The 144,179-nt window shown below is 45.1% G+C and overlaps 1 protein-coding gene across 2 annotated transcripts; it reads right to left on the reverse strand.

Annotated features, from left to right (window-relative positions):
- Positions 1-34,315: 34,315 nt before the first annotated feature.
- On the reverse strand, positions 34,316-97,599 carry LOC142488006 (uncharacterized). Of its 2 annotated transcripts, none has more exons than XM_075588314.1 (6): positions 97,316-97,599; positions 93,995-94,600; positions 93,649-93,762; positions 92,400-92,513; positions 90,458-90,571; positions 34,316-36,608 (listed from the first exon to the last, which is right to left on the reverse strand). In XM_075588314.1, exons 2-6 carry the CDS (start codon positions 94,011-94,013, stop codon positions 35,167-35,169), a joined length of 1,803 nt encoding a protein of 600 aa, XP_075444429.1. In that variant the 5' UTR covers positions 94,014-94,600; positions 97,316-97,599; the 3' UTR covers positions 34,316-35,166. The 2 variants fall into 2 exon arrangements, with proteins under 2 accessions (XP_075444429.1, XP_075444428.1); XM_075588313.1 differs by lacking the exon at positions 34,316-36,608 and adding an exon at positions 67,340-69,526.
- Between the last annotated feature and the right edge of the window lie 46,580 nt (positions 97,600-144,179).

Here is a 144,179-nt window from a genome sequence, read left to right on the forward strand (position 1 = left end):
GGGAGATATACTAGGAACCCATATACACATTGTATATACCTGATACATGAGAACCTTTCTGCCATGGTCACCACCGACCGTATTTTTAACACACTTCTCCCCCTTATCCCACACCCCCTGATGTTCCTACCCCTTTGTACATAATAAAACTTTTTTGTTTTGCGTTGCGTAGCACAGGGCTATTGGCCCGGGACAGATTGTGTAGTCCCCCATATTTATCTCTCGTGAGTGCAGCCCTGGGTTTCTTGCTCCACTGGGGGCTCATACCCCTTTTGGATTTATGTGTTCATATTAGTCTTACCCTATGCACCATGAGCTAATTAGACCTCAAACCGAATAGTTTGGAGAGCGATAAGCATTTGTGTGTTTGTTACCCCCACACATCTCTCCCTGACCCCGACACATCTCTCCCTGACCCCCACACATCTCTCCCTGACCCCCCTCACATCTTTCCCTGACCCCCCTCACATCTCACAGGGGTGAGAGATAGGGGGGAGGGAGCAGAGAGACCAGGGGGAACCACTGCAAATAAGTGCAGCCTGCAACCAGTGCAAACAGGAAACAGGCAGGAGACACACAGCACACAGACAGGCAGGAGAGACACAGGACACACAGGCAGGAGACACGCAGGACACATCCTCACCTCTCTCTGCTGCACGCTTTTTCTCTGCTCTTTGGCCCCACCCCCAGGCTCCTGCCACCTTCTCCTGATTGGCTGCTGCTGTGTAATGCAGCCAATCAGGATGGAGCAAGCTGCCCAGCCCCTTAGCAGAAGCTCTGCTCTCTCCCTTCTCGCACCGGTTCTGCGAACTGAGGAAAATTTAGGTACAGGTTCGCACGAACCAGTGCGAACCGGCTGAATCCCACTGCTGCCTCCCTTCCACCATGACTCAATTCTTCCTCTTCCCCCCCGCATCTCTCACCCATGCCTCTTGACCCCTCTCTTTCCCCATGCCTATTAACCGACGCCTCCCCATGCCCTATTTGTGTACAGGAGAAGGGGGTGGGGGTGCAATTGTTAATGGTGAAGAAAAGGCATTGGTGTGGGTGTAGTTTTAGTGTAACATTTTTATTAAATAATGTTTCATTCTTAAAATTAAAATATTCTAAAATGTGTTTGCTTTTTCACATTTTATTAAAAATGAAATGCGTTTGTTTAAGAAATGTTTTGCAATAAATGACCTTAAATATTTTGACGACTTGGTTTTTTGTTTTCTATTGGATGTTAATATCTTGGTGAATATTGTTATCACGATAAATTACTTAATATTGTTGTATTGTATGTTTTTATTTATATAGCGAAGAAAAAATTAATGATCCAGGGCAACTTCGGATTTTCTTGAAGAAATGTAATCAGCACAAAATACACAAAGTTTCATCCTTCCTAGAAGACTTTGTCAAGTGACAAGTCAAGCCAGTCACTTGACAAAGTCCTCTAGGAAGGATGACATTTTGTGCTGATTAAATTTCTTCAAGAAAATCCAAAGTTGCCCTGGATCATTCATTTTTTCCTTCTATACTGGATTCTTTAGGCAGATATCCCTGAACCAGGAGCAACGGTCGTTGCAAGTATTTTGATTTTGTTATATGTGGTGTGCAGCGTCTCTTGTTATATTTTATTTATATAGCGCCATTAATGTACATAGCGCTTCACAGCAGTAATACATGTAACAATCATATAAATAACTCAAAGGGAAGAAGTGCTTTAGACATAAAAGTAACATTTAGGAAAAGGAGTCCCTGCTCTGAAGAGCTTACAATCTTATTGGTTGCTTGATAGTTGTATAACCGCTCATCCTTTTAATGGAAAACTTTCCTTCAAGTGAGGTAATAAGGTGCATGAGGATAAACAATTGGAGCACAGAAAATATCCGAGAGGATACAAAAGATTCCTCCTATTTGCACTCTACAGTATATTCTATTTTTTTTATATAATTTTTTCATATTTAGGACAAGATTGTCCTAGGTCTATCATTTTGTCCAACAAATCAAATAGATATATTTGAAACGGTCAAAGACCTTAATCTTTTCTCTAGGAAACTCATATTGCACAAATTCTTTAGTAGACATGCATATACTGCTGCGGCAGCTTTAATTTTAAAACGTCTCCGTGGCTTAGCGGTTGCATTTTCTGAATTCCACGCGTTTCACCGCATTCATGCCGCAGTCGCGCCGCCCAGCACCCGGCTGATTCACGGTTGATCTGTTTAATTATAATGGTTTGAATTTAATTGGGGGCAATTCTTCGCGTATCCGCCAGGTGGCAGATATTCATGAATTGTAATGAATTCTAATGTGTACACTATATGTGCTACAGAAATGTGTAGAGTTGCAGGTGTTTAAAAAAAAAACACAGTGGTCCATTGTGAATTGACCTTGGTACTGAAGAAGTTACAATACTGTACCAATTTAGGCGTTTCATAATAAAAACTAAATGCACAGTGTCTTTTTTACATAATGTACTGGATTTCTCCTGTCCTGCAATGAGTACTCCGCCGCAGTCCGTTTGCATAAAGCCCGACATAACGTACGCTTATTTAATATGGTCCGCAATTAATGCAGCAGATGATAAAATGGCCACACTTATCAATATTTTATCGAAAATTATGTTTTACAAATTTTCACCAGATGCTCGTGTGTGGAAGCGTGCAATAAGGAAAACGTTATGTATCGATCCGTGTTTTGGGTATTGGTGTGTTGTGCCAGATTTTTCCAGTATCTTTGATCATGGAGTCTTCAAAAGGTGAAAGGTCATGGTAAAACCAACTAAGATTCGTCAGTCCCAGGCCAGCAATGGCACAGCGCCAGCACCGGCTTACAATAACGGTCCGACCGTCAGTGAAAACCTGGTGACTGGCAACCCTTGCTATCTGTCCCCGCCTGGATACCTGCAGCCTAAGCAAGATTTCACGTACAGATACCAGCAAGCTTGCATCTACCAAAAAGATTTCCAGCTTCATCAGCTGTCAACTACAGGTGTAGCAGGCCTGCTGTCAACTACGTGTGTCACCTGTCAACTACGTGTATAATCAAGAATACGGGACTGGTGGCAGTGGCTCGGCGCCAACCAATTGGCAAAGTCTATGGTGAGGGTACAGTACAGCTGCCGTATTTTGTTCTTTTTTTTAAATATACTGTCGCGGCCGAGTTTATTCTTACCTTTGCCCGGTCTCGGCCGCGACAGAAACCGGGCGCGCGCCGAGGTGTCCCGGGCACGCGCCGGAGCCTCGGAGGATCGGTCCTCCGATCAGGGCTTCCCCCTCCCCTCTCCGGGTCCCCCGGAATCCCCCACATCGCGGGACACCAGGGCTCCCTCGGGAAGCCCTGGGCACGCTCCCGATGAAGCGTGACCGCGCATCAATGACATGCGGCACGCCGAGGGAAAGAAACGAGCAAGCCGGAAAACCTCCCGGCTTGCGGCACTAGCCAAGTGAGGATAAAGTGTGCCGCCTCTGTAAATACATTATGCACACAGTCAAGCGATTAGTTACTGCAGATCGGTCCGTTCTCCTGTAATCAATCGCTTTGCTTATGGTTATTTACAGTACTTCTCTTATTTTAGTCACAATTCGAGAAAATGTAGTCCAGCAATATCATTGGCTGAGCAGCTTCTACAGTAGATACTGAACATTTGGCGGACAGCTAGGCGCATAGGAACCTTGTTGAAACGCATATGCGTGATCACATTTAGGCGCATGCGTGTATGTGAACAAGAGACACCCCCGAGAAAATTATTGTGGGAACTTCTTTAGGGGACTGACTAATTTTAACCAACCATTACAGTATGTGAAATGTTATACAGTACTTACTGCACAGTATGTTTTAGAAAACACTGACATTTTTATAAAAGGTTGCACAATGAAACAATTTAAAAAATATTCAACTTTTTTTATTTTTTTGGAGTTAAAACATTATGGTATAAATTTTGAACAATAGAAGCAGCAGCAATAACGGAAAAATATAATATACAGTACGGTACCAGTAATAATTTTATTTTTCCTCAGAAGAAACTTTGTCAAGCAGAGAACGGCAAATGGAGGAATTTTGATGGATAATATCACTTTTTGTAACGTTGCTTGCGCATTGATGAATCTGATTTAAAAATCCAAGTACTGGAGGCAACAATTTAGTGACAGTGCCATTTTTATTGATTAGGATAGAATAACTGTGAGCTTTATAGAAAACCTTAAACAGTATGCTGCTGTTTTCATACAGTATACAATACTTTTTTACATACTGTATAATAAACCCCCAAAATAAAAAATATTATCTTTTATGCTATACAGAATGTATTCTACAGTATACAATGTATATTCTATACCTGTATGTATTGTTTTAATACTGTTTTGATTTAATGCGCATGCCTACAGTACAATATGAAATGCATATGTCTGTCATCACATTTATGCGCATGCGTATATGTGAACAAGAGGACACCACACGTCCCCCCCGAGCCATCCATGAAAATTCTTGTGTTTACTAACTAATCCTGCACACACACGACAGCAGTTCCTCCACCCCCCACCCCCGAGCCATTCATACAAATTCTTGTAGCCTTCTTGAGGGACTGGGTGATTTTAACCAACCATGTTTTAGAAACAATGTATTTTGATATAAAAGGGGACACAATGAAACAATTTAAAATATCAACTTTTTTTTATTTATTTGAAGTAAGTAAAAACATTTATTTAAAACTTTTGAACATTGTTATAAAACAGACGAACAATCACGCAGCGAATTCGATCCCCACCAGTCTGTCCTTCCAGGGACGAACCCTTGTGTGCCTCAAAATGCCATTTATGGGGTCTCTCACAATTCTCATTAAATGATTGTTAATTGTAAAATAGCGCCGTAATTCCTCCATAATAGTTCTTAAATTTTCAGGAAGAGTCTTTTTGACGCGACTCCCTTCGTAATTCACGTTGTGGGTCTGCCCGCAGTACACCTCGTAACTGACGTGGTGTTTGAAGATGTACATCGCATATCTCTGGGCTATAGCAGCACTTGTAACCCTATATTTCTCCCTGATTTGCTGGGGCAGGTCGTGCAAGCTGATGTCGGGCATTCAATGCAAGCGTGTGTGGGTGTCATTCTGGGAGCGGGTGTGCTTCTGGGAGCGGTGTGCTTGTGGCAGCGGGCGAGGGTAGGTGGTCTGGGAGGATGATTTCCTCTTGTTCTTCCTGTCTTTGTCGCCTTATCTGTGTTATCTCCTGGCGTGGTCTTGACGGGGTTGTCATGTCATCCTTGTCAATGGCATACATGTACACATATTCTTCAGATGGAGGGGGTGCGCTTGGTGATGGAATGGTGAAGGTCACATCCATGCCACCCTCCTGCGTCAGACATACAGGGGCAGGAACTCCAAGCAAACTATGTATCCCCGCTATGTCAGTCTCTATCTTCTCCATACGCCTATCCATATTTAGCATGGTCTCTAAAAGAAAAGGGTAAAAGGGGACGATAGACAGCACTCTGATGGTGTTAAATATATGCAATTGCAGGGTGCACGGAACAAAAGGGGACCCTTATTCCCCTGTATAGTACTAACAAATCTACGTAAGTACCAGCACTCACTGTCTAATAGCTAAATGATGAAAACAGTTGTAATGCAGAATAAACATTTAATAATAAAATGAACCAGAAATAAATCAAATGTGTTTGCAGAAACCAGTATCACAAATGGGCATGTCACAAAGTGAGGGGTGGGGGGGGGGGAAGAAGGAAAAGGGGAAAAAACATGAAACACAAGGAATATACACAAAAAAAACGGAGAACGGAAAGTATGCTAGGGGGGCGACGTTTCGAGGGACTACCTCTTCATCTGGCCCATTCCCCCTGGTCCAAAAGGACCGAGAGGTACTTCCCTAAGCCTCCCTTCCCCTATACCTGGTCAAATCAGACACCCCTGAAAATAGCTAGTAAACATATAGTGTAAGCTAAATACAGCTAAACAGCTAATAGCAGGGCAGCAAGAATCCACTAATGGTACAGTTAAAGCTGAACACAGCTTGCAAGAAAGCAGCTTGCAAATGAGCACCAAGAGTCCACACAGTCAGTGAAAGGTTAATGAGAAAAATAAATGAAGTGGTCAAACCCTCAGTGGCTCTGCTCCTTCAGCTGCTCGTGTGGAGTGCACTCCACACGAGCAGCTGAAGGAGCAGAGCCACTGAGGGTTTGACCACTTCATTTATTTTTCTCATTAACCTTTCACTGACTGTGTGGACTCTTGGTGCTCATTTGCAAGCTGCTTTCTTGCAAGCTGTGTTCAGCTTTAACTGTACCATTAGTGGATTCTTGCTGCCCTGCTATTAGCTGTTTAGCTGTATTTAGCTTACACTATATGTTTACTAGCTATTTTCAGGGGTGTCTGATTTGACCAGGTATAGGGGAAGGGAGGCTTAGGGAAGTACCTCTCGGTCCTTTTGGACCAGGGGGAATGGGCCAGATGAAGAGGTAGTCCCTCGAAACGTCGCCCCCCTAGCATACTTTCCGTTCTCCGTTTTTTTTGTGTATATTCCTTGTGTTTCATGTTTTTTCCCCTTTTCCTTCTTCCCCCCCCCCCCCCCCCCACCCCTCACTTTGTGACATGCCCATTTGTGATACTGGTTTCTGCAAACACATTTGATTTATTTCTGGTTCATTTTATTATTAAATGTTTATTCTGCATTACAACTGTTTTCATCATTTAGCTATTAGACAGCGAGTGCTGGTACTTACGTAGATTTGTTGGTCTCTAAAAGAAGATCTATCTTTACCACCATAGAGTTCTCAGGGATATCAACACTTAACCCATTCAGCATGCGGGCGAACGAGCTGAATCTTGTGAAAGGAGTGCTGTGGACATCTGAGTGGATGGGTGCTGGAGCGGATGAGATAGGGGTTCCCGGAAGAGCAGCGTCATCGATGGGTGCACGAGCAGATGGCCAGGGGGTTCCCGGGAGAGCAGCGTCGTCGATGGGTGCAGGAGCAGGTGGCCTGGAGGTTCCCGGGAGAGAAGCGTCGTGGATGAGTGCAGGAGAACGTGACCTGGGGCTTCCCAGGAGAGAAGCGTCGTGGACGGATGCAGGTGACCTGGGGGTTCCCGGGAGAGCAGTGTCATCGATGGGTGGCTGCTATTTGTTTTGCGTTCTTTCTACATCAGCAAATTTCTTTTTGATATAATAAGGCCCAGGCTTAGCCTTTGGAGTCGTCAGAAGGTTTTCTTTATTAGCCTTGGCCTTTCGCTTTGGTCTTGTCTCGGAAAAGGCTTCCGCCTTTCGTTTTTTCGGCACGGCAGAAGAGAGTGGGTTCCTGCGTCCGTAGAATCGGGGTTGATCCATGGATGCAGATGGAATAAAGCACAATGCAGTATCTGGACAAGAGCAAGTTCAGATACAGATCAGAGTGTGGTGGGCTATGCAATTTGAGTCACCTTTTATACACTGTGTCCCTATTGTGATTGAGGTGCAGGTGTTAAGTGGGCGTACTGTAATGTGTACAAAAACTTTTTTTCACGTGCTTGGCCACGAGGTGCAGGTGTTAAAAGTGGGCGTACTGTCATGAGACTTATTAAAGTATAAATACACCATCCATTTTGTTGATTCACTGCACATTGAATACACATTGAATATACATTCTTGTGCTTGTATTTCTTTCAAAACGCAGCGATGCCTGTTAAAAAGATTTCTAAGGATTTCAGCATGAGAATACAGGATATGTACAAGAGAGGACACCGAATTTCAGGTTAAGTACTTCTGGCCTCATTGTACCAGCAGCCATCGTGAGCCATCGTGAGCCATCATGCCCACAGTAAGGCCAAAAATGTCAAGCGGATACCAACGGTTACTACCGCGTAAGTAAAGTATTTTCAATATTTTTTCTTTACCGTACAGTACTGGAATAGCACTTTTACTGGTTAAATGGCTTATTGTTTTTCACAGAACCTTTTTCCAAGCAATTATTTGAGATAAAAAAAATTGGACTGTATGTTGCACCTCTTTCCACAAGTATCATAATTACATTCTTGCAAAAACAAAAAAATAGGGGCGCCCTTGCATCTATAAAAAGTGAATAACACACAATATAATGCAATAACAATAAATTATACAATATAGGTGACTACAACCGTATAGGTGAGAAAGAATTGATGAATAAAGTCCCCAAAGTTCCAAGGATAAGATGATTAGATCCAGCCTTCGATCAGCACATGGAACGAAATAAACACAGCAACATAGTGTGATATTGTTAGGTAACAATGCACCTAAAATAATAACAATACTTAAACAAAAGAAAAAAAAATCAGAGTGATAGAGCAAGTGAATAAAATAGCGATATTAATACACATATAAAAACAAAAAACCATGAACTTTCCCTAATCCTGCGTCAGGCAACTACAGGAATCCTACTTACAAGATGCAAGTAGGTCAAGCGCATGTAAATTAAATCGTCAATGAGGAATGGCTGCCCCTCCGCCTCAGATGTCCTGCACGGACGTACCTCCGTCTCCTACTCAGACCTGCTGGTGGCTCGGTGTGATCTCCGTCTGCTGGGGAGTTGCTTAATGCCACCAGACCTCTCCTGCTCATGACCCAGGTGCCACTACCGGTAACCAGCTCAACCTCTCTCGCGACATCCTGTTGTAACTGGGAGCCGATGCCTGTGTCGGCACATAGGATCCACGATGCCTGCAGATTGTGTACCCCTGAGGAAGCGGATCAATCCACGAAATGCGTAGGGTGACATAACACACCCTGCGTCTTGGCGTTAAAGCGCGCATCCCTACAATCCTATGTGCCAATACATGCATCGGCTAGAGATGATTGGGAGGGTATCTGGGAATCGGCAGCTAAAACATCAATTTGTACAATGATAAAGGAGAATATATACAAAATTTTATTCCAATGGTACTTAACTCCAAGTAGGCTGAGCCAGATTTTCCTTGGATCTCCAGATCTGTGCTGGAGGGGCTGCGGACAGAGGGGAGATATAGCTCATATCTGGTGGTTCTGCCCGAGGATCCAGAGGTTCTGGTCTATAATTCAGACTATGATCCAGAATCTCTTGGGGGTTGGAGTGGAGATGGATCCGCTGACCTTTTTGTTAGCTAGACCTATTAATGATCTTCAGCCACAAACGAGGAAATTGATTACATATGTTCTCACAGCATCCCGCTGCCCTATAGCAGCGGCCTGGAAGAAAACTAATGCCCCTTCTAGACAAACCGTTCTAAGAAGGATCAATGAAGTTAGACTGATGGAACTCCTCTTAGCGCAACTTAACCAAAAAGTAGACCAATTTAATAAGGTTTGGGAAGTGTGGCCCCAAGATTAGGAAATCTAGGAACTGTGCTCTCTCAGGAAAACAAAGAGCGTCTCTCTGGGGCAGCTGAGGTGGTGGTGGTGGAGAAGATGGGGGTTCTTGACTACCTTCCCCCTCTAAGATACTATGGCTCTTTTTGTTCTTTCCCCTTTCACCCTCCTATCCCCTTCCTCTTACCCCACCCACCTCCATTTCCCCTCTTCCATCCTTCCTTTTCTACCTTTTTCTTCTCCTATCCTTTAACTATTTCTATAGGGATACTCAAGGAAGCGGCTGTTTCCTTAAGCAGAAACTGAGAGGGAGCTATGGAGAGAAGGAGTGCCAGGTGCTAAAGAAGAATAGAGGATAATGTCACTTTATTGGTACCTGTTCCTTCTCCCTGCCTGTACTCTACAAATGTTATAATGTAACCTTTCTCAAATGCAATGGTGACTGTATGATGTTTATCTCTATAAAAAATAATAAAAAATTTGAGAAAAAAAAAGCTACAGTAGTGATTGATTCTCAGAATATCAAGAATTGTTATGCAGGCACATGTCGAGAAACAACATGGGTTTTTTTCAGACTTGAAATTCTAATTGAATGGGAAGTCATACACACATGCGCAGAAATGTGATGACAGGCTTGGGAAGATTAAAGCCAGAAAGCCAACCATTCCAAGGAATGGTGTGGGAGAGGTGTAGATAAGAAGTTGAAATACTTTAGCCTTGTGTGTGTGCGGGGGCGAGGGGGAAAGCACTGTACAGCTGGATTATCAGTTCAAAGAAATATTTTCAACAGGTCATCATAATGTTTAATGCGCAGAAATGTGATACTGTAACACGCCTGTGCGTTTCAACAATGTTCCAATGAGACATACATGCATGCTTATAAAATAAAAACAGTATGAAAAGAAGAGCAAGCCTAGCAAAAGTATTGATTAATAAATAATACATATAGAAATGTGATGACACGGATACAGTATCCGCATGAGCGAGATAATCCGGGATAAAAATATTTTATATTCGGAAGACGCTACGTTATATTTTTGTAATACTGTACTTCTTTTCCCTTTAGTATCCTGTATACAGTACAGTACTGTATGTGTCCTCATATTTTTTATGTGTATGGCTAAGGAGCCTCATACTACTGTATACAGTATGAACAGTATACAGAAATGTACGTGACTGTAGGTTGAATTGCTATTAGACTTTGAAGACAACAGCTCGCTATCACCCACTTGAGTTTCTAGGCGGTATTGCAGACAATGCTAAAAGACCGATCGCAAACATATCGAACACCGATCGGAAAAAAAAGTACATTTCTAAATGGTTGGAAAACAGAGCGCGTCTGGCCACGGTTATCAGAGCGGCTCGGCTTCGGCCGCCTTAGAATAAAGGCTGGCGCAGCTGTGCGACACAAAAAACACACCATTTGAGATATTTGACTTCAAAGATGAAAGTACCTTAAGGATTCTCAATAGTCTCTTAGAGGAAAATGAAAGAACTCCTGGGGAGGGTCCTTTCACGGATCTAAAAAATAAATCCTCATTTATGCCCCCATTTCAAACATGTAACAATGTGGAAGTCTTTACAAAAATGGTTACAAAGGATCTAATGAATCTCCCTATTTACAAAAGCAGACAAAATCTAACATACTACAAGAGATTGGCACTAAAAGACCTAGAGAATGATAAACAAATAATAATTAAACCCTCTGATAAAGGGGGAAATGTGGTAGTTCTAAACCAATCTGATTATACGACGGAGTGCATACGTATACTATCAGACAAAAAATGCTATATAATTCTAAAAATGGATCCTACAAAAGCTTACCTCAAGGAACTGACTGATATTCTAAAAAAGGGGTTGGAACAGAAACTAATCTCAAAAAATGAATTTGAATTTATGCTAATTAAATCACCACAATTGGCCACTTTTTATCAATTACTAAAAATTCATAAGAATAAAAATCCCCCACCCGGTAGACCAATTATATCGGGCATCAACAACATCACATGCAACACCAGTGTATATTTAGACCGCTTTCTAAGACCATTTGTAAGCACCCTACCCTCATATATACGAGACACTAAAGATGTCCTGCTCCACCTTGAAAGCATAACTTTAGACCCTAATTCCTATTTGGTAGGATTAGACGTCGAAGGACTTTTACCCCACAATTACGGTTTTCAAGCAGTCAAATATTTTCTCAAAGCAAGAGATGAAAATTCAAAACCACACAACGAACTTGTCCTTCAACTATTGGATTATATACTGAGCCACAACTTTTTCTTGTTCAACAAGACTATGTACTTGCAAACACAAGGTACGGCCATGGGGACCACTTGCGCTCCCGCCTATGTCAATCTATATCTGGGCTGGTGGGAGGAAGCAGTGGTCTTCATGGAGGATCTTGAAAGAAATACTAGACATGTCATCAAGTGGCTCAGATATATTGATGACGTGCTTTTGGTGTGAGATGGCACCGAAAAACTCCTCCAAGAATTTATCCAGACTCTCAATACCAATGAACACAACCTAAAACTTACTTATCAGTTTAGTAAGGACAAATTTGAGTTTCTGGACATTACTATCTTCAAATCTGAAAAAGGAGAGATATACACAAGTATATAGAAAATCAACTGCAACCAAAACTTTACTACTAGCGGACAGCCACCACCCAAAGCACGTCATCGAAAATATCCCTATAGGACAGTTCCAACGACTGCGCCGAAATTGTACAACAATAGCAGAATACAAGAATCAAGCTATTGATATGAAAAACAGATTCTACGAGAGGGGGTACACTAAAAATAAAGTACAAAAAGCATACCATAGAGCACTACAAGTGGATTGATCTACACTTTTAACATCTCAAAAGAAAAAAGAAAGCGATCACAATATAAGATTTATTAGCATCTTTACAAACCAATCAAAGCAGGTAAAAAAAAATCCTACAAAAACACTGGGATATCCTCTTGAAGGATCCTGACCAAAAATTGGTACTAACGGATCAACCACAAACTGGCTATAGGACAGCTATAAATGTAAGCGATAAGCTGGTACACAGCCACTTCCAAACACAACCTCATAAAACATGGTTAGGGGACAAACCTGTAGGATCCTATCCATGCGCCCATTGCAAAGCGTGTAAATCAATGGCCGAAACCAAAACCTTTACTAACTCTATGGGAACAGTGAAATACCTTTGAGCTTCTACTTTCTCCATTTGTGAGATACATGCATGATTTTTACTGGCACATTGTAAGTGCGCATTTTATTGACCCGTTTTTTAAATTATAAAGTTGTACCTTTTTGATCGCACTATGTAGTTCTCTCTCTATTATATATACATCATCCTGCTGACGGTATCGTTAACAAGGGGGGTCCAGATCACAGATGGGTGGCAACCCAATTTGCCAATTGCCTGTTTAACTCATAAATCTTGTGAGTAATACATTTATACGAGCCAAGACAATATCATTCCACTTTATAGAAACGTCTGCACTTAAATTTGTATTTCTTTCCCCTTATGCTCCCCCTGGATGTTTGAGAAAAAAACAGTGAAATACAACATTAAGAGCTTCATAAACTGCCAAACTATGGGAGTTATTTATCAGATCATATGCGACTGTGGCAAAATGTATGTAGGGAAGACGCAGAAACATTTAAAACAAGAATCTTGGAGCACATGGGAGATATACAAAAAAAACACAGATTAGGTAGCGCTAACTTGAAAGTTAAAACAATTTATATTGTAAAACCTTAGATAGGGATAATAATCCCATACAAGGGGCTGCCCGAAATACAATTTCTGACCCCCTGGTCAGGATGATAACAGAGAAAAAAGGATATGTATAACAAGAGGCGCCTGTTAATAAAAAAAGGATATATATCCAATCAGTTGGATAGCCAGGGATAGGCTCCAGACGTGGTGATGTGCTTAAAATAAAAGAGAAACACAATACATAGCGTGATACTGTATGACAGAAAAAGGGGGGCTACATAAAAACACACAACATATATAACTAATAAGTATCAGCTGAGATACAAGGTGAATACTAATATAAAAACATTTAATAAACATATAATGGTAACAGGACATATAGAAAATAAAAAACGTGGTAAAAGGACAATGGAATGCCGATTGGACACACTGCTGCAATGGGTGAACTACCCACTCACCGGACGGCAGATGTAAACAGGCGGTGGATAAATCTGAGAGTATCCCCTCTCTGCTGCTCAGACAGCTGCTGCAACCGATCCGGTCTGTAGATAGAGCGTTGCACACGCCCGCCGGCGTGTGTAGGTAAAACCTCTCTCAGCTGGCGGTGCAGGACGTGCAGATAGATTCAAAACGGCCACAGCAGATTCGCTTGGTGTGAATGAATAAACGTCTGTCTGAAACAGCTGATTAGTCACCGGATCCGCTCGGGAAAGTGGGAAGCCACCTGATGCGACAGTGGGAGTCCAAAGTTGCCACCCTACGCGTTTCGAAAGCGTGCTGCTTTCTTCCTCAAGGGTTCTATCATTGTGTCCATGAGTGTCCGTTATATACGAGTCCATAATTAATCCTAATTCACCTGGCAAGTTTTGCACATGCGCAATGGGCTCTCAGTATAGTCAGTGTTTGTGCTCTGACAAGAGGCACATGCGCTGTGTATAATTGGTCATTCAAAGGGTATGTTACTACATAGTAACACTCAGCTGATACAAATAACAACTCTACAACATACTCACATAGAAGAAAACGAAAAATAAATAAACAAAGTGGATATAAAGGTGATCGTTATATCACAATATGGGCCAATTGAGATAAGCCTTTAAATATGTGTGTTACATAAACTAATCGATTATTATATAGTGTTAATGTGTATTAAAGATTATGTGTGTGCAAAGTAATATATACAAAGAGATAGAAATTTATGTGTTAAAACAACTAGTCAATTATATATTGTGCTCATGTGTGGTACTTATAACCCTATAAAACAGTGGATAACTAATATAAAATTTATATAGGAAATGACCTACAGTGAATAATTAAACCTGTTAGGGATTACCCATAACTCAATGATAAATGTGTATGAAAATAAGACATACATGACATAATATAATCGAAAGACCGATACATAATATAATGAAATATACATATTTTTTTTTAAAAAAACAGACAATGTCTTAAAAATAAAAAATTGCACCAAACTTTGATGCAATTTTACATAATTAGCCCTATAAGTCATAAACATTGGTTATTACAAACCTAATCACGCAAAGTTTTAAAGAGCAAAATGGATATAGTACAACAAAGATTAGTTCACCAGAAAAGCTTTTAAATCGAAGTCAACGTTGAGGCCTAGTGGGGATAGAGTACGAAGTTCATAGATCCAAAAGGATTCTCTCCTCCCCAGTAGGCTCACAACGTTTCCTCCTCTCCAGTTAGGTGTAATATTTTCTATCGCCAAACACTTTAGTCCTGTTGGATTTTGGCCATGCACTTGAAGAAAATTATTTGATACGTTATGCGTAGTTAGCCCTCTTTTTATATTGTACACATGTTCATATAAGCGTCGCTTGACCGATCTAGTGGTCATGCCCACATACTGCAGACCGCAGGGACATTCAAGTAGATAAATTACGTATGTACTTTTACATGTGATATGATTTTTAATGTTATAATTTTTTAAGGTGTTGTTTGATGTAAAATTTGATTTTTTTACACTATATTTGCACGCAGTAAACCTATTACATGGAAAATATCCTTTATGTGTGATGGTATTACGTGGAGTACTTTGCAATGAGGGACAGCTCGGAGCCAGCTTCTGTCCTATATTGGGTGCTCGAGTAAATACAATCTGGGGATGTTCTGGCAATATACCCTCTAGTTCTTTATCTTTTTTAAGAATAGGCCAATATTTCCTAAAAATTCTTCGTATATTGGGTGCCATTTGGTTGTATTGCGTTACAAAAGCTAAATTCACAGATTTTGTTGTATTCTTAATTTTATATTTCAGGAGACTTGACCTCTCCATTGCTGCAACCTCACTTATTATATTATCCAAATTTTGAGATGAATATTTTCTTTCTATAAATTTTTGTTTTAAATCTTCAGCTTGTGTATGGAACATTTCAACACTTGAACAGTTCCGTTTTAATCGAATGAATTGTCCTTTGGGTATATTTTTAACCCATGTAGGGTTATGGTGACTGTGTGCATGTAGGTAATTATTAGCTTGTACAGGTTTAAAGTATGTGCTGGTTTCTATACAGTTATTTTTGGCTGAAATTATTAAATCCAAATATTCTATTGATATAGAACTAGAATTAAATGTGAATGAAAGGTTAAGGGTGTTATTATTCATGTATATTTTAAAATCTTCTAATTGTGACAATGTGCCCGACCAAATAAAAATAATATCATCCATGTAGCACCGCCATGGGTACCAAATTTGCTCCTAGCTATGCTAATTTATTTATGGGCAGCTGGGAACAACATCATATCTGGTCCAGCTGTCCCTATGGAGCAAATTTGGTCCTATGGCGGCGCTACATCGATGATATTATTTTTATTTGGTCGGGCACATTGTCACAATTAGAAGATTTTAAAATATACATGAATAACAACACCCTTAACCTTTCATTCACATTTAATTCTAGTTCTATATCAATAGAATATTTGGATTTAATCATTTCAGCCAAAAATAACTGTATAGAAACCAGCACATACTTTAAACCTGTACAAGCTAATTACCTACATGCACACAGTCACCATAACCCTACATGGGTTAAAAATATATCCAAAGGACAATTCATTCGATTAAAACGGAACTGTTCAAGTGTTGAAATGTTCCATACACAAGCTGAAGATTTAAAACAAAAATTTATAGAAAGAAAATATTCATCTCAAAATTTGGATAATATAATAAGTGAGGTTGCAGCAATGGAGAGGTCACGTCTCCTGAAATATAAAATTAAGAATACAACAAAATCTGTGAATTTAGCTTTTGTAACGCAATACAACCAAATGGCACCCAATATACGAAGAATTTTTAGGAAATATTGGCCTATTCTTAAAAAAGATAAAGAACTAGAGGGTATATTGCCAGAACATCCCCAGATTGTATTTACTCGAGCACCCAATATAGGACAGAAGCTGGCTCCGAGCTGTCCCTCATTGCAAAGTACTCCACGTAATACCATCACACATAAAGGATATTTTCCATGTAATAGGTTTACTGCGTGCAAATATAGTGTAAAAAAATCAAATTTTACATCAAACAACACCTTAAAAAATTATAACATTAAAAATCATATCACATGTAAAAGTACATACGTAATTTATCTACTTGAATGTCCCTGCGGTCTGCAGTATGTGGGCATGACCACTAGATCGGTCAAGCGACGCTTATATGAACATGTGTACAATATAAAAAGAGGGCTAACTACGCATAACGTATCAAATCATTTTCTTCAAGTCCATGGCCAAAATCCAACAGGACTAAAGTGTTTGGCGATAGAAAATATTACACCTGGAGAGGAGGAAACGTTGTGAGCCTACTGGGGAGGAGAGAATCCTTTTGGATCTATGAACTTCGTACTCTATCCCCACTAGGCCTCAACGTTGACTTCGATTTAAAAGCTTTTCTGGTGAACTAATCTTTGTTGTACTATATCCATTTTGCTCTTTAAAACTTTGCGTGATTAGGTTTGTAATAACCAATGTTTATGACTTATAGGGCTAATTATGTAAAATTGCATCAAAGTTTGGTGCAATTTTTTATTTTTAAGACATTGTCTGTTTTTAAAAAAAAAAATGTATATTTCATTATATTATGTATCGGTCTTTCGATTATATTATGTCATGTATGTCTTATTTTCATACACATTTATCATTGAGTTATGGGTAATCCCTAACAGGTTTAATTATTCACTATAGGTCATTTCCTATATAAATTTTATATTAGTTATCCACTGTTTTATAGGGTTATAAGTACCACACATGAGCACAATATATAATTGACTAGTTGTTTTAACACATACATTTCTATCTCTTTGTATATATTACTTTGCACACACATAATCTTTAATACACATTAACACTATATAATAATCGATTAGTTTATGTAACACACATATTTAAAGGCTTATCTCAATTGGCCCATATTGTGATATAACGATCACCTTTATATCCACTTTGTTTATTTATTTTTCGTTTTCTTCTATGTGAGTATGTTGTAGAGTTGTTATTTGTATCAGCTGAGTGTTACTATGTAGTAACATACCCTTTGAATGACCAATTATACACAGCGCATGTGCCTCTTGTCTGAGCACAAACACTGACTATACTGAGAGCCCATTGCGCATGTGCAAAACTTGCCAGGTGAATTAGGATTAATTATGGACTCGTATATAACGGACACTCATGGACACAATGATAGAACCCCTGAGGAAGAAAGCAGCACGCTTTCGAAACGCGTAGGGTGGCAACTTTGGACTCCCACTGTCGCATCAGGTGGCTTCCCACTTTCCCGAGCGGATCCGGTGACGAATCAGCTGTTTCAGACAGACGTTTATTCATTCACACCAAGCGAATCTGCTGTGGCCGTTTTGAATCTATCTGCACGTCCTGCACCGCCAGCTGAGAGAAGTTTTAGCTACACACGCCGGCGGGCGTGTGCAACGCTCTATCTACAGACCGGATCGGTTGCAGCAGCTGTCTGAGCAGCAGAGAGGGGATACTCTCAGATTTATCCACCGCCTGTTTACATCTGCCGTCCGGTGAGTGGGTAGTTCACCCATTGCAGCAGTGTGTCCAATCGGCATTCCATTGTCCTTTTACCACGTTTTTTATTTTCTATATGTCCTGTTACCATTATATGTTTATTAAATGTTTTTATATTAGTATTCACCTTGTATCTCAGCTGATACTTATTAGTTATATATGTTGTGTGTTTTTATGTAGCCCCCCTTTTTCTGTCATACAGTATCACGCTATGTATTGTGTTTCTCTTTTATTTTAAGCACATCACCACGTCTGGAGCCTATCCCTGGCTATCCAACTGATTGGATATATATCCTTTTTTTATTAACAGGCGCCTCTTGTTATACATATCCTTTTTTCACATGGGAGATATACGACATACTCGAGACAAACCAGTGGCCAAACATGTCAATGAAGTACATGATTTAAACATAGATATACTCCACTTTGTTGGAATTGAACATGTGGCCCCTGGTCCTCGGGGGGGGGGGGCGATTGGGACAAACGTCTCCTGCAAAAAGAATGTCGTTGGGCTGAACGAGGGATTCATTTATTCAGCATATTTATAACAAGTCTCCCATATATAAGCAATAACTGTAACGCTTGCGCGAGCCCACAAACAAGACCTGACCCCGGCACTGAGGTGGGAAGGACTATGCCACACACCCACAGTAGCGGGGGCGGGCCCAGAAGGTGGTTTGCAGTGTTGCTGGGTCTGGGTATGTAGAAAGGGTTAATCCAATACTTGCCGGGGTCCGTGGGTTGGAGAGGTGCATGTAGTTACAGTCCGTAAGCCTGTGGTTGGAGAGGTACTCGTAGTCGTTATCCGTAAGCCAGGGGTCAAGAGCCAGAGAGAATCCAAATGCAAAGCCAAGTCGGTACACGAGAGGTTAACTGCAGAGAACAAGACAAGACTGGGCTGCACAAGACAGGCACACGCAAAGGCTACACAAGGTTATGTTGAGCAAGGTATGACAGGAAGAGGCAGTCCTTTATAGCAGACAGGAACCAGTAGGAGAGGGGGCGGAGTGGAGGCGGAGCCACTGCAGATGCAAAGGATAGGCTGCAGGAGACAAGGGCTCACAGCAATCTTGACTCGCAGCTGGGGCTCGTTGCGTCACAGGCGGAGGCGCGGCGTGACCGAGGGGGCGGAGCTAAGGTCTGTGACCTGGTAGAAGAGGAGCGGGTGCGCACGCGCTCTGTAAACAGAGCGGGGGTGCGCGCACCAGCGAGGGGCAGATCGGAGGCAGCAGCCGCTGCAGTACTGTTATGTAGAGAGGAGGAACCGCACCGCAACGGACGCAATCCCCGAATCCTTACAATAACATACACATTTTACTAAATATTATATATTTTTTTAACAAAAATCAATTAATCATTTTTCACTACAATTATTATCAATAGGTTGAGGGGAGAGTATTGTTACACTTCCCCAATTCATAATACTGCTAAGACAAATCACCAATTATTTAATTTGTATTATCACACAACACATATGCACACACAACACCATAATAAAAACAAACTTTCACCACAGAAATAGAGGGGAGGTATATAGTTTAATTCTAGATCCGCATTGATCATTAGGAGCGGATCAACATGGGTAGTGACACTCCTACATCACTAGATTCACATTGTTTGTAATCAATATGTGGCTCTAGGCTTCTATCATAATATCACTCCAAAAATTCTTCACATTTTATCTATCACCATGTAGAGGGAATGGTATATACTGTAGTTAAACATTTAGATTTGCATTGACCATTAGGGGCGAATCAAAACGGGTAGATACACTCCTACACTGTAAACACATTTATAACATTATAAATAAACAAATATCTAGTAACCACAATAAAAAGTATTGTCACACATTTTCAATTAATGTCACCATTTATATTATTTTAATTAGATTTCATTTTATTTAAATTAACAACACAAATATACACATAACAACACAGCACATTAATACTATAACAGAGGTAGAGGGGAGGTATATAGTTTAGTGACACTCCACCATCATTACACTACACACTATGTTATCCAAATGTATCTATCCCTAACAATCAGAACATTACTGTCACGCTGCGCTCACCACGGACAAGGAGGGACCCCGGAACTGAGGTGGAAAGGGTAATACTTGCACTCACAGCTGCGGGGACACGCCTGGAAGGTGGATAGTAGGCGTCCGGAACTGCACGGGAGAAATGGTAAAAGTTCAGATACTCGCCGGATCTTTCTTCTGGGCCAAAGCCCCTCCAGTGAACCAGATACTGCACCGAACCCCTCGTTTTTCTGGAATCTAGGATAGACTGAACCTCAAACTCCTCCTGCCCCTGAACTATGACTGGTTTAGGACCATCTGGTGTTTTGTGGAACCATGGGCTTTGGGACACAGGTTTTAGCAGAGATACGTGAAACACGGAGGGTATTCTCATGGATGAGGGAAGTTCCAGGCGATATGCCACAGGATTGATTTGTTCCACTGCTGAAAATGGGCCCAAGTACCTGGGGGCCAGTTTGAGGCTAGGGGTCTTCAGTTTAATGTCCCTGGAGGAGAGCCAGATCTTATCTCTGGATTTTAAGCCTGGTGCCTGTGGACGGTGGAGATCTGCCCATGCTTTTTGTCTGCGGGTTGCCCTTCCCAGAGCTTCTTGAATCTTTTTCCAGGATTCCTGCAGATCCTTGATTCGGTCATCCGCCGCTGGGACTCCAGAAGGGACTGAGGTGATGGGAAGCTGAACCGGGTGGAAACCATAATTAATGAAAAAGGGAGATTTCAGTGTGGAGCTATTCCTTAAAGAGTTATGGGAGAACTCTGCCCATGGAAGCAAATCTACCCAATCGTCCTGACTGTCCGCGACGAAGCACCGGTGGTATTGCTCCAATGTCTGGTTCGTTCTCCCGGTTTGCCCATTGGTCTGGGGGTGATACCCGGAAGAAAATGGAGGGTGATATCCATCCTACGAGCGAAGGCCCCCCAGAATTTGGAGATGAATTGTGTACCACGATCGGATACGATGGAAAGAGGAACTCCGTGAATGCGGAATATTTCCCTAATAAAAATGTCTGCCAAGTTGGAGGAATTGGGCAGCCCTTTGAGAGGGACAAAATGGGCCTGATTGGAGAACCGGTCCACGATTACTAAAATGGTACTGTATGCATCCCCCTAGAGGCCGGAAGTTCTACAACAAAGTCCATGGACAGGTGACTCCAAGGGCGTTCCGGTATGGGCAGGGGTCGTAGGTGACCGTAAGGCTTTTTACGAATGGACAGCAGATTGGACAGGTTTTCATATATTCAGAAATATCTTCCGACATGGTAGGCCACCAAAAGGTGCGGCTAATGAGGTCAGTGGTTCTACTGATACCTGGGTGACCGGCTGACTTTGAAGAATGACCCCTCTCTAGAATCTTCTTCAGGAAGCGTGGAGCTGCATATAGACGGGCGACCAGCACCTTAAGGCCTCTCGGGAGGTTAGACTGTGCTGCCATGACCTGGTCCAGGATATCGAAAGAGTTGGGCGAGATTATATATTTGGGGGGTAAGATTGTCTTGGTGGCATCTTCGGAGTTGTCCTCGAACAGGAATTGCTGTAAGAGTGCGTCTGCCTTTTGTTTTTTTGAGCCGGGGATGTAGGATATGAGATAATTGAATCTCGAAATGAACAGGGACCATCGAGCCTGACGTGCTCCAAGACGACGTGCACTCTCAATATATAGGAGGTTTTTATGGTCGGTGAGGATTGAAATGGGGGTCTCTGTTCCCTCCAGAAGATGTCTCCATTCCTGAAGGGCGAGTTTAATAGCCATGAGTTCTCTATTTCCGACATCGTAGTTCCGTTCTGCCGGAGAATTTTTTTTTGAAAAGAAGCCGCAGGGGTGAAGTTTGGCCTGTGGAGACTGTCTTTGTGAGAGGATGGCGCCTGCACCGATATCAGATGCGTCTACCTACAGGGTAAAGGGAAGCCTGGGGTCTGAATGACGAAGATTGGGGCGGAAGAGAAAGACTTCTTGAGGGAATCGAAAGCTTGGAGGGCTGCAGGAGACCAGGCTGCAGTGTTGGCTCCCTTCTTAGTCAAGGCAGTGATGGGGGCCACAGTAGATGAAAAGTTCTTGATGAACTTACGGTAATAGTTCGCAAATCCTAAGAACCGCTGTACGGCTTTCAGGGAAGTGGGTTGCGGCCATTCTAAAACAGCTTTGAGTTTGGTTGGGTCCATAGAAAAACCTGTGCTTGAAGTGATGTATCCTAGAAAGGGAATAGAAGATAGATGAAAAGAACATTTCTCCAGCTTGGCGTACAAACGGTTCTCTCGAAGGCGGGATAGGACTAATTTGGTGTGCTGAATGTGGTCAGGGAGGGATTTTGAAAAAATGAGGATATCATCAAGGTACACGATGACGAAGCTGTTGAGGAGGTCGCGGAAGATCTCATTGACAAACTCCTGGAAGACTGCCGGGGCATTGCACAGGCCGAAGGGCATGACTAGGTATTCATAGTGCCCATCCCGGGTGTTGAAGGCGGTCTTCCACTCATCACCCTGGCGGATGCGGACAAGATTATAGGCTCCACGGAGATCAAGTTTGGAAAAAATTGTTGCCCCCTGTAGGCGGTCAAAGAGCTCGGAAATGAGTGGCAGGGGGTAACGGTTCTTGACCGTAATCTTGTTGAGACCTCTGTAGTCAATACAGGGGCGAAGAGAGCCATCCTTTTTTTTGACAAAGAAGAGAGTACAGGGAAAACGGCGGTGCATCTGCTGCTGCTGCTGAAGATTGGAAACCACAAACTGCAAACCACAAAATATCCTAGGTGCAAAAATTTATTTTAGGGCATAGTAACAGCCAAAAAGAACACTCTGACGCGTTTCCCGTGGTATCCCACGCTTTATCATCTTTGATAAAGCGTGGGATACCACGGGAAATGCGTCAGAGTGTTCTTTTTGGCTGTTACTATGCCCTAAAATAAATTTTTGCACCTAGGATATTTTGTGGTTTGCAGTTTGTGGTTTCCAATCTTCAGCAGCAGCAGCAGATGCACCGCCGTTTTCCCTGTACTCTCTTCAATTGTTCCTTAGTAGGAGCACGCAGGACAGGACCAGGATATCCCCAAGGTCAGCAGTGAGTAATCCATTTACTTCATTTATGTGATCAGTCCCACACACGGTTACCTAGACCACCACATAAGACTTACCTATATGGCTAGTGGCATAATCTATGGGAGTGTGTTTAACATTGGACTATCTGGAATCCTGAGTCTTATGAACTGTCCTATGCTATGAAGATGTTTATATTTTTATATCATGATCAAACATTGCCTACTCCTGGTTAGCATCACAAGTGGGAATTAACCCTCCCCTTCCCTTTCACATTTTTGACAAAGAAGAATCCGGCTCCAGCTGGAGACGACGAATTCTGGATGAACCCCTTCTTCAAATTATCCTGGATATACTCGGGCATGGCTTGGGTCTCGGGCATGGAAAGAGGGTAGGAACGGCTTTTAGGTAGCATGGCACCGGGAAGGTCAATGGGGCAGTCAAAGGCTCTATGGGGGGGCAGCACCTCAGAACGTACCTTGTCGAAAACATCTGTAAGGTCCCAGTAGCCCGCTGGGAGGGAAGTTTTGTACTCCGCGGGTAGTTCCACTCAGCCTATCGTCTGTTTGGGGGGAAGACAAGTTTTGAGGCACTGAGGGCTCCATCGTATGGGTTCCTTGTTAGTCTAATCCAGCTGTGGGTTGTGCAATTGTAACCATGGGAGTCCCAGAATCACCTCCACTGATGGAGTGTGGATCACATCCACGGTAATCTTTTCTTGGTGACCGTCCTCTGTGGAGAGGGATAGAGAGCAAGTCTCCAGGGAAATAAAAGCTGGTTGGAGTGGGCGTCCGTCTATGGCCTCCAAGCCAACGGGAACAGCTTTAGATTGGAAAGGGATATTGTTTCTGCTGGCAAAATCCTGATCAATAAAGTTTCCTTGAGCCGGAATCTATGAATGCGGAGGCGGGAATCTGGGAGTTATTCCAGGCAAGAGAGATGGACAGCATTATCCGAGTAGGAAGTTTTTTCGGAGAAGGGGAGGAGGAAGAAATTGTACCCAACGAGACCCCCTAATACCTCATTGGGTTTTGGCATTTCCCGGCCGCAGGGAACAGCTCACCAGCAGATGACCGGAATGCCCGCAGTAGTGACACAGTCCACCATCTCGTCGGCGCTGTCTCTCAGAAGCGGATAGCCAATTTCTTCCGAGCTGCATAGGTTCAGGCTCATCTATAGGTTGGGGAACATAAGGAACAAGACTGCAGCTGGTAGACCGGGGAGAGGCGGCACGAGGGAGCGTGCGTTCAAGTCTTCTCTCCCGAAGGCGCTGGTCCACGCGGATGCAGACTGCAATGAGGTCCTCCAATCTGGTGGGTCTCTCCAGAATTGCCAGCTGGTCCTTGATGGATTCAGACAGTCCCTGCCAGAAGGCTGCGGAGAGGGCATCATCATTCCAAGAGGTCTCGGCCGCGATGGTCCGGAACTCCAGGGCATACTGGGCGACGGGGCGAGAACCTTGAGAGAGATTAAACAAAGAGGAATCTGCCGTGATCTTGCGACCAGGCATGTCAAATACTTGCTTGAACTCCCGGAGGAAGCGGGGATAATCGTGCGCCATGTTGGCCCTCTGTTCCCAGATAGGGGATGCTCAGGCCAGGGCATTTCCGGTCAATAGAGAGACGATGTAGGCCACTCTGAAGCGTGCAGTAGGAAAGCGCGATGGGGACAGCTCGAATTGGATCTCACACTGGTTGATGAATCCTCGGCACTCGTGGGGATCCCCTGCATAACGGTTAGGGGCCGGAAGGCGAGGGTCCGAGGCCGTGGGGAGGTCCAGAGAAGGCACGGCTGCCATGGTAGAGGGGCCTGGGGAATGCTGCAACAGAGAGATTCTTGAGAGCTCGAGACATGGAGTTGAGTTGCGCCTCCACCTGAAGGAGTCGATCCATGGCACTGGGTTGATCAGCCTCTCCGGGGTCCATGTCCGTTGGGCTGAGCATAATGTCACGCTGCGCTCAACACGGACAAGGTGGGACCCCGGAACTGAGGTGGAAAGGGTAATACTTGCACCCACAGCTGCGGGGACACGCCTGGAAGGTGGATAGTAGGCGTCCAGAACTGCACGGGAGAAATGGTAAAAGTTCAGATACTCGCCGGATAATTGGGAAGTTCCAGTAGAATAGTCGGTGCCGAGAGCCTTGGGTTTGGAGCCGGGAGGTAGGTAGGAATCCGTAAGCCGAGGTGGAGGGTTGGAGAGTTCGGGAGGTCAGAGGGCAAGCCAGAGGTCGAAATCCACAGCGGGTCCACAGTCAAGCCAGTTCGGTACACAGGAGTTCACTAGAGGAGACAGAGACAAAAAGCACTAAGGCAGGCACGAACGTGGGTAACGCAGGTCACACAAAGCTATGCTCAGCCAAAGAAGGAATGGCTGAGCAGGGTATAAGTGTGAACAGAGCCCAATGGGAAGAGGGGGAGGGACGGAGGAGCGGCCCCATGGGAGGCAGGGATAGGTCCAGGAATGTGCCGCGGGGACCAGGAAGGGAGGAGGAGGGTCCCGCTCGCAGCGGTGAGCCTGTGGAGCCAGAGCTGGGGAGCACCGGGTAAGACGCGGCATGGAGGGAAACCTCTTTGGGAGAGGTGTTCCCCGAGGTCTTATAATTACAATGTGCATTCCTTGAGACTATCTCTTGGACATCCCCCCTAATAAAACAGAGATATTGGGTACCCGTCAACAATGATCTGATAATATATATGCACTGTTCCCATAATCTACACAAAATATGTTTAAAACAGACCCTAGAGTTAGCAAACATATGTGTATATTCGTCAAGAACCACTATGATGAATCAAAATGGAACCTCTTAATCCATTGGTTCCTACTGTCAAACCTGATCCTATAGGAGACCAGATTGACACACCTCTGATTCCAAGCGGTATATAAGCCAGGCAAGAGATCGGTAAATCAGACTCCTCCCACCTGAAGGAGCGTGCCTACACCCGAAACGCGTCATACGTCGAGTCTGACGTCATAGGAGGCGACATCTCAGCTTCAAGGAATATGGCCAGTAGACAGGTGTCATATACTATTTCACTCTCCACTTTATGCTCACGGCAACCTGGTGACTAGTACAGTAAACTGTCTACTAAAGACAAATACCATACAAATAGCTCTTGGCTTCTGGTTTGGTCCACCGTAACCCTTTCAAAGTGGATGTTGCAATTGTACTCTGTTGAATATTTGTATACTTAGGTCCGCTGAGACCACGTTTGTTGTGTTTGGATATATTTACATCACCCCATATGTGAACTTCAGGGTTTTTTTGGTCAGACACACACACCCATTTGATTATGCTGTTATAGATAATACCATTGTTTTCTGAAATACATGGCTATAACCTTAGAATATACCATTTATTTCTGTACCCTATACCAACTCTGGTTATATATAGATACACCCTACTATAGGGACACTTTGCATATATTACCATAGTGTCAATACTTTGCGATCTAACTACATTTGGTGAGACAATAATCACTACCACTGGTTACTATTGGAAACAAATCATTTATCAAACAAGGAGAAAAAGAACCCTTATATTGGAAGCACACTATGGCTAATGATACTGATGTGAGAGTAAAGTATTAAAACCTGATAAAGACACGAATGTGCTGAAGTATGTGTATAATGGATTGGGATAAAAACAACTTTATTAGGAGAAATCCTCAAATAAAATGAATGTCTCTATAAATGAATCCTATATAAACGGCGAATTAAAACATGGTGAAGGTGGGGTGGATCAAAAGGATATAGTAATCCAATGTAGGTACAGGCTATCAAGGTACCCTCAAATAGGGATAGGTAGGTATGTGCCAACTGATGGTCAAAACCACATGCAAAGTTGTGAACTAGCTAGTGTAATCCAGTGCTGCGAGTCCAACAAATTGGCAGGTAAGGAATCACTGCCTATATATTTCTGACAACGTCTTTTGCCCGGAGCCCTCTCTGCAATATAGAGTAGCTAAATGCTGTTCATATCATAGCTGGCTCAGAAGTTTTTAAGCACAATACATATGGTAAAGCTATGAAAAACCAGTGCTGCGAGTCTAACAGATGGGCAGCATAAATCTCTACCCAGGTGTTTGTAGACAACGACTTGTGCCCAGTATCAATTGCCCTCACAACTATAAATAGATGACTATCTATCTGGGGAAACTAATCAGAACACAGAGAACACTGTATGATGTAGAGACACAGAACATACAGATAAGGCCCTATTAATGCACTCAAAATCTGAGGGGTAAGTCACCCTAGTAAAAAAGCAACAACACAGGAATAATCTGAACCAAACCTATAAATCGTGTTTTAGTATGCTTTACTGATGTTGGTTAAAAAATGGTACCAGATTAAATGGTGAATAGAATGAACCGAATACAATTGGTGCTATTAGGGCAAATTGCCAAATAGTTAATCCAAAATAGTTGGAAAACTAAACATAAGCACTATAAATTACAGATAGAACACGATCAATGCCTATGGTGTAAGGCAGTGAAGGCTAACTGGAATGGATGACGTCACTGGAGCACTATATAAAATATATACATCCACTAGAGGCAATTCAATGTGTGTGAACTCTAGCTCACTGTAAACCATACATAAATGATGCGGTAGAAGGTGAATCAGTAGCAATGGTGATCATTAGTAACACACATAGATATTAGTACAGCTGACATACATAGATCGTTAGAACAATGGTGGTGTGAGCCCCACAAAACCTGTCCCTGATAGTTAGTAACTACACATAGGGATAGAAATGAGGGAAAGTGGTACCCTACACACCAATATATGTTAACCTTGTGAGGAGAGAACAATACTGCAGGATCGTGAAACCCACTAGCTCTGACCCTCAATAACATACCCCTACAGCACACGGGGGGGAGAGGGGGGGTTGGAGGACAGAAAAGAGGGAAAGATGGCCCTGTAAACTTATCTGTGCTGGCCCTGGGTACACGATCCTAACGGTCAGCCTGGGAAGGTGCCTCGTGGAGTGCGCAGCTGAAGTGAACTCTGGCGTGAGCACGGTGAGGTCTGCTAGAAGCTGCAGGCATCCATGCTTGAAAGCGTGACGTGTGACGTCATCATGTCCTCTGACGCACGTTTCGCGATAGCTTCTTCCAAGAGAGGGATAGATCTTCACTCCCCCCAGTGGCCAGTATTTATAGAGCTCTGCTGGGAGGAATAAAAATATGTTAAAGTCACAGAGAGAGAAGAGGAATATACATAGGGTTGAAAAAACACATGTAAGATACCACAATGAATTAAAAATGGTGAGCGAATGCCCACATAGTGAAATTAAAATGCTGAATGGTAGTCAGTGAGTGAACAGTGAGTTAATGTCCACCCCTTTATTGCCAATTGAACACATGATTATTGTAGTGTAATACTTGTTGTAGCAGGCAGTGAGTGATCTTATAAGAATGGGGTGAAGAGAAAACCCTAATTGAGACCGTTGGGACTTAAAGTATGTAAGTCGTAAATCCAACGACTCTCCTTTTGGAGGAGAATACGGTCCCAGTCCCCCTTTCTGGGGCCAATGGTAACGTGGTCGATACCACAGAAGTGTAAGTTCCCGGTAACGCCATTGTGTGCCTCGTTAATATGTCGTGCAAGAGGGGTGTCCAAGTGATTTCTAATTGAACCGATGTGTTCAAGGACACGTCGCCTGAACTCACGTCGGGTTTTACCCACATATTTTTTGCCCCAACCACACGTGGCCAAATACACTACTCCAGAAGTTTTGCAGTTACAAAAATGTCTGATGGTATAGTGACGAGAATTATCCCAGTTGGAAAAAGTTTTTGTGGGAATGACAAATTCACATGCTTTGCATGTGCCGCACTTGAATGTTCCCATCGGGCGTTTAGGCAGCCAGGTTTTTGAGGCCACCTTGCTAAGATGGCTGTGTACCAGCCGATCTTTCAAGTTTTTGGCCCTGCGGCAAACAAGTGTAGGATAAGTTTTCAAAATTGGCCTAAGATCTGGGTCCTCCATGAGTAGATGCCAATGACGCTTTAGAATCATATTGGCACTATTCCACTTGTTATATGTACCCACAAATCGAACCAGTTTGGTTGCCGTAGGTGTCTGATTAGTCCCATATAGCAGAGTGGTACGTGGGGAACGTTTAGCTCTTAAGTAGGCTTTTTTAATGCAGCCTTTGGTGTACCCCCGTTGGAGGAAACGACTTGTAAGTGTTTTGGCTTGTTCCTCAAAGTCATTGTGGGTCGAACAGTTTCGTCGGATACGTAAAAATTGTCCCACAGGGATGTTCCTGACTAAATGGTTAGGGTGATGTGTATTTGCCAATAGAAGGCTATTTGTAGCAGTAGCCTTGCGGTGTAGTGTGGTATGAATGTTTCCATTGGGATCTTTGCTGATGGCAATGTCCAGAAAGGTCAGACTGTCAGTCTGAATATCAGATGTGAACCGTAGATTCAGTCCGTTGTTGTTGAGGGTAGCAATAAACTGGATCAATGACTCTCTGGTGCCGCGCCACAGAAAGAATATATCATCTATATAGCGGCACCAGAGGTCAATCCATTGGGTGTAGTCCTGCATACCTTCACTGAAGACGACCGTCTCTTCCCACCAGCCAAGGTACAGATTAGCATATGAAGGTGCACATGTTGTGCCCATAGCTGTACCTTGGATCTGGTGGTATTGACGGCCGTCAAACAGGAAATAATTATATGTTAGGACAAAATCCAACAACTGGATCACAAAATCATTGTGATGAAGCAGATCAGTTCCACGTCCCCGCAGGTAATGTGCTGTGGCGGAGAGCCCCCTGTCGTGTGGAATGCACATATAGAGGGTCTCAACGTCCAGACCTACCATGAATGTGTCACGTTCGATCGAGATATCTTCCAGCCTTCGAAGCATATCTGTGGTGTCCCTAAGGTATGAAGGGAGACTCTCTATGAATGGCCTCAGAATTTTATCGACATACTTGCTAGCATTCTCAGTCAAATTACCCAGGCCGGACACAATAGGTCTGCCTGGGGGGGGTCTTTGTATCTTATGAACTTTGGGGAGGCTATAGAATGTAGCTATACGTGGTGTCCTCCCCAAAATGAATTCAGATTCCCTTTTAGTTATAACTGCAGACTAAACCATTCTGTAGAATGGTGAGAAGTTTAGCACGAAATACATCCGTAGGGTCTGAAGGGAGAAATGGAAACAAAAGAAACAGCGCACAACGCCAAATAGTGAAGCAAGTAATGCTATATATAGTAGTAATTACAGGGTAATAAATCTGCGTACATCAAAACAGTGGAATAGGTGCATTTAGTGTGTTTCACACAAGTTACCACTCAGCAACTGTTGTCAGAAGAGTCTGCAGCTTGCTTCTCTCAGCAGGGGCACTACGTTGGTTCAGGAGCAGGATTAATGTCCAAAACCCCTCATCCAGCAGTACATCGCTCCCAAGGGGATTTCCCTTTACAGCAACCACGCTCCGTTGCAGGTATTGGTGCTTGGTGGGACCGCTCGTGCTTCCAAGCCGTCTGGTGCAGCTCAGCGAGCAGATCCACTGTACGGGGGTGAGACCTCAGCTCTGCAAGGGTACACTCGGCGTGCCACGTTGTCGCTCCGTCACGGGATACTGCGTGATGACGTCACAGTCTCCGCAGCAGTGAGGGAACCGGCAGGGAGGCAGTCAAAGTCTCTCAAAGTCTCTCATATGCCCAAAATTACCACCGGGAGTAATACTAGCAGGGTGAAGCCAATGGAGGCAATGGCAATATTAAGGCACTAGATAAAAATCATCCAACATGTTTCGTAGAATAAACTACTTCTTCAGGGAATAATTTAGCCATTACCCAGAGGTCTTAAGTACCTAACAAAGATGTCTCATTGGTCAAACAATTAAAAATGGACCAATCATCTAGACTAGGTAATGGTTAAAGTGATAGGGAAGATGAAATCATTACTCTTAAAACAACAACTTTATTAACTACATACATAATAAAAAGATTTTATAAACATATAAACTAAACCTAGCATAAATAATTAAAAGCATGCTGGAATAAAAGAAACACAATATTAGTACTAAAATAGATAGTATCATATAAAAGATGCAACTAAAAGTAACAATATAAATACGTATAGACAATAGAACAGAGCAGGGAAAACAGAGATACATAGATCAGTGATATCCCTTGGGTTTAAGTGGAGAAGGGGGCTAGAATTTTTTTTTAATAAAAATTCCTCTTAATAAAGTGCCCAGATGTCAACATCCTCATTTAACCCCTTAGGGGACATAGTATCTAACTTGTGTATCCAATATGTCTCCTTAGATGATAGTGTTTTAACTCTGTCCCCACCTCTTCTATTTACAGGAATAAACTGAATCCCCTTAAAAGTGAGACTGGACAGATCTTTGTTGTGGTGTAATAAAAAGTGTCTGGAAACACTGTGTTTTTCAAAACCGTTTTTTATATTTCTGACGTGTTCCTGGATACGAACTTTAAGGCTGCGTTTGGTTCTGCCTACATACTGATATCCACACGCACATTCCAATAAGTAAACAATGTGTGTAGATGTACATAAAATAAAGTCATCAATATTAAAAACTTCTTGTGTGTTTTTAGAATTAAATGTATTTTTGTCAGGATGTTGGTACTTACAAATACTACACTTACCACAAATATAATTGCCTTTTGGTTTAGGTCCTAACCAGTTCTTTTGTACTGTAGTGTTATTACTTAAAAAAACATCACTAGGTGCTAGCAAATTTTTAATGGTTTTGGCTCTCCTATAGATAAACCGTGGTTTAGTGTCTAGATGTGATCCCAATATGGGATCATTGCACAAAATACCCCAGTGTTTATAAAAAACCTTTTCGATGTCCCTATGTACAGAATTATAATCCGTAATGAAGGCCACATTTAAAATTTCATTTTTCATTATTGGGCCTATTTTATTTCTTGTCTTGGTTCTATTTTGAATTAACATATCTTTACGATCCATGTTACGTACCCTTATAATCTCTCTTTCGAGAAGTTCCTTAGGGTATCCCCTCTCTGAATCTCAAAAATAGTTTATTAGCCTGCTTGTCAAAAACCTCTAAACTACTGCAGTTACGTCAGTAGGATCATTGCTCCTGAGGAAGCTGCGGATGCAGTGAAACGCGTTGAGCCGAGTCAAGGAAGGAAGCAGTCTGTCAACCTGCTCCTACCCCAGAGGCGCAGCTGCGGTTAGGCGAGCCCTCCAACCTTCCGATCTTCCCGCCCGTACCGGAAGTCGTCACCACCAGGCCAGGAAGTGACGACAGACGCCATCCATCGGCACCGGACGAGGGGGCACCCTCGCGGAGGGAAGTTTGAGTGGAGTGGAGGACCCTTTCGTTTTTTCCATCTGCCGAGCCGCTGTTGCCCTAAAGATACCTTTATGTGACTGTGTTCACATGATATATTGTGAGTACATATCTTTTATGCTACTACGATAAAAATTGGTGTTACCTGGTAAAACACTATGTTTTCCTCTCTTCTCTGAACGAATGCGACTGCTGTACTGTGAAAGTGAAAGTCCCAGCAGGCATACCACTTAAACCACTAGTCTGCTGCAGTCTGCGATCTCAAGTAGAAGAGCCAATATACTCATCTTTACCTATACAAACGCTGGTTAAATTCCTACTTCTTGTAAGTAGGTTATTCATAAGAGCCAAGCATTTCCAGAGTTCTGACTCATATTTATTTTCATACCACACCATGATCTGTATGTATATGTTTTTTTCTGGGTGTTCCTGACGATCCTGCTCCCTTCCCCCCCCCGGATCCATATGTCTGCCCTGTTTGTCTGTAGTCGTAGGCCCTTACACAAGATGGAGTTACATACTTGTACGATGAACCTGTATTATGAAAGTATATTTTGTATGTAAATGATGTACGAGCCTAATAAAAATTAAGTTGAAAAAAAAAAAACTAAATTGAATAAATTCCTAGTTAGAACAAATAACAAGATTTGTTTTTTTACATAACAGTTTATTTATTGTTTTACTTAACTACAATTGGTCCTTGTTACGTGTGTGTCGGATCAAGAAAAAAAAAAAGCCACATGTGTAACTGTCACGGTAGACCAAGGTTACTAACCTCTAAATTACCGGGATCATTGATTGAGAAAAGCAGAGAGATAAAATAAATTGCATTTATTCACATAAAGGACGTACCCAACTATGTTACAAAAATTACAGGAAAAGACACACTTACTTTGGAAACTGGGATAACAAAACTAATCTTTCTTAGTTGCAAACACACAGCAAAAGAGTCAGATGTGGAAGAAAGCAGTATAGGTTATTTCGGTGTAGGTATGGGGCAGTTAAGATATATAGGGTAATTAAGATATCCAGATCCAGAGTGTGAGACAGAGAGAGTGTGGGTGAGGGAGAGAGAGAAACGGAGAGAGAGGGTGACAGAGAGAAAGGGTGACAGAGAGAGGGTGACGGGGTGGGTGACTGACTCTTGGGTGCGTGGGTGACTGACTAGGGTGGGTGACTATGACTGACTGTGGGTTGGTGTCTGTATTCATACACGCACACACACGGGGGGAGGGGGGGCAATCAGAGCAGAGGGGGCGAAATCGGACACGGTGGAGCAAAATCAGACAAAATCGGAGGGGGGGGAGGGCAAAATCGGAGCACGGGGGCGTGAAAACAGACCGGGGAGGGGGCGAAATCAGACATGGGTGAGCGAAATCAGACCACGGGGGCGGGAGCGAAATCAGAGCTAAGGGAGGCACGGAGCGTTACTTACCTTACTCGCTCCATGCAGGAAAAGGCGCCTGCTCATTGTGCAGCTCAGATAGAGATTGGCTGCGCGCCAACCAATCAGGTGGGGGGATTTATTTATTTATTATTCCCCTCGCGCGCCTGTCGCCCTGTGGTAGCCAGTTTTGTCGAGGGTACGCCGTGCGGCCCGCCACCCCCCCGTCGGCGGCCCTGACCGCCCGCGCCTCCCCTAAACCCTCCTGTTGACGGCCCTGACCGCCCATGCCCCCCCTAAATAATCTTGCGCCCCACTGACTTATATGATTGGCACATGTACAGTATTACCACTGTGAAGCGCTATGTACATTAATGGCGCTATATAAATAAAGACATACAATACAACAATATTAAGTAATTTATCGTGATAACAATATTCATCAAGATATTAACATCCAATAGAAAACAAAAATCAAGTCGTCAAAATATTTAAGGTAATTTATTGCAAAACATTTCTTATACAAATGCATTTCTTTTTTAATAAAAATGTGAAAAGCAAATACATTTTAGAATATTTTAATTTTAAGAATGAAACATTGTTTAATAAAAATGTTACACTAAAACTACACCCACACTAAGGCCTTTTCTGCACCATTTACAATTGAATCCCCACCCGCTTCTCCTGTACACTAATACGGCATGGGGAGGCGTGGGTAATGGACATGGGGAAAGAGGGGGATCAAGAGGCATGGGTGAGAGATGCGGGGGAGGAGAGGAAGAATTGAGTAATAGTGGAAGGGGGGGGGTTAAGAAGAATGGCAGAGGGACAGTGGTTATTAAGGGGGGGCGGGGTGAGATTACCAGCAGGAGGATTCCTTATAGCTGCAGCATGTGAGAGTCATGGAGCTTCCAGACCCGCTCCCACTCCAGTCTCTACCAGACCCCCACTCTGTCCTCTCTCTGACAATCCCTATCCCCACGCCTCTCTGCCAGACCCAACCTCACTCTGCAGCCGCAGATAGGAATGCCATGGTAATAAGGAATGGAAAGTATTGAGTTACCGGCCATTTTTATTACTGCAGTATTACTATGCTACTGGTATATTGCCCAATCCTCCTCTGAACAATCAAATGTTTTATCTCATGTATGAATCCACTCGTGTATGGAGTTTTCCCCACACTATGTACATGGACATGGTTTCTCCAGTGTATGAATCCTGTGGTGTGTGAGGAGGTGGATCTTTTGAGAAAAGCTTTTCCCACAAGCTGTACATGTGAATGGTTTCTCACCTGTATGAATCCTCTGGTGTGAGAGAAGGCTGCTCTTTCTACAAAATTATTTCCCACACGCTGTACATGTGAATGGTTTCTCACCTGTATGAATCCTCTGGTGCTTGAGGAGGCTGCTCTGAGCACTGAATCGTTTCCCACACTCTGTACATGTGAATGGTTTCTCCCCTGTATGAATAAACACATGTTGGAGGAGTTGCTCCTTCCAAGAAAATCTTTTACTACACTCTGTACATGTGAATGGTTTCTCACCTGTATTAATTCTCTGGTGCCTAAAGAGGTGGCTCTTTTTACAGAATTTTCCCCCACATGCTGTACATGTGAATGGTTTCTCCCCTGTATGAATAAACACATGTCGGAGGAGGTCCTCCTTCAAAAAAAAGCTTTTACTACACTCTGTACATGTGAATGGTTTCTCCCCTGTATGAATCCTCTGGTGCCTGAGGAGGCTGCTCTGAGCACGGAATCGTTTCCCACACTCTGTACATGCGACTCGTTTCTCCCCTGCATGAATTCTCTGGTGCTGGTGTAGGTTGCTCTGAGCACCGAATTGTTTCCCACACTCTGCACATGTGAATGGTTTCTCCCCTGTATGAATCCTCTGGTGCACGAGGAGGTTGCTCTTAGTACTGAATTGTTTCCCACACTCTGCACATGTGAATGGTTTCGCCCCTGTATGAGACCTCTGGTGCACGAGAAGGTGTATCTTAGTACTGAATTGTTTCCCACACTCTGTACATGTGAATGGTTTCTCCCCTGTATGAATCCTCTGGTGACTGAGGAGGCTGCTCTTAATACCAAATTGTTTCTCACAGTACGTACATGCAAATGGTTTCTCTCCTGTATGAATCCTCTGGTGCATGTTGAGGTTGCTCTGAGCACTGAATTGTTTTCCACACACTGTACATGTGAATCGTTTCTCCCCTGTATGAATCCACACATGTCGGATGAGGCTATCCTTCCGAGAAAAGCTTTTACTACACTCTGTACATGTGAATGGTTTCTCCCCTGTATGAATTCTCTGGTGATTGAGGAGGGTCCTCTTGGTACTTAACCGTTTCCCACACACTGTACAAGTAAAAGGATTCACTGCTGTCTGAATCATCTTCTGTGAAAGAAGTTTCCCTTTCAGTGAGAAACTGCTCCCACCATCTGTACATGTAAAGGTTTGCTCCCTAGTGGGGACACACAGGTGTGTGAGCAGGTCCCTGTCCAGTGAGAAGCTTTTGCCACACTGGCAACAGAGAAAAGGCTGAGCACCACGGCTTCTTAAATCTCTCTCATTCCTTTTGCTGGACCCATATTTAGAGTCTGTTTCCGCTGTGTTCTGTACAAGGTTTGTAAATTCACCATTGTGTGGCACTGGTTCCTTGTACATGTCCAAAATGTGGCAAGAATCATTGTTTTTTGGCACTTCGGGGCTGCAAGATATCAGCGAGCTTCTGGATGTATCACAGCTCAAGTTCTGTTCCTCATTCAGGCCGTTCTCTAACAGAAGTAAACACAGAACAAATGTTTTCAAATCTGTGAATCAAAGTACTGAAAGCAAATTACAAATCCAAAAAACTGAAGAATGTACTTTACCAATATTTAATTTAGCTAATTTTCTCTTTACCAGGGTTTTAAAATTGTGGCCCATGGACATCCAGTGGCCCCTAATGACTTTGGTGGTGGTCCCTAAAGACTTGAAATGTATTTATAGCAGCTCTCAGTGAAATTATTTTGATACATATATAACTTGTATTCATTATTTAAGGGTACATGTACTATATTCCAAATGATTATTAAAATTGAAAATGTCCATGAGATGTAAAGTTAGACCAGGAGTGCCTTATCATATTAGTATGTTAATAATATCAACTGTCCAATAAAATAACCATTTAAAAAAACAAAAATGGAAGGCGCATGCGCGACAGCAACGGAGATTGCAGCATAGGAATCTAGCTCCGTGCCGCGCGACACATAAAACAACTTAAAAACACCCAAATAATAAAGATCTTTAAAATAATCAGTGCCAGCAGCCTGTCTGAACATCCCAGGATGGCACCGAAGAAACCGGGGGCGCAGAAAAAAACGAAAACGGTCGATGTAAGGAATTACTTTGGCGGCGCTAGCACAAGCGGGAGCAGGGAGGAAATGGCGCCAACTTCAAACCCCGGCACAGATAATGAAACGGAAGGTGAGGACGATTCCCCCAGCGACCAAGCACTATTACCAGTCAGAAGGTGCGATTTTGAGAGGTTATATAATGACCTCAAATCGCTCCTGCAAGCTGACATAAAAGAAATTAAACGGGATGTGGGGAAGCTGGGCACCAGAACTGACGACTTGGAACGGAAGGTGGACCAGACCATAAAGGCAGTGCAAAGGACTGACAAAAAATCAGGGGACTTACAGAAACAAATTGACGAGCTGCGGGAGAGACAGGAAGATACTGAGAACCGGGATAGAAGGAACAATTTACGGATCCGGGGAGTCTCAGAGGAGATAGAGGATTGCAATGACTATGTCACCCGCTGGATTGAGACCCTTCTCCCCGACCTAAACAAGGAGGCCCGGGCAATGGACAGATGCCATAGAGCCCTCCGGGCTCGTCCAGTACATAACGAGCAGCCCAGAGACATTATAATTAGGTTACACTACTTCACCACGAAGGAAGCTATCCTACGACTGACGAGGCCCCTGCCATCGGTGGACTTTGAGGGGAACAGGATGCTGATCTTCCAAGATCTATCCCCAGCCACGCTTCTCAGGCGCCGCGGCCTGTTCCCCATTACAAGGGCCCTCAGGGAGCAGAATGTGCGGTACAGGTGGACCTTTCCGTTCGGGTTGCAGGTAACCAAGAACGGGAGGGCACTCCACATAAAAGACCCCGCAGACGGCCCGGAATTCTTAGTCAAACTGGGCCTCAAAGGTGCCCCGGCACCCCCATCGGAGGAGTCAGAAGTGCTAGAGCCGGAGTGGAGGGCCTGGATCCCCGCGGACAAAAGGGAAGAAGCGCTGAATGAGGGCACCGGTCCTCCCACACTAGCGCACAGTTGCGCAGTTTTAAAGTTATTATGCGGTTACAATCTATCTAGCCCCACTGCCTGTTATCTGCCTGCCCCCTGGACACACTAACCGGAGGGGGTGGTAAACCAGCCATTTATCAGACCTGTGTCGCCCAGTTATGCCTCGGATCCGGACGGGTCAAACACAAGCGCCCTCACCAAATGGCTCGATCAGGGTAGAAGCAAGAAGATCACGTCCGCCCTGGAACGGGGGGTGACCGACCCAGGGTAAACAGATGGGCAGCGCAATCCCTGCAAAAAGTAATCGGACTTACCTTCAGTCAGCAAAAGATGGCGCTGAGGCCGGAGCATGGTGAGTTCCAGCGTGAGACGCAGATGGCAGAGGCTCTCCTAAGGCGGGAAGAAGCAGCGCGCCACACCTCCTCCTCATAGCGGAGCACTCCTCAAAATGGCGTCCGGTCACAGGAAACAGGAAACCAGCTGACAGCCGAGGGCGGATGCACAGCGACGGGCGCCATCTTGGAGGTGGCAAAGGAATCAGATGACGTCATCGGACAGAGACGCACCGCGCCGGAAGACGCGAAAGAACTGCAGATTGCCGCGGAAGTCTCCCACTCGAAACAGGAGGGGGGATACTATATAGGGGACTTAAAGGCCTTGGGAAAGGGGGTAAATTAAGCAGATAGACGGCTAGATTGTAGAAGAAGGGAACGGCAGGAATAGCAATAACAGGAGGTAGCCGAGAGGGGCCCAGGGACGTAGGTATAGACTAGATATAGGGGCAAGGAAGGCGGAAATAATAGGAAGGAGAAAAAAGAGGGCGAAAGTAAGTAGGAGAGGGGGAAAGGCAGAGTGAGGGAATATAAGAGTGAGAATTAAAAATAAAGGTATAAGAGATAGAGAAGAGAGCAAGAGATGGGGGGCGGAGAGGTCGCGGGGGAGGAGAATGAGGACGTGCAGGCTAGGGAAAGTTGGAAGCTGGTTGGGGAAGTAGGCAGATAGGATAGAGGTAGCAAGGGTAGAGCGAGGCAGGGTTAAGTATAGTAAGCTGGGAATCTGAAGAACATGGTTGGCGACTCGGAGAGAGAGGCAAGGGGCAACAGGATAGAGAATTGATTCTTATAAGTTGGATTGGCAAACACAGTCACATTAGGCCAAGTTGTGCAGTTAACAAGTTAGGGGATATATCCCCATTTATCATTTAGGGTGTATGAGATGCGCGGACACGGGGTGGGAACCGGCTGGTCTACCCCGAAGTCGGCATAAGCCTCAAGCAGGGGGTGATGGGGAGGGGTCTCCCAGAACCACCTAAAGACCTTCGGAGAGAGGGAGGGGGGCAGGGTCCGGGACTCGCCAGGTCCTCAATCCGAAAGGCAGTGATGCGGGAAGTAGGTCAGGGAAGGCCTGGTTCCGGTATCAGTTACATGTGTATAAACGTATATATGTTTGAGTGTTTTGATTTGTATGTATCCTCTCCTAATGTTTTTTCCCTCTGTACCACTCTCCCTTTTCGCGTACCCTACCCACCCATCAAGAGGCAGACGAGGAGACGCTCCGCAAAGAGGGTTGCTGAAACTGAAATCCATGCACCTCCCAGAGGGCCCCGAAGGGCGCAAGAAGTCACCGACAGAATCAGGTCATCAATAAAACACTATGAGTAATGAGGTCAGATGCATATCTCACAATGTGAAGGGGTTCAACGGCCCAGCAAAACGCAAGCTGGCCTTGCGGGACTACAAACGTCTCAGGGCCGATATCCTGTTTCTCCAGGAAACGCATTTCTCTAGAGATAGTTATCCAAAGTTCTGGGACAAAGATTTCAGAGTAGTACACCTGGCATCCGCACAAGTAAAAAAAAGAGGGGTTGCAATAGCTATACATAACAGGTTAGATTTTCTAGTTGAGAAGAAGGTTGTAGATAGAGAGGGCAGATTCTTAATCTTAGTGGGGTCACTACAAGGAAACCCGCTTACGTTAGCATCGGTCTATGCACCTTGCGAAGCCTCGGCGGATTTCTTCTCCCTCTTCTTTAGAAAGCTCCACAGGGAGGCTAAGGGAAAGGTGATAATAGCAGGTGACCTAAACAGGACCCTAAATCCCAAATTAGACAGATGCACGTCTACGGATGCCCCCCCTAAAATGGACATCCGGCAAATCACACAGGGGTTAAAAAATTGACAATTAGTAGACATATGGCGGGAACAACACCCCAGAAGTAGAGACTACACCTTTTTCTCTCACCCCCACAACCGATACAGCCGGCTGGACTACTTCCTTGTATCCAATAGATTGGTTCCGGTGGTCTCCCACTCAGGGATCCACAATATTTCGTGGTCCGACCACGCACCCATTGAGCTGCGGTGCTCACTAGATCTGCGGGCCAGACCTGGAGCAAATTGGAGGCTTAATGAATTATTGCTCAAAATCCCAGACATACAGAGAGAGATAGGAGACAGAATCACAGACTTCTTTGCTGAGAACGTAGGGAGTGTCTCGTCCAACACTACCCTGTGGGAGGCCCATAAGGCAACGCTCAGAGGATACCTCATGTGCCTGGCTGCTAGGCGCAGGAGGGATCAAGAGAAACAAATCAAGGTCCTACAGGACAAGCTGGCGACCCTATCAAAGGCGCATAAACTATATAGAAACACGGACACGCTGCGAGCATTAGCAGATATCAAACAGCAATTGAACATCAAACTAGCCTCCCAGGCAGAAAAGGAGATGAGCTGGTCCAGGCGTAGGTACTTTGAAAAGGCGAACAAACCAGACACCCTATTGGCAAACAAATTGAGAAACAAAATCCCTAGTTACCATATACAAACTATACGCACACAAGGGGGGGACCTCACTTCCAATCCTGAGCGGATCGTGGCGGAATTCAAAAACTACTACGAGACACTGTACGATGGAGGTAAGGTCATACACAATCAAAAGACGAGGGATAATCTAGGGGAATTCTTAAAAGAAGCCAAATTGCCGACACTGAGCAGGGTGGAGAAAGAAGCGTTACAGTCGGACTTCCCTTTAGAAGAGTTAACGGAAGTTGTAAAGTCACTTAAACCGGCCAAGGCGCCCGGGCCAGATGGCTTCTCCAACTTATACTATAAAAAATATTTGAAAAAATTAGCCCCACACCTATTGAAGCTCTTTAACTCTATACTACATGGGGCCTCATTCCCAGCCCAGATGCTGCAGGCGTCAATCTCCCTGATCCATAAACCTGGCAAGGACCCGGCAGACTGCAAGAGCTACCGGCCCATCTCATTGATTAACACGGATATCAAAATTTTCTCCAAATTACTAGCCAATAGAGTGGGTACCGTCCTGCCCAGGTTAGTTCATCCGGATCAGGTGGGGTTTATCGGAGGAAGGCAAGCGGCAGATAATACCAGACGGATAATAGATCTGATAGATTTGGCACAGAAACAAAACATCCAGTCAATGGTATTAAGTCTGGACGCTGAAAAAGCCTTCGATAGAATAGATTGGCCCTATCTGAGGAAGACGCTTGGAGCATTCGGCTTTGAGGGACGCCTCTTGGAGGCCATTATGGCACTCTACGAGGGGCCAGCGGCAAGGGTACGGCATCAGGGTTTCTCCTCCGAGCAATTCCTAATTAAGAGTGGCACGCGCCAGGGATGCCCGTTGTCCCCCTTGTTGTTCGCCCTATGCGTGGAACCCTTGGCGGCACATATCAGAAACAACCCGGATATTACGGGACTAACTGTAAAAGGGCAACCACACAAAGTGGCGCTCTACGCAGATGATGTGATCCTGACATTGTCACAACCTCTCACCTCCCTGCCCAACGTCTTCTCAATTCTGGGGACCTTTAGACAAATTTCTGGGTTCAAAATTAATCAGGCCAAATCGGAAGCCCTCAATATAAATTTACCCAAACAAGTAGAAAAACTAATCGATCTAAATTTCAATTTTAAGTGGCAACCCTCTATGATCAAATATTTAGGGGTATACATCACAAAAGAATATAAGGCTTTATACAAAGCTAACTATCCCAGGTTGTTTCGGACTCTTCGTGAGGATATCGGGAAATGGGCGGAGTGCAGTATCTCGTGGATAGGCCGCATACACAGTGTTAAGATGAATCTCCTGCCACGGGTGCTGTACCTTTTCCAGGCCCTCCCGATCCCCCTGGTAAGAGAAGATATCCTCTCGCTACAGTCCCTGATAACAAAATTTATCTGGAATAGGAAAAACCCGAGAATTAATAGAGCAATCTTGAGGAGGCCGACCTTGAGAGGAGGGTTGGGGGTGCCATGTCTGTTCGCCTACTACAAAGCAGCGCAACTGAGCCAGATGGTGCAGTGGCACACTGACCCGAATCTTCGCCGGTGGGTAGCATTAGAAAAAGAATGTTGCTCACCAATAGATATTAAGAATCTAATTTGGCTGCCCCGTAAGAGTCGGGCCGTAATGCAGACACCTCTGCAGACCATGGCTAACTCCTTGAAGGTCTGGGACGCAGTTAAGCTCAAATGCCATCTCACGTCCCTACACTCTCTAATGACCCCTATCTGGGGGAACCCAAACTTTGCTCCAGGGATGGATAGTACGATCTTTTCAAAATGGATCCAAGCAGGATATCTCCGTCTGAAAGATCTGGAGGGCAGACTACACATAAAAACATTTGATCATATTAGAGAAGAGAAAAATTTACCTAACACGGAATTTTTTAGATACCTCCAGATCAGGGCCTTCTACAATGAAGCCCCTATTCGGCCTCGGAGAACAAATTTTGAGCAGCTCTGTTCAAGAGATACGGACACAAGGGGACTAACGTCTAGAATGTACAGAGAAGTAGTATGCCCGGAGACGGACGATCAACCCAGACTTTCATACATGAGACAGTGGGAGGCAGACCTAGGTGGGACTTTAGAGGATGAAGACTGGGACAGGATCCTGCAGGTGGCGGCCAAAAGCTCCATCTGTACCACATTAAAGGAGAATGCATATAAGGTCCTGATGAGGTGGTATTATACGCCCGCTAAACTATCTAAATTTGTCAAAGGCTACTCCCCGCTCTGCCCCAAACAGTGCGGGGAGAGAGCGGACCTGTTTCATATGCTGTGGTCTTGCGCAAAGATAACCCCCATTTGGGAGGAAATTAAAGATTGGCTCCAAAGACTATTGGATGTGGAGATCCCCTTAGACCCGTGGCTATTCCTACTGGGCAGACGAGTCGAGGGGCTATCAAACGCCACACATAAATTAATAGCACATCTGGCCACTGCCACCAGATGCGAGATCGCAGCAGTATGGAAACAAATAGAGATTCCAATTCTCCCAAAGATTAGACACAGAATTTGGTTTGTGTGCCGGATGGAACAGTTGACGAGTCTGGTCAACGACACCGGCTCAAATTTTCTAAAAGTCTGGGAGCCTTGGTTGGCACAGACAGACATCCCGGGAATAGATATCACCACAATTCTGCATTGATTACCGGTAAATGCATTCTCCGGTAACGAAAGGGATCCTTGACAGCTTAGTGACCGTAAGCCCAGAGCAGGAGTGGAACCCAGGCCTTGGGAGATAAATGGAGGGAGGGGCGACCGGTGGGGTCTCAGGGAGAGCAAAAGAAGCATAGTACGCGGCCCGCCTCGACATATAGCACAAAAAAAAAAGAAATAATAAAAAAAAATAAAAAAAAGAAGCCCACCTGACAGCGGCAGTTTGGATCGTTCACGGAGCATCCCCCCCTCCTCCTCTCCCTTCCCCAGCCCTCCCTTCCCCCCCCTCCCTGCCCCAGTAACCATTGGGCATGTCTTCCCCCCCCTGTTCGTCTTGTGAGTCTAGTTCGTCAAAATTTTGGAAGGTTTGTATAAAACAAAAATGAAAGTTTTTATTATGGTGATATATTTGGAGATAATGGAGGGTGTTACCATGTAAGATGTATTTCACCCAATAAAACCAAAGTTATAAAAAAAAATAAAAAAAAATGATAATATAAACTAAACCAGAAATCAATCTATATTGTGTAAAGATACTGCAGATGCCCATGTATGTCTTTATATAACACCCACAGTGTACTCAGCACTTTACAGCAGAAACAATACCATACAGGGAATAATACAATAAGTGCAACAAACAAAATCAGACTATAGGAATGGAAATCCCTGCCCTGGAGAGCTTAAAATCTAAGTGATGCAGCGACTGCAATGCCCATGTTGTCTTCTGCCATAAGACCCACAAACTCAACTCAATTGCTCCATTTTGTCTCATATTTTGTCAGTCAAAAATACTATTCATATCATTTCCCAAGCACACGGCCTTGGTGTAATATTTGTCTCCTCTCTTTCCTTCTCCTCTCACATTCAGGCTGTTGATAAATCTGGCAGATTTTCCCTCTGCAACATTTCCACAGTCTGCCCTCTCCTAAAACTCTCCTGCATACCCTCATCTCCCAACTATGGAAACATTCTCCTCTCTGGCCTTCTCTTCTCCCAACGCCATACGCTACAACTATTCAAAATGCTGTTACTAGAATTCTCTCTCACTCTCTTTTTGTTCTGTCTCTAACCCTCTTCTCATGAGATCCTTTCGGTTTCTTCCCATCAAACACTGTATACTCGATATCTTCTACAATTCCCTCTTACATCTCAACTCTTATCTCCATCTATACTCCTATCTCTGCCTAGGGCTGTCTCCTCTCTGCTCCATTTGTCTCTGCAGTACTCTCACACCTAAAACCTGTCTCCTTGCTGTGAAACTCCCTCCACCTCAGCCTTCACCAATCCACATCCCTACCAATCTTCAACTAATGCCTGAAATCTCATCTCTTCAATGAATCATTTGCTTAGTTTGGGCCTCTGGCTAGTTCTTGCTCGTCTGATGCACTTTCGTCTTCCCTGAATTTTTTTTATATTGCACTTGCTATTATTGTATTTTGTAAATCTCCCTTAATTCCATTTAGATTGTAAACTCTGTAGGTCAGGGATTTTCTAGTTCCCATTGTTTAACCTCCAGTTTAATGCACTTGTGAAACTTTGTATATTAACTCCCTGTATTGTCTTGCTAATTCTGTAAAGTACTGGATACATTTGTGAGGCTATGCAAAAAAAATATATACAAACACACACACACACACCCCTGTGTATGCAGAGCTGGAAGACACCATACAGGAGATTTACATGAAGGAGCTGGAAGGTGACTTCTAGCACTGTAAGGTTTCTCATGGTACAAGACTGCTTAGTATATACAGTATGACACAATCTTCTCTAGTATGAGCGAGCAAATTACAGTTATCATTTGGGGTTAAATCTGGAGAAAAGGGATTAATCTAAGATGTGTGCTTTTTGAGGCCAATAATAAGCATTTGAATAATTTCTGAACAATGTTAAAACATTTTTTGCATCCATCAATATGGTTATCGGCACCAACGAGGGTCAAAGGTTATATATATATATATATATATAAAAAAAAACCTAGAATTTACAACAGGACGGGGTTATTTCACTATTTCAGACAGATAGGTTTTCCCTGAACCAGGTACTAAACGCAAGTATTATACTGCTGTTTATTTGCATTATATAGGTGTGCAGCACTACATCTTTTTGTCTGAAATAATGCAGACAGAACACAGGAAAAGCTGCTGCTCAGTTTTTTTGGCCTCATGGGAGAAAAATGGCAGAGGACAAGCTCCTCTGCTTGATTAAGATCTACACGCATGGGGCTGAATTGCTGAATTCTGGGAAAGCTGGTTCAAGATAACAACAGAGGCCTGATATTGAAAATAATAAAATCCAGGTATGTCTACGACATCCAGAAAAGACCTTTAAGTCATTTTGCTACTTTACCAAAACCCAGGCTCTGAGGAGGAATATCAGGCCACGAAATACAACACATACCCCCCTCACATTTCTGGTAAAGAAAGCTTCCGACCCGAACCCGCCTGATGTAGATCTCAGAATCAGGTATAATGCAAAGGGAAGAGATGGGAAATAGACTTGTGCAACAGTTACTGTTAGACTGGGTGCTTGGGGTAATATCAGTTAGGACAGAAAACCTTACAGGGTGAAGGAAGAAAGGACCCCTATTGTAGCACTCCTAGTACTAAAGTAATGGTGAATGTTTTAAAATGCCACTTTTAATAATAAAATAATGTAGGACAAAACATACACAGACAATAACTGACATACAAACACTATGGTACAAAGAGATACGTGCTTGTATTGTCCCCTAAAATAAGGTGGACATATCCCTGTTATCATGGAGCAAATAATTAAATCCAAATGGTTGTTAATTATAAGGATCTAATATATCCCTCCTGGGATTCAAATGGTCAATCCACTAGTAAGAAGGGGTTAATAGGTTTAATCAAACTAAGATGGTATTCTTCGTGAAATAGAGGAATAACCTATGGGAAGGCCAGTCTTTATAGTAATTCCAAAGCACGAACTCAAATTAACACATTGATAGTGAACAAACACCTCATAAATAAATGAAATAAATAAAAACATAATTGTTTAAAATAGGTGTGTAAAATAAATAATGCATTTAGCACCCAAAGAAAATGCCTATAAATACAAATAATGATGGCGGATCCGTGTATCTGGTTATACAGAATATGCTGGATAATTACAGCATAGTTGTGGTCAGGAGACAGTTTTAGCAGTTTAGCCATAATGCAGCTAAATATATATTACTCCAATTGGCAGGTCTCTCTGCAGCTGAATCTCTATGCAGGGGTGAGCAATCTTTTTATGCCGATCCCCCCTTTTCATCCATGAAATTTCTCGGGTCCCCTGCCTGATGTAATCAAAATCACATGACGTCAGCACACGTGAGCTGGTTCAGCCAATGAGGGTGAACAGCTTTGTGACGTGTCTACAATCTCCTGCAGCCAAGTTCACAAATCGCTTGGGCTGCAGGCGTGCACGCAGGCAGTATACTAGTATTGGATCACTGTTTATTTTATTGTTTGCTGGCATCTGGTAATATGTTTTTTTCTGGTGCACAAAGGCAATACATTGAGGGGGCATTCATCCACCTCTTTGCTACCTTCCTTCCCTCTCCCCCCCCCTTTTTTCCTTCTCCCATTTTCTTTCCCCAGTGTCATCCACTTCTACCTACCAGTTTTATGTATTTATTTATTCTGTTTTAAAATGTTGCCCAGGGATCAGGGATCCCCATAACCAAACTCAAGGGGGTATGGATGAATCTCCCCTGCTGATCAATACTCCCAAGTGACCCCCCGACCCAGAGAATAACCCTCAGCCCCCCAAAACGCATCCTCCCAAGCCGCTCAATTCTGCCATCTTTGCCTGACCTTCATCCCTCCGTTTAGCTGGAGGGGGGCGGGGGGAGTGGGGGGAACTCCGTTGGTCTCTTCCTGGTTCTGCTGGAGCTCCCTGGGGATAGGTGATCATGAGGCGAGGGCCGGCTCTGGCTCCTCCAGGTGCTGGAGGGCCCTGCTACCAGTGGGTGTGCAGCTCATTGGTCTGAAAAGGGAACCACCTCCTCCCAGTTCAGAAGACACACACACTCTCTCGCGATTGTGCCTCTCTCTCACCTTCCCCCAGTGTCTCTCTCACCATCCCACAGTGTCTCTCGCTCATCTTCCCCCCAGTGTGTCTCTCTCACCTTCCCCCCAGTGTCTCCCTCTCTCTCACCTTCCTCCCAGTGTCTCTCTCTCTCCTTCCTCCCAGTGTCTCTATCTCTCTCACCTTCCTCCCAGTGTCTCTCTCTCACCTTCCTCCCAGTGTCTCTCTCTCTCACCTTCCTCCCAGTGTCTCTCTCTCACCTTCCTCCCAGTGTCTCTCTCTCTCACCTTCCTCCCAGTGTCTCTCTCTCACCTTCCTCCCAGTGTCTCTTTCTCTCACCTTCCTCCCAGTGTCTCTCTCTCTCCTTCCTCCCAGTGTCTCCCCCTTCCGCCAATATGTCTCCCACCTCTCCACGTCTCTCTTTATCACACGCACACACACACACAATCACTCAGCATTCAGGAAGTCAAAGCCTGTGCTGCATGAACTGTGCAGCACAGCGCCACCTAATGGCTGCAGGAGAAATTGCAGCTACCGACTGCTTTTCTCTCTGCTTCGCTGCAAAATCGCCCCCGCCCCCCCTAAACAAATCTTACGCCCCCCAGTTTGCGCACCTCTGCTTCATAGTACAACTAGGGTGAATGTATCATCAGATATGGTTTTCCTCTGTGTAAAGACAGTATTTGCACCAATAGAAAAACATACACACGTAGGGAGAAGGAGTGGCTCAGTGAGTAAAGACACTAACTGGCACTGACAGTTTGAAGCAGGGGAGCCTGGTTCAATTCCCGGTGTTGGCTCCTTGTGACCTTGGGCAAGTCACTTTATCTCCCTGTGCCTCAAGCACCAAAAAATAGATTGTAAGCTCCACGGGGCAGGGACCTCAGCCTGCAAAATGTCTCTGTAAAGCGCTGAGTACAACTAGCAGCTCTATACAAGAACATGCTATAATTATTATTATTACACTGCTTGAATGGATATCTGCAGCCCATAAAGTCCCATATATTTAGTTAGGCTTTAGGGATAGTGTATAGCGCTAGAATATAGTCAGTGACAATCAGCCGAAAGAGAAATCCTGCCTATATTAATATATTAATAGGAGGAGTCTAGTGGGTTGATATACATGATACATAAAGACAGATCGTTGTAGCTCAAGTCTGGTAATACGATAATAATCATCCAAACATGCTTATTGTCTGTAGTACTGACAATAGTAACTGAGTGACCAGGATAGAGTGGGTTAAATATGATTTCCATAGAGCTGCCTTGCTCTACTCCAGATTAGACAGCATAATTGTACTACAGTAATGCCAATGTAAAGAGACACTCTCTATGAGGTCCATTTGGCGGACCCCTAGTAAAGCCACCGCCGTTAGTACAGTCGTAACTTAGAACAGATAGATAAGCACACACAAATCTCCCTTGCTCTGCTCCAGGTGAGCAGGCATGTAGCTGCCTGTAAAACGAGCCACTATTTCATATATGCTACTGCTATGAACTGTCCCTAATAGAACAGAATGGTAAGAATATCAACATATCTGCCTTGCACTGCTCAGGGTAAGCAGGCATAGTTCTACATAATTCTGCCGGTACACGAAGCGACAGCCTCAGACTTCCTGATCACGGGGTAATTATATGAGTAATGATGTCATACACCGATATACGTTTCGCGTGTAAGTTGATGCTTTGTCAAGGACAAAGACACTTACTGCCAATGTGTAGGATGATGCTTGGTTTATTCACTTCAACAATAGTATGTATGTACAGTTAGGTCCGGAAATAATTGGACACTGACAATTTTCATAATTTTGGCTCTGTACGCTACGATAATGGAATTGAGATGCAATAGAAGTGCAGACTTTCAGCTTTAACTCAAGGGGTTGAACAAAAATATCGTATGGAACGATAAGGAATTGCAACCATTTTCATACACAGTCCCCTTATTTCAGGGGCTCAAATGTAATTGGACAAATTAACACAATCATAAATAAAATGTTCATTTTTAATACTTTGTCGAGAATCCTTTGCAGGCAATGACTGCTTGACGTCTGGAACGCATGGACATCACCAAAACGCTGTGTTTCCTTCTTTGTGATGCTTTGCCAGGCATTTACTGCAGCTGTCTTCAGTTGTTGTTTGTTCATGGGTCTTTCTGCCTTAAGTTTTGTCTTCAGCAAGTGAAATGCATGCTCGATCGGGTTGAGATCAGGTGACTCGGCCATTGCTGAATATTCCACTTCTTTGCCTTAAACTCCCGAGTTGCTTTCGCAGTATGTTTTGGGTCATTGTCCACCTGTAAAGTGAAGCGCCGTCCAATCAACTTTGCTGAATTTTGCTGAATCTGAGCGGACAATATATCCCTATACACTTCAGAATTCAGCCAAGTGCATAGCCTGTAAATACAGCCGGTGTAGCATTGAGTTTAAATCTAATGTTACTGCTAAAGTGTATAAAATTCTGTCACACATTACATGCAAATCAGAATTTGTAATCTATGTGTTGCAATGCCCATGTGGCTTGCAATATGTGGGACGCACAGGCAGAACCTTTCAAAGACGTATGTATGAACACGTCTACAATATAAAGAAAGGTCTAACAACGCATAGTGTGTCCCACCATTTTTTGTTACATCATGACAGAAATCCAAAGGGCCTGGTTTGTCAACCCATTGAGCTATGTACACCAAATTGGAGAGGTGGTGATACTATTAAACATATAAATAGACGTGAGGCCTTTTGGATATACGAACTGAAGACCCTGTCCCCCAATGGTCTCAATATTGATTTTGAATTGGGTTCTTTTTTAGGTAAATAGATTGGTCTAGCTATGTCTGATGTGAGAGAATCAGTTATTCACAGCCAACTGGGACAATAGACTAGTGCAACACCTGTTAGGTCTTATTAATTAAGAGTAAAGGGAATCTGTGCATTATTCAATTATACCTCTGGGGAGAGTTTGAATATCTTTTTATCACTGTTGGTTTGTCCTATATCTATATGACGTCAGGGTATATATATTGACATATGTTGGTACGGTTGTTTTTATGTTTTTATGTAATGTATGTTTTTAAGAGTCCATGTAGTGAATTGGTATTAATGACATATAGGCTGTTTAGTTCTAAATGATCAATTAATTTTTAATTGGCTAGGGTATATTAATGTGTCACTAAGTATCATTGTTTTCAGCCCCTGAGGAAGTAGAGTGACATCTACGAAACGCGTAGGGCGAGTGGCATAGCCACTGTGTATCTGGCATTGGACGTTTATGGACATTTGGCGTTGGAGCCCTGTTTTTCACTGGCAACCTTGGCATTCAGCTCACCAGCTGTCCCTTTAAGGCCACGGGTACTATCGCGCGGGCGCGCAAGGATTTCCCGTTTGTGCCGGAGGAGGAAGTGAGGCGTGTGTCTACACGCGGTGCAGAGCTGTGGACCCCGCACACCAGCCTCCACGGCCGGAGCTGTTCCGGCTACCATCGTAGGGGCGGTTTGGAGCTGAAGTCGCAACGGAGCAGAGGCATCACCCGGCAGGGAGACCATCTGTGCTTAGGACTTGATCCTACCAATGCGATTCTAAGCCTTGCTGTCTGTAAGTAGGGCTCCAATTTTTGTATCCCAGATGACCTGCGGTTCCTTGTATTTGCCAATGCCTGTCTTGGCATAGTTCCTTTAATTAAATAGTATTTTAATTGTCGCTAGGACTCTGAATTGTTTGTGCCTAATATTGTCAATACTGCTTACCCTACAGTGTTGCGCTATGATCTTTGTTTGTTTGTGTTTTTCTCTTTACATGGTCTGTCGAGCAAGTGTGCGGATCCCGTGAGGAGTACAGGACATTCCACTGACTATTTGGCGCCAGGTTTTTTCTTTGTTCTTGTGTTTTTCTGTTAGTACTGGCAGTATCACCGGGCAGCCAACCTTTATTAGAAGTTATTATTGTATAAATCCCACTGTGTTTTACACTTTAGCGCTAGATCACATTTTTTCTTTCACTATTTCAGAATTCAGCCAGCTGCTTCGGTCACATCGTCAATAAACACTAGTGACCCAGTGCCATTGTAAGCCATGCATGACCATGCCATCACACTGCCTCCACCGTGTTTTACAGATGATGTGGTATGCTTCAGATCATGAGCCGTTCCAAGCCTTCTCCATACTTTTTTCTTCCCATCATTCTGGTACAGGTTGATCTTAGTTTCATCTGTCCAAAGAATGCTATTCCAGAACTGGGCTGGCTTTTTTAGATATTGTTTGGCAGTCTAATCTGGCCTTTCTATTCTTGAGGCTTATGAATGGTTTTCACCTTGTGGTGAACCCTCTGTATTTGCTCTCATGAAGTCTTCTCTTTATGGTAGACTTGGATAATGATATGCCTATCTCCTGGAGAGTGTTCTTCACTTGGCTGGATGTTGTAAAGAGGTTTTTCTTTACCATGGAAAGGATCCTACGATCATCCACCACTTGTCTTCTGTGGACGTCCAGGCCTTTTTGTGTTGCAGAGCTCACCAGTGCATTCTTTTTTTTCTCAGAATGTACCAAACTGTTGATTTGGCCACTCCTAATGTTCCTGCTATCTCTCTGATGGATTTTCTTTTTTTTGCAGCCTAAGGATGCCCTGTTTCACTTGCATTGAGAGCTCCTTTGACGCATGTTGTGGATTCACAGCAACAGCTTCCAAATGCGAATGCCACACCTGGAATCAACTCCAAACCTTTTAACTGCTTAATTGATGATGAAATAACGAACGAAGGAATAGCCCACACCTGTCCATGAAACAGCTGCTTTTGAGTCAATTGTCCAATTACTTTTGGTCCCTTGAAAAAGAGGGGGCTACATATTGAGATGTAATTCCTAAACCCTTTCTCCAATTTGGATGTGAATACCCTCAAATTAAAGCTGATAGACTGCACTTTAAGCCCATATTCATTATTTAACTAACTTGAATTTATTTTGGTACACAGCCGATACAATTATCGGTGCTCCCAACAATGTATGATCGGCTGCATCCAATCCATGGCATACAAAAAGGAATGAAAATGGGGCACATGGATTTCCAAAATAAAGAGATTTATTAAAGCATACAAAACGTTTCGACCCCAAGGTCTTTGTCAAGTGCAAAAAGTGGCCACTTTTTGCACTTGACAAAGACCTTAGGGTCGAAACGTTTTGTATGCTTTAATAAATCTCTTTATTTTGGAAATCCGTGTGCCCCATCTTCATTCCTTTTTTTATTTATATAGCGCCAGCCATGTAAATACCGCTTTGCAGCATTAATACACGACACAATAATATAACAAATAATGAGAATAAGTGTTTGAGACATAAAAGTAACATTAGGAAAAAGGAGTCACATCCCCGAAGAGGTAAGTAGGGAAAACATACAGAGAAAGTAGGAGGGTGTGTAGTAAGTGCATCTTAAAGGGAAACAAGAGAAACAGATAAAGCACAGCCTGTGTAAATATATGTATTAAACACCAATATAAAACAATCACTGCTCACTTACATGTGGGAAAGACTCAACAGGTGTAATGGAGCCCGGACGTGGGGGCCTCGATGGTAACATGGTTCCCCGACGTGCTCGTCTCTTCCTCTGTCCATGCCAGCGACCTGCAACGGATCCTGGAAGTCCCGAAACCTCACGAGAATTTGCCTCGGTCAATTCCGTGCTGCTGGCTCAGTATTTTACCGCTATCTATTCCCCCACCTCTCCTTCGCATTCGGCGGCCGCAATTAGAGTAGGTGGCTGGTTAGTTCACAGTGCCATGCTGCGTGCTCTACTGCCGCAACCATTAACCCTACTCGTTTTGCTATAGGGGGCTTAGTCACATATCTCCCTCCCCAGTGAAACATTACCGTGCGGAGTGGTCTGTGCACAAAGACTGTGTAGCCTAGAAAGTGCAGCAGCATTACCGTGCAGTATGCCTGGTCGATGGTGGACTGTAAAATTAAAGGGTTGCAATGACAGAAACCAGAGGGTAACCCTCGAGTTCTTTTCCTTGTTCCTATGCATCCACTGTAAGGGAGCATGGTCTATAATGAGGCTCATAGACCTGCCTAAGAGGTAATATTTTAAGGTGTGTGTTCCCCCCCTTTACTAACAAGCATTCTCTCTACAGAAGAGTATCTTGGTTTGCAGGAACACAACTTGCGGCTTAAATACAAGACCTGGTGTTCCTTAGCTCCCACAAAATAGGACAGGACTGCTCTACTTCGGAGGCATCAGTTTGCAGAAACAATTCCTTTGTAAAACAAGGTGACTACAGAGCAAAGGCGATGGGGCCAGTTCTCAATTGCTTCTAATTTATTGAGCTGGGGTTTTACAGTCCCCTTACCCACAACATAGGCAAGATACCAACATATACAAATAAAGTCCCCGGCGCATACCAGACTTAGAACATAAACGGGTTACCGCTATGATGAACTAATGTCCATAAGCAAGTCCACAGATAAAATCTAATCTGAAAAAACTCCCAGTCCTGGATCCTGCTTAGATAGTGTCCTCTTAAGGATAGTGTTCACCCTAGTATATGGTACACAAGAAAAAGGGGACACACCATAGTGCAGTATGCAGAGTCCAAATATAATACACTATTAAAACCACATAAATGCCTACTTACAAAGTGGGCTTGAAATGCATTCAGCTGATAGAATCTGTGCTTGTACCAACATCTTCACCTGTCACAATCCCCTGAGGAAGTGCCCAGTAGCATCACAAAACATGTCGGGAGGAGCCTAATCTTGTTGCTGACCGAGAAGTGTGGAGTGAGCCTAGCAGTAACATCACCAGTGTGCACGCACGCCGGGGCATGCAACTGCGACCCCGGGAGTGAGCGCTACGATCACTGACAAACACTGAGGCTCTGTACATACACGCTGCGGACGCCAACTTTGTTTCATTCTGAGCATGTACATTGTAAGTGTATTCCTTTGCTGTTTTTCTTTTAATTAAAGCCTTGCCGTTCTGCACCATCTCTTTCCCCTTTATTCATCTTTTGGGGAAATTTGATCTGGTGCTGAGCGCAGACTCCTGTAGATCTTGTATGGGGCCACACTCAGTGGGTTAAATATTGAAAATATAATTGTTAAAACAACTTTTCTGTTTTTCCTCTGTGGTCCAGTACTGAGACATCAGTATATGCAGTCATCTATTATGTTTTATTCAAGGAAGGAGAAATGCAACATTTGCTGTGTTAAGGTGATGCATGTGTTCCATGGTCTCTTAGAAGTTACACTTTGTCCCGAGAGACAAATGGTTTCTTCACCCTTTGTGAGTTTTCTGATGTATAGTGGGGGGAGTGGTAAGTTGATTTTCAGTCTCTGAAGACAAAGGCTTCTACTCAGTATGTGTGTAGATGCTCCCATTATGTTATAAGCTTTTCCACAGCGTATACAAGCAAAAGGCTTCTCTTCTGTGTGCTGATGCTAGTACCTGGTAAGGTAATCTTTTTGTTCCCACATACAGTAGAGGCAACTCTTATTCTAACAAAAACCAGTGGCAATTCCCCAAAAAACCCAGGAAACACCCAGGTACATTCTGAATACATGCCTTAAACTTTCCTTAAACTAGCCCCAGCATTTCTGCATTGATTAATGGCCTATCAGATTAACAGCGGGGGTCCCTGGCAGTCCCATTCAAACTGAATTGGACTGCCAGGGATCCCTGCTGTGTTAATCCTATGGGTCGTTAGTCAATGCAGAAATGCCTTAAACGTGCCTCAAACTAGCCCAGAACATACCCAGCACATACCCAGCACATACCCAGAATGTAACCCGGCTAGTTTACGGCAAATGTTAGAATAAACGTTGCCTCTACTGTAGGATTCTCCCCTATGTAGACTTAGTGCATAAGGAGGCTCCACTTCATAAAGTATTTCCCCCCAACCTCCACACATACAGGGGGAAAAGGAGAATAACATAGTAGGTAGTATGATACTTTTATTGTAACAAAAAGGGTTTACAAAACACAAACTTTTGGATTTTACAGGGTATCTTTAGGTGTGACGGTGTAAGACAAATCTTGTGAGGTTTGAAAAGTTGTATACTGTACACATTTAGTCCAATTAAAATATCCTATTACATATGTAACGGGTATTCCCCCACCCAATCGCAGATAGAGTGTAGGTGCGGAGAACCTAATATTACCAGGTGTGGTGCTTTACCTGTTAGGCTCACAGGAGGGCTGAGCTTCCGCCACGGGGAACCTGGGGCACGTATAATATGAGTAACCTCGTACTCGGTGCAGCGCCTCCACCTGCGATGGCTCCCACCAGAGGGGGAGTGGTTCCTCGCAGGACAATATATATTAATACACACACAGCATGTATAACAACCAATGGCTTTACTAGTGCAAACGTACTTATGCATATGAACAACAGGTGTCCCTCCCTAAAGGAGACACTAACTACTGCGTCTCGCAGGACGCTACCCCCTTCACCGGGTGATCCCACCCCGTGTCCAGTAACCCCACACAATATTTCCCCCACCATACAAGTGAGATAGATATGTGTGACTGCGCAGCCACTATGTCCTGTATGAATAGGTGATATAGTTGGTGCACTTGATGGTTACCTGCCAAGCACTCCAGTGCCCGGGCCTGCCAAGGAGCTTCGCAAACGATCCGAGGACGGCTGAACACAGGAACTACCGTCCGCGGCGATCCCACTCGAATGGCTGCTGCAGCAACTGCGAAGGTCTGAGCCCATACCTATGGATGAACGCGCCGCATCCGCTGGGTCCCTAACTGGCTCTACATAGTAAGGGGCAGGATCCCTAACCTGGGGCCTGTCCCTCACACAACTCACCCTACTGGGTGGCTCAGGGCTATCTGGGGCCTCAGGGGCTGCTGGCCTAGTGCAGGGAGTCACTGACTCCTGCACCCTACCTCCTTCCCCTAGATGCTCCTGGCGCTGACTGACTCTCTCCTCAAAACCCCGCGAAATGTAGCCATCTCCCTGACAGGGCAATCCTCCAGCCCTATTGGCCGTTCTGAGGCACCTGGTGCCTTCTACCCTTAGCCTCCTGGGAATTGTAGTCCCTAGGAGGCTATTCCTATATTGGGGCCGCGTGCGCGATTCTCCTGCGCATGCGCAACTCCCTAATGGCCGCCGCAACTCCCTGGCTTGTCCTGCGCATGCGCGATCCCGGCGCATGCGTGCGCAACCACAATGGCGGCCCCTGCTAGCCGGGTGCACCGCCGAGCCTCCTAAGGCTCGGACCGCTCCCTACTCCGGCCCCCACCTTTGGAAACAGCCGGCGGGTCCATCGCTGGCTCCGGCGGCACCCGCAACCGCGCTTATCCAAAGGAGGGGGTCTCTGGGAGTCGTAGGGGACCGGGGCTACACATAATTTATTTTTTGACAGAGCAAAGGACCAATAGGGATACATATACTTTTTTCCTACTCGGTACACACAAGATGCTTGTTACCTGTGTAAACACTTGGGTGAGAAGTTTTCCATACTGAGAAACATTTTATCCACTCTACACATGTGAAAGGTTTCTCCCCTGTGTAAATGCTCTGGTGACTAAGGACTGGCTTCCTTTTATGGAATTGATTACAGTCTGGTGTGTTGAGGTACCTCTCACTACTGAAATTTTCTCACATTCTGTACAATTAAAAATGTGCTCCCTTGTGTAAATCTGGTGATGTAACAAGGGGGCCCATTTCATATAAAATGGGAGGTGCCATTCATCCAAGAAGTTTTTCCTATACTCTGTACATGTGAAAGGCCTCTCCCCTGGATGAATTCATTGGTTTCTGAAGAGGTGACCCTCAACTCTGAATTGTTTCCCACACTGAACTAGCACATGGTTTCTCCCGTGTAAATACTTGGGTGTTGTGACGGGAGATGCGCTTAATAACACATTTATATTTCGTGGATCCTGATTGAGCAGAACAGGTTGAGCAAAATAAACTGAGATTTATTCCCTTGATAGGTAAACACACGACAACTGCAGAATAAACTTAGTAATTACACTTACGGGTAGAGAAACAGAGGATAATGTCCAGAAAGGTGCCAAGCACCAGAAGATTGTCCTTTAAAATGTAGCCCATTTGCAAATTGCCAAATAAATAGCCAGTCCAATCCTTCTGTGAATGTGCAAAGTCTTTTCTGGTTCTCTGGGATTGGTCTGGATCCCCAGGGCTAACGAAATCCTGAAGCAGGGCAAGTTTCCTTGTTGCAATGTTTTTAACCCCTTGCGTTCTGGAATCGTAGCCGCTGTACTTAGGTCTTATCCGCTTCAAGAAATCAGGTAGCAACAACAGCAACACAGCAACAACAACACAGGAATGAGGGTTACAGGCCTTTTTAAGGACAAGGGCCTGTGAAGTGTTACATTAGCCTCATCCCATTGGCAAGGAATTATCTTTTTCCTATCAGAACCTGCCATGTCACATGGGCAAATCCTACAGCCAGCTCAGGTAACTCTGAGCATGCTCAGTAAGCAGCTTGGTAGCACTGCTAAGTAAAAAGGGGCTACTCATTTCTGGGGACGCAATGTCTGGAGTTTGGTCCCAGGGTGTGAAATATCCAGGATGAGTAACAGGACCTGCTACTCAGAAACATCCTGATTAAGTGACACTTCAAGAATCTGATGTCTTTCATCCCCTAGACGCATCGGCATCTCCCAACCGGGGACTCATATATGCATAACATTTGTTCCTTAATGCATTACAAAGGCAGGCAGAAACAATAGCATCCTGCCTGTACATTTTAAAACTGCAACAGAAAGGCACTTCATCAAAAATATATGTTTCCTTTATGACAAAGTTATATTTTTAATATGTGTGTTCTTGGGGGGTTACACTGAGGCTGCACCCCAAAAATCAGGGTGCTGGCTCACTCCGTTCCTAAATTAGCAGTCTTAAAAGGGGAACAGCATATAATATTAACCCCTTCATCCCCAATACGAAATAGGGGTAACCAGCCGAGCCCACTGCCTTTATTAATGCGCTGATTACCCCCCATTTTCGCCACATCTCCCCCACTCAAAGCCCAAGGTTTGCCCTGGCCACCTCCTCTGGTGGTTGGGCTGACCTGAGGGTTTTTGAAGTCATTAGGTCTTGGGGATTGTCCTGCCGGGAGAGGCCATCAGCGTTCCCATGCTCACTGCCTTTCTTGTGCTGAATGGTGAAGTCACATTCTTGCAAGGCAAGGCTCCAGCTCAAGAGCTTGGCATTCTCTCCCGTCACCCTCTGCAACCAACTTAGGGGTTTATGGTCAGTGATAACAGTGAAGTGTCTGCCATACAGAGAGGGCTGTAGCTTCTTTAGCGCCCATACTATGGCCAGACACTCCTTCTCAATAGTGGCATATGCCCCTTCTCTGGGCAGCCGCTTGTGGCCCAGAAACATCATTGGAGGTTCCTTGATCTCCTCCCCCACCTGGCTGAGCACAGCACCAATGCCAACGTCTGAGGCATCAGTCTGCTCCAGAAACTTCTTGGAATAATCTGGAGCGGCAAGGATGGGTGCAGTCTTCAAAGCCTGAAATGCTTTTTCCCAGGCTGGAGACCAGACTACCAGCACAGACTGTCGCTTCTGGGTCAAGTCAGTCAGGGGTTTAGCAATGGCACTATACTGGGGAACAAACTTCCTATAGTAGCCTGCAGTGCCTAGAAACGCCATGACCTGCTGCTTGGTTTTGGGAGTGGGCCACTGCACTACTGCCTCTACCTTAGCTGGTTCTGGCTTGAGGTGCCCTCCACCCACCCTATGCCCTAGGTATAAGACTTCAGCCATCCCTACTAAGCACTTGGTGGGTTTTAAGGCGAGACCTGTCTCCCTAATCCTGGCTAGCACCGCAGCTACATGAAGTAAGTGTGATTCCCAGGAATTACTGAACACAGCAAAATCATTCAGATAAGCCCTTGCAAACCCTTGCATACCCTCTAGCAAACGATTGACCAGGCGTTGGAAGGTAGCCGGTGCATTCTTCATCCCAAATGGCATCACTAAGAACTCATGGAGGCCACTTGGGGTGATGAAAGCCGACTTCTCCCGAGCCTCCTGGGTCAAAGGGATCAGCCATTACCCTTTACTGAGATCCCTGGTGGTCAGATACATTGCCCCCGCGAGTTCATCCAGCAACTCATCCATGCGGGGCATGGGGTAGGCATCTGAAACCGTCCCTGCATTGAGCTGCCGGTAGTCCACATAGAACCGGTTGGTCCCACCCTTCTTAGGCACTAGGACTACCGGACAAGCCCAAGGGCTCTGGGATGGTACAATTACCCCTAGGGCCAGCATCTCCTCCACCTCCCTCTCTATACTGCCCTTCACCTCTGCTGACACTCTATAAGCATGCTTATGCAGAGGTCTCCGATCCCCTGTAAGCACTGAGTGCTCAGTGATGTGTGTCCTCCATGGTTTGTCCGTGAACAGAGCCCTATACTGCTCTAGCATTGCTGCTACCTGTCCTGGATACAAACCCCAGACCTGCCTGAAGCCAACTATCCTCTCCCTGTATGTCCCCACATACCTCTGCACTCTCTCTAGTGCCCTCCTGACAAGGCGGTGGGAGGTAGCCAGAGCATTCCTCATCCTGAATGGCACCCTGACAAACTCACAGAGGCCATTCTGAAGGCTGAAGACTGACTCCCCCTTTGCCTTCCTCTCTACACTGTCTGCCACCTCTGCTGATACACCATAGATATTCTTATGCAGAGGATGCAGATCCCCTGGGAGCACAGGCTGATCTGTTCTATGTGCCCTGCCCAGCTTGTCTGAGAACAGGACCCTAGGCTGCTCTACCCTAGCCCCAGCTTCTGCCCCTGCCTGCCTACCTCCCAGGACCCCTAGCTCAACTAGGACCCCCCTAGGAAACCCTATCCTAACTAAGAGGCCTGGCACTGCCTGAGCTACTTCCTGAAACATGTTCCCCATTCCTGGTTACAGGTTCAGGAGCATCTGCACATAATCACCCGCTTTACCCTCTGGCTGGCAGGCGTCCCAGGGGTGGCCAAAGTCTGCCACTGCCCCTGCTGCCTCCGGCCAGAAGTAAGGCTGCAACAGCTGGGTTCTCATGTGAGTGACCCCCTGATGCCCCACTGGTGGACTGGGGAAGGCTACCTGCAACACTTGCTGCCTACCCTCCCTGGGTCCCACTATCCGTCTTCTACCTGTCCAGTCCCTGGCTAACCCGGTAGAACCTGGCTCCCTACTCCAGAGCCCGTGGTGCCACAGCCTGTGGTCTGACCCCCCGCTTTCTCAGGACTCGGACGCCCGCAGTCCCATACCTTCTAAGCTGGGGTCAGCTTTCACCGCATCCCTATCTGCTGTCCCTAATTCTAACCACCCACCCTTAGTCTCTAAGTCAGGGGTAACAGTCACAGGTAAAGGGAACAGTAAGTCAGTCACTGGTCGCGACTCAGTAGTCTGGCTTACCTGTCTGGTCTCCGCAGAGGCCACTGGAACCGTTGGTCCCAAATGCAGGGGGACAGAGGTTGATTCTGCTGTGATTCCTGATGACAGGCTCTTAGGAATCGCCGCAATAGCAGGCAATTCCGCAGCAACCACACAGATCACAGGCTCCAGGTTATTGCTAAGGCGCACCTCCGCAGTTTCCCTGGACAAAACCCCCACCTCCCTCATGTCATGATTGGCACCCCCATCCAAAATGATCTGGGCACCCTGTAAGGACTGCAGCCCTCCATCAGGCATGGTTCTTTGCACCCCGGTGCCCGGGAGCAAATCTTCTGGCTGCACCAGAATAACAGCAGCACACAAATCTGGCAGGCTCCCTGCTTGCTGGTCACCAAAGGTAACCCTCCGTGGGTGCCGGCTCAGGACATCAGCAGGCTGCATCTCGACTGATGCACTTGGACATCCTATGTTCACTGCTGCTGGCTCTGAGGTGACAAAAGCAGCATCTGCCTGGGACATCCCTCTTGGTTGTGGCTCCATGGCTGTGCTCTGTTCCTCTGTGTGGGCCAGCCCAATCTGGGTTACTGGCCCTGCAGCTTGTGAACGTTGCCCCTGATGGGGTCCCCCAGACCGCTCACGGTCCGGGCAATGTGGCCGGATGTGGCCCACCTTGTGGCAATGATAGCATCATCTCTCAAGCTTGAACTCCCCAGTATAGGGCGTGTCGCTGCCCACTGTATGTTTGGGAGTCCGCTGAGGTGCAGACTGGTCCCCCCTAGCCGGAATGGCTGCCTCTCTGGGGACTGCTGCGTTGCTCACCAAGGCTCTGCTGGTTACATATTCATTTGCTGGCTCTGCTGCGTCCATAGCAGTTACTCTGGGAACGTCCTGTTCCCCGCAGACAAGGTGGGAGGGAGGGGGCTTTCCAAGTGCTGTCGACAGGAGCTGGAGTCGCTGTTCATAGCTAAGCCCTTCTCCCAAGGCGGTGAGGAGTGCAATGAGTTCAGAGGTAGCAAGTCCGGTCGCCGCAGCGACTGATCCATCTGCACCTCCTGGCACCACGCCACCCTCTTCCAGGCGGTCACTGACATCCTCCCGCTGTCCTTGCAGCCCCGGAGTACTGTCTGCTGGCGGGGGTATCCTGCCCTCATATTCTTCTAAATCCTCCTCCAGCTGACTCTTGGAACGACCGTCTGTCGTGAACCCGTACCCCACACATCTCTCCACTATCTGCGCCCGGTTCCAGGTACAAAATCTTCCTGAGCGTGGACTCATGGTGCCACTGGGTTATGGGTCCAGAGACCAGTGAATTATCTCGTGCTTCTTTGGAAGTGTGTGTAAGTTGCCACTTGTCTGAGGAGCTTGCAATCTACAAGGTCCTCACTATATTACAGAACACTGCAATATAGGCTCAATCAGTATCTCACCAGCTGCCACCAGTTTTAAACGCCTGTGACGGGAGACGCGCTTAATAACACATTTATATTTCGTGGATCCTGATTGAGCAGAACAGGTTGAGCAAAATAAACTGAGATTTATTCCCTTGGTAGGCAAACACACGACAACTGCAGAATAAACTTAATAATTACACTTACGGGTAGAGAAACAGAGGATAATGTCCAGAAAGGTGCCAAGCACCAGAAGATTGTCCTTTAAAATGTAGTCCATTTGCAAATTGCCAAATAAATAGCCAGTCCAATCCTTCTGTGAATGTGCAAAGTCTTTTCTGGTTCTCTGGGATTGGATCTGGATCCCCAGGGCTAACGAAATCCTGAAGCAGGGCAAGTTTCCTTGTTGCAATGTTTTTAACCCCTTGCGTTCTGGAATCGTAGCCGCTGTACTTAGGTCTTATCCGCTTCAAGAAATCAGGTAGCAACAACAGCAACACAGCAACAACAACACAGGAATGAGGGTTACAGGCCTTTTTAAGGACAAGGGCCTGTGAAGTGTTACATTAGCCTCATCCCATTGGCAAGGAATTATCTTCCTCCTATCAGAACCTGCCATGTCACATGGGCAAATCCTACAGCCAGCTCAGGTAACTCTGAGCATGCTCAGTAAGCAGCTTGGTAGCACTGCTAAGTAAAAAGGGGCCACTCATTTCTGGGGACGCAATGTCTGGAGTTTGGTCCCAAGGTGTGAAATATCCAGGATGAGTAACAGGACCTGCTACTCAGAAACATCCTGATTGTGACACTTCAAGAATCTGATGTCTTTCATCCCCTAGACGCATCGGCATCTCCCAACCGGGGATTCATATATGCATAACATTTGTTCCTTAATGCATTACAAAGGCAGGCAGAAACAATAGCATCCTGCCTGTACATTTTAAAACTGCAACAGAAAGGCACTTCATCAAAAATATATGTTTCCTTTATGACAAGGTTATATTTTTAATATGTGTGTTCTTGGGGGGTTACACTGAGGCTGCACCCCAAAAATCAGGGTGCTGGCTCACTCCGTTCCTAAATTAGCAGTCTTAAAAGGGGAACAGCATATAATATTAACCCCTTCATCCCCAATACGAAATAGGGGTAACCAGCCAAGCCCACTGCCTTAATTAATGCGCTGATTACCCCCCATTTTCGCCACAGGTGTGACAGGCAGTCTCCCCTATTACTGAAATGTTTCTGAACAAGCATATGGTTTCCCCCCTGTGTGAATTCCCTGGTGTGTCAGGAAGTTACACTTTGTACTGAATTGTTTCCAATACTCTGAACTAAGGTTGGATAATTACAAAACAACTTCCCACCATAACATTTACACCTCATTCATAAAAGACAGAAAAACAAGGCGCACAACGCACATAGTGAAGTAAAATTTAAAATTCCAATTTACTCATAAAAGAATGTAAGTTCTGCGTACATCAATATAGTGAAAAATAAGCAGTTGGTAATTGGGTATACCACACCAGTAGATAGCTACGAACAGCACTCCTCACTCGATCGCAGGGTGCAGGGGATTAGTAGTCATCTGATGGCAAGCTGGTGGTTGCAGATGCCGTCTCCCTCTCACTCAAGACGGGGCAGGTCTCGGTCTTTACTCCCAGATGATCCTGGAGCAACGATCCGCATCGGCGTGTAGCAGCCTCCACTGGTATCCGCATGCAAGCACGTTGGTCACGTGCCGCTTCTCCTCTACGGAGCGCCCGATAGTGACGTCACAGTCTGGTCGCACTCTCCTACGAACCGCCTGCAGGGACTCACTACGTGCGGTGTAGTGAAGGATACACGCCGCCTCTTGGAAAGGAGATTACTGCGCCGAATCTTGCGGGAAACGGGGGGAACACTTGCATAGAGTGTTAGCACCAACAAGAGGGTACTGGGAAGTGAGCAATGACACCCTCCAATGCGTTTCGTAACTCGTGGTTACTTCTTCAGGGACAGTATGCAGATGGGGGGGGGGTTTCACATATATATACACCCACTAATCTTCAATTAGAGTTCATGGTGTCAAATTGCTACTCAAGGAATTAAAGGTGCAGTGACTAGCTCATTACAGAACTGCAATACAATGGTGTCAAATGAAAAAATACTTGGGGACACCCCCAAGAAGGGCTGCAGACGCATTTTATGTGATCTTCCCACAACTAAGGTCGAACCTTTTTTTGATTACAAAATCACTGTGCATTGCACTTGACTTACTGTATATCACTAATTATTAGCTGTGCACTAAATCACTTATTTGTTTACCTCATTCATAAACCTTGGCCCATTGCAGACACACTTACCAGAACGCCGTCCTACTGTCTCTGTACGTTCTTCTTACCAACCAATTAGATTGTAAGCTCTTCGGAGCAGGGACTCCTTTACCTAAATGTTACTTTTATGGCTAAAGCACTTCTTCTCTTTGAGTTATTTGTTATTTATATCAGGGGTGAGCAAACTTTTTAGGCCAAGCCTCTCTATTCATCCATGAAATTTCTCGGGCCCCTCCTGCCTGATGTAATTGTAATTTGCTCTTTGGCTTGCTGTCCCCAGTGTTATCCACACTCCTACCTACTGTAATGCACCTAGGATGTAGAGTAGTCGTGCAAGCCAAGTCAGGATTGGAGATGCGAGTTATGGGGTACTTGCCAGGTTCAGGAGGAGAGTTGCGGATCGTTGGGGTGCTTAGCCAGGTTCAGGATTGGAGATTAGCGGATCATCGGGGTACGTAGCCAGGTTCAGGATAGGAGATATCGGATCGTCGGAGTATTAGCCAAGGTCAGGACTGGAGACTGAGGAATGGTCATGCAAGCCAGATCAGGAGTGGAGAGAAGGGGAGTCCAAGACACCAGCAGGGTTCAGGCAACAAGAAGTTAACAGGCAGGCAAGGTCTCAGGAAACTAAAATGCAGCAAGGCACGGCATCAAACGAGACTATGCTCAGCAAAGGTAGAATGCAACAGGAAGGTATAAATAGGAGGACCTTCCAATAGCAAGCCAGGGCGGAACCCGGAAGTAAGAATCCAATAGGCTGCTGGTGCACACAGGTGTGCCCTATGATGCAGCCTGATCAGAAGTGGAGATGGGCCGACCTGCGCGCAACGATGTCAGGGGGCGGAGCCTAGACCGCACGTCACTCCCACGCCAGTTCTGTCCGTCATTAGAGCGAGGGCTGAGCCTGGAACGTGCGTCACTCCCATGCCGGTTCCGTCCGTCATTAGAATGGGGGAGGAGCTTGGAACGCGCGTCACTCCCACACCGTTTGTCGATCATTAGAGCGGGAGTGGGGCTTGGACCGCACGTCAGCGGGGAGGCTGGACGGGGCCGCAGGTGCAGGATCAGACCGTGCGTCACAGAGAACGAATGCGCGTCCTGGGTGTCCATCGCGGAAGGGCCAGTAAGGTGAGGAGATGGTCCACAGCCGCCAGGAAGGCGATTCCACACACCTACCAGTATTAAGCCTGTAATATAGTGCGCGTGCGGGACAGGGTAGAATTCTGGGAATGTAGGACAGGGGGGCGGGAAACGGTTTGGTTGCCTGCTCGGTTAGGGACCGGTGGTTGGGGGAGGTTGGTTATGGAGGGGCTCGTGGTATGGCACGTGGGGGTTCCGCAGCCAGTAGGCTCAGTGAGGGCCGGTGGGGGAAACTCAGTCGGTGACACAACACACGTCGCACACACACACACAACAGTACAGGGTAATACAGATACAAAAATTACAGTACAAATAAGCAGTGCTTGACAAACCAACCAAAAAATCTACTCGCCACCTAGCCCCGCCCTTAGGGATCATTGAGAAAAGCAAAGAGATAACATAAATTGCATTTATTCACATAAAGGACGTACCCAAATATGTTACACAAATTACAGGAAAAAGGCACACTTTGGAAACTGGGATAACAAAACTAATCTTTCTTAGTTGCAAACATAGGTATAGGGCAGTTAAGATATATAGGGTAATTAAGATATCCAGAGTGTGAGACAGAGAGTGTGTGGGTGAGGGAGAGAGAGAAACAGAGAGGGTGACAGAGAGAGGGGGACGGGGTGGGTGACTTACTGACACTTGGGTGCGTGGGTGGGTGACTGATACTAGGGTGGGTGACTATGACTGACTGTGGGTTGGTGTCTGTATTCATACACACACACACACACGGATCGGACACAAGGGGTGACCAATCGGAGAGGGGGGGGGCAAAATCGAAGCAGGGGGGCACGAAACTGGACCCGGGGGCAAAATCGGCAGGGGGGCGTGAAACCGGACAGTGGGGGGGGGGGGGGGCAAATCAGACCAGGGGGGGCGAAATCAGACTGGGGGAGCGGGAGATAAATCGGAGCTAAGGGAGGCATGGAGCATTACTTACCTTACTCGCTCCATGCCGGCTCCATGCAGGAAAAGGCGCCTGCTCATTGTGCAGCACAGATAGAGACCATTCCAGGTGGGGGGATTTATTTATTTATTATTCCCCCAGCAAGCACCTGTCGCCCTGTACTAACCAGTTTTGTCGAGGGTATGTCGTGCGGTCTGCCTTCCCCCCCTGTTGGAGACCCTGAACGCCCGTGTCTACCCTAAATCCTCCTGTTGGTGGCCCTGACCGCCCGTGCCCCCCCCTAGTCTTGCGCCCCCCAGTTTGCGCACCGCTGATTTATATGATTGTCACATGTACAATATTACTGCTGTGAAGCGCTATGTACATTAATGGCGCTATATAAAGACATACAATACAACAATATTAAGTAATTTTTCGTGATAACAATATTCATCAAGATATTAACATCCAATAGAAAACAAAAAATCAAGTCGTCAAAATATTTAAGGTAATTTATTGCAAAACATTTCTTATACAAACGCATTTCATTTTTAATAAAATGTGAAAAAGCAAATACATTTTAGAATATTTTAAGAATGAAACATTGTTTAATAAAAATGTTACACTAAAACTACACCCAAACTAAGGCCTTTTCTGCACTATTTACAATTGCACCCCACCCCCTTCTCTTGTACCCTAATAGGGCATGGGGAGGTGTGGGGTAATGAGCATGGGGAAAGAGGGGGGTCAAGAGGCATGGGTGAGAGATGCGGGGAAGGAGAGGAAGAATTGAGTAATGGTGGAAGAGGGGGGGGGTTAAGAAGCATGGCAGAGGGAAAGTGGTTATTAAGGGGGGGGGGGGAGGTGTGAGATTACCAGCAGGAGGATTCCTTACAGCTACAGCATATGAAAGTCATGGAGCTTCCAGACCCGCTCCCACTCCAGTCTCTACCAGACCCCCACTCTGTCCTCTCTGACACAGCCCCCATCCCCACGCCTCTCTGCCAGACCCAACCCCACTCTGCAGCCGCAGATAGGAATGCCATGGTAATAAGGAATGGAAAGTATTGAATTACCGCCCATTTTTATTACTGCAGTATTACTATGCTACTGGTATATTGCCCAATCCTCCTCTGAACAATCAAATGTTTTATCTCATGTATTAATCCACTCGTGTATGGAGCTTTCCCCACACTATGTACATGCACATGGTTTCTCCAGTGTATGAATCCTGTGGTGTGTGAGGAGGTGGGTCTTTTGAGAAAAGCTTTCCCCACAATCTTTTCAGGTGAATGGTTTCTCACCTGTATGAAACCTCTGGTGTGAGAGAAGGCTGCCCTTTCTACAAAATTGTTTCTCACACGCTGTACATGTGAATGGTTTCTCCCCTGTATGACTCAACACATGTCGCAGGAGGCCCTCCTTCCAAGAAAAGCTTTTACTACACTCTGTACATGTGAATGGCTTCTCTCCTGTATGAAACCTCTGGTGCCTGAGGAGGCTGCTCTTTTTACAGAATTTTTTCCCACACTCTGTACATGTGAATGGTTTCTCCCCTGTATGACTCAACACATGTTGGAGGAGGGCCTCCTTCTGAAAAAAGCTTTTACTACACTCTGTACATTTGAATGGTTTCTCTCCTGTATGAATCCTCTGGTGCGTGAGGAGGCTGCTCTGAGCACAGAATCGTTTCCCACATTCTGTACATGTGACTTGTTTCTCCCCTGTATGAAGCCTCTGGTGCATAAGGAGGTGGTTCTTAGTACTGAATTGTTTCCCACACTCTGTACATGTGAACGGTTTTTCTCCTGTATGAATTCTCTGGTGCACGAGGAGTTGGGTCTTAGTACGGAATTGTTTCCTACACTCTGCACATGTGAATGGTTTCTCCCCTGTATGAGACCTCTGGTGCACGAGGAGGTGTCTCTTAGTACTGAATTGTTTCCCACACTCTGTACATGTGAAGGGTTTCTCTCCTAAATGAATAATCCTCTGGTGACTGACGAGGCTGCTCTTCATACCAAATTGTTTCTCACAGTATGTACATGTGAATGGTTTCTCTCCTGTATGAATCCTCTGGTGCCTGCAGAGGGTACCCTTAGCAGTGAATTTTTTCCCACACTCTGTACATGTGAATGGTTTCTCCCCTGTATGAATCAACACATGTTGGAGGAGGCCCTCCTTCTGAGAAAAGCTTTTATTACACTCTGTACATGTGAATGGTTTCTCCCCTGCATGAATCCGCTCATGTTTGACGAGGCCCCCCTTCCGAGTAAAGCTTTTACTACACTCTGTACATGTGAATGGTTTCTCCCCTGTATGAATCCTCTGGTGATTGAGAAGGGTCCACTTAGTACTTAACTGTTTCCCACACACTGTACAAGTAAAAGGAGTCACTGCTGGCTGAATCATCTGCTGTGAAAGAAGTTTCCCCTTCAGTGAGAAACTGCTCCCACCATCTGTACATGTAAAGGTTTGCTTTCTAGCGGGGACACAAATGTGTGTGAGCAGGTCCCTGTCCAGTGAGAAGCTTTTGCCACACTGGCAACAGAGAAAAGGCTGAGCACTGCGGCTTTTTCTTAAATCTCTCTCATTTCTTTTGCTGGACCCATATTTAGAGTCTGTTTCCGCTGTGTACTTTACAAGGTCTGTAAATTCACCCTGATGTGGCACTGGTTCCGTGTACATGTCCAAAATGTGGCAGAAATCATTGTTTTTTGGCACTTCTGGGCTGCGAGGAGTCAGACAGCTTCTGGATGTATCAGAGCTCAAGTTCTGTTCCTCATTCAGGCCATTCTCTAACAGAAGTAAACAAAAAAACACTGAAAATATTTTGTTCTATCTGTAAATCAAATTACTGAAAGCAAATTATAAATCCAAAATACTGAAGAATGTACTTTACCAATACTTTATTTTGTTAACTTTCTCTTTACCAGGGTTTTAAAATTGTGGCTCATGGACATCCAGTGGCCCCTAATTTGGTGGTGGTCCCTGAAGACATGAAATTTATTTATAGCAGCTTCCACAGTGAAATAATTTTGATACATATATAACTTGTATTCATTACTGCATTCATTTTTTAAGGGTACATGTACTATCTTTCAAATGATTATTAATATTGAAAATGTCCATGAGATGTAAAGTTAGACCAGGAGTGCCTTATCTTCCTAGTGCGTTAATATCAACTACACAATAAAATAACCATTTAAAAAAAACAAAAATAATAATATAAACTAAATCATACAGGGAATTGCCCATGTATGTCTTTATATAATGCCACAGTGAACTCAGCGCTTTACAGCAGAAACAATACAGTACAGGGAATCTCCCTTTATTCCATTCAGATTGTAATCTCTGTAGGTCAGGGATTCTTTAGTCCTCATTGTTTAACCTCCAGTTTAATGCACTTTTGAAACTTTGTATATTAACTCCCTGTATTGTCTTGCTAATTCTGTAAAGTACTCATACATTGTACAAGTACAAGATACATTGGTGAGGCTATGCAAAAAAAATACATACATACACTGGCGACACACTTTATTCGAGCTCGGCTAGTCCCACGAATTCGGGTATACCCGGGTGTATTGAGGTTTGTGACTGTTTTCTGCCCGAGTGCATTGAGTTATTTTCCAGGCAGGGATTGAAGCATTTTATTCCTGCTGGCTGCAATACTGCACAGTATATATATATATATACTGCATTACAATTCATGAATTTATGCCATCTGGTAGACACGCGAAGCATTGCAGCCTATTAAATCCTAATCATTATCATTTAACAGATCAGCCGCCCATCAGCCAGGCATGAACCCAGGCTGGGAAGGCAAATGCAACGGGGCTTGTCAGAGGTGAGGAGCGGCGCATTCCAGGTATCTGCCAGGTACATACCGGGTATTTGCTCGAATAAAGTGTGTCGGTGCAGTACACACACCTGTGTATGCGGAGCTGGAAGACACCATACAGGAGATTTACATGAAGGGGCTGGAAGGTGAATTCTAGCACTGCAAGGTTTCTCATGGTACAAGACTGCTTAGTATATACAGTATGGCACAATCTTCTCTACAATGAGTGAGCAATTACAGGGATCATTTGGGGTTAAATCTGGAGAAAAGGGATTAATCTAAGATGTGTGCTTTTTGAGGCCAATAATAAGCATTTGAATAATTTCTGAACAATGTTAAAAAAAAATTTGCATCCACCAATATGGTTATCGGCACCAACAAGGGTCAAAGGTTTAAAAAAGACAAACCAAAAAAAACCCTAGAATTTACAACAGGACGGGGTTATTTCACTATTTCAGACAGATAGGTTTTTCCCTGAACCAGGTGCACCGGTACTAAACGAAAGTATTATACGGCTGTTTATTTGCATTATATAGGTGTGCAGAACTACATCTTTTATCTGAAATAATGCAGGCAGAACACAGGAAAAGCTGCTGCACAGTTTTTTCAGCCTCATGGAAGAAAAATGGCAGCGGACAAGCTCCTCTGCTTGATTAAGATCTACACGCATGGGGCTGGATTGCTGAATTCTGGGAAAGCTGGTTCCAGATAACAACAGAGTCTTGATATTGAAAATAATAAAATCCAGGTATGTCTACGACATCCAGAAAAGACCATTAAGTCATTTCGCTACTTTACCAAAACCCAGGCTCTGAGGAGGAATATCAGGCCACGAAATAAAACATATACCCCCCTCACATTTCTGGTAAAGAAAGCTTCCGACCCGAACCCGTCTGATGTCGATCTCAGAATCAGGTAAAATGCAAAAGGAAGATATGGGAAATAGACTCGGTGCTTGGGGTAATATCACTTAGGACAGAAAACCTTACAGGGTGAAGGAAAAAAGGAGCCCTATTGTAGCTCTCCTAGTACTAAAGTAATGGTGAATGTTTTAAAATGTAACTTTTAATAATAAAATAATGTAGGACAAAACACACACAGACAATAACTGACATACAAACACTATGGTGCAAAGAGATACGTGCTTGTATGGTCCCCTAAAATAAGGTGGACACATCCCTGTTATCATGGAGCAAATAATTAAATCCAAATGGTTGTTAGTAGTAGGGAGGCATACAATATGTCAAACTTTTTTTGACGGGTGCCAAATCCCCTTTTGCCCTAAGCCATGCCCCCTTTGACCCAAACCCCGCCCATGTGTCCCGCCCCTTCCGTATCCAGTCCCTCCCCTTCCGAATCTGGCTCCGCCCCCTGCGACAATTTTTTGAGGCTGAAGCCCCCTGCACAAAAAAAAAACGTGGTTGACGCCCCATACGCCACAAAACAGTGGTTGACGCCCCCTGCGCCAATTTTAATTTTTCATTATGTGTATTTTTTTATTTTTTTTGTGATTGGTGCATACTGTTGACGTAGATTGGAGGGGGGCGTATACATATGCGGGGCATGTCCGGGCATGTTTATAGGCGTGCGGGGCATGTCCGGGCATGTTTATAGGCGTTTGGGACATGTCCGAACATGTTTTTTTTTTCATACGGGCAAGTCTGGGCAGGTTTATTCTGAGATGAAGGGGGGGGGGGGGAGAGTGATGTGTGGCACTGTGATTGGGAGGGAACGGAGCTTAACGGGGGGGGAGGGGAAATGGAGCAGGGAATGGAAGCGGAGACAGAGAGGGAGCGGGAAAAGTCAATCCCGGGCAACGCCGGGTATATCAGCTGGTGTTAATATAAAGCCTTTTTTCCCCACACAAATTCAACATTATTAATGGGAGTTATTTTTTGAAATAAACCACTAGAGTGCGCTGTCTATTAACAGAGTTGCAACTTCCCCTGTGTATATTTGAACCAGTCTTTTTTTTTTTTTTTTCACAAATTTTTTTATTAGGCATTTATACAATGTACATACATTTAAACATAACTTTAGCCTAATACAAGATTTTTCCTTTTTACACACCAACAGTCTCGCCGTGGCTCCGATCCTATTAACAGACCAGGGTGGGCAGGCGAGGGAGAGATAGAGAGAAAGAGGGTAGGGGGAGAAACAGAAGAAGGGGGGGAGGGGCTGGGGGGTGCCTTCCCTCAACTAGTCAACCAAACATACTCTATCTAGTTTCTTTTTACAAGATCTTTATTTCCCTTCTGGTAATAGATGGGATCTTCTATGCTATGAGTTAGATCAGCCATGCTTCCCAAATTTTATAAAAGGACCATGTGGATCTCTTCAAGAAGGCTGTGAGATTTTCCATGAGCATTACTTCGTGAATCCTTCTTTTCACTGTTTGCTTGGGGGCGGGGGGGGGTTCTTCCACGAGGCGGCCACCGCACATCTGGCCGCTGTAAGAATGAAGGAGATTAATTTTCTTGTTGGGCGGTCAGCAATCTCTATTGGCCTGGCCAACAAGTAGGTTAACTGTTCAACGGGTATAGTGAGGCCTGTGATCTCTTTTATTATATTTTGTATAGTTGACCAATATTTCTGAATCTCCGGACATGACCACCATATATGGGCCATGTCCCCCTTTTGCCCGCAACCTCTCCAGCATAGATTGGAGGCCAGAGGATAGATTTGTCTTAATCTGACTGGGGTAAAATACCAGTGGAATAGTATTTTGTATATATTTTCTTTAGTCGTGGTACATATGGAAGTTCCTGAGGCAGCCTCCCATATACTTTCCCAGTCCTCTCTTTCTATGGTTATACTTAATTCCGCCTCCCACTTATGCATATAGTCATGGGTAAGGGGATCTATTGCCGTCTCCATTTCAGCATAAATCTGCGTTATAAGGCCTTTCTGGTGTGCAGTATTCTGGCACAGCCTTTCAAACTTAGTGAGAGTGGGAAACTCCAATGTGGAGGATAATGATTGTAAAAAATGTCAAATCTGGAGATATTGGAACGCGTTTAGTTCTGGAAATTCATATTTGCTTTTTAGTCTTTGGTAGCTCAGGAATTGCCCAAAGCTCAGCAGGTCAGCGATTACTCTGATGTTTTTCGATTTAAATTGGTCGAATTGTCTGGGCTCACAGCCGGGAGGGAATTTAGGATTTTTGAAGATTGGGATAAGTTGAGAGTTGGTGGCTGCGAGTTTAAATTTGAATTTAGCTTCTCGTCCAGATCTCCCATGTGTGCCTCATTGACCCAAGGCTAAATTTACTATTTAACGTGTCTCCCTTATTCAGGGACCAAAGACAAACTGGCAGAGAAGGCGTGCCGGCATATTGTGATTCTATATCTAACCAGCAATATTGATCTGGTTCAGCATTCCATACTACTACCTGTCTAAGTTGGGTGGCCTGGTAGTATCTTAGTATGTCGGGGACTCCAAGGCCTCCTCTCCCCCTTGACGTGAGCAGAACTGACCTAGCGGTTCTGTTTTTTTTTACCTTGCCAAATAAAGTGGAATATTTGCTTTTGTATATTTTTCAATTCTGAGCCAGGGATGTGGACGGGAGGGTCTGGAAATAGTATAGCAAGCGGGGGAGTGTGTTCATTTTAACCGAGATCATTCTCCCGATCCATGAAATTTGGTAGCCGTTGCTTTTAATGTTGGAGTACAGTAATTAGACTAACAGTGGTCTACCAGATAAGTACTGTTGATAGGTCAAAATAAGCCTATCGTGACTGGAAAAGGCTAAGAAAATAATAAAGTTTTATTCATTCAAATATTTAAGTTAAAAACACATACAGGCATACCCCGCATTAACATACGCAATGGGACCGGAGCATGTATGTAAAGCGAAAATGTACTTAAAGTGAAGCACTCCCTTTTCCACTTATCGATGCATGTACTGTACTGCAATCGTCATATACGTGCATAACTGATGTAAATAACGCATTTGTAACAGACTCTATTGTCTCCCCGCTTGCGCACAGCTTTGGTACAGGTAGGGAGCCGGTATTGCTGTTCAGGACGTGCTGACAGGCGCATGCGCGAGCTGCCGTTTGTCTATTGGGCGATATGTCCTTACTCGCGAGTGTACTTAAAGTGAGTGTACTTAAAGTGGGGTATGCCTGTATATCACATTCAAACATTAAAATAACCCCATTGTGAAGTGGTAAGATAAGCAATATATCAATAAGTATCCTGATGATATATCAAATTAATTGCTATCCACAAGCGTCTAATTTCAAACTATAAATATTTCTAGACAAGCAGGTAAGTGTCCCTTTAAGCCTATAAACAAGGAATCTCAATGGGTGCAGTTTCAGGCAAGAGAGTATCAGAAATGTAAGTATCAAATTACTGTTACCAAAAGGTATAATCCAGCTCTGTAGTGGTATAAAATCTATCACACAACATAGTATAGTTCAGCTTGTAGTTCTGAAAATTTCAGTATTCCCACCGTGGAAAAGGGAAAAGCAAATGGAAATGTACTTTTAAAAGCTCCGCTGTATTACAAAACAAAGGAAAAATATAGTGTATTCTATTCTCTTAATATATCACTAGTATTGCATGATATATACAATGTAGCCATCCAAGGAAGCACATAACCACAGCGGGCAAAGAATACAAAACACAAAGATTTCGGTCGCTGATACAAGCCTGGCTGGAAAAGTCTCTCTTTGCTGTCTCTGTAAACAGACGCTGCCACTTCTGATGACGTCGCCTATGACGTCATCACGTCCCGACTATCGTTTCGCATGGGCTAACACGCTTCTTCAAGGGGAGGAGTATATTTCCTAGCTTTGCCGGATATTATTTATAGGAGAAAGTCCCGCCCACTATGAGTCATGGGGGCGTGGTTTATGTCCGAGATCCAATCGGGTCATAATAAACAAAGGTATGCTTCGCTATCGTGTTGTGGTGGGAGTTGCTGACAATTGTACTGTTAGAGAGGTGTACTCTTATATACATTAATGAAATAACGGTCTCTATGGCATCCTTTTTGATAGGAATAAGGAAGGAAAGGGAACTTTCCACAAAGGTAAGTAAGTATAATACATAGTGATGTCATAATTGTACCGGAATTTGGGAGGGGATACTCAGGAGTATATCTCTTAGAGTGTATAAATAAATAAGTGCTATTTATGTTTCCTCAGTGATGTATACCCACCAGTGGACGAAGCAGGTCAGTAGGTGAAAAATTGGTGGATCCCAAAATAATATGAGTCTTCTATTAAATAAAATAAAATTCAATAAAAAACGGTGTATTTACAACAGGTGTACGTACACGGGCTCAAATAAGTAGGTCTTAGTGATCCTAACTGAAGCACCCTCCGAGAGCCGCTTTCACCTCAACGAGAAGACATGCCTCCCTCAACCCTATATCCTCCCTCCCTTATGTCTCTCCCCACACTCACCCGTCATCCAGCGGTGAGTTCTATGTCTCCGGATATTACGGTAGATATCAAGACACCGAAAGATGGATGCTGTCTAAGTTAGCCTGGTCTTGTGTTGTCCTGTCGTCATCCCACATACACTGTATTAATTTGAAAGACTATGTCATATGTACCTCCCTTGAGTGGGTTTATGCCACGTTCTGATTTGTACCTGTACATTACTTCAATAAAAATTACAAGTTTAAAAAAAAAAAAAAAAACGGCGTATTTTCTTGTGTGAATTTATTTGCCAATTTATACAAGTAATTTTGTATGTGTAATGTAGGAGTGAAAGATATTTAAGTGACCTGCCCCTAATGGTCAATACAGGTCAAATGGTGATTAATACTATATACCTGGATCCCCAAATTAAAGTGATATATAGAATATATATGTATATAAAAATTAAGAACGTATAAGGTGATAAATCGCCCACTTCTAAAATTTGTGTAATACTCCTATATATACTCCTAGAGATTCCTCAAGCTTCATAATGTGTATATCCCTCTAAAGAAAAGAGGAGTATATAAAACCCTTGTTTAATCCAAGGGGTGAGAGGGTCTGGAGTTGGTAGATACAACGGCATTCTTTTTGGAGAAGTCGTTTGTCCCAATCTCCCCCTCTGGGGTCTCTAGGCACATACTCGATGCCACAAAAATGCATGGCTCTCGAGTCTCCTTTGTGGTATTGGATAATGTTTATCTACCGGTGTATCTGTTGAATTCCGTACGTTGCCTATGTGTTCCAAAACTCTGGTTTTAAGTTGTCTATGAGTTTTACCGACATATTTAAGACCACAGTCGCAGGTCATCAGATAAATTGTGCCAAAAGTGAGACAGTTTATGAAATCTTTTATTTGAAAGGTCATGGTATTTGATGAATTGGAAAACTGTTTTGTAATTGGCATAGAACGATATGCTTTGCATTTAGAACATGGAAAAGATCCACAGGGTTTAGTACCCAACCACGTTTTCTTATGGGTTTGTGAAAAGTGGCTGTGTAGTAATCTGTCCTTGATGTTAGCACCGCGTCTGTAGCCTATGTTTGGATATTCCTTTAGGATTTTTTGTAAATCCGTGTCCTCCAAAAGGACATGCCAGTGCTTGCAGAGGACATTCTTCACATCCTGCCACTGATTATTGTAAGTAGAGATTAATCGAATTGTTTCATCTTTCAATTCTCTCTTCTTATTCGTTAACAATTTCGACCTAGGTTCCGTCAAGGCCCTGTAATATGCCTTTTTAATTAGCTTGTTGCTGTAACCTCATCTTAAACCTTAAAGACATTTCTTTGGACTGTTTGGTAAATTCAGACGTGGTGGAACAATTCCGGCGCAATCTCAGGAATTGACCTATTGGTATGTTGTTAGTAATGTGTCTCGGGTGGTGGCTATTAGCCATCAGAAGAGTATTAGTAGCTGTGGGTTTCCTGAAGATAGTTGTTTCCACATTTCCTTCCATTGATCTGGAAATACAGAGATCCAAGAATTCGATTTTTTGTTTATCTATTTGCGCTGTTAGCTTCAGATTATGTGAATTCTGGTTCAATTTACTAATAAATTCATGAAGTAAATCTTCTGTTCCTTTCCAGATCAGGAAAATGTCGTTGATGTATCTGACCCACAATTCCACAGACTCTGTATATAGTTCTGGAGTCTCTATGAAGACCACCGTTTCCTCCCACCAGCCTAGATATAAATTGGCATAGGTGGGAGCACAGGTGGTCCCCATAGCTGTTCCTTGTATCTGATGGTAGAGAATATTATTGAACAGAAAGAAATTGTGGGTCAGAACATAATTCAACAGTTTAAGAACAAATGCGTTATGGGGTATACAATCAGTACCTCTTGTTCCACTGCTGCAATTCCATAGTCGTGCGGAATGCTTGAATATAATCCCTCCACGTCTAAGCTCACCAAAATAGTATTTGGGTCCAAACTCATATCCTCAATTTTTCTTAGTACATCTGTTGGTGTCTCTAACATAGGATGGCAAAGTTTCTACAAAGGAGCGCAAGAAACGATCAAGATATATAGTGAACAAAAAAGTAATAGTGCGCAAAACTAAATCGTGACGTGATAAGTGAAGGATATGTGAAATAAATAAATAAATAACTTAACCTAGGATTGAGCGTCTGCAGCTGTGATGGAATGGGGGGGCTCAGGATCCCCCTGGAGCTAGCAAATGGATACAAAAAAGACACAGCGCACAACGCTCATAGTGTATTACAAAATATTATTGACATATATAATAAATGGGTGAGTAATGTGCGTACATCAAATGCAATAATAACGAGCAGTTTCGGGATATTTTACCCAACGCCTCCGGAGACCAGAATAGGTGTCCTTGCAGGAGTGATGCTGCTGTCCTCGATATTGCAGGGTCCTATTGAAATTGGTGTACAACCTCTGCTGTTCCTTGCTCCCCTAAGCACAGGTAGGCTGGGAGATGCTGATTCCTGCAGTGCTTCAGCAGGGCAGTCTTTGGCATCAGCTGGGCGCCAGCGCTCTCCTCCGTGTGAAGCGCTTCCTGGATCGTGACGTCACCACGGGGATTTCGGCGCCGCTCACAAACAGTCAAAGTCGCGCACTGGGGTGCTAGTATGAGGCTATAACACTAGTAAACCTTGTCCTACGCGTTTCGAAACGGAACGTTTCTGTCCCTGAACGGTTCAGTCCCTGAAGAAGAAACGTCCGTTTCGAAACGCGTAGGACAAGGTTTACTAGTGTTCTAGCCTCATACTAGCACCCCAGTGCGCGACTTTGACTGTTTGTGAGCGGCGCCGAAATCCCCGTGGTGACGTCACGATCCAGGAAGCGCTTCACACGGAGGAGAGCGCGGGCGCCCAGCTGATGCCAAAGACTGCCCTGCTGAAGCACTGCAGGAATCAGCATCTCCCAGCCTACCTGTGCTTAGGGGAGCAAGGAACAGCAGAGGTTGTACACCAATTTCAATAGGACCCTGCAATATCGAGGACAGCAGCATCACTCCTGCAAGGACACCTATTCTGGTCTCCGGAGGCGTTGGGTAAAATATCCCGAAACTGCTCGTTATTATTGCATTTGATGTACGCACATTACTCACCCATTTATTGAAGTGAAACTTCCTTAGTGGCGCCTCATTCGTGATGGGGCAAAAAAGAATTGTGGAGACAGAAATGAAACGGATGTGACGTCAGTGCTGGCAGTTGAGGCCGGGCTGTGTTCTGGCTCAGCCCGACCCCAACACTGACATCACACCCGCTCCACAAATCAGATGCTCCTAATCACCCCCCCCGAGCCCCACACCCCCCACACACCGTGACATATGCGGCGGCGATAGCCGCCGCTCCTAATGGCCGCTGCCATGCCGCGCAGCCTCTCTCCTCCCTACCTCCGCTTTCCTGCTGACATGTGGCGGCGGCGGCGGCAGCCCTCAAAATTTAATTGGCAGCCGGTGATTCGCTGTCACGTAAGGTGTGTTAAGGGGTATTGAATTCCCCTCATCCGGCACGGGCTCTGCGGTGCTGCCCGCCGTGGAGTACGCTGCTCTGTGGTGGGATAGCTGAGGCCGAGGCTCCACCCCCTGCCCTGTCACTCCTGCTTTGGTAACGGGAGGAGGGGGGTAACGGGACCACGTGTCGCGGGGGGGGGCTGGGAGTCCGCAGCTCCGTGTCCGCAGCTCCGCCTGGGGTAGTGAGAGGCGGGAGGAGGGGGGTAACGGGACCACGTGTCGTGGGGGGGGGGGGGCTGGGAGTCCGCAGCTCCGCCTGGGGTAGTGGGAGGGGGGGAGGAGGAGGGGTGGGGGGCACAACACAGAGAGACATTCACACAACACAGAGAGAGAGACACACACTGACTGACACACACACACACACACACACACACACTGACACACACACACTGACTGACACACTCACACACTGACTCACACACGCGCACACACACACTGACTGACACACATGCACACACTGACTGACACACATGCACACACTGACTGACACACATGCACACACTGACTGACACACATGCACACACTGACTGACACACATGCACACACTGACTGACACACACGCACACACTGAGTGACACACACGCACATACATACTCACTGACTGACACATACACTGACTGACACATGTGTGCCGAGCACGCGCGTTATAAGTCAATTTCTGCGACAAAAGTCAAAGAAGTTTCACTTACTATGCGCGTGCACAGCACACACAGCTTTTTTATATATGTCAATAATATTTTGTAATACACTATGAGCGTTGTGCGCTGTGTCTTTTTTGGATCAAGATATATGCTTACATTTGAGGTCAAATTGCCAATGCCGGACACAATCGGTCTTCCAGGGGGTGGTCTCGCTTTCTTATGTATTTTAGGTAAATGGTAAAACGTGGCCACCTTGGAGTTTTTAATCAACATAAAATTGTACTCTTTTTGGGATATCAGTTTGTGTTCCAGTCCTTCGTTAAGTATATCTGTTAATTGTCTAAAGTATGTGGGAGTAGGATTGGTCTGTAGGATGGAATAACATTTTATATCAGACAACAGGCGTTTGCATTCCTCCATATAGTCTACCTGGTTTAAGATAACCACATTTCCACCTTTATCGGATGGTTTTATAATAATGGTTTTATCTTGTTCCAGGTCTCGTAGGGCTAATCTCTCAGGATAGGTTAAATTTTGTTTACTTTTTAGGCTAGGGAGTTCTTGTATATCTTTGGTTACAAGTTTGTTGAAGACATCGACATTGTAGTACCAATCAAAAGGGGGTACAAAAGTGGATTTATTCTTAAGGTCTGTGAAGTGGCCATCACCAGGGGGTCTTAGACTTTCTTCTTCGAGTTGTTCTAGAATGTCGATGGTATCTAGTTGTTGTGTATCTAGTAATTCCATGGGAGTGTTGGCGCTCTGCCACTATCTGCGTTTCTTGAAAAATTTATGCAGAGTTAATTTTCTGCAAAAAAGATTCAAGTCTTTTACGCACTCTAAATGATCTAATTGATTAGTAGGGCAGAATGATAAACCCTTAGATAAAAGATTAATATGATCTTGGTTTAGAGTTTTTGTGGAGAGATTAATCACCTGCGTGTCCTCATTCGCCTGGCCCTCCTGGGAGGTTCCTTGTAGGCCCATTTTTGTCGATCCCTTAAGTAGTCCTCCCTTCCCCCTCCTTGTCTTCCTCTTGTAGCTGGTATGGGGAAAAGACCAGGGTTCTCTAAAAAATGTTTCCACTCTTTAGGGTAAGGGAAAGGATATGAATGTGATATATGTGTTTTTAACTTAAATATTTGAATGAATAAAACTTTATTATTTTCTTCCTAGCCTTTTCCGGTCACGATAGGCTTATTTTGACCTATCAACAGTACTTATCTGGTAGACCACTGTTAGTCTAATTACTGTACTCCAACATTGAGTGCTCTATATATGAGGGAGTCTTCTTGATCCTTTTGGGATCAATTCTGTTATACTAGCCGTTCCATTTGTCTAGATCGGTCTTAATTTTCCGAAATAGGGCTGGGAAATTTGCTTGGTATAGCGACTGGTAGTTCCTAGATACATTTACTCCTAGATATTTAATGTATGATGAGCTCCAGCGATAGTTAAAATTTAGCTTTAGTAATTTCACCTCTGGCTCTGGTAGGTTTAGGTTTAGTGCTTCAGATTTATCGCTATTAATTTTGTACCCTGAGATTATTCCGAAGTCCTCAAGTTCTTTTTGAAGATTAGGGAGAGAGTTTTGGGGTTGGGATAGCGTTAGAATTATATCGTCTGCAAATAACGAAATCTTATATTGTTTGTTTCCGATGCTTATCCCTCGGATGTCTACATTTTCTCAAATTTTTCATGCTAGAGGTTCTATCGTCAGTGCAAAGAGGAGAGGAGATAAAGGGCATCCTTGTCTGGTGCCGTTTTTAATATTGAATCGTTGTAGATTGCCCCCTTGGAGTTTCACCATTGCTGAAGGGTCTTGATAAAGTCTACGGACACTCTCTAGGTATGAGTCTTTGAATCCAAATTTACGTAGGGTGCTAAGAACAACCAATCAATTCTATCGAACACTTTCTCCGCGTCTAAGCTTAGTAGGATTGCTTTGGTTCCTGTAAGGCGAACATGGTCTATTATGTTAATTATCTTACGGGTGTTATCTAAGACTTGCCTACCCGCTACAAATCCGACTTGGTATATGTTTATGAGCCTAGGTAAGATAGGGTTCAGTCGATTTGCTAGGATTTTACTATACAATTTAAGGTCGTTGTTCAGGAGGGAGATTGGATGGTAGCTTCCACATTGCATCGGGTCTCTTCCATCTTTATGTATTATGGCTAGGTTAGCTAGAGACAGAGAGGTCGGGATTGGGTTCCCTTCCATGAAGAAGTTGAACATCTTCAGTAGATGCGTGGATAGTATAGGCAAGAATCTTTTGTAGTACACATTTGTGAACCCGTCTGGGCCAGGAGACTTTGACATCTTCAGTACTTTCACTGCCACTTCTAATTCCTCTTTCGAAATTTCCGCATTAAGTATCGCATTTTCCTCCTCCGTTATTGTAGGGAGGTGGCATTTCTCCAGATATTTTTTTAAGGCCTCCGCCGCACTTGGTTCGGTTCGGCCATTCTGGGATCTCAAGTTATATAGCTTGGTATAGAATTTGGTGAATTCCGCTGCTATTTTTTTATCATTATATTGTATTTCACCAGACCTATTCTTGATTGCCGTTATTTGGGATATTTTCTGGACCCCTCTCAGTTTACTGACCAGGAGTCTGTCTGCCTTGTTACCTTTATCATAATACTGCTGGTTTGTCCATTTTAGAGCTTTCTCTACATCCTCTAGTTGGACCTGTTTTAATTTTAGTCTGGCAGCGGTTAATAGTTTGTATATTTTCTTAGATGGGGCGGTTTTATGTGATTGTTCTAATTTGACGATGGTGTCCGTGAGGTCTTTGAGTAATTTTAGTTTGACCTTTTTCCTGTGGGCTGCAATAGAGATGAATTTCCCTCTGATTGAGGCCTTATGGGCTTCCCACAGGATTGCCGGGGAGGTGACTGATCCTGAGTTGAAAAAGAAATAATCCTTAAGTGCAGTTTTGACCTCTTTTTCTATCTCAGGATGGTTCAGCAAGGAGTCGTTTAGCCTCCATGAATAGACATTTGATTTTGTGAATGGGACTGATAAGGTTAAGGTAATGGGAGTGTGGTCAGACCACGTAATTGGGCCTATGTCTGATTTGCACGCTGCCTCTAGGATATTCTTAGTTACTAGGAAATATATACCGTGGGAAAGGAGGGGGAGGGGTAGGAAAGGTAAAGGAACCTCTGCTCAAGCTGAATTAAAGTATAGGGTAGATAAGGTGCTAGACTGCGAATGTATTGATTAATGAACCAGAAGAGAAAGAACTCAGTTTAAAGTAGCACTCTATTATCTGTAGTAGGATAGTGTGGTTGATTTAAAAATATATCTTTATTGAATTAAATGTTAAAATATTGGTGCATGGAGTGGAATAAAAAGATCAATGGACACTCTGTCTGATGACTCAGAGTGTTTCACATATAGTGATAACAACTTGCGTCTAATAGCTGGAACAGTGCCAGCTGTAGCAGGTCGCTACCACTATAATGGTAGCGACCTGCTACAGCTGGCACTGTTCCAGCTATTAGACGCAAGTTGTCATCACTATATGTGAAACACTCTGAGTCATCAGACAGAGTGTCCATTGATCTTTTTATTCCACTCCATGCACCAATATTTTAACATTTAATTCAATAAAGATATATTTTTAAATCAACCACACTATCCTACTACAGATAATAGAGTGCTACTTTTAACTGAGTTCTTTCTCTTCTGGTTCATTACTAGGAAATAGTCTATCCGAGAAAAGGTCTGGTGAGGCGCCGAATAAAAGGTGTAGTCCCGCTGGCCCTGGTGCTGGGATCTCCAAACATCCACTAGAGAGAAATCTTTTATAACCCCCCCTAAACCTTTTCTCTATTTGTTGGGAGAGTGTTGTATGGGGGCAGCCCTTGGTGGACGATTTGTCATCAGCAGGGTTCAGTACCATGTTAAAGTCTCCACCAACCAATACTGATGATAAATATGCCGGGTCAATGCTCTCGAGAACTGTTGAGAGGAACTCAGTTTGATTCTCGTTAGGAGCATAGATGTTGATCAGATCAATCGCCGAACCAGCTATTGAGCCGTATACCACTAGAAATCTACCCTCTGGATCCACTGTTGTTTTGACATGATTGAATGGTGTTCCCTGTCGGAATAGAATTGCTACTCCCCTTTTTTTACTACTAAATGATGCAAAATAGCTCATTGGGAACACTTTTTAAAATAAATTTGGTGGGTCTTGGGATGTGAAGTGGGTTTCCTGTAGGAAGATGATATCGCCCCCTGATCTTTTGAGGTCTTGGAGAGCCAGTCTCCTTTTCCTGTTGTTTTGTAGGCTCTTTACATTTAGGGAGATTATTTTGATTGCCGCTAGGTTAGCCATTGGGCTTTTGTGTTATGGTGTGCCATGTGACCTTTCCTTTCCCACCTGGAAGGTCTTGCTTTAAAAGTACAGCTGTTTGTTTTTGCCCCAGCAAACATTTGTGGTAGGCCTGGGCTACGTGTATTTTTGGTCTAGTGTGCCATGGTGGAGGAAGGGGGAGGGAGGCAGGAGACAGAGAGAAGATCTGCTGGGAAAGAACCAGCAGATAGAGAGCAGTAGAAATCAGGTCTACCTGAGACCTTAGTAACATGGGGCTGGTCCAATGGGCGACCAGCTTTTGGGGCTAAGTGCCCCTTCGGGGGTGGGTCCGGCACCGGAGGCCGGTACGTGCGCAGCAGAGGGGTCCAGACCCTCTACTGTATCCAACTTAAGATTTCCCCCCTTGCCTTCGTATTTACAGGTTTTCGGGCGTTTCACTCGGGGGGGGGGGGGGGAGAGGGAAGGGGGAGTCAATCTGGGTACCTGAGACAACATTTTCTTCAGTGGGAACTGTGTATAACAACATACATAACATAACTTTCTACAACAGTGATATATAACTTAGCAGCTGAACACCGTGGTATGGCAGGTTTGGGTGGTAATCTCTATCATTGAGATTCTCAGTTTTTTCCTTTCTGTGGGAGGTGCGTAAGGGGAGTCTCTCGAGGGCTGGGAGAGATATGCGCGGACCTGAGGATCTTTTGCCTCCTATACATATATATGGAGGGAGAATAGTCTGTTACTATACTTAGTGCCCTTAACTCGTATCTTGTGTTTTGACAGTGGGGGCAGGGGTAGATAGGAAGGAGGGGGGGGGGGGAAACGGAAGGGAGGGGGGAGAAAGGGAGGGGGGAGAAAAGGGAGGGGGGAGGAAAGGGAGGGGGGGAAGGGTGGGGGGGGAAAGGAGGAGGGGGGGGGAGAAAGGAGGAGGGGGGGGGAAAGGGAGGAGGGGGGGGGAAGGGAGGAGGGGTGGGGGAAAGGGAGGGGGGGATGTGGAGGAGGGGGTGTGGGGGAGGAGGGGGAGAGGGAGTGAAGGGGGGGTTGCTTTGGTAAGTTCTGCACTGGGATATATGGTTCACCACTTAGCTTTTTGGTGGGGCCTCCTGTTATTTTGGGGGGGGCCGTTACATAGTAATTTAAATATCTGGGTTACTCGTCTGCTATAGGGATTCTAACTCGTAGCATATCTAGTGTGTTTATTTTCAGCTGTACTGTTCCCTTTATCTGTTAGGCAGTGTAGCATGGGAGATTGGAGTAGTAAGCTTTGTTGCTGAAATCTTCACTCCCTCTCGCTCTGTTTAAGGTGCACAAAAGAGACCTCTCGGAAGCTGGGGAGGGTGTGGGGAGGCTTGGGGGTGTATTTTACATTGTTAGTTATACCAATAGTCAACATCTACACACATTGTAAAGCATAAGAATATTACCCCTTGCGAGCACAACACTTTTATGCAATTATTTAGAGCATTTGAGCGAGGGGGGGGGGGGAAGAAGGGGAGGAGGAGACAGGGGGGGATATATAATGGTCGTATAGGTTATCGTAACTCGTAGCATACATAGCATGGTTATTTTCAACAGTACTTTTCCCTTTATCATTTAAGCAATAGAGCATAACAGATTGGAGTGGCGAGCTTTGTCGCTAAAGTCCTCTCTCCCTTCCGCTCTGTTGAGGGTACACAAAGGGAACCTCTCAGAAGCTCGGAAGGGTGCGGGGAGGTTTGGGGGTGTATTTCATCTTATGCATTTAAATGAAAGGAAATCGTCTGTCAGAATTACCATTGCATACATATTTCGTGCTTCACACTTTGTCATCGGGAATCGGGTGTGGGAGGGGCAGGTTAGGGAGAGTAGCGGGGGGGGGTGTTAGTGGAGGGGGGGAGGGGAAGGGGAGGGGCGGCAGGGGCTGTGACGAGGTGTTGAGCAACCAATTTAATTTACATAGTATCTCCAGTTGTGTGCCAGCCATCAACTGGGGATCAAGGATAGCTTCTTATATTGTTAGTCATACCAATGATCAACTTATACATACAGTGTAAAGCATAAGAATATTACCCCTTGTGAGCACAACATTTTTATACCGTCATTTAGGGTATTTGCACGGGGGGGGGAGATATACAATGATCACATAGGTTATGGATGATTGTCTGAAGTACTTTTCAGCTTCCGCCTTATTTAGGGGATGTATACTACTTGCGGCTTCATTTAAGATATATGGGCTTATACAGTCTGTTCATTTTTCCTAATTTCGTCTCTCATTGTGGCGTGGGTGACTCACATAATGGCGGTTCCCGCCTGTGTCACGGGCCGGATTTGGGGGGTTAAGAGTACTCACAGTTCTGTGGGCCTTCCTACCCCATGTTCTAGCGTAGGGCCGCTGGCCTCCGCAATCAATGTGGGCCGCGCGGGTGTGGTTCCGGCACGGGCCCATCTTAACCGCCCGGTAGGGGAAGGCTCGGCAGTGGGAGGGGGAATGCGATCAGGGGAAGGGGGAGAGAGATGAAATAGATCTCCCTTTTCTCTGGCACTTTCGATCGCGGCCCGTGTAGCTTAGTGCTGGGTTTTCTTTTTTCGGGCGATACTCAGTTGCTTCGGGTTGGGCTCGGACGAGTTGGCGGTTAGATCCAGCTTTTCTCCAGGTGTTGGTGTCACGAGCAGGGAACTCCCAGTTGGCGTGAGGAGAGTGAGGGTCGGGTCTTTTGCTGATCGTTGCGCTTTCACCTCCTGAACTGTAGCGGGTCATAATCCATGCTGCTGCTAGCCTCGGACGGCCTTCCTCAGACTGCTTCTTCTTTCCTCTTCTGGGTTCTTCAGTCAACATGACTTGGTCCCGGTGAGCTTGACGGGGGTAATAAATAACCGGGAACAGGGAGTTACAGATAAGTAAACCTTATTTATTTTTTTGTTGCCTTTGTCCTGCTAACCTCTCTGAGGCTCTGACTGGTGGCTCATCAGTCTCCGATCTGTAGGGCTCTGATGTTTCCGTTTGCTAAGCTGGTGGAGGATGCAGGCCTAGCGCACGTGCTAGTCGGGACATTTCTGAGGGGTGCCTGATGGTATGAAACTTTCCGTTTTTATGTACAATGAGTTTGAACAGAAAACCCCACTTATACTTTATTTCATTCTCCCTGAGCAACGTAGTTAGCGGCTTCAGATCCTTTCGTTTGTTGACTGTTATTTTTGCCAGGTCGTTGTAGACTTGTAAGGAATCCTCCTGGAACTTAATAGTCTCCTTCGCTCTGCAGGCTTCCATGAACCTTTCCTTGGTTATATACCGGTGCAGGCGAACTATGACGTCCCTTGCACGATTCGGGCCGTCTGATCGCGGGTCAAGAGCGCAGTGTGCTCTGTCCATTTCGAGATCTTTTTCCTCTAGGTCTTCGCATAGTGAGGAAAACAGATCCATAAGGTAAGGCTTTAGTTGGCCCGCTAGGATAGACTCAGATATGCCACGGATCCTTAGGTTTTGGCGTCTGTCGCGATTTTCTTGATCCTCTAGGCTGTCTTTTAGGTTGCTGACTTCCAGGCCCAGTCTGAAGATTTCATCGTCTGCTGCCGTTTGCGCTTGCAGGGACTCCTCCAGCTTAGTCTCAAGTGCGGAGGTTCGCTCCGTCAGGCCTGTAATGTCTTGCCCGAGTTCTGTTACAGCCGCTTTTAGATCCTCCTGTATTGATACATGGAGCTTTGTCAGAATGGATGTCATTAATTCCTGCATATACTCCCTTGTGAGGCTCACTTCGGGATTCAGTGAGTCTGCCTCTCTTTCCCGGTCCGATGCCTGTTTTGCACCACGTGCGCTCGTTGTGCCGGCGCCATCTTGGTTTTTAGCACTCGCTTCAGCATTCTTTCATGGAGGAGTGAAAAACTTTGTAACCCCATGGGTAAATTGCGTTTTCGGGCCAATTTGCCATTTCTGTGCGTTGAGCAGACCAGGGGGATCGTTTTTGGGGTCAAAAAGTAGGGGGGAAATTTCTTTTAATTGTAGTTATTCACAAGGGTCTGTGGAGCTCCTCTCTCTCACACGACTTTGCACGTCGGCATCCTGGACACGCTCCCTGAACCAGCCTTTAAAGGGGCTAACACTCACCTCCTTACATTGGAGACCAAAAGTGTATAAAAACCCTTCACTGCTGACTGGCCGGTTCCCACGTTTGAAAAAGTGCGAACGCGAAACGATAGTTGGGCGTGCGCGCTGATGTCATGATACTTGTGCATGTGTTCAGAGGGAAGCAACAGCCCAAATATACTATTGCAGCTTAAGTACCATGTAACCATTATTAAGCTATTTTGCTACAACGCCATATTTTGCAACATGTCACTGAAAATACAATTTGTATCAGGAGCTAAAATGGGGCTATAACTAGATACGGCCGCTGAGCCGTTCCCCCCGGCTAGTTCAGTCAGTCACAGATAAATAGTACTGAGCTTTTATTAAAGTAAATGCTAGAAGTGTTTGACCTGGCTATAACAAGGACGCGACAAACCAGGGCAAAAACCCACCCCCCCCAAAAAACACTCCATCACAATCCCCCTGCCTCCCCACCACAACACTTAACTGCTGCGGGGTCCTGACGGCATGGTGCGCCCTTCCCCTTTTCAAAATTATCTTTTCCCCCTGCAGCAGTTAAAATGTCAACGGGACACGGCAACATCACATAACGTGGAGCCGTGTGACGTCACGTAGCGTCCTGTTGCCATGGCAAATGACGCTGTGCCGTCATTTTGACTGGAGCTGCAGGAGAAAAATATGAATTTGCAGAGCAAGATGGAGAAGGCCGGGAGACGCCACCGCAGGTGAGCACTCGACAGTGGCCAAAATGCACACGTCTGTGGCGAGCGGACGAGTGCATTTGTCGAGCCCTGGCTAGAACTATAACAAAACAACTGTAAAGACAGCAGGCAATTCTACAAGCATGCACCAGCCCAATTACACTGGGAGTTAGATTTAGTAGGGTGTAAACTAATTAGATAGTATATTCTCATTATTATTAACTACTGGCAGCACCAATGTGGACTGGATGTAGTCAGTGGACTGGACACAATGGACGGTATTGTTAGGTGTACAATGTAAAGTTAATTAACAAATAAGAACAAACTAGTAATTTAACAGTAAACTGTGATACCTACCAGAGACTCCCACATCCACCACCAGTTTAAGTTCTTTCAAATCTAGGGCTGCCACACATTTTAATCTGGTCTGTAACTGTTTCATACGCCCATAATATTTATTATCTGTAACTGTGCATGCAATGTCTTGTATATAATGTATACCCTGTTCATTCATGTAACTGTATTTGTAATCATGTATTATTTGTCTTAACTCTGTGCCCAGGACATACTTAAAAACGAGAAGTAACTCTCAATGTATTACTTCCTGGTAAAATATTTTATAAATAAATATAATAACAGTATATTTACTGGTGTAAAATACTAATAATGTGCTGTTGTCCCATTTCATTCACATTTAGTGAAAACCAGGTCCAGATAGTGACACACACACACACACACACACACACACCTTTTGGTCATCGTCTTGGCCTTTAATATCTCTTGGATCCATATTGGCCTAAGGATAGTAATTTCTGTATGTGATATGTCCGGCCCACAGTTATTTTAAATTTACATCTCACCATTTTTCTTATAGATGTCTGAAGCTTCTGAATTATCTTCGCAGTTAGGGTCTCAGTTTCACATCCATACATGAGCACAGGCAGAATACACTGGTCAGACAGGGGAAGGTTCCCTTGATTTTTTTTTTTTCCAAATGCGTTTTATTGCATCTATTGCTGGTCAGATACCCATAACTCTGCATTTCCAACCTTTATACGTGTCTGAGAGCCATATTGCACTTCTAACTCTGCTGCATGTGGCTTGTCCCAGAACACCCAGCAGGCCTGGGGACTTCCTATGAGAGGCAATTAACCATGAATATTCACTAAATGTGACCATGCTCCTTGTAATGATGCAATGCAGCTGTGAGGATGTAAGGGTACTTACCACAATCAGGAAATGCATCTATTTCTTCCTTTATTGGGGTTAGATGTTCCTCAGTGTTCACCTCTTCCTTCTCTGACTTAATCTCTAAACTCTCCGGTACAACCACTGGGAAACCTGGCAACAAGAAAAGGGAAATCCATCATGTAAAGCTGGGAGTGGGGGCGCTTCTTGTGATATCACTATACAGAAATACTCTATACTGATTCCTGAGGGGAGAAGTAATTGACTCTACTTGCTTGTTAACCCCGAGTGCGGAGGGAGTTTTTACCCCAGAGGGCTGAAAACATGGAATTTTTTTGTGCTACCAATGTTCAAACATCAATAAATATAATGTAGCCCCATAAAAATCATGTATACTTTTTCATTAGTGCATGTAGCTTGTAATTATACAGTATCCATGCTTTAATGCTATTTTCCCCAATACTGTAGATATTTTCAGTCCATTTTTAAATATTAATAATATAATATAATATATTATAAAGGATATATCAGTGAAGTGAAGTCTTTTCAAAGTCAATAAGTGAAATGGACTCTGTCCTTGATTTGGGTAGAATAAAATCACTCTTCTGCAGCAAGTGTGTTCCTATTGATTGAGACAAAAACAGAGACACCACATTGCGCAGTATTGACTTAACAGTAGATGATGTTCTCCCCTGTATGCCTCTAAATGAAATGCCCACTTACTAGATATAAAGTGGGTCTCGTGCAGTTGAGAGAATCTGTATCTTTGTTTCTTCAAATCCAGACGTTCACAGGTTAGTAACATATTTTAATTGTTATACCATTTGTCATAATCCTTTATTGTAGATTAATCAACATTAGCTATGACAATGCATTTGAATTCTATTGGCAATGTAATTCACCAAGATGTTTTTCTACCCCACTGCAATCAAATCAGCAGTAAATGCATCTGTGCTGTTTTTAATTGTTTAATTGTTAAGTAAGAATGAGCTATAAAAGTACAAGGGATTGCATAGGCTCCACAATCCCCTGACGAAGTGACGTTCCCCGTCACGAAACGCGTAGGGAGGAGCCTAAAGTGAACGTCAATCAGGACTCTCATCCACTCTCCGGTCAGTTCATTGAACCGTGACGTCAGCACGCGCAAGTCTGGATAGCGCGAAACACACGCGACCAGAGGCAGGAGCTGACAGAGACTGGGGTGTGCTGTGGGACAGCGGGGTCGGGCGTTTGAATTGTTTTTAAACTCACGGAACTTGTGAGTATATTTCTGCAGCTAGCTAGGATGCATCATTAAAGTTTTTTTACTGTATTGCGCAATCCTCTGTTGTTTGTATATCCCCACGCTGGAGACACATACAGGAGAGCAGCACAGAAAGAGAAAACATCTTCCAGAGACAGAGTTTCTTCAAGGATCCAGGAGAAACAGAATCAACACGTGGGGTTCGGGTTAACCTGTTAACGTCTGGATTTGAAGAAACAAAGATACAGATTCTCTCAACTGCACGAGACCCACTTTATATCTAGTAAGTGGGCATTTCATTTAGAGGCATACAGGGGAGAACATCATCTACTGTTAAGTCAATACTGCGCAATGTGGTGTCTCTGTTTTTGTCTCAATCAATAGGAACACACTTGCTGCAGAAGAGTGATTTTATTCTACCCAAATCAAGGACAGAGTCCATTTCACTTATTGACTTTGAAAAGACTTCACTGATATATCCTTTATAATATATTATATTATATTGTTAATATTATCACTTTTTGTATGCGCCAGGTATTTATTCCACTATTGTATCATTATATTGTTTTTAGGGTTCACTGTAGATTGCACCCTTAGTAGAATCACCAGGCAGCTTCAGCACACGTTTATATGCACTGCACATAGACACAATTGGTCTAGCGCTAGTTTAAGTTATCTTTGTTAACACCATTTTTAAACATACTGAATAAAGACAAGTGAGGATGTAAGGGTACTTACCACAAACAGGAAATGCATCTATTTCTTCCTTTATTGGGGTCAGATGTTCCTCAGTGTTCGGCTCTTCCTTCTCTGACTTAATCTCTAACCTCTCCGGGACATCCACTGGGAAACCTGGCAATAAGAAAAGGAAAATCCATCATGTAAAGCTGGGAATGGGGGCGCTTCTTGTGATATCAGAATACAGAAATACTCTATACTGTACTGATTACTATGGGGTTGTGAGGCTCGGGAAGCCACGCCGCAATCGGCATGCTCCGCACTCACCTGCACCGCCGCGGGCTCCTCCACTCGCTCCCGCCTCCCCCCACGCCGCACTAAGGCGCGCACGCACGTGCCATCTAAATAGTGCCGGTCTATGGCACGCACAGCGCGCACTCGGCCAAACCCACGGAGGCACGGTCACGCGCACGGGAGTGTGCTCCAGCCCAGTAGCCCTGCCTCCTCGCTCTGACAGGTGCTCCTTACACCTGCGCTCTGCCTATCACAGCCCCTGCTGGCCACACACCTCCACGCTGCAGTTCTCCTATTGGACGCTCTCTCCTCCTTATGCTCAGCTGTGCCACTGGCACTTTGGCTGAGCATAGAACCAGTTTGTTGTTCTTACCTCCCTCTGCCACCACAGTCTTGCCTTGTTTTGCTGGTCCTCTTCCTGTGTACTGACCCCGCTCTCCACGACGATCCTCCACTCGCCAAACCTGACTTCGGGTACCGGACAAACGACGACTCTGATCTCTCCAATCCCGGACTCGGCTAACAGTACCTGCAACTTTCCGCACCTCTCCTGCACTGACCCCGGCAAGTATATCGACCATACGCACCTCTCCTATCCCGACCCGGCAACCCAATCAAAGCTACACTCCAGACGTCCCTCCGTGGCTGGGGGTGGCGTTTTATCCATTCCCACCTCAGCACCGTGGTCCCGCCTTGTTTGTGGTGAGCACAGCGTGACAGGGGTGTAGTGAAGGGATTGATTTTACTTTATTAACCCTTTGAGTGCCGAGGGAGATTTTACTCCTGAGCGCTGAGAACATTATGGCGTTTTTGGAGCTACCAATGTTCAAACAGCAATAAAAATACTATTAATAGAACTTTAGACAAATCATGCGTGTTTTTTTTTTCCATTAGAACATGTAGCTTATAATTGTATGCACGCTTTAATATTATTTCCCAAAATATTCCAGTCACTTCAGTCCATTTTTTAAAAATCATTCTGAATAAAGACAAGTGAGGCTGTAAGGGTACTTACCACAAACAGGAAATGCATCTATTTCTTCCTTTATTGGGGTCAGATGTTCCTCTGTGTCTGTCTTGTCTTTCTCTGACTTAATCTCTAAACTCTCCGGTACAACCACAGGGAAACCTGGCAACAAGAAAAGGAAAATCCATCATGTAAAGCTGGGAGTGGGGGCGCTTCTTGTGATTTCACCTCCTCTGATATTGGTATAATATAATACCTCTTGTAAAGAAATGTATTACTAGCCCTTCTGGCAGAAAATGATTTGGAGTTGAGTGTTTGACTCGCTTAACTGTAAAAGAATCAGATATTCCCTCCTCGCAGATCTCAAAGACACCAAAATATCTCCTCTACTCACTTAATAAGTGGGGATCCATGCTGGCAGTGGGCAGTGCTGCTCTGAAGGTGCTGGCAGTGGGCAGCGCTGGTCTGGAGGTGCTGGCAGTGGGCAGCGCTGGTCTGGAGGTGCTGGCAGTGGGCAGCGCTGCTCTGGAGGTGCTGGCAGTGGGCAGCGCTGGTCTGGAGGTGCTGGCAGTGGGCAGCGCTGCTCTGGAGGTGCTGGCAGTGGGCAGCGCTGCTCTGGAGGTGCTGGCAGTGGGCAGCGCTGCTCTGGAGGTGCTGGCAGTGGGCAGCGCTGCTCTGGAGGTGCTGGCAGTGGGCAGCGCTGCTCTGGAGGTGCTGGCAGTGGGCAGTGCTGCTCTGGAGGTGCTGGCAGTGGGCAGTGCTGCTCTGGAGGTGCTGGCAGTGGGCAGTGCTGCTCTGGAGGTGCTGGCAGTGGGCAGTGCTGCTCTGGAGGTGCTGGCAGTGGGCAGTGCTGCTCTGGAGGTGCTGGCAGTGGGCAGTGCTGCTCTGGAGGTGCGGGCAGTGGGCAGTGCTGCTCTGGAGGGGCTGGCAGTGGGCAGCGCTGCTCTGGAGGGGCTGACCAGAGGTTCTTTGATCTATATGTGTTGGATGACAGCTGTGCCTGTATAAAAGAGAAAACAGAATTGGAATGATCTGTTTTATTGGGCAAATATACAGCAATTAGTATGAGCTTTCAAATCTAAGATTATTAACCACAAAGGAGTCGGAGAAGAAACGAAAATCTGCTGATCACAGAGGATGACACATACAGCAGATGTATACAAAGAATGCCACGATATGGCAGGAGGAGCCAATGACGTCACAGGGAGAGACCCGATCAGAACGGAGTGAGGATCGCAAGGAGCTGATGCCCGGATGGATAACCCGACGTGGGAAAGCACCAAGCGGTGACGGAGCAGATCAGATGCACCATACAGAGGAGTCTGCTATGATTCATGAAAACAACGGAGGATCACCCAATGCCCCCTCATTAAAGTACTGAAGCCTCTAATGGACGCTATGAACAGAGGGAGTTACCTGCAGATCAGCACACCTGCAATTCATCTAGGATAATTCCCAGAGGGCATTGTGGGATGGTGGGGATATAAAAGGGACTTCACAGGACTTTGTCATTATGCCACTTTATATCACTTGAGAAAGACTGCATGGTCGAAACGTTGTGTTTCTGGCTTCAATACATTAGAGTTGAGCAAATCCGTCAGTGCTGTGCAATTTCTTGCGTTCCTGGGTATGCTGCAGGATATCATCCATTCGTAGGAGCACCGGTAATTCTATCCCCTTTTTGGATTTTTTATGGTTGGTGTGCAGCCTTTACCTTTATTCTAAGGCCTGTAATATAGAGCGCGCTGTTGCGCTCAAATTACAATGGACGGTGGGAGGCTGACGTTGATACAGTCGAGAATCGCGCACGGCCGTGAGCGGTGACGCGGCAGACCAGAGAAAGTACAAGAAAATTGTATTTTCGCGCTATCGCCGTGCCACGTGATGCTATAAACCAATCACAGCGTGGCCTAGCACTGTGATGTCATAGCCACGCGCGTCACCACTTACCCTCTACAAACGAGTCCCGCGCGCACTATATTACAAGCCTAATACAGACGTGAGGTTACCACATGCTTGGGTTTCTATATTGCGGCGCATACACAGAGACCCAGACACAGCACCCCCCTCTATGCCTGGGGGTCACCCTGCTCTCCCTCAGCTGGAGTTCTGCACTGCAGATTGGGGAGGGAACAGGGCTCTTTGTCTCCCTTCTAAGGCTTTGTCCATAGTGCAGGATACGGCGCGAGCTACGTGCCGAATCAAACACTAGGACACCAATACATATGTGCATAGTGCACACGCGCTACAGGGGGAGTGCGCTTCCCAACACGAGTTGTATTTGAAGAGCAACGCCGGGAGAAGGAAGCGCAGAAGCTAGCGCGTTCCACTATGGACACAGCCTTAGGCCTCAGACATGGTGCATCCAGCCGCACTCCTCTGCGCTGCTGCTCAGGCCCGCCTGCTCAAGCAGGAGCTTTTTTGCGTCCTGGCAGGCGAGCAGGCTTGAGGCGGGTGGCGGGGCTAGCGTGCTCCATCACGGCGCCAACATGACAGGGTGCCATTGGCTGTTTGCCGTCACGTGACCGGCCCACCGCGCGCAAATTTTAAATGGAACTGTCTCCTGCAATTCCGCACGCCTCCGGAAGCACCTGCTAAAGCCGCACTCATATCTCATGCAGGGGGTAAGTGTGCTGGCTCAGCGCGGGTCAGCACTGTCTTTTTGACAATGGCCCCGGCCTTAGGGGCCTATGCAGAGAGCAGTGCTATTTCAAAACTCGCCATTTTTTGGAGAAAATCGCGCAGAAAACAGCAGAAAATGGCGAGTTACGAAAAACGCGCCAATTTTTTTTTTCTATTTCTAAAACTCGCCTCGCGGCTGGCGAGAACCTCCATCTCGCCAGTTTTAAAAATATCCTAATGCAGAGAGGCGCGAACGGCATCTAGCGGCTGTTCGCGCCAATAAAATGGCGCGATTGTCTCCTTTTTGCCTCGCCAAGAAAAGTTGGCAAGAAGCTGCCGCTCGCGGCCATAGGAAAGGAAAAAAAAAGGCGCGAATTTTTTTTAACACATTTCTGCAGCGCGCATCTCGCCAATTTAAACTCGCCACACGCATTCATGTTAAACATAGCAGAATTCGCACATTTCTGCATATGGAGAATAAAACTCTCCAAAAAAAGCTACTTTTTATTAAACTCGCCAATTTTAAAATTCGCTGCTCTCTGCATAGGCCCCTTAGTCTCCAGCTCTGCACAGACCCCCCCCCCCCCACCCCCAGTCTCCAGCGCTGCACAGACCCCCCGCGCCCCCTCCAGTGTCTCAGACATGATTTAAAACTAGGACATGAGAGAATGCAGCAGTTATTTGGGACATCAGAACATACTGTCAGACCAGGACTGTCCCCGGGCAAACGGGTCAGTCTCACACAGAGAAGCTATAGCCCATAACACACACATGATGCTGGCCCCTGTGGTAATGAAGGAGTTAAACTCCAACCAATACTCCCTCAATCTAATTACTTTCTAACTCTATTTAATAACTTTCCCAATCTTATCCTCACTGATTCCTAATGTTAATACCCAATGTAAAATAACCCCCATTATCTCCCAGTCCCTGTGATACCAGGAGGAGTAACCCCCCCAGTGCCAGAGGCTCCCCCTCACTATCAGAGGCTCAGCCTCTCAGGCTCCTGTGTGTAAGGAAGCTCAGAGCAGCACTGGGATAATGTGCACAGGTCACACAAGGGAGGGGAAGGGAGGAGGAGGAAAGCACTTACCCAATAACACAGGCTGAAGATCTCTGTGCAGCAGGGGGTGGGCAATGTGAGGGGGACACAGGAAAAGGGACTTAGAGGCTTCAGAGCCTATTCCTCAGTGTGTCCCCCCCTCAGTGCCTGAGATGTGCACTTTATCCCCTCCTCACTGTGTGTGTACTTCCTATGGAGGGTGGGGGGAGCCCCTGTGATCTCTCAGTCCTTCCCTGTGGGAGTGACCTGGATTCCCCCCTCAGGATGTGGGACAGTCTGTGCTCAGGATCAGTGTTTCCTGCCGGAATCAAATCTCAAACACCAGGACATCCGGCTACAGCAGAGGGACCATAGAGAGGGAAGAGGAGGGGCCAGAGCGCCTCTAACCAGCTCCTCCTGAGCTCATATGGAACAGTGACCCCTGGTGGGCTCCCAAGCATGGTGCGGTGAGTGCCCCCTGGTGAGAGATGCACATGGTGCTGGCTGTGGGCTGGTGAGAAATATAGTGACAATCTCACCCCTATCTCCCACCGTATATAATATGGTCTGGTGATATACTGGTGGGTGGGAGAGGGAGTGGCTCAGTGAGTAAAGACACTGACTGGCACGGAGTTTGAAGCTGGTTCTATTCCCGGTGTCGGTTTCGTGTGACCTTGGGCAAGTCACTTTATCTCCCTGTGCCTCAGGCACCAAAAACATAGATTGTAAGCTCCACTGGGCAGGGACCTGTGCCTGCAAAATGTCTCTGTAAAGCGCTGCGTAAAACTTGCAGCGCTATACAAGAACATGTTATTATTATATACTCTGTGCCCGTGTGTGTAGTGAGGTCTGGTGATATACTCTGTGCTGTGTGTGTAGTGAGGTCTGGTGATATACTCTGTGCTGTGTGTGTAGTGCCGTCTGGTAATATACTTAGGGTGACCATCTTTTCAAAATGAAAAACCGGGATACATTTAAAAATATTTTTTTAAACAAATTACATCACATGACACACCCGGTTGCCATGACAACGAGACACTGACGTCAGGCGGTGACATGTTGCCATTACAATGTGGCATCACCATAATGCGTCCCTTTGTCATGTCAACTTGATGCCGCGTGACATCACAGAACGTCTCGTTATGGCAATGGGCATTACGTGACATCGCGCAGCCATGTTGATGGAATTTGGAGGGGAGGATACAGCCCAAGGCAAGATAAATATATAATAAATAGATCTAAAAAATGTTGTTATCTCCGGGTTAGCCTTCAATAGAAGGTGGCAACCCTGGCTGCAGTGTGTGTGTGTGTGTGTGTGTGTGTGTGTATATGGAGGTGGGGGCTGCAGTGTGTGTTTGTGTGTGTATGGAGGTGGGGGCTGCAGTGTGTGTGTGTGTGTGTGTGTGTGTGTGTGTATGGAGGTGGGGGCTGCAGTGTGTGTTTGTGTGTATAGAGATGGGGGCTGCAGTGTGTGTTTTTGTGTATAGAGGTGGGGGCTGCAGTGTTTGTGTGTGTGTATAGAGGTGGGGCTTTGCTTGGGCCCTTCAACTGTTACTACCAGGGCATTCTTGGCCAAGAATGCCCAGTTCTGAGGGGATGATTACTACTTCAAAAATGTATTTATTTTCGATTCTTAACATACATAACACAAATTCTCGTCTCCCTCCCCTCCCTCCCTTTCTCACTCTCTGCTCCCTCACGTGTGTGTGTGTGTGTGTGTGTGTGTGTGTGTGTGTGTGTATGTGTAATTAAAATAATGAACAAATTAAAATTAAAAAAATGTAGGCATTAATAAAAATTAAGACATTTTAAAAATGTGACATTCCTGACCTTGTATGTATATTACACTTTGCAAAATAGGGTCTCTTGCTCTCCTCGTGGCAGTAAGTGACATCACTGCCATCCAGGGCCGCAGACAGCTTTCCCGGGGCCAGGACCAACGTTACCACTGGGGCCCCCTACCCATGTTTTGGCAGCCTTGCAAGAACCCCCCCCCCAAGAACCCCCCCCCCTTCTCACACACCTCACTCCACCTCACCTCCCTCTCACCCTTTCCTCCCCCCCCTCTCTTACACCCGCCCATTAATTTTTCTCCCCTCCCCACACTCAACCTCCCTAATATACGTACACACACACACACACACACACACACACACACACACACACACACACACACACAGTGACAAACACAGCCACTTACCTACACACAGAGCCCCTGCCCTCCTCATACCTTCCCCTCATCTCCTCATATCTCCTAATATCTCCCCATCCCTCCTCCACATACCACCCATTCACTCCTCATATCTACTTGTAACGGGTATTCCCCCATCCAATCGCAGATATAGTGTGGGGTGCAAGGGGACATACCAGGTTACCATAGGTGTGGTGCATTACCTGTTGGCTTGCAGGAGGGCTGAGCTTCCGCCACGGGGAACCTGGGGCACTTATACTAGGGTTACTCACTTACAACGATGCAGCACCTCCACCTGCGATGGCTCCCACCAGAGGGGGAGTGGTTCCTCGTAGGACAATCAATAACAATGCTCCAGACCAGCAAACTGCTATAACTTCGGCTTTTATAGAGGTGGTCACGCTTGCTGATGATCAATTAATCAAGGGCATTTGATTAGCAGCACCTGTCTGCTACTTAGCATCTAAATTCCTATGGAAGCAGTAAGGGTGTACTTGGTTATTCACACATGGCTTCTTCATTTTGGCTTTATTTTTGTTAAATCATGACACGGTGTAATATGTCAGGTGTTGTTGTTCATCTGAGGTTGTATTTGCCTAATTTTTATACCAGCTAAGGAACAGATGATTGTTATTATGTCCTGTTATGTAAAACCATAGAATTCAACGAGGGTGTACTTTTTTTTTCACACAACTGTACTCTGTGCCCGTGTGTGTAGGGCCATCTGGTGATATACTCTGTGCCGTGTGTGTAGGGCCATCTGGTGATATCTCTGTGCCGTGTGTGTGTGTAGTGACGTCTGGTGATATACTCTGTGCCGTGTGTGTAGTGACGTCTGGTGATATACTCTGTGCCCGTGTGTGTAGTGACGTCTGGTGATGTGCTCTGTGCCGTGTGTGTAGTGACGTCTGGTGATATACTCTGTGCCGTGTGTGTAGTGACGTCTGGTGATGTACTCTGTGCCCAAATGTGTAGTGCCGTCTGGTGATAATATTTTTTTTTAATGGCTGCTTGATGACCGGGTGGCAGCTACCCCCACACTAGGGCCCAGTGTACTGTACTAGGCTCAGTATTACTAAGAATACCCAGTTCCCCGGCAATCTGGCTTCTCTGCCAAGGATCTCCAACTCCCTGTGTGACATGGACCCTGAACCTGTGCTCCCCCTCAACCCTATTACTACTGGGATACGTAATATAAAGTGAGGCTTCTATTATTGTAACAGGTAATAACCTACCTGATACAGTGTTAAACTGTTTCCAGTGTTGGTAAAATGGCCGCCTCTGCAGCCTGTTACCCAGCTTTTAAATCCTTCAGTTAAACCAGTCCTGTAACCCCTTGTATTCAAATAACGTAACCCTTCATCAACGCAGCAGTGTTCCAGCACTGCAGTCATAGGCCCTGTGGACGGACGTTTACAGAGGTACACACTTGGAGTCGTTTATAATGTGAAATTATAATAAGGCTTTATTGTGCCTTTTCCTTTTCATCAGGAAATTCATCCAAACAAGGGGGGGGAACAAAGCTTCTAATCACTTGGGAGTATTTCTAGTGAAATCCTTGCAATCAGTTCACATCTCCATTAGTTAAGCTTCTCCCAGCCCAAACACATAACATGAAAATAAGCAGATATAAGCAGTCTCTTAATACTGAAAGTCTTATCTGTTTCTTGGAGGGAAAATCTTCACTGTCCCTGCTTCAGCTCCCTTGTCTACAGGGTTGGTCAGCATACAGGTTTAGAAGTTTTCCCTGTGTCTTGAAAATCAGCTCTGCGGTGCAGAGCTTAAGACCGGTCAGCTCCAGAGATCTGGGTTTCTTTTGGTCAGTCTCTCCTGTGACTCAAGAACCTCTGCTCTGTCTCCACAGGTCAGCTCACACGTGAGCAAAGGAGGAGAGACTTCCTGTCTCAAAGGCAGGCTTTTTCTACTACCTGTACTCAGTCAGGTGGTGCTAGTTAATTTGCTACCAGCAGTTAACCACCACACTGCTGGATTAGAGGCACCTTTGTGAACAGGGATAAGTCCCCTGTTACAGGCCCTATTCCCCATAGTCCATGGCCCAACTTACACACACACACCCCTCCCCCACACCCACACACCCCTCTCCCACACACACACGCACCCCTCTCCCACACACCCCTCTCCCACACACACACCCCTTTTCCATATACTCCTCTCCCACACTCCCCTCTCCCATATACACACACCCCTTTCCCATATACACACACACACCCCTTTTCCATATACTCCTCTCCCACACTCCCCTCTCCCATATACACACACCCCTTTCCCATATACACACAGCCCTCTCACACACCCCTCTCCCATATACACACACACCCCTCTCTCACACACACCCCTCTCTCCCACACACACCCCTCTCTCCCACACACACCCTTCTCCCATATACCCCTCTCCCACACACACCCCTCTCCCACACACACCCCTCTCCCACACACACCCCTCTCCCACACACCCCTCTCCCACACACACCCCTCCCACACACACCCCTCTCCCACACACACCCCTCTCCCACACCCCTCTCCCATATACACATACACCCCTCTCACACACATTCACACCACACACACACACACACCCCTCTCACACACACCCCCCACTCTCACACACCCCCCCTCTCCCACACACTCCCCTCTCCCACACACACCCCTCTCCCACACACACCCCTCTCCCACACACCCCTCTCCCACACATTCACACACCACACACACACATTCACACCCTTCTCACACACACACCCCTCTCTCACACAAACACACACACACCCCTCTCTCACACACACACACACACACACACACACACACACACACACACACACACACACACACACACACATCCCTTTCACACACATATACACACACCCCTCTCTCACACACACACACACACACACCCCTCTCACACACATACACACACACCCCTCTCACACACACCCCTCTCACACACACACCCCTCTCACACACACACCCCTCTCACACACACACCCCTCTCACACACACCCCTCTCTCACACACACCCCTCACACACACACCTCTCCCCCCCCCACACACAGAACCCTCTCCCACACAGACACACACCCACACACCTCTCCCCCCCCACACACACACCCCTTTCCCACACACACACACACACTTCCACATCAGCAGGTGTGTAAATGTGACAAAAAGGCTATCTGGGTGGACAAAAGAATCACTGGATGTGCAAATAGATCATTGGTTAGAAAAAGAGATCACTCGGTAGAAAAAGATTGCAAAATGGATCACTCGATCACTGGATAGAGAAAGGGGTTAGTGCATACATGAGCGAGATTAACTGGGTGTGGAATCAGTGGGAAGACTAAGGCCCATGACATAGTGCACTCAGCGTCGCTGAGCCGCGCTGAGCCGCGCTGAACAGATGCACAAAGCCCCTGCATCTGTTATCAGCACGGCTATAGTTTCTCCCTCCGCATGCGCGCTGATGCGGGCGGAGGAGGAGAAACTTCCCCGAGAGCGGCAGGTTTGAAATTTGCCGCTCGGGGAAGCGGAGGAGCGGTCACGTGACCGCTCCCATCCAATGGGGCTGCAGCCGGTCCTACACAGGCAGTAGAGGTGTGTGTTTATGTAGGAGGGGGGGGGGGAGCGGGTGATGTGTCCCCCTTCTGCCCCAATCCCTGGGCCTTACTCCCTGCCAGCGTGGGAGATGGAGGGGTGTTGCGCTGCCCCCGTGAAGGGGGGGAGAGGGGGGAGTGGTTGATGTGTCCCCCTTCTGCCCCGATCCCTGTCTCCCTGCCAGCGCGGGAGATGGAGGGGTGTTGTGCTGCCCCCCGTGGGGGGGGGGGGGGAAGGGCGGAGCGGGTGATGTTGTCCCCCTTCTGCCCCGATCCCTGTGCCTGTCTCCCTGCCTGGGAGATGGAGGGGTGTTGCGCATATGTATGTGTATGTGTGTGTCTGTATTAGTGTGTGTGTGTGTGTGTGTGTGTGTGTATGTGCGTGCGCGTGCGTGAATATATTTATCAAAGTTGCACAATGTTAATAAATAATTTATTCTCACGTCTTTTTTTTTTAATTTTTAAAATATTATATAATATACACACACACACACACACACAGGTTCCCCAGTGACACACAAACACACAGACCACTTCAAAGTGACACACACACTGACAGCTACCAAGTGACACACACACACAGTGATACCCGCCTCCCAAGTGCGCTTGCTGTCTCCTCTGTCAGGACAGCAAAAAGCTCCTGGCAGAGCGAGCGGCAGCAAGCAAGAGCGAGCAGCAGCACCTAAGTGCTTACTATGTCCCAGGCCTAACAGGATGCAAAGATGATAATGGCACAAAGTAGTAGGTAATGTACTGCAGTCACTAAAATACTTTCAGCATAAAAAACTGAGAGGTCATGCTCCATTTAGTCAGTTCCCCACATTTGATAACTAATCTGCATTTCAATGAACGTGGAACTAGTCCTCAAGGGCCACCACCAGGTCAGGTTTTGAGGAGATCCCTGCTTCCGCACAGGTTTGATTGAGCCACTGATTTAGCCAGATGTGGCAGATTGTTTTGAGAGAAGAGTGGTGCAGAGAGACGCAGAATTGTTCTTATTTGGAATTTATTCAATTTTATTAATGGGGACGGGGCCAGGGGGTGAGTAGCTTTTTTGGTTGTAGCTTTTTGGGTAATTTGTCAAGCACTGTATATTTATAGCTACATATATACCACAACCTAATACATATTACACTGCATGCTGCATCAAATCCTATTCACAGACATCATTATGAATTCTCTATCTAAAGTTAAGGCGCAGGATAGATGCACATTGCTTTCTCTTACTAAAACCAAATATACTAACAGACTTTTGGTAGGTTCTAAAGCATCTTTATCCTTCACATCCACATGTGGTTATCCCAAATTCATTACCAAATTTAATTCCCAAGCTGTGACCCTCATCTAGTTAAATAACTACCCACTAGTGTTCCTATAGTGTTAAAAAATCCATTCACATCAAGAACATTCTGGCCCTAAGTAGACTTAGGTGTCCCAACAATACTGCATCTTTTTCTAGTATACATCAACATGGCAATTTTAGATATCTTATAAATCGCTGTATCATGTGTCATAAACTATGTTTGGATAACAAATTTCAATCTTTTTCTAATGGTACTCAACATTCTATCTCGGGCAATATTAACTGCATCACAACATTTTTACTTTATATGGTATCATGTGCCTGGGGACACTAATACATTGGGAGGACTATTAGTTGTCTCAATGTTCGGTATCTGGTGCATAGGAGGAATGTCATAAGAGGTCTCAATACCAATAGTGTTTCTAAACATTTTAGGATACATCACAATAAAGACCCAAAACTTTTGAGGGTTGTCGGTTTAGAATACATACCCCCAATGATATGAGGAGGGGAAAGATTTAAGATTTTGTGTCTTAGAGAATCCTATTGGATTTATACATTTGGCACACTTACTCCTGCTGGCTACAATGAATGTTTGGATGTGAGTACACTAGTTTAATAGGTTATCTTCTGGTTGTTTAGATTCCACCCCCCCCCCCATTCTCTTGTCTCAAAATACCCAGAGTGATTTGTTTGTTGGTTCTTTCTCAATTGGATATGCTCCATATTCATTGCATACTATATTTACTGTGTAATTCATTTTTTCAGCTTTTATTATCATTTACTTTTTGTTACCCCACTGCTATTATGTGGTTATTGCTCTTTTGATTGTATCTGTTTAATGCTGTAAATTTTTGGTCTCAGTCCAGGGTCTGTGTGACATCGGTCTCTTATGTGACTCCTGATCTATTCCTCTCTTTAGTTTAGCTACATTGTATTTTAGTGTCTACTAGTTGTCTTTGAATTATTGACAATTATTGCCTCGAAACATCGATGCACAATTTATATTTCTCTTTCCAATAACTTTGTTACAGTTACATAGTAGATGAGGTTGAAAAAAGAAAAAAGGGGGAAGTAGAGCACTGCAAAAAGCAAAGGGCTGGAGGCAAAAAAATAACTATTTATTGGGCATATAAGCCAAATGGACAAACACACATAATAAAAAACTCTGACTCGTTTCCCGCCGTGGAGGCGCTTTATCAAAGTGTACTAGAGTTCATTCCAAGCCTGCTTATATAGTGGTCAGTTGAGGATCCACACCCTCCAAAAACCTAAACTTAATTAGATAATTATGCAACAAGCTATGATCCAAGTCAAAGACTAAGGGCCTCATGCAGTAAGCGCCGATAAGGCTTTTATCTCCATTTTCCCGCCAAAATTGCATTTGCGATTCAGTATGCGCCGATAAGTGGCCAAAATCGGCATTTTTTCTTCCCGATGAAAATTTATCGGCAAGCGGGTGGCGATAAGCCACTTATCGGCACTTTTTGCCACTTTTTGAAATCGCCTGTATTCTAGTAGCCCAGATCAGCTTATCGGTGCTGATCGGCACTCTAAAATTGAGATTTCTATGGCAATTTGTCTCGCCAACTAAAGTTGGCAAGTTGGAGGGGAGAAGGATCAGCAAGGTTGCCGGGACGGCACTTAGAAAAAATAGCTCATCTCTACATCAATGGAGTCAATGGAGCGGGGACTTATAACTTTATAGGAGTGTTTACGTTCTATTGCTCCAAATAAAAATGTGCTTGGCATTACAGTGTCGATGTTATTCACTTCATCGTGTCACCGCTTAAGTTTATTATTGGCAGAACATTGTACTTTTCTATGTTATGATGTTTTGCGTGTCACATTAGTCTTAATGTTATGATATGTCAAGGGAAACTCCTATAGTAAACTCTTAAAGGAAGAGGTCACATCATATGAAACATGTTACTTAAGTGTGCTTCAATTTATTATATGATGTAACAGATTTGACACATCTAACAGATCCAGCGTATAGTAATGTTGGTATACATTATAGAATGCTTTTAATGTGTAACGCATGATCAAACGAAAATGTAGCTGTTATCTTTTATGTTTACTTGTTGTTTGTGACCTCCCTCTTTTTATGACGTCCGCAATTGGACACTCAATAACATTGCATGTTTACATTGTACACGATGCATTATAATCAGTTCATGCAAAGTTATACACAGATCTATAATAGTACCTCATTTTTAGACGATTGAAACATAATCAATAGCAAGTATCCTGATGGCATTAAATTATGCATATGCACATTATAATTAGTTCATGTGAACATGTGACAATAACATGCTAAATTATACATGTTGCAACATAGTTTTTCAACGTCAATGTCATGGTTGTATCCAAATGAGATGACTGAGTGTTGCATTCATAAGTGGTACATGCATTACACATTCCATAAATACTTGCAAATAAATTGTAGTACAAAGCTTAACGTAACATCATAGTCAAATATCATGATTGCCTGATGAACACACATAATTAATCCGTATAATTCGTACTGTATACCCGTTTGGAGTTCACAACTTGGATATGTTTATTTAACACCTTGCACTTCATCAAGTCATATGACATCATCACATAGGTATTTAAAGGAGGGCAATTACCTGCGCATTGACAGCTGCAGACCTGAAGATGATACGATTGTTCATGAGACGGAGGATTCTATTGGAGGAGAGGATAGCTGAGGGACAGGATGTCACAGGGCAAGGAAGGGACAGGGACGCGGAGTGGAGAGGGAGAGGGAGAGGGCAAGAAGATGAGAGAAGAGAGAGGAGAGAAGTTGTGCCTCGTCCACGTTTGTACAGGGAGAGAACCATGTTAGATGGGATGAGTGAGGAGGAGATCATAAGTCGGTATCGTTTGAGTTCAGCAGCAATCTTATCTCTTTATGAAGAGATACGGGTAGATTTAGATTTTGTGACAGCCAGAGGTCGTGCAGTCCCTGGCCTTGGTAAAATGCGGTGCTCATTACATTATCTTGCTTCCGCGTCATTCCAGACAACTGTGGGCATAGTGGGCGGGTCTCGCAATCTACATTCTCGCGGGCCTTTACCCAGTTTCTATGTGCACTGAATAGATGCGCTAGGAATTATATTCATTTTCCTACAGAGCACACAGAGTGGCTGGAAGTGAGGAATGGCTTTTATACCATAGCCAGGATACCATGTGTTATGGGTGCAATAGATTGCACCCATGTTGCCTTGATCCCGCCTAGTCAGAGTGAGCATGCTTACCGCAATCGTAAGCACTACCATTCCCTGAATGTACAGGTGGTATGCGATGCCACAATGAAGATTATGCATGTGGTAGCCAGATTCCCTGGTTCCAGCCACGATTCCTCTATACTGAGAAACTCAACAGTTTTCCATGCTTTTGAACAAGGCTATTTTGGACCTGGTTGGCTGGTGGGTGAGTACATATTATGAAGTGTTAAGAAACCAGTAATGTGTATGTTGCAAATGTCGTATTTAATGTTTACACATTCTATAATGTTATTGAATGTTTGTACATGCTTCATTATAGGTGACTCAGGATACGGAATTAGGCCTTGTCTTTTGACACCGTTGGCTAACCCTCAATCTGAAGCAGAGGAACGTTATAATGTAGCCCACATATCTACAAGATCGGTCATCGAGCGGACATTTGGCCTGCTTAAAACAAGATTCAGGTGTTTAGATCGAACTGGTGGGGCACTTCAATATAAGCCTGCTAAAGTGTCAGATATTGTAATTGCTTGCTGCATTTTGCACAATCTGGCACTCCGCCATAATTTAGAAAGTGACATACGTCAGGGCTTGAAGGAGGAGCATCCCGTACATTTAGCAGCTAACACTGAGCAAACAGCCTGTGGTGTGGAGACACGTCGTAATGTGATTAACACATATTTTTCATGTAAGCAACTACCTATATGTTCATAGTACTGCATAGATGTATTAATTCATTTTAATGATAACTACATGTGTCCAAATACCATTCACTAAGGAAACAGATGAATATGGTTCTCTCACCTTTCTGTTCTCTGCTGTGTGGATAAATGCATGTGGCACCGGTAGGTCATTCATCAACAGGTTGTATTATACTTCTTACCACTAAAACGTTTTGTGTGTACGTGAGGGAATAATGTGTACAAAATCTATCTTTTCTGTACATGCTATTTTTGGTTATGCATAAACAATAAACCTACTATGTTGATAGCCAATAGCTAGTGCAATATGGTTACATACAAATGTTCATTTGGAGTGTGACGTGTGTCACAATGATGTGTAGCCTATTGTGTATTTCAGATCACATTTGACGTTTTCTATATTTGGTTTAATATCACATAGAAAAGTGTCACTTCTGTGTGTTGCTTACTGTAGACGGACGTTCACAGATGTACACAATTAGGAGGCTTTACAATGTGAAATTATAATAGGCTTTATTGTGCCTGTTCTTTTTCATCAGGAAATTATCCAAACACGGGGGGGAACAAAGCTTCCATTCACTTGGGAGTATTTCTAGTGAAATCCTATGCAATTAGTTCACATCTCCATTAGTTAAGCAATTCTCCCAACCCCAAACACATAGCATGCAATAAGCAGATATAAGCAGTCTTTTAAGAATGAAAGTCTTATCTGTTCCTTGTGGTTTGGAGGGAAAATCTTCACTGTTCCTGCTTCAGCTCCCTTGTCTCCATGGTTGGTCAGCATACAGGTTTAGAAGTTTTCCCTGTGTCTTGTAAGCAGCTCTGCTGTTTCTTCTGGCAGGGCTCAAGACTGTTGTGAGAGTCAAAGACAATCTCTGCTCTCTCTCCCAAGTTCAGCTCTCAGTCACAGCCAAGGAGTTCTCACTTCCTGTTTCAAAAGACAGGCTTTCTAAGCCATCTAATCAGGCAGGTGCTGTTTTGTTAATTGACTACCAGCAGTTAACCACCACACTGCTGGATTAGAGGCACATTACCTGAACAGGGATAAGTCCCCTGTTACATACCTCCCCTGTTTGTGGGTGTAAGGAATCCGCTCCTCAGTTTACGGTTTGCCTTACCTTGCAGACAAGTGCAGTCCTGGAACATTCCCCTGATATTTACTGCAGCCTGGATTCACTCACCAAAGCAATACTGCCACACGCCCCTTCTGCCATTGGTTCTCTGACCTTTAAGTACTGCTTTCCCACAATGCTCCCTGCCGAGCATAGTCCTTCCTGGATGTCTCTGTGTTCTGCCATAAGCCTTGTCTTGTCTGTCGCCTTGGTTCCTGAGACCGGCTGCTAGTGTCACGCAGCGGTCTGTTCCTGTGCTGAAGCGGAGTACTCTCCTTGTTGTCTTCAGCTCCCTGGTTCCTGTGACCGGCTGCTAGTCTCATGCAGCGGTCAGTTCCTGTTTCCTGTGCTGAAGCTGAGTACTCTCCTTGTTACTTCAGCTCCTTGTTTCCTGTGACCGGCTGCTATATTCACGCAGCGGTCTGTTCCTGTCGCCTGTGCTGAAGCGGAGGTTTCCCCTGCGTCTTCAGCCTCCTGGTTTCCTGCACTGAAGCGGAGGTTTCCCCTGCGTCTTCAGCCTCCTGGTTTCCTGCACTGACGCGGAGGTTTCCCTGTGTATCTTCAGCTTCCTGGTTCCTGGGGCCTACTCTTTCCCTAATCTAGAGAGGCCATGTCCTGGTTCCTGCGCTGAAACGGAGGATTCCCCAGCCCGCTCAGGACTCTTGCGCTGAAGCACTGGTTTACCAGTGCAGCTAGGCGGTGTGCTACTCTGGTCTGCCTACCACCTCCTGAGACCAGTACCATGGGCCATGGTCGCCGCACGCGCAGAAGCCACTCCCGCGCTCCTAAGCTGAAGCGGGGCTCTCCTGACTACCTGTTGCCGAACTCCTGCTTGAACAATGTTTACCCTGATGTCTCCAGTCCTGACCCTGGCGTGTCCACCGACGATGCCGTCTTCTCCTATCCTGATCCTGCTACGTACGACTACGAACTGCGCAATCCGGATCAGCCTGCGCGGTCTAAGGTCGGTGCTTTTACAACCCCACCTCAGCCACGCGGTCCGACCCAGGTTTGTGGCGAGCACAGCCGTGACAGTATGCTCGGCCCCACAAACTCGGACCGCCCTGTGGTGAGGGTTGGTAAGTTTCTGTCTGAAATCCTGTCCCGGCCTGTAGACCAGTCCCAGTTTGAAAACCAGTATCTTTGCGAAATACTACCCCTGATAGAAGAACAGATTATGTATGAAGGTTTTACCCCGTTGCAAAGACAATGCCGTAACGATCTCATTATTAAGGCTTACTGCCTCAAGGACTTAAAACGGTCTCTGGCCGCTTGTGTTTGCTCCCCTGGTTCCCCTTTAACCTGGGATAATGTGAATCCTATCAAACTTGCCAACGGCCAAGATATACTGTTTGCCTTGGCCTTATCATTGGACATTCCCGTAGTACAACAGGACCCTCTCTTCATGTTGGTTCATGCTCAAGACACACTCCGTGTACTTTCCCAGACTTTGGACATTTGCATAAAGGAACAGGACCCTCTCCTCGCCAGCTACGCTGCCGCTTGGCAGTCCACCTGTGCTGCCAGTCCTGTCGCTAAACCTGGGGACGTATCTCCCTCTCCAGGAAATGACCAAACTGACCCACTATCACTGCCCCCTAACGTAGAAGCTGCCACGGTCCCTAGCCCTGATTGTACACCCGGTTACTCTGACACCAATGATACGTCTACGTTAACCCCTGCTGATCAGTCCTGTGAGGTTCCCCTGGAATATACGTATATTTCTCTAGCCAACACTAAGGCTCTAGTATCCGAGAACAAGTCCCTTTGTCCCTCTATTCCTAACTCTGAATCTCCGTTTTCAGCCCTTGAAGTTTTTCCTGCTTTAACCCCTGCTAGGTAGCTCTGTATGCCTTTCCTGTCAGAGAACGAATCCCTCCTACCTCCACGTACTCAGTTTGAATTTCTAAGTTCTGTTCCCAGGGTCATTCCTGTATTAACCCCTGTGGGGCAGCTCTCTGAGTCCCCTTTGGTAACCCCCTGTTCTCCGCCAGCCATGGTCACGTCCCTAGCTCCAGAGGAAAAATCCCTTGTCTTACCTATTACAGAGGAAAATCTCTCTATGTTCTACTCTCTGGTACTGTCTGCATTAACTCCTGTAAATTCTTGCTGCCTCCAAGCTAATGCCTTCGTTCTAGCCTCAGAGAATGTGTCCCCAAGTCCTACAGCAGAGGTTGCATTGAATGACTTCCCCAAGGTTGCTGAATCCTTAGTTAGTTTTTGCTATAAAACCCCTGCTTCAGCTCAAGTATCAGCTGCTGCGCCCCCTGAAACTTTGGCTAAAGTTCTGTTTCCAGTTAAATGTATTCAGTTACCAAGTTTTTCCCTAAGCTTGGTCTCAGAGTTCCCATTCCCGGGTACTTCGCTGAACCAGTCTGTCACCCAGAGAGCGATGATCCCTGCTTCAGCACATAGTCCCCACGTTGTGGAATCTGCAGTCATTTCGGGTTTCCCAGACACTCCTTACCAAATACCCACTTCAGAGACCAGTACAGTTATGATTACCCCCGTGTACTGTCTGTGTTCTCCCCTTCTCAAAGCTAAGGGTTAAAACCGTACAGTGGTCAGTATGCCCCTCCTGGGGTTCATGTGGTGTTCCCAGGAGGGTTTGCTGACACACTGTTTTCACTCAAAAGTGACGCTTTTTCATATGTGCTAGCTAGAAGCCTGCACACAGTTTCCCCTCTCTCTGAAATTTGCCTTGCTGGCCCTGATACTCGGAGAGGTAAAAACCTCCCTTCAGATTCAGAATCTCTTTCTATAGAGGTCGTCCTTGCTGTTAGTTCCCCTGATTTCTCTGCTCATGCAAACCCTCCAGGGATCAGCATATCTGTTGTTACCCCCATAGTACAGTCTGAGACCACCCTGCCTATATTACTAGTCCTGGTGTTTAAATCTGAGCTATTTAGTTTTACTGCCCTTGCTAAACCTCAGTCCCTCAGCACTGCAGCTAAACGTGCTCCAGCAACCGTTGGGTTACTCGGGGTAAAAATTAAAATTCCTGTCTTAAAGGGTACTTTCTCACACATGTCCAGCAAACATAGAACCTCAGTGATTGATTCTAAGTCACTTATCACTATATCTGATTTTCTCACTAGTCAAACCCTGACACCCTCACCACTGGCTAGGAGTCCCGTTATCAGAATTTTTGCACTAGTAAACACGCCTAAATCTGTTTTTGTCATGACAAGCACCCCTGTTGTTAGGGCCTTTGCAGTTTTGGATAAGACTCCTTTTACTTCAAAGGTTTCTGCTATTGTGAGTTTCCACGGTTCCAACTTACCGCTTATTGTCTCTTTAACTCCCATCATTACTCTCCCATTACCAGTCACTGATTCCCAGGCACCAGCTCCTGACGCTAGTTCTCCTATCGGTACCCCTGCTTCGTGAGATGTTTCTGTTATGGATTCCGAGCCTCCAGCTCCGGAGTCAATTCCTTTACTCGCTGCTGTTTTTGTAGTCTCTCAGGTCCCTGTTACTGAAGTACAGACTTCAGCTTCTGAGGTTAGCTCCCCTCCCTCCGCTAAGCTTGCTCTGCCTGATTCTCAAGTTTCTGATATTAAAGCCCCAAAGCTTATTCCTACTCCCCAGACAATACTATCTCCCACTGAGGGTTCCCCAGTATTTGGTAGCTCCACTACTGATTGCTTCTCTGCCTCTGTGAAACGATGGTTTTCCCCCTCGGAACCTTCTGTTGCCCCTGTTATTTCCTCTGAGTTGGAGATACTCTGTACGTATCCCAAGATTTCGGTCTCTATGTCTGGTTTACTGCTTGCCTTGTCACCTTTCATACCAATACCGAGAAATGCTCCCACCCACCCTATACCCTCGCTGACCACTACCTGGGAGACCTCTGGAGGAGAAGTCCCTCTCAAATTCCTACATGCAGAGGGCAGCCAAGACTTTGTCTGTCCCGAAGGTCGCCCGGGTATATTCGATCAACTATCAAGGCCGCTTATCCTAAATTCTGGTCCCATTACTAAAGACTGGGCTCCCAGTGGGGGTTCTTCTGCCGTTTCTGCTCCGGAACCCTCTGGTTCTTCACAGCCTTGGATTCCCAAGCCATTTCGTGGGGCGAGCCATGTACCAATGATATCTCTACCACCACTCTCATATCATAGAACAGTACTCACCAAGGAACTGCTCGTTTACGGATCCCCTTTCCGCCTAAAAAACTTTAGGAACAACTCTATGTCCCCGAGACCCATGGATGGCCCTATCTGGCCACAGTTCTCTCCGGGGGGTGGGGGTACACAAAGGAGTGACCACGAGTCTCTGGATCATGACTCTAACACCAATCCTAGACGGTTCAGGAACAACTCATGGTCCCCCAACTCTGAGTGGTCTTGTTCGCCCGGAGGTCTCACGTGAAGGGGGGTGTACTGTAAGGAATCCGCTCCTCGGTTTACGGTTTGCCTTACCTTGCAGACAAGTGCAGTCCTGGAACATTCCCCTGATATTTACTGCAGCCTGGATTCACTCACCAAAGCAATACTGCCAAACGCCCCTTCTGCCATTGGTTCTCTGACCTTTAAGTACTGCTTTCCCACAATGCTCCCTGCCGAGCATAGTCCTTCCTGGATGTCTCTGTGTTCTGCCATAAGCCTTGTCTTATCTGTCGCCTTGGTTCCTGAGACCGGCTGCTAGTGTCACGCAGCGGTCTGTTCCTGTGCTGAAGCGGAGTACTCTCCTTGTTGTCTTCAGCTCCCTGGTTCCTGTGACCGGCTGCTAGTCTCATGCAGCGGTCAGTTCCTGTTTCCTGTGCTGAAGCTGAGTACTCTCCTTGTTACTTCAGCTCCTTGTTTCCTGTGACCGGCTGCTATATTCACGCAGCGGTCTGTTCCTGTCGCCTGTGCTGAAGCGGAGGTTTCCCCTGCGTCTTCAGCCTCCTGGTTTCCTGCACTGAAGCGGAGGTTTCCCCTGCGTCTTCAGCCTCCTGGTTTCCTGCACTGACGCGGAGGTTTCCCTGTGTATCTTCAGCTTCCTGGTTCCTGGGGCCTACTCTTTCCCTAATCTAGAGAGGCCGTGTCCTGGTTCCTGCGCTGAAACGGAGGATTCCCCAGCCCGCTCAGGACTCTTGCGCTGAAGCACTGGTTTACCAGTGCAGCTAGGCGGTGTGCTACTCTGGTCTGCCTACCACCTCCTGAGACCAGTACCATGGGCCATGGTCGCCGCACGCGCAGAAGCCACTCCCGCGCTCCTAAGCTGAAGCGGGGCTCTCCTGACTACCTGTTGCCGAACTCCTGCTTGAACAACGTTTACCCTGTCTCCAGTCCTGACCCTGGCGTGTCCACCGACGATGCCGTCTTCTCCTATCCTGATCCTGCTACGTACGACTACGAACTGCGCAATCCGGATCAGCCTGCGCGGTCTAAGGTCGGTGCTTTTACAACCCCACCTCAGCCACGCGGTCCGACCCAGGTTTGTGGCGAGCACAGCCGTGACAGTGGGAAGCTCGGGCTTACCACGGCCAAAGCCCATCCTTCCACTCTCATTCGAGATCTTTCTGTGACTTGAATGAGAGTGGATGGAGGAAGAGAACGCTCTGTCCCGCTGGGATTGGAGCCCTTTCTCCAGTTTATTTTTGTCTCCTCCCGAAGGTGCTTGAGATCAGCACTCCTCAGTCGCTCGAGGAGGACTTTTTCAACGTAAAGTCTTTTTATCTCGTGCACGGTCATGAGATTTCTGTTGCGTCGGGCACTCCTCTTTTTGTAGACAAAGTGTATGGCAACAGTTGTAGGGCCGTTAGGACTAGCCCTTAGAGTTTTCTGCTCTTTAAGCGGTCTTTCTGCAGTTTCTCCACACCACGGAGTCGCCAGTTCAGCTTCTTTGGGACCGAGTTGCACCTCCACCTCCTTTTCCAGAGAACATCCTATTTTTTCAGCTTCCTCAGCTAAGGACTCTTCTGGTTTTGATTTTGCACTCCTACCTCTGTTTGTTGCCTGTTGGGCAGCTGTAGGTTTGGCTAGATAGAAAAAGTGGAGAGTGATCTCCAATGTTCCAATGCTGCAAATCATATAAAACAAAATGTAATCACTGTCCAGGAGTAACTAGGAAATGTCTCAATGCAGGTGTAGGATAATACATATAAAAGAAATAATGCCAAGGTGGCTATGAAGGTATAGGCACACCAGTCGGGGGTTAATTGTAAATGTGGACCAGAGGTAGAGAATAATGAGACCGCAGCCACACCAACTATAACTCAATAATAGTCCCGATAATGCTAACCTGACCTGACCGGTAATCCTGCCACCTTATCAGCCGTGGTATGCAGTGAAGCAAAGTCCCATCCAACCTGTATATGGCACGGGGAATCCCAGCTGTAGAAAGACCGGAGAAACGGGGCGCTCCTTTGCTGAACATGCAGATGGAGGACCGCAACTGCTCCGCTGCCTGGCGTGTATGCCAATCCCTCAGCTCGCCGATGTAGATGGCGTGGGAGCTGCGTCACAGGAGACGACGGCTGCGCTGAACTGGGGTCCCGTAGGTAGTGCGTTCAAGCCCATCGATCATATTGGGGCTCCCGACCAGAAGGCAACCAGCCGTGCTGTGACCAATACAGATGACGTGGAGACTGTGTCACAGAGCTCACCGGCTGTGCTGTACTGGGGTCCCGAGGCAGAACGCTCTAGCCCATAGATCCTCCTGGGTCTGCATCCAGAGGCAATCAGCCGTGTTGTGACCTGGGAAACCGCATGCAGGGTGTTGCCGTTGTGCAGATCAGCTGGATACCTCCTCCGTTCAATGCTGATGATAATCACCTGTAGCCATTGAGACTGCTGTGTGCTCCATATCAAATAAATGAATAGAAGTAGAAAAAACGAATGGTCACTACTCCTAGTACCACCACAAGCTAGTAAAATAAAAATATACTTTATTACAAAAAAAAGGCTGGACATCATAATAGAACCACTCTGACGCGTTTCATCCCTACATGGGACTTTATCAAAGAGTATATGGTTCAAGAAACAGACACGTCTTATATACATGTGAGCCAAATCTGATTGGACAAATCCAAATCAGACACAGCAGATAACAATGAACACATGAATTGAAACATATTAACTCTAACATGTCTGGAATACAACAAAACACACATATATTATGATTAACCATATAATAGACTGACAAAAAAGAAAAAAGAAGGAATAAAAGGTATTAAAAACAAAGAATATAGTATAATGTCAAGCACAATAATAAAAATTCCATATAAGAAAAGATAATCATGGAAGAGAATGGTCATGGGAGATAACAATCGAATGTGCATTATTGGTAAAGATAATAATTATTTAAAAAAATTATTATAATGCATGGTGTAGTAAACTTATACTGTAGTCACATCATAAGATTACAGAATACAAAATTATTTATTTTATACAAATGTCAGTAATAAAATAATAAAACGTTATAATGTATTATAATACTCTCCTTGTATCTACAAAAAATGTTTCAACTCCCAATCAGAGTTCATTCCAAGGGGATGGAGAGTATTAAGAGTATATATCCAATACATTTCTTTCTGATTTAATTGATTCTCCCTATTGCCTCCCCTGGGGTGGCGGGGTACATGTTCAATGGCTGTAAAGGAGAAGTTACCAATACCTCCCCTGGGGCACTGTGAGAAATGTCTGGATACAGGATGGACCAAATCTTTTCTCCTGATCAAACGGGTGTGTTCAGCTATGCGCAACCTAAGAGGTCTAATAGTGCGTCCCACATATCTGTGGCCGCATGCACATAGAAGAACATACACAACAAAAGATGTATTGCAATTCAAAAAGTTCTTAATATGAAACTTTTTTAACCCATTAGAGTAAGTTATAAACTTTGCAGGTAATGCATATTTACACATAGAACAATTCGCACAATTATAAAAACCTTTAGGTATGGTACTAATAGTAGGAGTTCGTAAACTGGAATCAAATAGACTGGGAGAAAGGTGAGAGGCTAAAGTTTTAGCCTTGCGGAAGGTGAATCTAGGGCCACTAGACAATGAGGGACCAATGTCTTCATCAAGGAGAAGAGTATGCCAATGTTTAGATATTATCTTAGAAATCAATTGTGATTGTGCACTGTAGGTAGTTACAAAGAATGGACTTTGTGTGGTTTTGAAAGATATCTTATTGGAATTTGTAGATTTCAAACCAGTTCTTTGAATCAAGGTATCTCTGTCCATAGAGTCAGCTCTAGTAAAGGCAATCTCTATGTCTTTAGTGGAATAGCCCCTGGCTACAAATCTGTCAAACATTTCCTTTGATCTTGACAGGAAAATGTCATTAGTTGAACAAAGTCTTTTCAATCTCATGAATTGAGATCCAGGAATATTCCTTATCAATGAACGGGGATGGCAACTCCGTGCATTGAGAAGCATATTCCTGGAGTTCTTTTTGCGAAAGATATCGGTCTGAATGTTCATCTCACTGTCAATGTACAGGGTCAAATCTAAATAATTAATGTGATTAATATTGTGCTCAAAAGTGAATTTAATATTGTAATCATTAGTGTTTAAATAGTGAATAAAAGAAAATAAAGAGTGCTTTAGGTTTGGCTTGTGCTTTCTTAGGTGGCTCAAGCTTCGTAATTTTGTTTTGAAGTTGCATGGAGTCCCCAACTCTCACTGTACCCTTGTCCTCACGGGCATTAGTTACTGTGGGATACTGGTGCTTTCTCTGAGTCTGTATCAGAGTCTCCTTCATATTCTGGAGCTCTGTAATTTTTGTTGCCTTGTGGCACACTATGAACTTATTTGCTTGGGCCACAGTTACTTGTTTCAGTTTCTGGACCTTCTTGTGCTCCCTTTTGTGCCGCGTCACCTGGGTTCTAAACTTGGCTTTTAGCGTTGCTTTGGTGATGCTCAGGGTAGCCTTCAGTTTCTCATGCTGCTTTGCGGGGACATACTGGGTCATCAGACGTTCCTGCAGCACTTGAATTTCTTTAGCAGCCTGCAGCTTTTCTTCCTGCAGCATTTGCTGCTTCTCCTCAACATACTGGAGGTGTGTACGCAGACCTTGCAGTTGGTTCTGCAGTCGGTGCTCTGCTTCAAACTTTTCCTTGACTTCTTCTGTCAACTGAAAATTTTCTTCTTTCAGTTTTAAGTTCTGTTTTTAATCTTGAATTTTCTCTTTTTTCAGTCTCTGTATTCTTCAGGGCTTCTTTGCAGTCCTCCTTCCATTTACGCACATCTGCTTTGAGAATGACACTCTCCTGGCGTGAGACTTCCTACTCTAGGTTGAGGGTCTGAAGCTCCTTCTGAGAGACTTTGAGATCTGTATCAAGATTACCAATAGTTTCTTTAGCAATGTCCAGCTCCTCAGTGAGACTGTGTAGTTCCTTTCTGGAAACTTCCAGGTCTGTGCGGCAGCTGTTGGTCTCATGATGTGAGGCATCAAGTGCTCTGCGGAGTGTCTGAACCTCTTTCTGAGATATGTCCACTTCTATCCGGACACTGTTGACCTCCTGTTGTGAGGCATTCAGCTCTATACGAAGAGTGTGAACCTCTTGCTGGAAGACTGTCATCTGCTTCAGTGCCTCCTCATACTTCCGCTTTAGCGTAGCCACCATTTTATCAGATTGGCTCTGCTTTTCATCCATGGCGGAAATAGTAGCATTTGCAGTATCTAGCTCAGTCTTGAGATCGTCCAATTCTGTCCTGGCCGCAGAGTAAATTGCGAGCACAGTCTTCTGTAGATCAGCATTATTTTTTCTCTCCCTTTCCAATTCTTCACAGAGCAGATCACAGTCATGCCTGGCAATTTTTAGGGCGTCTTCAGGGCTGGTCAAGGGATCGTCACTCACTGGTTCCGGCTCCACTTCCCTGGGATGACTGGTTGAGGGTTCCTCACTGTTGGCACCGGACAGACACTTCTTTGGGGTACACGATTTCTGCCTTGGGCCCTCTGGATATTCGGTTAACCGTGGGACGAATTCTCCATTTTTTCTAGGCTGCAGGGCAATTCAGTACCCCTTTTCCTCCACAGGATCTGCGGACGTATCTGTTACTTCCACGGTAAGTGAAGAACCGCTTTTCTTTTTCTTCCTTTTTGATTTGGATGACACCGTCCCTTCAGGGATATTGGGGTCTCCATCTTCGTTTGAAATTTTAGCAGCTTCATTATATTCATTCATTTCTTTCTCTCATAATATATATATATATATATATATATATATATATATATATATATATATATATATATATATATATATATATATATATACTGCTAAATTCAAGGCCTTGATGTGGGCAAACAGGCCTTGTTGTAATTATATTCAAAGTTCATCAAAGTTTATAACATTACTGGGTCAGTGTGCTTGGGGGCCTAATTGAGTCAGCTGTGTAGAAGTTGTATTTAACAGCAAACAAGGCCTCTTTGCAGCCATTAAGGCCTGTAATGTTGATATGATTATATATATATATTATATATAGAGTGCAAAACTAAAGGCATTGATGGATGTAAGCAGGCCTTGTTGTAATCATATTCAAAGTTCAATACAGCTGACTGAATTAGGGGCTCACTCATACGGATATAATAATTTTAGCAAGTGTCCTAACATTTCTATATCATTAACACAAGGCCTGTTTGCAGACAACACTGGCAGATATATATATATATATATATATATATCAGTCAATATATACACACACACACACACACACACACATACACACACATATATCCATAGAGATACAGAGAGACTACAGATATATTCATACACACTTACAGATCTGTTATTGTAACCAAAAATCAGACATGATCACATGCCAACATGATGAACTATGAATGAGGATTAAGGTAAGTAATGTCTTACAGAGTTAAGACACAAGAAAACATAACATTAAAATGTAGACTGTTATATGTGTAATGACATTAATTTGTATGTAAATAATATTAGCATGAAATTACAATCTAAATTACAATAATAAACCTGAAACGTCTCATACTGAACAAGAGCTAAGTGAATGTCATCTTCCATTTACATGCAAAGTGTGTCATAATGGATTAACATTAAACAACTGATGATAAAATTCATATGTTCTAAAATATGCCTTCACTCATTCAGTGAATGAGCATTTATAAACATTCATGTGTACAAGGACATACTTGCTTGCAAACATTCATCTGTACATGAACATACATACACTATGCATGAAAGAGTCTGCAGTAAACAACACCACTACACAAAATAATTTCGTGAATGTGCTTTTTTATTTTTGTTTATCCTTTTGAGAGTGAGTCACAGGCCTGCTTGTTGGCTGTATGTTTGCTTTTTCCCTGTGCCAAGTACTCGCGCCTTAACTGTAGCACTTGTAGTGGCTTGTGGCAATTCTGGGGCACTGGGTGTGGGCTGTGGCACTTCAGGGGCACTGGGTGTCGGCTGGGGCACTTCAGGGGCACTGGGTGTGGGCTGTGGCAATTCAGGGGCACTGAGTGTGGGCTGTGGCATTTCAGGGGCACTGAGTGTGGGCTGTGGCACTTCAGGGGCACTGGGTGTGGGCTGTGGCACTGGGTGTGGGCTGTGGCAGTTGTGAAACACTTGAGATACATTGCAACAGTGGTGGTGGTGGAGCACTTTCTTGTGTTTGTGTTTTTTTCTTCTTCCAAAAGCTGGTAATTAGTAATTGTTGACCAAACTTTCTTTTGCGTGTCTCATTTGTAGGTGTCGGTTCAATATTTTGAACAGATGATGTAAGCGGTTGGATGTTGACAGGGACCTGCACAGAACTTGCACCTACTGTACCGGTATCATCCTGAAGTGGGGAATGAAGAAGTGATGACTCTGGAGAAAAATTAGCAGCATGTAAAGATCCATCCTCTGATGGGTTAAAGTGGAATTGTTGTTCTCTTGCTGTACTCCTAAACTGATTGGCTTGGCTTACATTCAGAACTAGTGCTTGTAATGTCCTGTTTAGATTTTGGATTTCTTTAGGAACTTGGATGAAAACATTTTTTATTTGTGACATTTCTGATATTGTCCTTTCATGCATCCTTTCATGCAGTGACATCATTCTTTCATGCATTGACATCATTTCTGAATGGCGACGATTTTCTTCACCCAAGATTCGTTCTTCAGAAGCTGCAATAGCTGAGGTGTCACGAGCAGGAGGACTTGAATGCTGTATTAATCCAGGAGTGTCAACAACTTCATGGTCACTTGAGTGAATTTGTCCTTGAGCGGAAACATCTGGTTCTACAAATAAATAAAGACATTATGAACTGACATGGAACTTTCACATTTTTTTTAGCCTATAATGATAGTTGTTCTCATAGTTGAACACATAACATGTTTCCATAATGTATTATTTGTGTCCAATTAAAGGATGTTGCTTGAAGCAACAATGACGTTTCGACTCAGTGTGAAAGAAGAATGAATTAAAGTTTGTTGTAACATCACAACTCCTAGCTGATACTTGAAAACACACACAGTACATGTTGTGTCATGAAACACTATATCTCCTGTGTCAATAACTGATCTGAAGTTCATTACATGTGAAAGGCATTTATTTGGCATGGCAAATGAAATGCTTACAATGTACACATTATATGGCCTGCACCTCATACACTCACCTTCCATTCTTGATGATGACATTGATGAGGCAGGTGACGAGACGTGCTCTGTGTGACGTGCCACAGGTGACACAGGAGCTGCCGGACCAACTATATAGAAGAATAACATCAGAATTTCATTGTCATGTGTACATAATTAACATTAAGTATCTGTAGTGGGAGTACTTATGTCTAAATATCAGCATGACGTTACAAAATCACAATCATATGGTTAGGGCAATCTGTATATTATCCATCTTAACACAAATGTACATGTGAAACTAATCGTCCAATTTCTTTTAAACACCATACAACATACATACAATGTTAATGCAGATATGTATGAAGGAATGCGTTATAAAATTAACTGGTCTGTTGTACAGGCACTGCATATGTTGGGTATTAATATAGCTACAATACATCACTGCCATGAAAGCAAAGTTGACTCTGCTTATAATTCAGCACCTAATTGTGGAAATGTGTATGAATGTTTTTAGAGATCTGTCAGAACATTTAAGAGAAGCAGGTGTAGCGCTCAATGTGGCTGACACTCAGCAACACATGCAGTGTGTCGCTCACAGATGGTACTGGTGTGAGAAGGTGGCATATCTATAACGTTACAATAATTTATAACTGCAAGAATGAGTAACGTACGTTTTAATATATCGTGGAATGGTGGTTGAAAGTAGTAAGATAATTACCATTTCAAATGAATGTGATGAACTTCTGTTCACCTTGTCAGCTTCTAACAACTGTAAGCCCTCCCACAAGACTTCACCCTACCATGACACATAGAAGCAGGTGAATGTGATGCTCCAATTGATTGCCAGTCCTTATAGGACATCCAGTGTTAATAGAGGTCCACACTAAGGGTTAACCTCGGCCGCGTTGGAGTGCCCCCATTGAAATATATAGACATCTGGTAGGGTAATTGTGGAGTCAGCCAGACCCTCACTACATAATAATATAAGCAACCCAAACCAGTGTGTGGATTAAGGAGGTCAGTGACCTAGGTAAGCAGGACAATTGAAAAGCACTATGGCTCAGTACCTGTACTACCCAGGGGGCACTCGCGTCGTCGGCGGCGTGCAGTCCATTTTGTGGTGATCCAAGGATATAGAGAGCGTTGATGGCGCACTGCCTATTGGCCTGGCAATGATTTAGATTAGTATAAAGCAGCAGCTTTTACAGCACCATGTCACCTTGATAAAGTACATTAAGTACGAAACGCGTAGGTGCGTTTTCCTGTCCACTTTTGTGTGTTTTTCAGCATGAAATAAACTGCACAGCATTTTTTTCATCTTGGAGTGGCCTGGCTGTTTTTTGGTTCCTGATTTATCTTTACAGGACTCTCTGGCAGTGCGCCATCAACGCTCTCTATATCCTTGGTTCACCCTACCATGACCCTGTGAGCTGTCTCTCTGCCCGACACCACCCCCTCTGTTCACCTCTATGCTGTGATTACATATTAATTGCAGCTGGTTTCACACACCGGTACATGAGCGAAATACAACTATGAAGTGAGCTACATATGAACACAATTAAATATCATATGGTACATGTTCCTATTTATGCTCACATTAGACTACATGAAGAGAAAAAAGAGCTTTCATAATACATAACGGAATGTGTTTGGGAAAATTATTCATGTTCGCCTTTCAATTGACAATATTCCATGCAAGACTTTATCACGCAGTAAGGGCCTGTTTAGAGGTGTAACATAGATTATCACAAATATATATATATTATATGTATATATGGATCCACACATACATGAAAGAGTGAATTATGCATTTGTGTGCACAGACACAGTATAACGAAGAACACAGTGATGTTTAACATTACTGTGACAAAGGATGACTGCGGGTGTGCTTTGTAGTTATGCATGTTAACCCATTGTTTGAAAAAAGATTCGAATATGCATTTGGCTTTCAACTATAGGGGAAAAATGTTGAATGCTTTGTAAAGTAGAAGGTTGCAGTGTGTGCTATTTGGAAGATCATTACACATAATCCCTTCATGCAGGTCAAGTGATGTATGTTGACTCATAAGGATGTAAGCCACGAAAGCTGAGTCAATACATGTTTCCAAACACACATAGATATTATATATATATATATATATATATATATATATATACATATATATATATATATATATATATATATATATATATATTGACAACTATATATATATATATATATATATATATATATATATATATAAAAAAACAGAAAACTACAATAAGCGCAATCACAATAAGACTAATAATGATATTTACCACACATATAGGAGGGTATACTACCTCACATTCTAACTTTCCCTGATTAAGTCTGCCGCCAAAAGGTCTACCGCTCCACGGGCTGGTATAGAAGGATATCCAAACAAGAGTGACCTAGGCGCAAGTAAAAACAGGAAAGACAAACATAGGGTAATACGTTCAAACAATTTGTCTGCCAGAGGGTACGATATGCACTTACAGCAGATAGAATATAATCAGGCCTTGTATCCACTCTGGGATCAGGAACAATGAATGAAGATCTGGAACAGCCAGCAGCAACTCATCTACAGGAACCGTATCCTCGTGTGAAGTGTCACATATAGGAAGAGAAGTGGGACACATACATAGTGTAACACAGTTTATTATAAAATTTAATAAAAAAGACAATAAGTAAAATACTCACACTTTGTGAGTTTGGGTAAAAGCGTTTGAGAATTTAGAGCTTCTCACACTCATCAAGGGTAGGTATCCGTGGACTTATACACAGTTCCAGTTAACTCCTTGCACAATGTCCTTATAACCACATGCGGTGTTATTGCCAAACTTCCAGGGGTATGGAGTCATTTATTTAGGCACTCCCAATAATGTCCAGAGCCTCTGAGGGCGGGGTACTATTATAGATGTTGCAAAACCCGTCGTTAAGGGCCGTGTGTCTCTGTGACCGCACCTAATGTGCTAGTAGTACTCACGCTACTCCAGGGGTATGGTGTGGCGTTTTTCCCCCTTAGTTGTTGTCCGTCTTGTTGGTCTGCGGACCACCCCGCTTCACTCACTGCTCCCGTCCTCCGTGGCTGTCCGCCTGCACGCGGCGGCGTGGTGACGTCACGTCTCCTCGCGAGATTACGTCTCCAAATCTCCCGGTCACTGTGCTAGTCTACGTCCCACACCAAAGAAAAGGCTCCTGTGTGGTTCCTGCACCACTTTATTTCTTCATCTTCTCGTTCCCGTAAATAAAGTGGTGCAGGAAGCACACAGGAGCCTTTTCTTTGGTGTGGAACGTAGCCTAACACAGTGACCGGGAGATTTGGAGACATAATCTCGCGAGGAGACGTGACGTCACCACGCCGCCGCGTGCAGGCGGACAGCCACGGAGGATGGGAGCAGTGAGTGAAGCGGGGTGGTCCGCAAACCAACAAGACGGACAACAACTAAGGGGGAAAAACGCCACACCATACCCCTGGAGTAGCGTGAGTACTACTAGCACATTAGGTGCGGTCACAGAGACACACGGCCCTTAACGACGGGTTTTGCAACATCTATAATAGTACCCCGCCCTCAGAGGCTCTGGACATTATTGGGAGTGCCTAAATAAATGACTCCATACCCCTGGAAGTTTGGCAATAACACCGCATGTGGTTATAAGGACATTGTGCAAGGAGTTAACTGGAACTGTGTATAAGTCCACGGATACCTACCCTTGATGAGTGTGAGAAGCTCTAAATTCTCAAACGCTTTTACCCAAACTCACAAAGTGTGAGTATTTTACTTATTGTCTTTTTTATTAAATTTTATAATAAACTGTGTTACACTATGTATGTGTCCCACTTCTCTTCCTATATGTGACACTTCACACGAGGATACGGTTCCTGTAGATGAGTTGCTGCTGGCTGTTCCAGATCTTCATTCATTGTTCCTGATCCCAGAGTGGATACAAGGCCTGATTATATTCTATCTGCTGTAAGTGCATATCGTACCCTCTGGCAGACAAATTGTTTGAACGTATTACCCTATGTTTGTCTTTCCTGTTTTTACTTGCGCCTAGGTCACTCTTGTTTGGATATATATATATATATAGATATACATAGAGAGAGAGATATAGATATATATATATATATATAGAGAGAGAGAGAGACATATATACAGATATATATGTAGGTATGCTTATATTTTGACCAAAGAATAAGTTTCAGTGGAAATATAGATAACAACTGTAACATACGACATGCGTAGTACAGTAACATTTGTCACCTGCTGGAAATTGAGATGAATAAATTCCGATATCTCTGTCCCCTGGCAAACCCTCCACGACGACAGGAAGAAATTTTTCACGCATCTGCTCCTCCAATGGAGTTAACATTAGAGATTGTGCTGGCGGCCCACCTCCAGTGGCAGAAGCATGCATCCGTTGTGCTTGGATTTTTTTTTTTTTAATTCGCCTTTATATCATCAAATCTCTTCCGACAATTCGTGCGGTCCCTGACATGATTCCCACACGCAGACACAGACAATGTTATTTGATCCCACATTTCTTTTCTGGAGGCTGAACTTGTCCATCCTTGAAAGACATAAAAAATATATGACCTTACTAATTAATAGAAAGACAAACATTTTACAAAACTGCTACCTGTTCAAAGAGATACATAACATGCTGGTTTAGGTTGAATATGTGTACCACATGAGCATTTACGTGGAAACATACAAATCTAAGGAAGCTTGCATGAATATTCTATGAACATTGGCAAACTTTTTTGACTGATTGTTATGGTCGTTATAAAGCATGAAGGATTATGTGTGTAACAATTAACTTTAATGGATAGATATTACAGATTAATAGTTTGATATTAACACGTCACATGAGATAGGATAAAATGTATTTGAACAATCAATCAATGCAAAGATTGACTTACCTACTAAATGCCCATACAGAGAGTCATAGTGCTCCAAAATCCCTGTGACAAGAACTCGGTTTTCCTCATCATTGAAACGAGGATTACGTGACCGCTCCACACGTTTCTTCCGACCACGTCCAGCCACAGAGCTTGGCTGCCGCTGACTGGACTCTCCTTCTTCCAATGGAAGAGACTCCAAAAGCGGCCCACCACCAACCACCCCACCACCAGACACCCCAGCACCACCAGCAACAGACACCCCAGCAGCACCAGCAACAGAGCCACCACCAGCACTCGCACTCACAGCAACACCACTCGCACTCCCAGCAACACCACTCGCACTCGCAGCAACAGCACTCCCCTGAATCCTACGTTCACTCAGACGTGTACTCACACGACTACCAGTACCACTCACACCAGCATCACTCCTCCCATGCCTTTCAGCCATACCTATAGCACTCACAAAGAACAGAAAAGAAATTTAAACACAATCGCACTGAACACTTACAAACTGAAAACAACACAAAGATGTTAACAAAACAACACAGGACAAACCTATCACAATACACAGCAACTCTCTCTGTCAATATGAAATATGCAAATCGCCCAGCTCTGTGTGTCTCTCTCTCCCAACAACACAGAGAATGAATACAAATACACGCTGCCTTTAAATAGGCCGCTCAATCAAAAACATGCTTGCTTCGGCAGATTCAGAAAGAAGTATAATTGGCGAACCTAACACGACCTCGCCATGCACGCCGATACACCTGTGTCTGATCGGAAAATCATTGCCATAATGGGAACAAATGTTTTCGGCTTGATTCGGAAGGGATTCGGCACTTATTGCATACGGCGAGGGAAAATCATCAAAATCATGCCGATAAGGAACACTTGGCGAGAGCACTTTTTCGGCGCTTACTGAATGAGGCCCTAAGAGTCTATAGGACAGGGTTGCATCAAAAAGTTTTTGATGCAAACTCCCATATGTCCTCCCAATCATCTTTGTCAATTTCAATATTGAGATCATTGGCCCATCTCATCATATAATCATGGTCTGCGGAGTCCGTTTTTGACTCTAGGCTTCTGTAGATCTTTGTTATTAGGCCTTTTTGGTAGACGCCTTTGCTACTTAGCACCTCGAACTCTGACATAGAGGGGGAACTCCAACCTTGGGGATAGTTTTTGAAGAAAATGCCTTATTTGGAGGTACTTAAATAAATTTAGATCTGGTATCTCATATTTAGCTCGAAGCTCCTGAAAGCTCAATAGTTTACCGTTATTTAACAGGTCAGCAATTACCCTGATACACCTTGCTTTCAATTGGTTGAATTGATTAGAATCGTAACCTGGGGGAAACTCCGGATTGTCAAACAGCAGAGTAAGCTGTGGGACGGGGGATAGCAAGCCGAATTTATTTTTGTTTTTTGTCCAAATCTCCCACGTATGTCTCGTTGCTTCGAGTTCTATTTTCTTTGTCTGTGAATCTCTTCTCTCACCAGCCCACAAACCTGTTGGCAGAGAAAGCGTTTTCGCATAGTACATTTCAATAGACAACCAGCAAGTCTGGGTCGGGTCGGTATTCCAAACCACCACTTGCCTTAACTGGGCTGCTTGGTAGTACTTGAGAACATCCGGACGCCCATCCTCCCCGCCTCCTCCTGGATGGTCACAGCTTTAAGCACAGCCAGGGTTAAGATGCATAGCCAGAAAACCCACACACAGACAGCTGTTTCGACCTTAATGGGTCTCATCAGTGTGGGGTTGGTTACCTGTCTATGCAATGAGGATGGGGTTTTCTGGCTATGCATCTTAACCCTGGCTGTACTTAAAGCTGTGACCATGCAGCAAGCTTAAACCTATAGGGAACCATGTTAAAAATTGTTTTGAAGCAAAAGGTTACACTGTGTGCCCATTTGCATGTCATTTCCCAGAATCACTTGCTGCAGTGGAAGTGCTGTGTGATGGGTGATAATGGTGAAAGGCGGGGTTGCAGACCTGTCTAAGACATGCAAATGAGCATACAGGAATATTTCCATTTGCTATATACTTTGCTGTGGAGGTTTTTTGTCACTTTTTCCCCACCATAACTTAAATATATATATATATATATATATATATATATATATATATATATGCGGCCGCTTTTATTTTAACACATCTCGGCCGTCACCCACGCTTGATCTGTTTAATGATAATGGTTCGGATTAATTGGGGGCAATTCTTCGCGTATCCGCCAGGTGGCTGATATTCATGAATTGTAATGAATTCTAATGTGCTACAGTAATGCGTCGACTTGCAGGTGTTTAAAAAAAAAAAAACACAGAGGTCCATTGTGAATTTACCTTGTAATGAAGAAGTTACAATACTGTATCAATTTATACATTTCATATTAAAAACTCAATGCACAATGTCTGGTGTTCTATTGTCCAGAGAGTTCCGAGATGAGTGCACTGCCGCAGTACGTGTGGAAAAAGCCTGACATAACTTACGCTTATTTGATATGGTCCACAATTAATGCAGCAGATGATAAGATGGCCACAGTTGGTCAAATTTATCAATATTTTATCGAAAATGATTTTTACAAATTTTCACCAAATGCTCATGTGTGGAAGCATGCAATAAGGAAAAAGTTATGTATCGATCCCTGTTTTTTTTCGTATTGATCCTGCACCCGGAGTTAGAGGAGGGTATTGGTGTGTTGCCCCAGATTTTTCCAGTGTCTTTGATCATGGAGACTTCAAAAGGCGAAAGGTCATGGTAAAACCAACTAAGAATTGTCAGTCCCAAGCAAGCAATGCGCCAGCACCAGCTTCCAATAATGGTCCGACCGTCAGTGAAAACCTGCTGACCGTCAACCCTTGCTATCTGTCCCTGCCTGGATACCTGCAGCCTAAGCAGGATTTCAAATACAGATACCAGCAAGTTTGCATGTACCAAAAAGATTACCAGCTTCATCACCTGTCAACTATGTGTATAATTAAGAATACTGAACTGGTGGCAGTGGCTCGGCGCCAACCGATTGGCAAAGTCTATAGTGAGTACGGCTGCCGCATTTTAATCTTTTTTTGAAATATCAATGCACAGTCAAGCGATTCTCTTGTGATCAATCGCTTTGCTTATGGTTATTTTGTTCTATTATTTTAGTCACAATTCGCGAAAATGTAGTCAAGCAATATCATTGGTTGAGCAGCTTCTACAGTAGATACTGAACAATTGGTGGACAGCTAGGCGCATGCGCCTACCGTATGTCTCATTGGGACCTTGTTGAAACGCATATGCGTGTCATCAAAGCTAGGCGCATGCGTGTACTGTATGTGAACAACAGACGCCCCCCGAGAAAATTATTGTGGGGACTGACTGTGGAAACTTCTTTAGGGGACTGACTAATTTGAACCAACCATTACAGTAATACTTTTATTGTTCCTCAGAAAATAAACTTTGTCATCAGACGGAGAACGGCAAATAGAGGGATTTCGATCAATAATGTCGCTTTTTGTAACGATGCTTGCACATTGCTGAATCTGATTTAAAAATCCACGTACCGGAGGCAACAATCTACAGCAGTGGCAGTGCCATTTTTATGGATTAGGATAGAATAACTGTGAGCTTTATAGAAAACCTGAAACAGTTCAGTATGCAGTTTTTTTCATACAGTATACAATACTTTTTTACATACTGACCTGTATAATAAACCCCAAAAATAAAAAGTATGCATTTATTCTGTGTATGGTGTAAGTAAAAACATTTATTTATTAATACAATTGAAAACAATATACATTATTTTTATTGGAGTACAGTAAGTAAAAAATGAATCAACATTTGAACAGACGACCAATCGCGCATCGAATTCCATCCCCACCAGTCTGTCCTTCCAGGGACGATGCCTTGTATGCCGCAAAATGCCTTTTATGGATTCTCTCACGATTTTCATTACATGATCTGTAATGGAATGATAGCGCCGCAATTCCTCCACCATAGTCTCTTACATTTTCAGGAAGAGCCTTTTTGACGCGATTCCCTTTGTAGTTGACTTTGTGTGCCCACTGTAAGTACAACTCGTAGCTCACGTGGTGCTTGAAAATGTACATGGCATGTTTCTGGGCTATACCACCACTTGCAAACCTATACTTCTACCTGAGTGGCTGGGACAGGTCGCGCAAGATGATGTCGGGCACCGTCTCAATTCAAGCGTGGGTGGGATTCTGGGAGCGGGTGTGCTTCTGGGAGCGGGTGTGCTTGTGACAGCGGGCAAGGGTAGGTGGTCTGGGAGGATGCTTTCCTCCTGTCTTAGTCGCCTTGTCTGTGTTGTCTCCTGGCGTTGTCTTGACGGTGTTGTCATGTCATCCTCGTCAACGGCATACAGGAACACATATTCTTCTGATGGAGGGGGCGCGCTTGGTGATGGAAGGTTGAAGGTCCCATCCATCACATCCATGCCACCCTCCTGCTCCTGCGGCCGACATACAGGGGCAGGAACTCCAAGCAAATTATGTATCCCTGCTATGTCAGTCTCTATCTTCTCCATGCGCTTATCCATCTGCTTGTCCATCTTCTCCATTAGTTGATCCATATTTAACATGGTCTCTAAAAGAAGATCTATCTTTACCAGCATAGAGTTCCCAGGAATATTGACACTTAACCCATTCAGCATGCGGTCTAACGAGCTGGATGTTGTGCATGGGGTGCTGTGGACATCTGAGTGGATGGGTGCTGGAGCGGATGAGATAGGGGTTCCCTGGAGAGAAGCGGCAGCGTGGGGTACAGGAGGTGTCCTGGGTGTTCCCTGGAGAGAAGCAGCAACGTGGGGTGCAGGAGAAGGTGTCCTGGGGGTTCCATGGAGAGAAGCAGCAGCATCGTCGAGGAGTGCAGGAGAAGGTGAAATGTGGGTTCGATGGAGTGGCTTCCATTTGTTTTGCTTTAATGATATATCAGCAAATTTCTTCTTGACATAATAAGGCTTCTTACAAGCCTTAGCCTTTGGTGTCGTCAGAAGGTTTTCTTTATTAGCCTTGGCCTTTCGCTTTGGCTCTGGCTTGGAAAAGGCTCCCGCCTTTCGCTTTTTCGGCACGGCAGAAGAGAGTTGGTTCTTGCGTCCGTAGAATCGGGGTTAATCCATGGATGCAGATGGAATAAAGCACAATGCAGTAACTGGACAAGAGCAAATTCAGGTACAGATCAGAGTGTGGTGGGCTATGCAATTTGAGTCACCTTTTATACACTGTGTCCCTATTGTGATTGAGGTGCAAGTGTTAAAAGTGGGCGTACTCTAATGTGACTCATTGACGTATAAATACACCATCCATTTTGTTGATTCACTGCACATTGAATACACGTCGACTCAACATCGAATATACATTCTTGTGCTTGTATTTCTTTCTACACGCAGCGATGCTTATAAAGATTTCTAAGGATCTCAGCAAGAGAATAAAGGATATGTACATGAGAGGACAATGAATTTCAGATATTCAACGCTGGTTAAGTACTTCTAGCCTTGTTGTACCAGCAGCCACCGTGAGCTATCATGCCCACGGTAAGACCAAAAAATTAATGAAGACACCAACGGTAACTACCGCGTAAGTAAAGTATTTTGAATATGTTTTCTTTACCGTGCAGTACTGCAATAGCACTTTTATTGGTTAGATGGCTTATTGTTTCTAACAGAACCATTTTCCTAGCAATTATTAGATATACTGTACTGTATACATTCTTACAATCAATTCTATTTCTACAGTATTTCAAAGTGAGTTGCACCTCTTTCCTTAATTATCACTCACTTCATTAATACTCATTATGACTCACGCACTCACAACCCCCCATTTCAGTACACAGTTTACTGTTTACTGTAAACAGCATGACACATACACACAAAGTACCAGTAACATTAGATTATAATTGTTCTTATCGCTGTATATTTATATAACTATATTATATATCTATCTAACATAATTGTTATCGCTGTATATTTATATAACTATATTACAGTATACGGTATATATATATATATATATATATATATATATATATATATATATATCTTATTATTTATATCGCTGTATATTTATATAACTACAGTATTATATATATTTAGCCATACTGTAGGCCTGAGCATAAATTATGTACTGTACTTGTGGACTACTGTAACGTATTGATGTTTTTTCTTTACACTGTAGGGAGACAACCCTTCTGGTTGACCATATAAGTGAAGAGAATGATGAGAAGAGTGCCACAAGGGTCAAAGACACTCTGCAGAAAACTCACAATATAGCCACATCTGAGACCAGCGTCAAGAAGATGAGACGCCGAATTGAATGGAAATATGGACGTGTGAGGTTAGTACTGTTCAATACAGGAGGTAAAAGTGTGGTTTAAGAAACTCTTCTGTACCTATAAAATTATTCCTTGTCATTACAGAGCGTACCCTATGATAAGGGACGTCAACAGGCATGGATCAACAGTGGCGAAACTTTTCAGGATTGCATCTATACTGACAAGTCTACTGTATCGCTGGAGAGATTTGCCACCTTTGCATTCCACAAAAAAGGTTGCATATCTATGAAGCCGCGTCCAAAACACCCAGTGAAGATGCATGTGTGGGGTGCCATCTCTAGGCGTGGACCAGGATGCACCGTCATCTTTGATGGTAAAATAATGCACAAAGTCACATGCTGTAGCCTTATGCACTGTACTGTACTACGATAATGTGCATTATTTTGAGCACTTTTCTTTTCTTGTTACAGGAATCATGAATAAAGTTTTTTTTCAAGAGCAAATAGTACCTGAGATTGTGGAATACATCACACGTGAATTCCCAGATGGTCACCGTTTCTACCAGGACAACGATCCCAAACACACCGCGTCAAATGCGCATTTTCTTACTTGCGGTATCAACTGGGTGAAGACGCCAGCGGAGTAAGTATGGTAACCGTGTCTAATTTTTTTCCACTTTTTACTGTGTATCTCTTTAACTAATTCTCCTTTTCCCCCTCCAATGTGAAGAAAAAGTGATCCAAACTGAGCTACTAATTGTTAAAAAATTCAAAATATTAAGTATAAATATGCTCAATGTGTGAAGTCCACCACAAAGTGAAGCGATTGTATATAGCAATCAGATATAAAGGTCTGTACATATGGTGAATACAAAAAAACCTTATATAGAAGAGTCTGCTGCTGTGTAAAGTCGGATGGCTCAACATCCCATGGAACTAATAAACAAAAAGAAGAAAAGACAGCGCACGACTCATAGTGAAATTAATATATTAAATAATTACAAAAATAAGGGTGGTATTATTGCACATACAAAAAATCAATCAACTCAGGCAATACATGAATTTCGGCACATGTTACCAACATGGATCTGCATCTGACCGGACTGCAAGGAAGTGGGGTATTCACTGGTCACTCTGGTGGTCTATAGATGCTCCAGGTACACTCCAACTCGCCCGGTCATTGGTCCTCCGGTCTTTCACGAATACTGAAGCACCGCAGCAACCGCAGCTCTGTACTCGCGGGTTCTATTTCCTGGTGTGACGTCACTCCAAATGTGTCATCAGGTCTATACGGAAGCTCCGTAGTTCAATTTGGCATGGAGGTGCAGGAATTCGTTTGTGCCAGAAACAGCCAAATAGCATGTAAAAGAGTTCTTATATCAATGGGGATATAGATTTAACCCCTTGCAGGACGCAATCATCAAAGTCCAACGCGTTTCGTAAAAACAACTTCTTCAGGGACATGACAGATCTCCAGACTTCAATCCAATCGAAATGGTCTGGCATCTGCTGAAGGATCATATCCGAAAAGTTGTGAAACCCTCCAAAAAGGATGAGTTGGCGAATGGCATACTGAGTTTTTGGAACAATGTACTCACCGTCAAACGATGTAATAAATATATCGACCATATTGCGACTGTGTTGCCCATTCTGATACAGCGTAATGGGCATGCATCAGGAAGGTAGTATGGTACAGTATGATACAGGTAAGTATGGCACAGATTGTTTTACAGTATACAGTATGCACTTAACCTGTTCCTGTTAGAAAGTATTTTACAGTAGTTATACAGTAGTTATAATGTATAATGAGTTCCAGTATACAGTAGTTTGACAATAGTAACTGCATAGTCCAATATGGAGTAGTTATACTTTACACAATGCCATTACAGTATATTCACTTAACGGCACTATTTTTTTTTCCTTTTCAGCGAGATCTGCACTAAAAAAGGACGGGCGGGGTGAGGGGGGGGTAGTATCATGTGTAAATTGTGTGAACTGTGTGTATAGTGTATTCACAATCATGATTTACACAAAAAAACCCCTCTCTCAATGAACTACACTACAGAATGCAATGTGGCCATGACTAAGAAGAGAGACTGAAAATTTGTATTACTGTTTTTATTATTATAAATTTGCATTATTCATGATTTTGTATTTTTCATTCTTCCATGATTATTGACCGGGCCTTAATTTTCAACTGACAGAAGAACTACAGTACGTGTACAAAGAAGATACAGTACTGTAAAGACTGAAATTTGTATTATTCATAATTATTTGTATTTTTTATTCCTGATAAAATAAATATTTCTTTACATTCACGATAATGATTGAAACCCCCCCTCCCACCCCTCACGTTGTAAGGCTTGTGTGTGAAGTTGTGTGTGGGGGGGGGGGGGGGGGAGTGGTTGAAGGTCCAAGAAAGGCTAATCAGATTAACATATTAAATTCGGGAAGGGATTCTCACATTTGTGAGAGGTGTCGATAAGATGTTGAAATCCTTCAGCCTTGTGTGTGTGCGGGGGGTAGCGGGGGGAAGCTGTATGAAGGATTACCTGTAGTTCAAAGACATATTTTCAACAGGTCATCATAATGTTTTGATCCCTTCACCCCCAAATAAAAATCACAGTACTATGCCACCCACCTCATAAAAAACATGCATGACTAGTGTAGAATTAAAAAGCAACAGTACTGATTGATTCTCATAATATCAAGAATTGTTACAGTATGCAGGCACATACACCCCATTTGGTCCCCCCTCTACTCTCACCTGGGAAGCAAGGGGTTAACTGGACTGAGGTCCAGCAATGTTTTTTTTTTTACCTTGCTTCGGTATCCAAAGGTTTATTCCCCTGTATAAATGTAATGCCTCATCTTGGTGTTTGCACTCACACATACACTAGGGTTGATGTGGGAGGGAATGGGTTAATGTTGAAAGAGTGAAAAGCAGAGATTCATTTTTAAAGGGACGAATCCTGTATTTTAAAAATGTGTTAGAGTGCATTTCTGTATCTCCAGTTCTGGAGGTCGTAGAGAGTTGAAATTTGGCCAATATGTAGGGTCATTGTAGGCATTAATAACTGGAAGATTTCAACCCACTGGACCCACCAGAATGGAACTTATTAATATGTAAAGATATTAAAGTGTATCTGGTATTTTGGATCTGCTCTGAAAAATGCAGGCTCCATCTGCTATGCTAATAGGGCAGGAAGGACATCCTGACAATTTAGTATAGACCTGTGATCAAAAGTTAACTGCCCTAATTGTTTATACTGGGGGCAGGAACAAAGGAACTGAGTGTTTTTAAGTGTGATACTTCACACTTACAAGGGAAGCCAAAATCTGCTTCAAAGAGATTTTTCTAGCCAACTCGGCGCCTAGGGTTAAGAGATGGGTTTGAAATGGTATTTAACCCAGTATCAGCCCTTACTCATTGTCCTTCATGTCTTTCGTGTCTTGGTGATTTTTGAAGATTGCTGTATGAACTGCCAGTCCAGAATTATGACTGTTTCATCATTCCATCTGAAGTAAGTCCTATATTTTGTTGTTATTTGTACTATCTTGTTGTGTTCACCTTCTTCAAGGAATAAATTATATTTTATCATATCTAAGCCTCGTCCAGTTCAACCCAGGTATTTATGGTGTATTATAGCCTGTCACAAAGCTCCCGTCACAATAATCAACAAAGTCGCAAAGAGAATTACACGCAAGGGCAGAAATGTGAGACCAGGCTCGGAAGATTAAAGCCACAAAGCCAACCATTTGAAAATTAATGGTTTGTGAGAGGTGTTGATAAGAAGTTGAAATCCTTGAGCCTTGTGTGTGTGCGGGGGGGAGGAGGGAGGGAAACTGTATGAAAGGATTACCTGTAATTCAAAGACATATTTTCTACAGGTCATCATAATGTTTTGATCCCCACACCCCCAAATAAAAATCACAATACTATGCCACCCACCTCATAAAGAACGTACAAGACTAGTGTGGAATTAAAAAGCAACAGTACTAATTGATTCTCATAATATCCAGAAGTGTTACGTAAGCCCATGTCGATAACCAGTGTTCGACAAATCACCCAAAAATCTACTCGCCACCTAGTCCCGCCCCCAACCCCGCCCTAGTCCCGCCCCCAACCCCGCCCTAGTCCCACCCCCAACCCCACCCTAGTCCCGCCCCACTTTAAAAAAAAATGAATAAATTCATAGTAAGAACAACATTCGTTTTTGACATTAGTTTATTTATTGTATTACATTATTCTACAATTAGTCCTTGTTACGTGTGTGTGTAAATGTTCCTGAACCCCATAACTAGTGCCTGGACGCCCCCGCGTCACAATATCTAAAGCAGCAATCCCGCCTGTGATCTTACCTGATCCGCAGTCCCTCAATGTCCAGGTGCCCTCATTCCCGCAATGTTATACAATGGAGGGGAGGTGTTCCCTACCTGTCTTCTGGTTTAGGGGGGATTCTGATGTCTTCCGTGTGAAGCTTGAGTCAGAGCTGGAGTAAAGCAGTGTAGGTTATTTCGGTGTAGTATAGGGCAGTTAAGATATATAGGGTAAATAAGATATCCAGATCCAGAGTGTGGGTGAGAGACAGCGAGAGTGTGGGTGAGAGACAGCGAGAGTGTGGGTGAGAGACAGCGAGAGTGTGGGTGAGAGACAGCGAGAGTGTGGGTGAGAGACAGCGAGAGTGTGGGTGAGAGACAGCGAGAGTGGGTGAGAGACAGCGAGAGTGTGGGTGAGAGACAGCGAGAGTGTGGGTGAGAGACAGCGAGAGTGTGGGTGAGAGACAGCGAGAGTGTGGGTGAGAGGGGAGAGAGACAGACAGAGAGGGGAGAGAGACAGACGGGAGAGAGAGGAGATAGGGGGGGGGGGACTGACTGATGGGGAGAACTGGGTGAGGAGATGGTGACAGACTGGGTGACTTTGACTGACTAGGTGGGGGGGTGACTGATTGGGGGGTACCTCTTTTGTCACACACACACACACACTCCCATATATATATATATACACACATTCATTCTCTCTCTCTCTCTCTCTCTCTCTATATATATATATAGAGGAAAGGCCGCGACCAGCACCACCACCCCGCTACCCCCCCTCCCCCGCTACCTTATCCGGCGATGCCGGGCCGGCAGGGTGGGTGGGAGGCACGTGGCGAGGTGTTCCCCAGCGGGCGCACCAAGGGGACAGTCAGCCCCGCCGTGGCCGCCACTGCCCTGCTCCCCTCGCTGGCATGTCCCGCAGTGTGGGGCCAAGCAGCTTTGCAGGCTGCTTCTTCCCCCCAGCCCGCGGTGGCATGAAGCTCGTGGGGGGCGGCATGAAGCTTGTGGGGGGTGGCATAAAGCTCGTCGGGGAGGCATGAAGCTCGTGGGGGGCGGCATGAAGCTCATGGGGGGGGCATGAAGCTCGTGGGGGGCGGCATGAAGCTCGTGGGGGGCGGCATGAAGCTCGTGGGGGGCGGCATGAAGCTCGTGGGGGGGGGACAGGCCAACATGCCTCCTCCCCCCCTTCCCCACCTCACCTCATGCGGCGGCTTCGCCGTCATGAAGCTAGCTGGCGGGCATATTGTAAGTTTTGGGGAGACGGGTGGGAGGGAGGCACGTGGCAAGGCCCCCCCGCGTACGCCAACTGGGCTGCAGCATTGGGGACCTCCCACTCCGGGCAGCGATCGGTGGATCGAGGGGAGGGGAAGGGGACAGGGGCAGGGGACAGGAGCAGGGGAAGGGGACAGAAGCAGGGGACAGCAGAGCTAACGCAAAGGCGCAGACGGCAGGAGCAGAGGGCCGCGGTGGGGAGTAGGGAGCCATGTAGGGACCAGGGAGATCGCAGGGAAGGAGCAGAGGTGCCGCAGCATGGAGAGATTGGAGAGTACTTACCCTCCAACTGTCACGGTTATGCTCACCACAAACCTGGGTCGGACCGCGTGGCTGAGGTGGGGTTGTAAAAGCACCGACCTTAGACCGCGCAGGCTGATTCGGATTGCGCAGTTCGTAGTCGTAGTTGCAGGGTCAGGACTGGAGAAGGCAGCATCATCAGTGAACAAGCCAGGGTCAGGACTGGAGACATCAGGGTAAACGTGGTTCAACATACTGGACACCTAACAAGCTCCTATTGAACCCCCAAAATAACCACAACATATATATATATAAGCATATGAGTGTCACAGAGGAGTGCTACTGAGCATGGCAATATATATTTAAAATCAGAGACAACATAAAACACAGACAGAGCTCAGTTTTAGAACATCCAGTGAAACTCATACACGGTACAGTGCCTAAATATATATTAAGTAAAATGGTCTTTTAGTTTGACATTTTTGGCCAAAATTGTTGTAAGCCCCTGAGCCAACGGCACGGCAGACCACATTTCAGGGGTCCCTAACGCTAATATAAATTCTTAATAACCTGTGTAATATCAGGAAGAATGATTTATAGTAAATCTGTCAATATTAGTTGCAAAGTTCTAAGTCTGATTGAAGCTTTTATTAACCTGTACATTACCAGGAAAAGCACTCTGTATTAGAGTTGTCACAACCATGCTGCAAGCAAGCCAGTTCCCCTGAGTGGACCTATTTTGATCTGGTTTGAAACTGATTGGCCAGCTGTAAGGAATCCACTCCACGGTTTACTGGTTACCTTACCTTGCAGACCGGTGCAGTTCTGGAACAGCTTTCCTGAGGTTTGCTGCAGCCTGGATTCACTCAAAGCAATACACACTCCCTCTGGTATCTACTGCAGCTGTGCAGCCTTTCATTGCAAACTATACTTGCATTCACTCATTAGGGGCAGTACCTTCACACCCCCGCCGGGGATTGGCCCGCTGGCCTTTAAGTATTGCTTGCCCATAATGCTCCTTGCCGAGCATAGTCCTTACTGGATGTCAACTGTTTTGCCACAAGCTCTCGCTTGTTCCCCTTTGCTGATACCAGGTCACGCCCTGCGTCCTTCAGCTTCCTTCAAGCCGTTTGTTCTCCTATGCTGATTCCAGGTTACGTCCTGCATCCTTCAGCTTCCTTCAAGCCGCTTGTTCCCCTGTGCTGAAGCAGAGATTCGTTCCTGCGTCCTTCAGCCTCCTGGATTCCTGCACTAAGTAGTGGTTTCGTCCCTGCGTTCTGCAGTCTCCTGGATTCCTGCACTGAAGCGGAGGTTTTCCTGTATCTACAGCTTCCTGGTTCCTGGGGCCTACTCTTTCCCTAATATAGAGAGGCCGTGTCCTGGTTCCTGCGCTGAAACAGTGGATTCCCTTGCCCGCTCAGGACTTTTGCGCTGTAGCACTGGTGCACCCGTGCAGCTAGACGGTGTGCTATTCTGGTCTGCCTACCATCTCCTGTGACCAGCACCATGGGCCATGGTCGTCGCTCGCGCAAAGGCCAACCCCGCGCTCCTAAGCTGAAGCGGGTTTCTCCTATCTCCTTATTGCCGAACTCTTGCATGAACAATGTTTATCCTGACGTCTCCTGTTCTGACCCTGGCTTGTACAACGACGACGCTGTCTTCTTCAATCCTGATCCTGCGACATATGACTACGAACTGCGCAATCCGGATCAGCCTGCGCGGTCTCAGGTCGGTGCTTTTACAACCCCACCTCAGCCTCGCGGTCCGACCCTGGTTTGTGGCGAGCAGAACCCTGACACCGGCAAAGCCGGCCAATTCAGTTAAACAACAATTCTACTTGTTACCAAGTAGAACAAAGAAAAACCAGTCAAACAAAAATGTAAATGAATCCAACAAGTGCACTGTTAAAGTGCACTTAAAACAGAAGGGTTAATTCTGAAGAACCCTTGATGGGGGATACCGAGCAAAGCACCCCGCCTAACGCCCACTGGGAGGCAAACTCTGAAACCGTCCCAGTGGACTCGGCGTACGAGTACTCTGCCCGAATACGGGAGTGCACCAGCGCCCGGAACATGGCCACGATGTTTGTTGGGACCCTCCCCTCCAAACACTGCTTCCTGGTTTTACAAATGGCTACCTTAGCCAATGCCAGGAGCAGGTTGACCAGCAGATCCCTAGGCTTATCGTTCCGGGACACTGGGCACCCAAAAATAAAAAGATGAGGGGAAAAACCCAGCCAGAACTGCAGGAGAAGGCTCCTCAAGAAAGACATGAGGGGCTGCAGTCTAGCGCAACTTGAATAAATGTGATATACGGAGTCCCGCTCGCCACAGAAGGGACAGGCGGCGGGGGAGTCCGTGAAGTGTGCCAAATACTCTCCTGTGCTCAGTGCACCGTGGAGGACCCTCCAACCCAAATCCCCGGCGGGACCGGGAACCAAAGATGAATAGAGTTCCCTCCACCGGGGTCTCTCGCCCTCGTTCGCAGGGAATACCCTCCTCCAGATGGTGTCTGGGCGGGTGACAAGGGCGAGGTAATGCACTATATGGAGCACAAGAGAATACAGGACTTTCCTCGGCATGCCGCGGAAACACGCCGGGGACATATCCCCCAACTTGCTGAGGTTGGGGGAGAGAAGAGCCCGAGGGGGTTGTCGTGGCTTCGGTTCCACGCAAAGATCCGGAGAGCTGAAGTTGATAGGCTGACAAGGCTCTCCGGTCTGCAATACCCCCTCAATGAAGGTGCGTGAGTCGGGGTGGATGGCATCCGTAATCTCCTGGATCAAGCGACGAGGGACGCGGGCAGTACGCAGACCCATATGGGGCGCGAGCACCTCTGCTCTTACCCAGTATCGCCGCCCATAGTCCAGGAGATCCCCGACTCTGGTCACCTGTGCCAGGATTAGCCGGCGGCAAATAGAGGGTGAATCCAACATCCGAGCCCCCACTGCCGGATTATACAGCAGGGGCTTGGCGAGGAAATCAACCCCCACCGCCTGTTCCTTCCTGGTCGCGGAGACCAGTTTCCAGGCCTTAAGTAAGTCCCGATAGTATGCCGGCAGCACCGAGAGGTCTCTACCTAAACCCTCGGGCCTGATGATAAACAGTTGCCGGTCATACCTCATATTGCGCAGCTGGCGAAAGAAACTGGTTGCCAGCTGGCACCACTGCGGAGACGGATCTGCGAATAGGTATCTCTGCAGGTATTGGAGGCGGAAAGTGTGTAACTGGGAGCGGACACACACCACTCCCTGTCCACCCTCCTCCAAAGGGAGACACGCAACTCCCGCAGAGACCCAATGCTTCCCTATCCAGAGAAAATCCATCAACTTCCTCTGGATCTTGTTGATAAATTCGGGGGTCGGACCCATGGCTATCAGCCGGTGCCAAAGCTGACTGGCCACCAGCTGGTTAATCACCAGGGTTCTTCCCCTGAGGGAAAGCATTCTCGACAGATACACCCATGACCCCAGACGAGCAACGACCCGTTCTTCAAGATCACTGACGTTTTCCGGGGCCGGGACCTCCGCAGCAGACAGGTAGACTCCCAGATACTTGAGAGTATCGCTCTCCCACGAGACATTCCGAAACGCGGGGGGCAAGGAGTCCACCTGTAAGGGACCCACCAGAATGCCGGAGCACTTGGACCAGTTGATCCGAGCAGAAGAGGCCGCGGTATAGACCTCTTGGCACGCTTGTGCCCGCTCTAGATCATCTAGGTCCTGGGCCACGAGGAGCACGTCATCGGCATAAGCCGACAGGACCACCCGCATGTCGGGTTCCCGCAGCACCAGCCCGGTGAGCCTCCTCCTCAGTAGGCAGAGGAAGGGGTCAATGGCCAGCGTGTACAGTTGCCCAGACAGGGGGCACCCTTGACGTACTCCCCGACCAAACACAAAAGGTGCCGTCAGGGACCAGTTGATCTTCACCAGACACTCTGCAGAGGCGTACAGCATCTGGAGAAAGTCCACAAATTGTGGGCCGAAGCCAAACGCCTGCAGGGTCTGCATAAGGTAACGGTGATCCACTCTGTCAAACGCCTTCTCTTGATCTAGGGACAGGAAGGCAAGTGATAGACCAGTCCTTTGTGCGTAGTGCATCAGGTCCCGGACCAGAAAGATGTTGTCATGAATACTCCGGCCCGGGACAGTATAGGACTGGTCGGGGTGAATCACCTCTGCCAGCACGGACTTGAGCCTCAGCGAAAGCGCTTTGGCTACGATCTTATAGTCCGTGCTGAGCAGTGATACCGGTCGCCAGTTGGAAATCTGGCGGAGATCCCCCTTCTTCGGCAGCAGAGACAGTATTGCCCGCCGACACAAAAAGGGCATCTCACCGGTCTCCAGGGCTTCGGCTAGGACCTCGGTGAAATCAGGTCCCAGCATCTCCCAGAAAAACCGGAAGAACTCCACAGTCAGTCCGTCTAGACCCGGCGTTTTTCCGCGGGACATGAGATTGAGAGCTTCAGAGAGCTCGGCCAGGGTCAAAGGTAACTCAAGCCGCTCCCTTCCATCCTCACCGACCGTGGGAAGCCCCTCCCATAAGACCCTGCATTTATCTGGCTGGATTGACTCCGGAGAGAAAAGATCTACATAGAATCTCCGGGTTCTGTCCCGGATGCTCTCCGGGTCAGTCAGAGGAGTACCGTCCTCTGCCAACAAGCAGGTGATATGTCTACGGTTTCCCCTCTTTTTCTCCAGCGCGTAGAAGAGGCGCGACCCGCGATCCATCTCCCGAAGGAAGTGGATGCGGGATCGCACATACGCCCCCCGAGCTCTCCGATCTTCCAAGTCCCGGAGAGCGTACTTCCTCTCCACGTACATACTCTGCAGGTATTGGTCTCCTTCCACAGACAGCCGCTTCTCGAGACCGAGCACCTCCTCCCTGAGGGCCTTGATCTCGGCATCGCGCTGCCCGCTGGCACCTCTGGTGTACTCCTGACACACGAGGCGCAGATGAACCTTGCCCACGTCCCACCACTGCTCTAACGTGGCAAAGTCTGACCTGCAACCTCTCCAGGCCATCCAAAAGTCTCGGACCGACATCTCAAACCCCTTGTCCTCCAACAAAGTATTGTTGAAGTGCCAATAAGCGGCTGAAGGTGCTGCAGGTAGCAGCGTCACCGTCACGGACGCACAATTGTGGTCCGAAAACGGCGCCAGCCTAATGGCACTGGACTGGGCTCGCGACAGGCTGTGGCTGGAAATATACAGCCTGTCTATCCGGGACCAGGACATCCGTT

This window comes from Ascaphus truei, chromosome 2 (genome assembly GCF_040206685.1).
Source record: "Ascaphus truei isolate aAscTru1 chromosome 2, aAscTru1.hap1, whole genome shotgun sequence".
In the NCBI taxonomy this organism is placed as follows: domain Eukaryota; kingdom Metazoa; phylum Chordata; class Amphibia; order Anura; family Ascaphidae; genus Ascaphus; species Ascaphus truei.

Bases quoted from the DNA above. Each gene is read 5' to 3' on its own strand.
- LOC142488006 (XM_075588313.1), bottom strand. The intron at 90,572-92,399 runs GTAAGTACCCTT...TCTTGTTGCCAG, and splicing joins AGATGCATTTCCTGTTTGTG to GTTTCCCAGTGGTTGTACCG. The intron at 69,527-90,457 runs GTAAGTACCCTT...TACTTCTGTTAG, and splicing joins AGATGCATTTCCTGATTGTG to AGAATGGCCTGAATGAGGAA.